The sequence below is a fragment of the Pinus tabuliformis genome, chromosome 3_1 (genome assembly GCF_031772625.1).
Source record: "Pinus tabuliformis cultivar Carrire ecotype Pingquan chromosome 3_1, CPIR1, whole genome shotgun sequence".
NCBI classification, from domain to species: domain Eukaryota; kingdom Viridiplantae; phylum Streptophyta; class Pinopsida; order Pinales; family Pinaceae; genus Pinus; species Pinus tabuliformis.
In genome coordinates this window covers 513,807,704-513,941,232 of record NC_142301.1, presented here as the reverse complement: position 1 = coordinate 513,941,232, position 133,529 = coordinate 513,807,704, and the positions used below count along the sequence as shown (strand labels likewise).

At 39.5% G+C, this 133,529-nt stretch overlaps 1 protein-coding gene and 1 pseudogene across 1 annotated transcript; both read left to right on the top strand.

The window, feature by feature from the left end:
- The window catches only part of LOC149188070 (gibberellic acid methyltransferase 2-like), a 1,596-nt pseudogene extending 1,475 nt beyond the window's left edge, over positions 1-121 (top strand).
- Positions 122-11,949: 11,828 nt separating this feature from the next.
- On the top strand, positions 11,950-121,778 carry LOC149188069 (uncharacterized). Its single transcript, XM_089409860.1, has 7 exons — positions 11,950-12,056; positions 12,164-12,284; positions 12,590-12,711; positions 12,806-12,927; positions 51,779-51,938; positions 102,625-102,739; positions 121,300-121,778. The coding sequence occupies exons 1-7, from the start codon at positions 11,950-11,952 to the stop codon at positions 121,342-121,344; spliced, it is 792 nt and encodes a 263-aa protein (XP_089265986.1). The 3' UTR covers positions 121,345-121,778.
- The last annotated feature ends 11,751 nt before the right edge of the window (positions 121,779-133,529 follow it).

The window sequence follows — 133,529 nt, the reverse complement described above, 5'->3', positions numbered from 1 at the left end:
GTCAGTAGCACTGAGCTCTGCAGAATCAGAGTATATGGCAGCCAACATAGCTACATTGTGAAGCTATATGGCTTCGGAAGCTACTAGTAAGCCTGTCCAGGCAGAGGATAGAGGCGACTGATGTGTATTGTGATAATCAGAGTTGCATAAAGCTATCTAAGAATCTAGGGTTTCATGACAGGTCGAAGCACATCGATATTCGATGTCACTTTATCAGAGATTGTGTACAACGTGGAGCAGTCTAGTTACAATATGTTCCTACAGAAGAGCAAGTTGCAGATATACTCACGAAAGCTCTAGGGAGAGCTAAGTTCATCTATTTTAGAGAACAAATGGGTATGGTGGAGAACCCGTTTCAGTAGTAGGGACAGGCTATTTTGGATGCTTCTCAGTTGCAGTTGTTGCAGTTGCAACAACAACAAATGAGAGGAGTGTTGCAATGTTGGCAGCAGTCCAACAGTGTCAACAGTAGCACAGATGCAACTTATATTAGAGTTGTGCAGTGGTTGATGGGTAGCAGCAGCCAGACATCAGCCCAGTGTGATAGGAGATGATACAAAGATAGGGTGCAGTGGAGCACTAGAACGCATTCCTCGCTAAGAGGGAGTGTTAGTTTTTTGTAGCATTAGATGTGTTTCTAGCCTTGAAATTTTGTGGAGAGGCTAGAATACATGAGATCTCCAAAACCCATAAATCGTTTATGGAAATTCCACCTAGAAGTGTCTCAATTAGATTATTAGCCGATTTTTAAATATTTCCTAAGTCTAAACTTAGGGAATATGGTTAATTAATCAGTATTAATTGAGATAAGGTGAGAATCATCTAGAAACTCACACGGATCGATCCAGAAATGATCCTAGCCATTGATTAAGTTTTAATCTTGGCCGTTGGTGCTCCAACAATGGATTATAAAAGGAAGTCGATGTGGTGATGGAGAAATTATCCAGTGCAGATACTCAGTTGCCCAAGCAGTTCGATTTTCTCAGTGGCAACAACTTAGTAGAGAAGATAGAGCCAGAGGGTGAGTAGCAAGTGGAAGAGGAGAGTAGTAGCATTCTGGGAGGAAGATTTCCCGTTCCCGGAAGTTTCAGAGGAAGGAAGGCCGAAATCTCCAGAGGGCCAGTGTAGGCTCTGCACAGAGGGTGACATAGGGAGCTCAGCGCGGAGGCTGGGGAAGCTATTTTAGAGGCAAAAAATAACTATGGGGTGATAGAAAATTCTCACAATATTTTTGTCAGTATTCTCCTCTTATTAGATTGCTAGCTTGGCATCTAAATTATTGTACTTAGAATTGTTGCTTAATATTAATAATAAAACCCTCATCTGCTGCACCGGTTTTCCCAAGTTGGGTTTTTCTGGGGACAATTGTCCAAATTAACTGTGTCGAAATGATTGTGTTTGTGCTAGAATTTCTCAGTTTCCAGTATTTTATTTTTTGCAGTATTTTTATGGTGAAAATTGCAGCTGTGATTTTATTCGTTATTTGCTGTAGCAAATAAACTGCATAATTAATTTTTGAGTTAGAAGAATAATTTCCAGTAGCTGCAATAGATAAAATTTCACAGCCAAGGCCACATGCAAACTCTGTAGGCATATAACCATGCAGTAAGACATAGGTGTGCCTTCACGCGAGTTGGATTGGCCCATACACTGGTGATCAACTCTACAGAAAGCAAGCTCCCTTAGAACCATGTGTCCTCATGTAAGCCCATTCAAAGTCCTCCAATCCTATCTAGAACAAAAGGAACTAGAGATGAACATAAAGAGATCGACCATGGTGTAACCAAACACAAGGTATAGGACACCTAATACAGGGTCTCGCATGGTTTCTATAAGGCTTTTGACTTGTGACCTTGGGCTTACAATGGTGGTGAAATATGTTGCAGAAAAAGGGATGTACCCTTGCTGACATGAGGTGTAACATGCCTCTTTAACTCTATGTAGGTCTACTAGAGGTATTAAGGTGGCTCCTCACTTAAGTGGGGGACATTTTTCTTGATATCTTTCAAGGAATAGAACTTGATGGTAGAGAGTTGGCATACCTTGGATGGTTCAGTTTATTTGATATTATATAACACTGTGTAGGGCCTAGGATACATTATATTATGCATTGGATACAAGTATGACCCTAATACGGGGTTGATATATATCCAGATATAGATAGAGTCAAGGCATGCATTCAAAGCCATATTCCCCCCCAAAACACAATATGCTATTTATACAATTCATCTGCGTATTGCATCAGATTATCCTGTTCATATTTAATAATCATTAATATCCTATATGGATTTCATGGCTTTGTCCTATTTAGTTTGGATGCTTGGTTAATGAACTATTGGATTCATAACCAAGAATATGCAAAGTTTCAACATTGAGGCGTTTGTGATTTGAATTTTGTTGAGCTTCTTCTTCTGGATCCATCACATTGGTAATATGCAAAGTTACATGCTTAGTGAGGTAACAATATCTGTCATGCAGACTGCGTGATACTGATGTTGGCTAGTTACATCCTTGATTTCACTTATGTAAATAATGGAGAGCTAAGTTGTTCTATTTTACTACTTCATCTTATTTGATTGGTGAAGAAGTTTCAAAATAAGATATAGAGCTTCTATAGGATTTATATCCATTGAATGATTTGGCATTGGCTTTCAAATTGCTTATATTGTCATGACATGTAGCTCCCTCCTCTAATGCCTGTTATTGCAAAATCTAGCACCTTAATGCAAAGCCTTACTAAGCAATCTAGATTAGGAGCAACAATGGGATTAGTTACCACTATCATCTTACCAACTATTCCTCTGTGATTTTGTGGTTGGATACAATCCCCACAAGGGAGGCTTTCCCAGTAGATCTTAGGTATTAAGTAACTTTAGTAATTTAGGCTAAATACCCTCAAAGTGTTCTACTACAAAATTCACCCTAGGATAAATATTCAAAGTTTAGGTTTTGAGAGAGTTAAGGTATAATTCCAAGATAGTGAGTTCAAAGGACCCTATGACTAAATCTAGAGGGCTTAGTAAGTCCTAAAGAGGCTCAAATAGGTTCCCAAACACATGCAATCTAGAATTATACTTTGCTGTTATAAACTAGGGTTTTAATCCACAAATTTACAGCATGAAAATATTTATAACAACAATAAGAAAATAACTATAGAATCTATGAAAGTTAGTGCTATTCAATGAGTAAACAAGGAAGTAACTAACAACAATTTTCAAGGGCTGAAAACGCATAAAACAACAAGATAAACCCTATACATCAGCATTAATTAATGGCTGAAAATGCATGCAAAATAATATTTTTTCATTTCCAATTTATTGCATTCAAAGTATAACCCTAGGACAATAAGGTCTAAACTAAATAATGTTGAGAAATGCAGATTTTGTTGTAAATTAACCCTAATTTACCATAGAAAATATAAAAAAGAAATTTAGGGATTTATTTTTGTTATTTTATGGGATTGCCACAAGAGATTGGATTAGTGCCTTTCTCAAACAAGGGCTAATGGAGTCTTAAGGCTAAAAATCTATGAAAGAGGACCGATGGAAGTGGTATCAAGGAGAGAGAGAAAGTTATTTGAGATTACTAAATGTTCCAATGTATGAACATGGGATGCTTATCCCTTTTTTCGTTATTAGGTATTTTGCTCTTCAATTTCTAAAAGTGATTTCTTTCACCTTTATCAATTTAAATGTAAACTTTGAACTCATCAAGTATTTAAAGGATCCATCATCCTAGCCCTATCTACTTTGGAGATTGAATAGGGAGGAAGCTACACTTGGGTTCCTCAAGAGAAACTTGATGAGAATTGTTGTCAAGGAGATTTTAGAGCCACAAAACATTCAATGACTATTTGGGGAAGTTTCATTAATACCCTAATTTTTCAACAAGTACCAGATGGAAGAAGATACAATTAATTTGCACAAATAATCATAGAATCACAAATAATCAACCAAGACAAAGAAAACCTTAACCATCCAATCAAAATATCCTCCCCAAGACAAATTTGCTCATTTAATGCTTCATAGTGACCAAGTGAGAAGAAGCTAGCTAGTGTGCATAGATCTCCAAGTGTGTGTGACAATGATCTAAGGATAATTTGACCTCCCTCTATTTATATGAGGGTGACCAAGTCAAATTTATCCTTAATTTAGTCTAAAATCTCTAAAAACAATATTAAATGTGATTACAAGTTGGATAGGTCACAAGTCAACCCCAAAGATAGCTAACTCAACGAATGAGAATAAAAGCAAGCCTCTTTTAACCCACATGTGTGAGCTAAAATCCCTCCAAGGGTGATGTCATCCTCCAAAAGATGTGTCTCTCATCAAAAGGTGCCATGGATGACTCAAGGGGGTGCATCTCATCCCAAAAGTCACATCTCCTCATCAAATGGTGTCTAATCATCAAGCAAGGCTCCATCATCCAAAACGTCATCCTCAACCAAGCCTACGCCATCTATCCATGCCTCATTAAGAGGACATCATGGAGCTCGAGCATGGCATTGTCATTCACAGTAGTGTATCATTCCCTGTAGAGGGGTCCCAAGTCATGGTCATCATCAAATCTCTTCATAAATAGGGAAACACCCATCAAGTAGGTGCAATGCCAGCCTGGGGTTGTCTTGTTAATTCTAGGGTACGTCAACTCTCTAAGCAATGTCCTCGCTCTGGGTGCATTTTAGGTCTTGGTGGGAGGGAAGAGTGTCATCAACTATGCTAAAGACATCCCAAGGTCAAAGCTCCTCTAAAATTGGCTGATGTCCTAGGGCAAAGTTCGTAGTGGAATCATCAAATGGGGCTTGTCATCTTCTCTGAAGTGTTGGAGAAGCATCATACAATCTATCAAGGGATGGCAACTGTACCTGGGAGCAAAGATCCAACACATACTCACAAAATGAAGTGAGATCAACATCATAGGTGCACAAACCATAAGAGTATCAGAGTGGGCCATATTTAATGAAAAAGGCATCAAAGTACTTCACACAAGTATCATCTTCAAATGTCTTCCTAGCTTATGATTTGTAAGCAAGTTACCATGCTTAGATATGATTGGTTGTCACAAGGCTCTATTAGGTGCTTCCAACCCTAAGGGGAGGTACAATTCCTTGTTGAATTTTAATGTACCTTGGACAAGTGGTTTCCCATGGGTTAGTCTCTACCTAGGGAAAAATGTCCAAAATAATTCTTTTCCTAAGTGTGACTTTATAAAGTGAAAGTGACTTTATAAGTGGTAAAGTCAATGTTAAATTATAAAGTGAAAAGTGACTTTAGACATAAAGTACAATGTGGGTGTTATTTAATGGATGAGTTAAAAAATAGAAAGTGAGAATTAAATGCACATTTATTCTCATCCCTTGATCTAAATGAATCTGAGCCATTAGATCTTAGAGTTGCTGTTGACACCTAATCCTCATGATTGGGTGAATTTATGTAAATAATTAAATTAGAAATGTGAACAGTCATCGGGAGATGAACTGAACAGTCACTCCCTATTGTATATAACAAAGACCTACCTGATGGAATAATACACGAATCAGTTTTTCAATTAATGGAGTTACTGCCTGGCCTGACATGGTATCAGAGCCAGCTCCTTTTTAGCTCTTGTCCCTTGCAACTCCCTTGCCTGCTCTCATATACCTGCGCTGCTCCTCCATACAATTAGCTGCGCCCTTTGTCTGCCATATTCCATTTATAAGACCTGCGCCTGACATTCACCTGACATGGGAACGTTTGCGCCTGACATTCACCTGACAGAGGAACGTTTGCTTTGTTCATCCGAATACGTTGATTGCTCTTTGGCTGTCCTGACATAGAATCCATAAACGTTTCATAATTTTTTAGCGCTGCCTTTATAGTTGCAGGAACCATTGGTATCCAATATGCCCAAATCCGCATAAATTTCAATGCACTTGGGTTGTTCCAGTTCCGTAATTTTTTTCCGTGCTCGGCTGCGTTGACAGAGCTCGAGTTACCTGTGCATAGTTATAACTCGATGGATCTAAGGCAGAGAGCATGAAGAAATCAGAGTGCCCTTGCTTTTGATAGACATGTAACGGAGCAATTGTTCTCTTATCTGCGTGGATAATAGAGCTATAGGATGTGATTTGAAGTGGTTGTGTGCATAGAGCAATGCAATATACCTATAGCAGAGTGTCAATTGGTATACACATTGTGCATGAATGGTTTAGTGCATACCTGTAGCAGAGAAATGACAGAGCGTATGGAGAGAGATAATTGACCTGCGTATGGATCAAAGGAGGACAGAGACATAACTGTATTTATGCGCTAACAAGTGTCCTGCAGGGGGTGCTATTGATTGTATTGTCTCAGTAGCGTATCAATATCATATGCTTGTAGCTTATATGATTGTAGTTTTGTTGTATGGACAGAGTCTTGCAGAGAGCCATTGATGGCATATGCCATGTAATATTGAGGTGTTGGGTTGTTTGAATTTCCACTTAACCTACTTTCTGTCTGTTTCTGATAGCAAGAATAGAAGCATCTGCGTTGAAGCGCGCAGAAGTGGAGAGAGCGCACGACACACACAATGTTATATGCGGTGAAGTTTTTATGACAGTGGTAGCATAGTTATGGTCAATGGTATATGAATGGCGTAGCTGAATTCTATTCCTGCTCCGGTTTTGGATGGTTTTAATACACTGTTGCTTTCATACATACGCTGGTATATAATGTTTGATGTGGCTACTATTTTCATATAGACTATATCCCATATATACCACGCTGTTGGGCTACCATAATATTGTTTTCATAAAGCCGTTTTCAAAGTGACTAACATAGTTAATGCTCCTGCGTTTGACTGCGTTTAATATATTGTTTGGGGCTAGAATACATTTTGATATCAGAATCAATTTTCTTTTAGCAGCAGAAGTTTTTTTTTCTCCACAAAAGCACATTTTTTGCCAGCAAAAGTATTTTTACAGCTCTCGGATTTTACAATGCATTCAATCATATCTATGGTGGGAATAGTTCTCACTGGCAAGGAGAACTATCCTGAATGGTCCCGGATGATAAAACACACCCTCATTTTCAATGAGTTGTGGAAAGGAGTGTGTGTCGGAGAAGGAGACAATGACCCAGTACAGCCTACCTCAGACAAAGAGCTCGTCATTTGGGAAAACAAGAACAACAAAGCTTATGCATTAATCGCAACATCTGTAAATGAAGAGGTGAGTCGCCATATTTCGTCATATTCAACTGCCTTTGAAGCCTTACAAAAGCTGAAAGAACTCTATGACTCACATTCTGCACTTGAAGTTGTCCAACTCATGATTAAACTCTTCACTCTTGAACTGCAAAATAATGATCCTCTTGCTCTTGCATCTGAAGTAAAGTCTATAATGCATGATATCAAATCCACTAAGGTTGAATTGGATATTCCTCTTATTGCTTTTCTCAAGGCACTTTACCCTACTTACTCCAATTATCTTGAGTCATTGCAAGCAAATGGAAATCTCAAAGATATAACCTTTGACTCTCTTGTGAAAAAGTTTGTTGAAAGAGAGAAAGCTTTTGGAAAGAAGACAACCTCTGAATCTTCTGAAGACGCTGTGTGCCTTGCTCATAAAGAAAAGCATCCTGCTCAAGATTCTACAAGAGGAAGAGGTGGACGAAGAGGAAGAGGAAGATATTTCAGAGGCAGGGGGGGCAGACATTCTCAAGGAGAAAAGGCAGATTTGCACTGCATACGCTACAAAAGAAATGGATCACATGATGCCTCTACATGCAAGCTACCATGGGACAAAATTGAACAGAAAAGAAACCAACAGAAAGGTAAAACTGATGATACAGACAAAGTTAAAGCACCTGAATCCGCTCACTATGTTGTGGCACAATGTAACATTGGAGTAAATGAAGAGAATGCTTCACTTGATTCTTGGAAAAATGATTGGTTGCTTGATTCAGGAGCAACCTGCCACATGACTCATAGAAAAGATTTTTTTGAAGATTTCACTGACAATGTTGATGGAGCAGTATACTTTGCAGATCAATAAAAAATCAAGCCATCAGGGCTTGGCACAATCAGGCTTAAACTGCTTGGTCTTCGAGACTTTCTTCTGCATCATGTTCTATATCTCCCACAACTCAAGAGAAACTTGCTGTCCTTGGTCCACATCCGCCAACAAGGTCACTCCATTCATATGTTTGATGGCAAGCTTGAGGTAAGAAAAGCATCTGACCACTCACTTGTCATGAGGGGAATAGAAGAAGAAAGGCTTATCAAGCTGCAAGGAACCTCTGCTCATGCACAACATTACTCATACAATTCTCATCATGAAGAAGGTACACTTCCATCAAGTTTATTATGGCATGCTAGATTTGGACATTTGAACTATGACAGTCTCCGCTTGTTGAAGAAAAATGGTGTTGCTGGTTTGCCTACAATTCCTAGGAAACTTAAGCAATGTGATGCTTGGGCATTGGATAATCCAGCGCTCCCCGTGTGTTTCGTGACATGGACTAACCGCCTCTCGAGGATTCGTTAACTCTGGCAATGCGTCCGTTTACTAACACCTGCGGGTTTTGGTGTAACGACAATCGTGATCCCAACAAGTGGTATCAGAGCCAAAGGTCTCGAGTTCGAATCACACCCGGCTCGCTGGGGGGGAGATTGTTGGGCATTGGATAATCCAGCGCTCCCCGTGTGTTTCATGACATGGACTATTCGCCTCTCGAGGATCCGTTAACTCTGGCGATGTGTCCGTTACTAACACCTGCGGGTTTTGGTGTAACAGCAATCGTGATCCCAACAGTGGCCCAAAAGTCATTTAGGGAAACAAAAGGGGGAAAAGAAAAGAGAAACTGCATTCATTCTTTATGAGCAGATTGGAGAAAGGAGGCTGAGAGTTGGAGAAAAGTTTTGAAGGAGAAATTTGTTGCAGCAAGTTGAAGGAGTGATTTCTGGGCAAACCTAGGCATGAAAATCAAGGCATAGAAGACCACAAAAGGTACAATATGAACAACATTTAATGCTGTGACCTGCATGCCGTTCGAGAGAAGTTTTTGAGATTTTTTTTGAAAAACCCGTACAGTCCATACAGTGGTACAGAAATCCATATAGTCTGTATTCGTATAGTACATATTTTCAACTTCAAGTGGGCATGGCAATCGAGGCAAAGTGGGCACGGTTTTCAAGGAGTTTTGGGCTGAAGAGATAAATTGTATTTTGCTGTTTTGTTTTGTCTCCAAATGTATTTTTCCTAAACTTGAAAGATAAATAAATTTGAAGAGCTCTCTAACAGGTTTTCCCCGGAGAAGATTGAAGGGGTTTTGCTTGGGTGTAAGTTGATAAAAAATTTGTTTATTTTTATGTGTGTTGCTGGTTTGTTTATGTCCATATTTATTTTCAGCGTGTGTTGATAGTCCCATGTGTTTTAATCTGAAAATTTTATTTCCAGAATTCTATATGTTGAATGTATGTTTATGGGAAAGGGCATTTAACTGAATAGGAGTGATAAGGTGAAATTAAAACTGGGTTGGGATTGCAGGAAACTTTTTAGTCATCAAATTTCAACATTCCTAGGTCAACCCATCAATCAATAGGTGCAAGTGATCAATGACATGACATGGGGTTTACTTCACAGAGGATGCTACTGTCTTGTACTAGCAATGAAATTCCAACATCCTTGAGCATTACGATGTGAAGAGGGAGCAGTCGTGGCATCTGAGTTACCCCTTTCCTTGGCCTATTTTTATAACCCCTTTTTTGCGCATTTTTCATCATTAATTTTTTTTCTTTTACATATATAGTTTGGATTACAAGCTTTCATTGATTCATAATTAACCCCATTCAGGTGAAGTGTTTCATTGCTCATTGGGGTTGGGATATTCAAAGTTCCTTCCATTTAGATAGCTCATGCATTAGCTAGGAAATAGGTGAGGGCTAATGAGGATGGTATAGCTAACTAGGTGAGAGCTAATGAGTAGTGTTGCACTAATTGCCAAATAATCTTGATAATATCGTTTTATCGCGATTTTTTCAAAACAAAGATAAAATCGGGCGATAAAATCGTGGGTTTTTTTTTATAGCCGATTTTTATGAAAAAATCGCAATTTTTTGGGAAAAAATCGTGTGAAAAAAAAATAGATAAATTGTTTTTTGTTTTTTGTTTTTTGTTTATGAGGAGGAGGAGGTGACCCAAGCTACCCCTGTCACCAGTAGAGGACGTGGTCTACCTCCTGTAGCTCCTAGTTCTTCAGCTTCTAGAGCACAGCAGAGTTTACTGCCAACTCCACTGACATCTACATCTAGAGGGGTAAAGGAAATCAGTAGTATTAGACTTTAGTTATTTGGTTCATTTCATTGTATATGACATTATGACTCATGATATGAGATACATTATTATATTTTTTGTTGATATTTTGAGGCTAAGTTGGGAGTCATGAGTCAGGACTTACTATTCAGGACATGATTCATTGTTATGTGTGATGTGGCACTAGAAATGATATTAAACATCTTATATATTAGTGCTTTTATCATATTTATGTGTCAATGTATTTATTTTATGTTGTAGATGCTTTAGATGAAAATTGCAAAAAAATGAATATTTTTGTATGTTACGATTTTTTCCCAATTTTTACTAATTTTTTCTCGATTTGTATGATTTTTTCCGATTTTTTTTCCGTGCCGATAATATCCTGATAACGATTAGTGCAACATTGCTAATGAGGATAGTAGAGCTCAGGATAGGCTTTTGTCCACGCACTTTCATTTATCCCTACCAATATTTGCATTTTAATATTGTGGGTCACGCTTTTTCTTTTCTTTTTGCTATGTCAACCTCGTAGGGCAAAATTTCCAAGCCCCTACTCAAGGATGAGGAAAACAGGGAACCAATACTGGTGACAGTTAGCAATCAACCCAAAGATGGGATGTGGATATAAGGGGAGGGTGGAAGGTGTTAAGTATGGATTATCATGGACTAACAACATCAATTAGAGACTCCTATTTGTGCCTCTCCTAGATAGTGAAAGAAAGGCCTCAAGGAAGGTCACACTTGACTAGGGGCAAATGATAACCACCAAGGTGAAGCATGAGGACAAAAGTTCAATCAAAAGCGGTCTGTCATCCAACTGGACCTGTGATCCATATGAGAATGCCCTTAAGCATTAAATGAAAGCATTGAATACAAAAATGGTTAATGTACCTCATATTTGAGGACTTGCCTGAAGGATAAGAAGGCTAGATGTAAAGAAAGCACTGACCAGGGCATGGACGAGAGGCGTCTGAGGCTAGCTACCTATGGATCATGATAGGGCTGCTGGCTGGAAAGATGAACAATAGGAAAAAATATTTCTCCTAGGGGTTACCCACATGGGTGGGTAACAGTGCCTTTGTGGGATATTTAATCCAGCTTTCATTGAACCCGTTTCAGAAATTTTAATCTTCAAAACTGGTGCATGTCTTTGCTCTTGGCTACCTTTTTGAATTATGACTTTGGATATGTTATGCTTCTTTCTTTCAATTTATTTTCACAGATATATTTACCTTCCTTAGGGCAATACCTCGGAACATGATAAGAGACAGACAATGATATCTAAACGGGAATCAGTTATCAGTTCACATCTCTTATATCTATGATCAACTTTGACATATGCCATTGCATGTCTTTAGGTTTTGTCACTCATGCCTGATTCTGAAGTCAAGATTGAGCATTAGATGTATCAGGGCTTTATGAATGTTAGCTGTGGATTATTAATTTTGCTATTTGCATGTCTTTGGATTTTGTCACTCATGCCTGATTCAGAAGTCAAGATTGAGCATTAGATGTATGAGGGCATTATGAATGTTAGCTGTGGATTATTAGTTTTGCTATTTGAAATATATATATATATATACCGATTAATTTTACGTTTATCATTGCTTGATTTCAACTGGTAAATACTTGGTTCTGTTAAATTCAACTGACAACTTCTTGTTTCTTTTGGTATGTTAGGAGTTCCCAATACCTTAAATGTGATTTCAATCTTTCCCTTTCTAATTATCGGCGTTATTGGAATTGTTTTGTGTCTTCATGGAAATTGCTTTGGTTTAAGGTATGACTATATTATCTCTTCTGAGTTTATAGAACTCTATACATCTTTTTCTATCCATTTGTATATGTTTTTATGTCTATTGGATTTTTGGCTGATCGTGCATTCAGTTTAAGAGGAGAAGTTTGGGGCTGGCTAGTCTTTTATGCTGGTGTTGAAGCCACTGCTTTTGGTTCAGCTTATTACCATCTCAAACCAGATGATGCTAGGCTTGTATGGGACCGTTTACCAGTAAGAATTCTTTTTCCATATATATATATATGCCGGTCTTGATGCTTTTATTACTTGTCAATCGATGTCATTATGATTTCCAGCAACTTCCATCTCTATTTTCTTCTAGTGCCTTTTCTCCTGTGTCAGAAATTCATCATTAGAGAAAGGGCACAAAGTTAATAGTGGTCATGCAGCATCTCTCTTCTTTTCACATGACTATCCAGTTTGACAGTGGTCTCCCTCTATTAAACTGATGAATTGCCAAATTACTGTCAAGTTCTGCCACCCGTTGTTTTATGTTTCTGTTGAACATTGCATTTCAGGTGACTATCGCATTGATTTCAATTATGGTGATCTTCTTCATCGAAAGAATTGATGAGCGCACTGGAACTGCTTCTCTATTTCCTCTGCTAATGTTGGGTATTGTCAGCATTGCTTACTGGAGGCAAGTATGAGTGTTGATATTTTCCTTGATATATTGAATGCTTGTTATGAGAGGCCTGTTTGATATATTTCCCTCTTCCATTTTCTTCTTGCAGGCTTTTTGATGATCTTCGCCCATATGTACTGATACAGTTTATCCCTTTTGTTGCAATTCCGACAATTGCTGTTCTATTGCCTCCAAAGTACACTCATTCTGTATACTGGTTGTGGTCAGCAGGTGCGCAATGCTTGCATTATTTTAATAAGCTTTACTGATTAAATGAGTTACCTTAAGCTCATGCTACCTTTATAATTATGTGTAATCTGTAATCAGTCATTAAAATTGTATTCTTAAGCTTCCAAACACCAATGCAATAAAACGAGAATATCAGCATGTGACACAGCCTTCTCCTTTATTGGTTATGATTTCATTATAACAAAAATAAATCCTACCAATAAACAGTCTAACAAAAGGGTTCTTGGTAAAGACCCTCTTTGAGAGGTCTATGGCATATGCCAGCCTGGAAACAATGCATAGTCTCCAGGACCTAAAGTGCGACCCTTGTGACTGAAAATGGAATAACTCGTTCTGAGGGCAATCCAAGAAGTTATATCCTCTATGCAGGGTGGTGTAGAGGCCATTAGGTTTAGTGGGAACACACTGATTGATAGCATTCACGATGACAAAGCCAGTGAACTCATGCAGTCCAGCTTACTCACATACAGTGCATGGCTGCTACAGCCCAACCCAACATGGATCAGTTGGGAGTGTGCTACCTGATGAACATTTCTCTAGGGTATTCAAAACAGTTCTGTGATAAAAAACTTAGCAGCAGATTTGACACATCCCTGTACTCCCATGCCTTCATCAAGACCAGCTACTGGTGCAAACTAATTGCTCTACAAAAATTGTCAATGTGGGGTAAATCACACCCAGGGGTCGATTTTCCACCCAACAATTGCAGTCCTTGAAAACCAGGTGATGCCCCCAAGCAGGGCTTAAGCTCAATTAGAATATAGGGCAACTCTTCCTAAGTGCTTTACATAAATCAACTCACTCTGCCCAACAAATCACAACAATGGATCAGACATCCCGCTAAAATAACTATTGTGTGATGAAGAGGGCTCTGCCAACAGTGGTAGGCTTAAACAATGGGCTTTGTTACCCACCACCTGTGGGTAGTGTATATGGGAGAATTTTTTCTCCCAAATTGTCCTCAGCTGGCAGCCAACAGCCCCTTGTAGCCCCCAGATAGCTTGATGTGCCACTTTCTCCACCACCTGAGCCAGCCATGTGGTCCCTCAACCGTTTGTCATGAATGTATGTTTGAAGGTGGGCCTCCCAACCCCAAAGGTATGGATTTTCATTAATATAGTTGAGTAGTTTCCCTTCTTGTATGTGCACTTTTGGGCATGAATTGGTGGGGGGATTCGGCGTAAAGAGTGGGTTAGGTTTCGCATTCTTGTCTCCATTGCCTGATTTCATGGTTATCCTTGTATCCTAGTCTTGTGGGATCTCCTTTATTGGACATTAGCTTTAGGGCTGACACTACATTGGAAATCTTGATTTTGGTTACATGGTCCCGCTTCCCGTCACCACTTGCATTACCCCTTTCCACTTATTTGAGCCCCATTCATCTCTTTTCCCGTCCGGTTCCACTTGTGTCCATTGGGTCCACATAGGGTTAGCCTCCCCCTCCCCTTGTCCACACATTGGGTCGGGCCTGGAATGATGCCCCGGAGGTTGATGTAGCTAAAAAGAAAAGAAAAAGCATAATTTGGTCACTCTTAATAGGAAATGTACCACAAAATGCAAAAGATGGTCGAGACATACAAATTTAGCGCATGGGCAAAATCCAAACATGAGCTCTACTCCTTATCCACAACCATCACCCTGGTTCGTATGGGCCCTAGATGAGCCCCCTCTATCATTAAGGAACCCATGATTGTCCCAACCCCTGGTGGCGATGAACCGCCCCACCTTAAAGGGGTATCCACTGCTACATATTACACATCATGCTCTCATCCCCTGGAGCCTCGAGTAGTTCTGAAGAAAAATCAATAAAAGACAAAAGACATATGAAGAAGGGTGGAAAAACAAAGGTCGGCGTAACTCATGTACCACGATTTGCTCCCTCCTACACTCACATACCCAGGTGTGGGCTTCCCTTATTATAGCTACCCATGAACCCTGACATGTGGTGTGGATGATTCTCATGATCCCCACTCCATTCGATTATTATATCATTTTCAACCTACCACTTAAGGGATGTACCATGGACATGTCACCCCCTTTAGAGGTTGAAACCACCTAATAGCGTCCTTGGTTAACCCCCTATTGAGCTTGGAGACACTTGTATGTACCAAATCCCACTATGGAAGGGCATGCCACCATGAAGGGCCCCATTGATTCCATGACTTGTAAGCTCTTTTACTTGATTATTCTAATGTTTTGTTGTATTGGAGGGCGAGGGGACGCATTGGATCTTATGCAGGAATCGGGATTGCAGGTGGATCTCCATTTGGGGCTTGGTCTCCCTATATGGGGTCCTAGCCCTCTAGAGGGCCACATTGGCACTTGTAGAGTGGGCGTTGAGAGCCATGGGCCTCCACCATAGCAGAGATTACTTCATGGATCCCCAACAACGCTCATTGATTGCTCATGTTCCACAATTTTGGATGAGGATGATGCACTTGGTCCACCAAAGCCCATCCAACTCCACAGCTGCACCAAACACTTGGAAGATAATCTAGAGTCCAGAGGATGTCTCCCGTTGCAGAGGGAGGGCTTATGTCTGTTGTGTTAGCCCTTACAGATGGTCTACAGGCATATTCGATCCATTTGAAGACCCATGAGATTGCCCTTGTGCCCCCACACCCACTTGGGAGCACCACAGGTTCTTGCTTGGAAAACAAGGTGTCAACTGCTTGTCCATTATGTTGGGAGTCCACTTCTCCATCATGGCACCCCTTGAACTTCATTAGGCCTCCTCAAAGGCCCAACGACTCACTTTAGTGATCATTTGACCCTCTTGAGAGGCTTCTCTTTACATTATTGAGCTATTTGGTGGGCTTGTCACCAAAGGCATTGTTATTATGCACATTATTTTGTTTTAGGGGCTCAATTAGGCCAATTTAGCTAAATCAAATTCATTAGAGTGTATAAATAGAAGTGAGATGATTCATTTTGATCATCATCACTTGGACTGGGTTATTTGCTCTTGTGAAATTTTTGCTCTCCCTTTGAAGAACAAGTTTGGATGTTATGGATGAATTTTGATGTTTGGATCTCTCTCTCTTGTCTTAGAGCTTCATTATTGGCAAAATTTGATGATTGGATATACTCTTTTATACATGTAAGTACTCTTTTAATGCTTATTCTTGTCATTTACTTTTGTCACATGAATGTTGCTGGGATTTTCGCTATACAAGTCTGAAATTTACTGTTGCTCTATATGAAATTGTGGGATTTTTTGTTCTTTATAGTATTGCATCATGTCATGGGCCATGTATGAATGGGTGAATGTTCCTAGAGATAATTTATGTTAAATACATCTCGATAAGTCATAATTTATTGCAAATTGAAGTATAAAATCCTTGCAGCAACTGTTCTCATACTCTAAATGCCATGTGAAGTTGTTGAAGGCCTCCTTGATTGGGTGAATTCTTCCCAAACTATAAATTCTCTTTGACTCCATCTCTCCCAAAGGACAAGGCACTAATCCTCCATTGGTGATCATTTTCAATGATTATTCTTTTCACCTCCCTCTTTTTCTATGCCTATCCTACATAGGTCACCTAGGGCATCAATTATCTCATAATCTAGCCATCCAAACACTTCGATTTTTGGTCCACAATTGTGCTGAGGTTTTCTCTAGAGGCCCTCCAAATTTGAAGCAAATCCGATGATGGGATCTCGAGATATAACAAGCCCTAGCTCAAGGACCATTTCTTGCCCTAGTTTTCCCTTGGCTAGTGTCTTCATTAGGATCATTGAATTCAAATATCAAAGAAAATTTGTCCTTTGATCCTCTTCTTCTCCCTAAATAGGTCAAGCCCCTCATTGGATGATCAACTCCATACCCTTGACCTTATTTTGGGTCCGCTTGGTCTCCTGTGGTCCCACAACCTATTGACTCAAATTCCACAAAGATCACACAAAGACCAATTCTCCATAAGGATTTCTAGGACTAGGAAGCATCTTTGAAATATATATTCCCAAACCCTAGCCTCGAGAATCGTCCTAGCCCTTCTTAAAGAGCCTTTCACCTTGCTTACCAAGCAAGCAAGCCACATACTTGAGCCTCTCTTGTGAATAGGCTTTCAGGATCACCTTTCATCCTATCATTGATATATTCATTATAGTGATCCTTATTATATCGGGTCTCCTCCCATCGGTGAAAGTCCGTAAAGAGCAGGGAGCCTTAGCCAAGGTGGCAGTGGGCTATCGCTCCATTATTCCCCCTTGACCTAGTAGTTTCTCTATAGGATCCCCTCCTAGAACCCCTACTAGTTTGAGCGGTAACAGGGTTTAGTACCCTCAAAAGATCAAGTAGAATCCCTACCTCCTCTACCCATTTGGACAAAGCTAGAGTGATTTTCAGACTTCTTCAACAAATCACATATCAGTCACGGTTCCCCTTTCTCAAGGAAGTCATCAACAAGTGTCCAACTCCTCACTATTTCCTCTTTTCTATTCTCACAAAAGGTAATAGCTCATTCCCAAGAAAGTCTTTTTGCGTTCACATACCCACCTTTCCAAGGTTAATTACCATACTTGAATACAATGTTGCATGAAGCGGGGATGAAGCGGGTGCGGTTTTTTGGAAACGAAGCATCGAAAGCGTCATTTTCCAAAAATACTCAGAAGTGTCTATATATTATGTGTTTATATTAAAAACAACATCTAGAATGCCAAATTAGTTGCAGAATATATGAAAGCATGCATAAATTAAGATAGAAATGGCATCCATAGTACATTAATGATTAATTATTCAAGCATCAACCATCTAGAATCTAGATTCTATCAATTACAAACAAACATACAAATTTTTAAGTTATATAATAGAAAGTAGACCATTAACTTATGGAAAGAAATAGGTTTTTTAGCAATTGTCAACAATAACATGACCAAAGGGGGGAGGCAGGCGCGGGAGTGGTCCTCTTAAGCCCCAATGGAAAAATAATGTCTCAATTTCCATGGGGTTTAGGATTTGCAACGAACAATATGGCATAATTCCTCACATTATGTAAAGGACTGGAGGTTGCCATAGAAAAAGAAAATTCCAAGGCTCACTATTTTTGGAGACTCAATGATCGTCATCTGACAAATGACGAAGGTCAGGGAACAGATAAGCTGTTCATCTCTTCTTATGACGCTAAGAGTGCTCCGTTTTGCTTCCCAATTTGGAAAATTAGAATTCTACCATATTCTCAAACATCTAAATACTAGAGCTAACGAGCTTGCCAAAAAAGGTTCTACCATGGAGCAAGGTAGACTTGAAATTGACAACGTTGTATGCTTATTTCCAATCCCATAGTTCTAATGACTGTCACAAGTTTTGGAAGGGTAGTTAGGGGCTCCTTCACTCCTATTATTTATATGCTTGGATTTTGGATATATTTCCTTCAAAGGAACAGAGACACGATGAAGTTCACTCCCATTGCAGTGTTGGGTACGTGGCATGTTCTCTGGCCTCTTCTTTGCAAGGTGGCCGAAATTCCAGGACCTGATTATTGACGATATCCATATCTTTGGCCTATTAATTCCTTGCCTTTGCTTATTAAATGGGACCTCAAGTGGTTGGCCTCCCTGATTGCATCGAGAAAGTGGCGTCTTTTCCATTTATGCTCTCACAGGTGGGATTTGGATTGGTTCTCCTCGGTTGCGATGTTAAGAGCCTCGATTGGAAAAATGAATTTATGGCAGCTGGTCGACGCTTTCTCATTCTTGTCATGCCTCTGTGCGGCTAATCTCTAGGTAAATGAGACAAATCTTTGGATGATGCTTGGCTCGTGATTTAGCAGGGACCTTGCCTATATAATGAGCCTCTGGCTTCCTCACAGTGCAAATGCGTCCCTGGTTCATGTTGGTTTTGTTGCAGACCCCTCCCTCAATTGTGTGTTCAATATAGTTGGGTGCTCAACTTTGGTTTCGTAATGGCCAATTCCCTCGTCCCTCCTGATAACAATGAGGCCAATCTGGTGTTAGATAAACTGTTGGATGCTTTGCTTGTCTCCATCTCGAAGCTTGAGGATATGGTTGAGAGGCAGCATATGTCATTCCAGCTATTTTTGGAAGCCAAGCTTCTTCATCAACAAGCTGATATGGAGCAGATGGTCGAAGATCTCTGGGAGTTAATCTGTGTTGTTGGTGAAAGATTGGTGACCTTAGAAATTATTGGGACTAGTAATCCGCTGAAGACTGTGGACGAGGAAGGCACCAACGTTGTTGCTAGAGGGAAAAGAGCTCGCCGACTCATAGGCGATGGTACTAATGTGAATAATCAGTGTTAAATTTGATGCTCTGATTCTCTGTGTTAAGTCCCACGTCTATATTTTTCTACGATCCTATGTAAATTTTGTTATATTCTGGGAAGCTTTTGTGGAATATACAATGCCAATGTCTTTAGAATAGTATGGAATAGCAATCCCAGAATTTGCAATCTTTTTGAACACTTTGGTTTGCAGAAATTTTGTTTTGGAAAATCCATGTAAGGGTTTTGGTCCCTAATCTAGATTTCTTAATAAAAAACCCTTACTCGTTACAATAACATGACCAAATACTTATGTTTACAAAATAGGCCACCTATGCACTAAAATATGAAGATCAATAGGTTTAGAACAATAAATTGAGCTAGTTGTTAAATACCTCTCTACAAAAGAAATGTTCACCAATTGTGAAAGCACCAATGTTGTAGCTGTGGGGTAGCACCACCATGCATGTTCTCCCACTCCTTAACAAACAATACTCCATCATCAATTATATCAAGATCCTCATCACTAGTATCACCCTTCATTCTTCTCCGCATGTCTAGCCTATATCTCTACCATGATTCTCTAGGAACATCAATCAACACCACCAAACTTTGATCAAATTGCCTAATCCAAGCCTTAAAATATGATGGAAAAAGCTTAACATGCTTGATCAATGATTTTGGTTTGAGGGAAGGGTACATTTTTGCTAAGGCCATGATAAAGGAATTCAACAATCAACACCACCAACACTGGGGTACATATATGGCTTGGTGCTCTTGATTAAATTCTAATCACATACCCCCATACGTGATAGAATCTAATGAAATGTCAGAATGCCATTGATCTTGAAATCCTGAAAATTATTAAGTTTGTTGGATTTTGAGTGGGATCTAAAATTCTACTTTCTCCATATGAAATCCAATGAGGTTGGAACCACTCTCAAACATCCTGAGTCAATTAATGATAATGTAAAAAATTTAAGTAAAAGGGTGAAAATGAAAAATAAAGGAGAATGTCACTTTTAGTTAAACATTACCATTAGGGAGCATTTGGGAAGGACCTAGGGAGTGTCTAGGGAGCACGATTCGGCAAGTGGCAGTGCCAAAATTCCAAGAATCGTGCAAATTTAGTTTGAAGCATGGTTCCAGGGGCACTTTGGCCATGGTTTCGTACTGTGCGTGGTTCTAGGGTTTGATGCATGGGGGGGATGGTTCCTACAACACTGCTTGAATATACTTGTGGTGAAATTGGCCTTAAACACTAAGGTCACAACATAGGTATTTGGTGAAATAAACTCATCTTCGTTAGTCTTTAAACCCGAAATTAACTTTGGAATCAGATTTGAAGTGTTCTATATCAATAGTTCCCTTTTCCAATCTCACAAGGCACTACTTCTATGCCGGCTATCCTCATTGGACAAAAGCCCTTTTCCTTGGGTATGTTTTCCATGACATAATTAACATTCTTCTGGGTTGCTCTCAACATCTGCCCCAAGTCAATGTGGGTTTGGAAAAACATAAATCTGCAACAAGGTTAGTTCCTCAAATGAACATCATAGTACTTTATTGAACCATTGATTCATGGAAAAACATGAATCACCAATATATTCTCTCTTTCAATCCAGTAAAAAAACATTTTAATATTCCATTGTTACCTCTCGTTTTGCATGAGGTCTATACTGGTGAATTTTTTCACTACCCTTGTGATTTTCGTCACAAAGAGCTTCAAATGGTTAGGGTGTTCACTTGGTTCCATGGATTGTTGATGACATGGATGATGATGTGCTAGAGGTTTTGATGATGTATTGCTTGGTATACTTATTTATCATAGAGAGATAGCATTACACTTGATTGTGTGATGTTCTCGTCTCCATTCTTTTCTAGATGACTGGACATGAGGATGTATGGTCCCTTGGTAGAACACCCTACATTTTTTGGGTCCCCATGTCTCCAAATTTGTGAAAATATGCCAAATAAGTGGAGTGATCTATTCCAACAAGTAATCAACCACTCAATTTATGCCACATCAATACCCCACTACCAATATTTTCATGGGTGTTCTTGCTATTACTACTCAAACTCTCACCCAACATGTAAAACATCCAACCACTAGGTGAAAACCCAAGAGAAACTTGGAGAGGTTATCTAACTTCACCACAATAACCTTTCCCCACTCTTTTTAGGTTGGCTTCTCTCCAACTCAAGGGGCCCTTCCCTAACTTAGGATTACCAAAGCTTAGGCAATAAGAGCTCAAGGTGAAACAAACAGGGGCTTTAGCAAGCTGCCAAACAAGTGTTGTAAGATAGGAAAATCAAAAGAAGATGGAAAGATCAAGCTAAGTGGTTATCCGATAGGCATGGAGTCAAATAATCAAATTATGAGTGATGCTCTTACATATGATTAAGGCATGAAAAAGCTGAAATGGACCAATCTACAATCTTTTTTAATTTACCAATATGAAATATACTTGGAGTACTTGTTGCGGCTCAAAATCTTACCTAAGGGAAAATGTCCTAATCCCAACAGGAGAACCAAGAGCAACTCTCAGGCAAGCCACCCATTATCACCTCAGTGGCCTTTGCCTCTCACTTTAAGGCTAAGGAGGAAAGGTTCCTAACCTAAGGAGGGTGTTCCTAATTGTCAAACTAAGCCAAAGTCGTCAAATAATGAAGGCATTAGAGGAAATTTCAGCCTAAAAGTGCCCATGAATTTTTCATGTAATTTCCACGTCACAATATGTAAACCAATCAAAATCCTTTAAATTTAAAAAGAGGCACATGTAAATATTTTGGAGGGAAAAGAAGAAAAACTATTTTTTGATTTTTGATTTTTGATTTTTTAATTCTATTTTTGCCTTATCTCGTTATAGGTTTACTCAAATTTCAAGTGTAGATGCTCGTTGGATGCAGAATTAAATTACACATCCAACGAGTACCCATTGTGCATACTTTTGAGAAGACCCACATTGATAAAAATTGAAGATACATTAAAAAACGTGTTGAACTCGTTGGATGTGGAATTTAATTCCGCATCCAACGAGTATCTACACTTGAAATTTGAGTAAACCTATAAGGAGATAAGCCAAAAATACAATTAAAAAAAATAGTTTTCTTCTTTTCCCTCCAAAATTCATAACTCTTATTTTATTATTTTTCTTAGGAGGCCACTTTTATGCTGAAATTTCCTCTAATGGGAGTTCTATGACTTGGTTTGACTAAGACAACTTGATCTTACCCTCTTAAGGTAAAGCGAAAGTAGTAGATCAAATTGCCAATGATGAACAAGCTTCAATGCATTTAACTTTGGACAAACAATACTTGTTCAAGGTGATGCTTGGAAATTGAATGAGTCCTGCTTAATTAATAAATCATAGTTAAGGTAAATCACAAGTATTTGAATTGTACCATTGAACTCGAGGCATGCATATCAATGGCAATGTATCCAAAGACCATATTATTCACAAGTTATGCTTGTAAGAGAATCAAAGACCATTCATTCATCGCCATTCAACAAAGATCATAAAGGATTATATAGCAAGATGCAATTCTGTATAGTGGCAGGAAAGTATACCAACGAACCGTGATTCACATGAGGCATTTATAACATGTTGAATTGCTATTTGAAGGACGTCATTCCATAATCCATATCTCAAAAGATGACAATGAACAATTTCAATACCTCAAGGCGTCTTTATCAATGCCATTTGGAGTAGAGTTTATCCAAAGAGCAAAGATGTAGAAAGAACCATTTTTATCGGAATTGGATTGGAGCCAGTGGAACCGTTTGGTTTGACTGTTTTGGTGCCTAAACTAGTTCGACTAGTGGCACATAACCAAAAAAGGCCGGTTTGGTATAGAACCAACCAATTATAGAACCAACTGATTCTTGTACGGAACCACCCAACTAGTTTTGTACAATGCAACCAAAGACCCATCAAATGCAAATCTTTTTAATGAAAGCAATAATTTTTGAGTGGGGCAACCTAATATTTGTTAGTTTTTGTAGCATCGGATGGTGTTCTAGTCTCGAGACTTTGCGGAGAGGCTAAAACACATGAATTCTCCAAAACCCAAAAATCATTTTTAGAAATTCCACCCAGAGATGGCTCAGTTAAATTAATTAATAAATAATAAAAGATGTCTAAGTCTATCTTATGGAAATCGATTAATTAATAGCAATTAATTGAGAAAGGTGAAAATTCTATAGAAATTCACACGGATCGACTTGGAGATGATCTCAACCATCAATTAAGTTTTAATCTTGGCTGTTGGAGCCCCAACTGGAGATTATAAGAAGAGGTCGATGGGTAGATGGAGAAACATATAACAAAGAGCCAACAATGTGAGTTCCGTGGGCAGTTCGAGTTAGCCAGCAACAGAGTTTGAGCCAGAGAGAGGACGTAGGGCTAGAGAGGGGTAGAGACAATGATTTGGAGGAAGATTTTCTAGTTATGGAGAAGCAAGGGAGGAGGTTGAATTATTTCTCCTGGAAGCAGTGCAAGGCCTATGCAATTGCTTTAGTGAGCAGTTCGATTTTGTTGGAGAGGAGGTCGTTTTAGTTTCCAGAGGCCGGGAGGATTCTCCAGGAGGCATGAGAGACACTTTCCCAGTTGGCAGCAGGCATGACGACTTGATTAGCATCAGTTTCGGGCTAAGTGTGAGACAGGCTGTATAGAGGTGACGCAGAGCTTGCGTAGAGGGTTTGGATGACTTGCTTTTCATAGATTAGTCAAAGCTCAGATTGCTTGGAGACGAGGGTAAATTCGCTCAGGTGATTTTGCCAATATTTCTCTCAGATTTTATAGCCAGTTGGGCATCCAAATTTTCTGTACTTAGATTTTACTACTACATAATAATAAAACCCTTGGTTGCTGCACTAGTTTTCCCACATTGGGTTTTTCTGGGGACATTTGTCCAAAATTAATTGTCATTTTTATGTGTGTGCGCTGTCATTTCTCAGTGCCTATTTTTGCTTCCGTAGTATTTTATTTGGTGAAGAAATTGCAGTGTGATTAATTCAATATTAATTAGAAAAATTAATAAATTGTTAATCAGTGAAGAGAATTAATTCCAGTTGCTGCATTTCAAGGAATTTTCACATTGTATATAAGCATATTTGACGGACAGGAGGCTCATAGGCAGAGAGAGAAAATTTCGTTGTTCAGAGGGAGCAGTACACCGAAATTTTCAAAGGCTTCGCAGTGTGAATTGCTGGATAGAGGGTTTGATTTTCAATTGCAAGGTGGCAAAAAATTCGACTTGTCCAAAATAACGATTCTAGCATGTAGAGGGAGCAACAAATTAGTGTTTTTGCAGAGAATATCTCTTCTTTGGGTGCAAAAGGGTTTTGCAGTAGTTTGCTAGAGCAGAATCAATGCTGGGAGGAAGAGAAAGTGCACACATTGAGGGAGATTTCTCTTAGAGGGTTTCTAGCTTCAGAAATCCAAATTTCCAGTTGCAGAAGGTAGATTTTCTCACTCCAGAAAGGAGTGCGAATAACAATGCTAGAATCTGAGCAAGAGAAAGAGGGAGCTTTCCATCCCAGTTCAAATTTTTGCAGAAATGGCCACATTTGGGCTTAGAGATTAGGACAGATTGGATGTTGCCTACAACTATATCATTTGGAAGGCCAGAATGTCCTTTCTCCTAGATGAGCAGGGTTTTAAATATTATGTGGACAACATTGTGGTAGAGCCTACAGATCAACAACAGTTAGTGACTTTCAGGAAAGACATGGCCAAAGCGAAGTGGATGATCCTGGATGGAGTTTGGGACCATATAGTCTCACACATATCTGGCAAGAATACAACGAAGGAGATGTGGATGCTCTTGCTAGGTTATATCATAATCCTTCCGAGCAGTTGAAGATGTTTCTGAAAGAGAAGTTGCAGAATACTAGGATGTAGAAGGGTGAAGGCATAGATCTCTTCCTCACCAGAATTCAGGATATTTGGGATCAACTTGCAGCCGTAGGAGAAGTGCCTCAAACTATAGAGCTTGTGCATTTGGCCCTGAAGAGTGTCTCTGAGGAATGGGAAATCTTCATCCAAGGCATTTTGGGACATGATCCATTACCAGGGTGGGAGCAGATGTGGTTAGGCTTGCAACACGAGGAGATGAGGCGATCTATAGTAAAGAGCACCATCAATGACAGTAGTAGCAAGGGATCGAAAAGTGTGAAGGAGGAAGACAATGTTGCCCTTGCATTGAAAGGGAAAGAAAAATTCCTAGTTAGGGACAAGAATCATAGGGAGAAGAAGAAGAAAAAGGATCTATCTAAGATCAAGTGCTTCAGGTGTGGCGAGTTTAGCCACTACAGTACTCAGTGTTTTCAAAGGAAGAAGGATAAGAAGGAGAAGCAGGATCGGACGACAACATCAGCATAGATAGACAAGGTATTATCCCAATTAGAGGAACAATTCACCATGTATGCAACTATACCTCCAAGAGAGAGGTGGGGCGATATCGAGCTTTAGTCCCAGAGTTGCGCAAAGATTTGGGCAAGGTCCATTGAGGTGAGCATTGGATGGTGTTTCCTCATGGATCATTACCTTGCTACAAGGGCCCACAGTGTTCAGTAGTAGGAGGATCAATATCAGTTGATGCAGTCAAATTCTAGAGTGACAATTGCAGACTAGTGGCAGTCAGATATTGAGGAGCGCAGAGCAGAGTTGACAACAGAGCAAGAGGCTCAACAATAGAGTTAGCAGCAATGCAAATTTCTTAGTGGAGAACGCAGAGGCTAGTAGCAGTCAGAGACTTAGGAGACAGTTGCAGCACAAAGACACAGTTGATTCAACGTTTTGGATGCTTCTCAGTTGTAGTAGCAACAACAACAGTTGGGAGGGAGTATTAGTTGGGTTGCAGTGTAGATGCAAAGTTGGCAGCAGTATAGGATGTATAGTGCAGTGTCACCAGCAACATAGATGCAGCATGGTTCAGGTACAGTTAGTGGCAGATGAATCAAAGTTAGTGTAGTAGTTGATGGACTGTGGCAGACAACTACAGTTGTCAGACATCAGCAATGTGTATGGAAGGATGATGCAGAGACATAGTGTTGTGGCAGATAGTGCAACACCACCTTCCTCGCTAGGTGGGAGTGTTAGTTTTTGTAGCATCAAATGGTGTTTTAGTCTCAAGACTTTGTGGAGAGGCTAAAACATGGGAGTTCTCCAAAACCCATAAATCGTTTCTAGAAATTTGACCTAGAGATGGCTCAATTAAATTAATTGATTGATAATTAAAAATGCCTAAGTCTAACTTATGGAAATCGATTAATTAATAGCAATTAATTGAGAAAGGTGACAATTCTCTAGAAGCTCTCACAGATCTACTTGGAGATGATCTTAGCCATTAATTAAGTTTTTATCTTGGTCGTTGGAGTCCCAACTGAAGATTATAAGAAGAGGTCGATGGGTAGATGGAGAAACATTCAACATAGAGCCAATAGTGTGAGTTCCTTGGGCTGTTCGAGCTAGCCAGCAACAAAGTTCGAGCTAGAGAGAGGACGCAGGGCTAGAGAGGGGTGGAGACATTGATCTAGAGGAAGATTTTCTAGTTCCAGAGAGGTGAGAGGAGGCCAAATTATTTCTCCTGGAAGTAGCGCAAGGCCTGCGTAGTTACTTCAGTGAGTAGTTCAATTTTACTGGAGAGGAGGTCGTTTCAGTTTCCAAAGGCCGAGAGGATTTTCCAAGAGGCAGGAGAGACACTTTCCTAGTTAGTAGCAGGCAGGACGACTTGATTAACATCAGTTCTAGGCTGAGCGTGAGACAGGTTGTAGAGGTGACACAAAGCTTGCACAAAGGGTTTGGATGAATTGCTTTTCAGAGGTCAGTGAGAGTCGGGATTGCTTGGAGACGAGGGTAAATTCCCTCAGGTGATTTTGCCAGTATTTCTCTCAGATTGGATAGCCAGTTAGACATCCAAATTTATTGTACTCAAAATTCACAGCTGCATAATAATAAAATCGTCAGCTGCTGCACCAGTTTTCCCACATTGGGTTTTTCCGGGGACATTTGTCCAAAAATAATAGTCATTTTTACGTGTGTGTGCTAGCATTTCTTAGTTCCTATTTTTGCTTCTGCAATATTTTATTTGGTGAAGAAATTGTAGTGTGATTAATTCAATATTAACCAAGAAAATTAATAAATTGTTAAACAGTGAGGAGAATTAATTCTAGTTGTTGTATTTGAAGGAATTTTCACAATATTCAACCCTATGGCTGTACTAATGCTACACAATTAATGGTAATGTTATTTTTTTAATAATAGGAATGAATACTTTCCACTTAGTGGAATCGGTAACTTCGTACATATGATTGCCACTGTTTCACGAAGTAGAGCAACTATTTTATAAATGCCATAAGGGCCAACTTACAACATGTCCCCGGTGATTTGAACCCACACAGCTTGGGACACAAACCATGTGCCATACGACTTGAGCTAACTTCCTTCAACAATAATGCTAATTTTGTTATAGTAAAAGAATTTAACATTACCATTAATTGGATTAGGATGTTTGAGAGTGGTTTTGACCTCGTTGGATTTCATATGGAGAAAGTAGAATTTTAGATCCCACTTAAAACCCAACTAACTTAACTTTTTTTAAGATTTCATGTTTGGGGGGATTGCAACATTCCCATTGGATTTTGCCATGTACAAGGGCATGGAACTAGCATTTAATCAAGAGCACCAAGCCCTCTATGTACCTTGATGTTAGTGAAATTCACTATTGAACTCCTCTATCATGACCCTGGTAAAAATGTACCCATCACTCAAACAAAATCTTGATTTGACATGTGAAGCTTTTTCTTCTTTCTTTTTAATGCTTAGAGGGTGATATTGATGATGAGGATCCCAATATAGGGAATGATTTTGATGATATGTAGGTAGTTATTGTAGCATGATTTTTTCTTTTTGACACTAGAGGCCATCTAGAGCCTCTTTGTTGATGTATATTTGGTTCAAAGATGTATTGCAGCAAGTGCTATTTTGGTTATATGCACTCTTGCTATATAAATGAGAACTTTTACATATTTATGTATAAATGGTTTGGATCCATATGGAATTTGGATGCACATGAATATATACGTTTTGTTTTGTTTTTTTTTATATATATATATATATATATATATTTAAAATTTGAATATTTTATGTATTTTTTGGTCGACCAGTTTTTTTACCAGTTCTGGTCCAGTTCTGACTAGTTACCGGTTTGGGGGGTCTACCGGTTCGGTCAACACAGTGAGCAACTTCCCTGGAAATGGACAATGATACAACAGTTTTAATGTTGGTATAGATTCATGTTAGGCACTAAACTATAGAGGAGTTATCACAAATGTCAACAGTGCTTGAACATACGAGACAACGACCCTTAGAATAGCATTTGAGGAGCAATGTACGATGATAACATGCCAACAGTAGGCGATTTACAACAGTCATAGCCATCACACTTTAAAGTTTAAAATTCAATACCATCAGTATGAACAGAAATATATTATGTGCCAGAGGTCATTTAAAACAGTGAAACGATAAATTTGTGAGGTGCTTTCATTATCATGTTCTGGAGCAGATTCACACCATATCTTGTTTAAAAATATTCCAAGTAATGAAGTAGGAGTTAAGAGCAGTGAAAATGACAGTGCTAAGAGAGCAGTGACAAAAGACATCACTTCTTACCACAGGCTTACTGTATAGCATCTCAAATAATGACAAAAGAAACAATGCTTAGATCATGCATTAAGAGAGTTTCCCTTAACTTTAACTGTGTATTTAAATCAATTTTGAAACCCTTGAACAGTCCTCACTTCAGTTTGAAGTTAGCATTAGAAAAACAAGTTGCTCACTAACATATTACATGGATTTATATTAAGAGGTGTTTAGGATTGCATAGGTGACAAAACACTGAAGGAACTGATGTAACAAGGTGGGCCATACTGCAGAATCACTAAACCCTTGTCATTAGCACCAGAAAAATGACATGACAGGAACAGATCCCATGCATTTAAGTGTTAGGATAAATAATAAGTGAGTTATTTTGCCCTTGGACATGCAATATTCAGCATAAACAAACTCAAATATGAAAACATAAGGTTCTAAACCTGGATGTTAGATTCAAAGGTTGAAATTATATGCTCAAATTACAAGGAGTTCCACTATAGTGTTAAGTTGTTCAACTTCTTTAAGCATAGATTAAATTAGTCTAACTTTTTACACCATGAAACTATCTCAATTCTTGCACAAATATGCATGTGAAGGAATAAGAGCAAGATCTTCATTATAAAGTAAACCAAGGGAGTGTTGGAATTTGGTTGTCATTGATGTCAACCCAAGCAACATCCATAAGAAGCCCTGACTTTGATGATAGGGAAGATTTTGTCATGCCGATTCCAACAATAGGTGGTACACCTCATAACTCCTCATGGTTGAGGAGATATGGTTGATCAAAGTTGAATCCCTGAATGTGTGCTTATGGTGCCCAAAAGAGATTCTAAAGGTAGCGTTATGATTGGTTGTTTCTTTGGCGTTTATATCTCAAGAAAATCTTGTTTAATTATGATTGACCAAATATGGCCTTAAAAAGAGGAAAATATTCTTTGAAATTTCGGCTTCAAAGGATGGTTTAAGGTTTGCTCCATTCAAAAGAATGAATTTGTCTTCTTAAAGGTCATGTTGGCCCCCATAAAATTAAATTTAAGGCCGGCTTCATCTTTTTAAGGGCTAGGCGGCCCCTCTAGAGGCCCCCTCCTTCTACTATATATATGAACTTGGCTGAGCATCGGATGTGCTCTAGCCTTGAAAATTGTTGGAGAGGCTAAGGCACATGAGTTCTAAAGAACCCAGAAATCGTTTGGTGAAATTCCACCTGGATTGTATTTTATTAAAATAATTAATTTTTTTAATGGGGTTCCTAAGTCTAAATTTAGGAAAATTAAAGTATTAATGGGTATTAATCAAAACACGGGTGAGAATGTTGTAGAAAGCGGATCAAGTCAAGTTTTAATCTTAGCCGTTGATTAGAGACTTTGTTAAGTTTAGGTATGTTCTATGCTTAGAGCAATTTAATTCAATTTTCACATTTAGCTCAATATCTTTTCCAGATTAGCAATCACATCAGCATTAAAGTAAACTGCAGATAGAACATAAACATAAATCGCAAAAGACAATCCAAGACAAGAGGACACAAGATGTGGCGCTAGCCAGGGACAAACCCCAATGTGGGGAAACCCTTGATCAATTCTTCTTATATGTTCTTCAATAGTTCAGCAGAGAGAGAGATAGTACATTTATAACAGAAGTCAACACTTCGACTTTCTAGATAAGAGAAATGATCATATCTTCATGAGATCAGTTGAAGACATGTTGCTTCAACTGATTCTCCAAGGTGACTCCTTCACCTATCATTGTGCTGCATCTCATCCATATGCTGCACCTCACCATGCTGCACCATGTTGCACTCATCATCACAGTGCTAGGCCTAATGACCATGCTATGCACTTCATGTTGCTGCTCCAATCACTGAGCTGCTCTCATCATGGATCTGCACCCAATGCTACACTCATCACTGATCTGCACTCAATGCTACACTCATCATCACTGCATCCAATATGCTGCATTTCACTGCTACACTCATCATCACTGCATCCAATATGCTGCATTTCACTGCTGTCTTTAATACCATGCTGCATCCAACTGTTGCATCTAACCATGCTGTCTAACATGTTGACCACACAAGTAGTCACATCAACCTTCAGTCCTTATCCTTGTGCAACCCTTAACACAATATGCTGCTGGCTATGGCCTGCGGCCTAGCCTAGCAGCAAGCAAGGTTGTCATACAGTACCCAACTATTACCCTTGAAGAACAATGTCTACCAATCTGCCTTATTGCTGCACAATCATGCTCAGAACAGATCTCAAATGTGTCACGCTGTCATCTACAACAATGTGACTTAGATCTGACTTTCCTTACAGCGTCTAAGGGTTCCTTCCTTACAGAGTTATGGACCTCTTAAACTTCATCCTTTGGCTGATAGGGTCCTCTCCAATTGCGGCCAAGATGACCTCCTTGAGGGCTGAGACTAGGGCATTATTGGCCCTACTTGGACAACGGTTTGTAGCACAAATGACAGCTGCTAGAGACCCTTTATTTCGATGGTTGTAACCTTCACCTTTCACTGCGGCTAGGGCAGATAGATGCCTCTTTGAAATTGCGGATTAGACTGAGTGTTTGGACAGTGGATGAGAAACCTTTTAGGCAGCGTATGGTGGCTCTCTTTGACTGCTAGAGATCTCCTAGAACTGCGGCCAAGTCTTTCCATTATCAGCGGCTAGGTTAAGGCTATAGTCCTCCCAATAGGACTGCGGCTAGGGCTTGCATTTACAGCAGTCAGGGCACATAAGAACCCTCTTTAAACTGCGTCCTAGAACAGTTTGTTAGGGCATCATTTAGGCTTATTCTTGCTGTGTAGGAAGGTCACATTTAGGGCAGCGTAGAACCTTTCTTAGAGGGCTGTCCTCCATTACAGCATTAGGCTTCTACCATACCAGCATTAAGGCTTCTCCTTGGACTGCGTTATGAGACCTTCCTCCCTGACTGCGTGAGCCTTCTTCTTGCTGCGTATGAGACTTCTCCATCAGGGCAGCGTAGAGCCTTGTCCATGACAACTTCTAGGGCATCTTCTATTAGGGCAGCGTATCACCTAGGGCACTCCTTCTAGATCTCATCTTCATCAAACCCAAAACAAAATGAAGAGAGATCACAAGAGTGAGTGTGTGAAATGACTTGAAGGCCACCTCTATTTATACTAAAACGTTGAGCACAAGTGGGTTTATTTGGTTGCTGGCCGACCTTGACGAATTGTCCCATAACACTAATAAATTCATATCTCCATGAATACTTGTCGGAATCAGATGATCTTTAGATCAATCCTACACCTCTCGATGAGAGGGATCCAAGAAAAATATCAGCTGTCATTAATAAGATGACCCACATGGAGTTTGGCCCTAGTTGCCAATTTTAACACACTTAATATTAGCCATTGAAGTTTCAATGAGAAAAGTATAAGAAGGAGGCTTGGGGTTCATTTAGAAAGACACACAGAGAGAATGAATTGATTTGGAGTTCGATTTTTGGGGCTAGGAAATTGAGAATTCGAACTAAGTGATCATTCTGCAGTAGAGGGGCAGGGATAGTTCGGGAATACTGGACGGAGAGGTGGAGAGACACTAATGGAGGCAATGCAACATCTAGAGGGACTGACTCTGGGCCAGTCTTGGCCCACGCAGGTCTGACGCAGAGCCAAAAGGGTCAACGTAGAGCAGAAGCTGCCCTCCACGCAGAAAGTCGGAACTACCGAGAAGGTTGACGAAGAAGGCAGAAGAGATAGCTCAGAGGCTGATGCAGGGCCTACGTAGGGCTAGCGCAGAGATAGTTAGGGTTAGCCAGTTTTGCAGCCGGATTAGCCAGAATCTGCCGGGTGAAGTGAGGTAAAACTCGCTCAGTTTTCCACCATTATATTTTCTGTCACTGGATTGCCGGGAGGGCATCCACCATTGTATTCATAATTACTGCTTAATAATAGAAAACCCTCGGAGCTGCTGCACCGGTTTTCCCGCATTGGGTTTTTCCGGGGACTCTTTTGTCCAAAAATAACTGTCCTATGTATCTTGTTCTTTGCTCAGTTTCTTGTTTCATGTAATCAAATTTAAAGTAGTGTAGGCTGTAGAAATAATTTACTTTAGTATTCACTGTTCAGAAAATAACTTGATAATGTATATTAAAATCAAGTAGGAGAAGTAAATTCAGTTTTGTTGTAGTAGGGATTCCTTGGAGTAGGAATTTTCACATGGTATCAGAGCATAGATTTTGAAATAGGAAGAGCAAATCCAACACTTGGTAGAGAGGCCAATAGTTGCATTGGTGGAATTGGTTTAAGAACTCACACCTCTTGGAGGCTTTGGAAGACTAGAGTGTCCACCTTTGATGATGACATGGAGGCTAGATGTTTCACATGAAGCCTAGCTTGTCCACATTGAAGGGCCTTTGGAGGCTGGATACTGCATGCCAAAGCCCCCTATTCCCCTTGTTGATGGAGATGGGTCACTTTTGATTGCTAGTACTGTTAGGATTCCATGCACCCCAGGTTTGGTCTATGATTTAGCTAGAAAACATAAACACACTAAAATGCCTAATTTCAAAACAACTTACACAACATAGTATACCGGCAATTAGATCAATGTACATTACACAAGAATTAATGTCCAACTTGTTTTCTTTTTTGTCCATTAACAAGAAAATCCACAGGGCTCTTGTACCAATGTTGCACGAAGCGGGAACGAAGCGGAAGCGTTTTTTGGAAGCGGGGACGCCGAAGCGTCATTTTCCAAAAATCTAGGAAGCGAAGCGTCCGCGGAAGCGTCTGCTATATATATATATATATATTTATATTTTTTTGCATTTATACTTAAAAGAAACATCCCAAATACCAAATTAATTGTAGAAGACACGAAAACATGCATATTTTTGCATAAATCAAGATAGATATGGCATCCATGATTCCATTGTGGTTACTAGTATGTACAACAATCATCTATATTCTAGCTATTACAAACATACATCAAATTTTTAAGCATATTATAAAACATAAAACATTTAAGCATATTATAAAACATAAAACATAGAGCATATTATGATTTATCTAGCAAGTGAGCAACTGCCAACATTTGTCATGTCCAAAATTCAAATAATAATGTTTACAAAATATGTCACTTGGTCACCGCCAAGCCAAAAAGGTTCAAAATTCAAATTCACAAGTCTACAAGTCTAATGAGTAATCTATGACAAAAAGTAGTAGATTGTGAATATATCTACTAATCTCTCCTCCTTCCACCACGAATAGAACGTGGTGGCGGGCCTCCACGTGGTGGCAATGAAGAAGATGATGCCTGTGGAAGTCGTGGCACTGAAACTGATGAAGAAGAACCCTCTGCTGTTGGTGTTGAACCATGGAACCTAGGAACCAAGGGACCAGATGGGGGTGGGGGTGGCATATCAACACGGTCATCATCATCCTAGAATCGCTCAAAAAATTCATGCAAAAAAAAAACACTAGTTAACAAAAAAATTAAAAACATGAATTAGAGAAATGCTTTATAAGGGAAAATTGGAAAATTCATACCACAATGGACATACCTGGATAAGAGCATCCTCTAATTGCTCTAATCGCAACACTCCATCCTCCAAATGGGGCTCCTCTGGATTCTTGTCCCAAATCAACAAGTCTTTATTAGACTTTGCATCTTCACAGTAATGGGACAACAATCGCAAGTTGTAATGAACATAAACCAAGCTCTCTGCCCGGTCTAAATTCAACCTGTTCCTTTTAACACTGTGGATGAAAGAATAAGAGCTCCAACACCTCTCTGCAGAAGAAGTGTTTACCACCTGTGATAGCACCCGCAATGCCAAACTCTGTAGAAGTGGAGTACCCCCTCCATGCATGTTCCACCACTCAAGAGCAGAAAAAGTCTCTCGATCTTTAATTGCATGCATGCTCCCAAATGGACCAGTGTTGAGCGTATAGTTGCTCACCTGTCTCCGTACCAATGCAGCCTCCTCCTCATCAGGGATTAATTTACTCAATGCAGCCATATATTTTTTGTGAACCTCTTGATCTTGGTGTGGTTTTCTCCTGCTTCCCCCCCCAGGTGCTGGTGTTGAAAGCCATGATGGATGATAATATTTAGGTGTCAAAACATATGCTAATGCATGCAATGGAACATTTAGCATTTCCCATCGGTTTTCCACCTCTACACGAATATAATTGTACAAGGTGGTATCTCTAGGCTCAACAATGTCTTTAATCTGCCCCAACATGCTATCCATTTGCTCATACACCTCCCCAATTACTGGTCGATCTGAATATGCAAACTTGATCATGTAATAAATTGGTTTGGTGAATTGCAAAACATATTTAACCTGTCCCCAAAAGTAACTGTCAAGAACAGTGTCCTTGACTGCATTAGCACCATCTATGTCAGTGTTAATTTCATCCCATGTTTCAACACACACCAGATTAGTTAAAGCTTGTCTCACCTTCACTAGCCGCCTAAAGGTGAGGTAATAACTAGCAAATCTTGTCTTTGCAATTTTAAGCAATTGCAACTTGGAGTAAGTGCCATAGAAGTAGTTTACCCTTGTATGCCCTGTGATGAATTTAATGAGCTGCTTCCCTCTCCTGTAAACCTCAGAAATCCACCCACATTCTTTGTGTTTCACAATATCATGCATCAAAAGGTTCAATGTGTGAACCAAGCACCCAGACCAAAAGATGTGTGGATGAGTACGCTCAATAATTTTTCCTGCTGCCTTACAATTTGCTGCATTATCTGTGATCACTTGAACCACATTATTCGGACCAACATCTTTGATTGATTTCAATAGAGATCTGCAATGTTTTGTGCAGATGCAGTGATGGAGGAGGAGTCATGACATGCAATAAATACTGCACCACTAGAAGAAACACCAAGAACATTTATCAAATGTTGGTTTCTAATATTTGTCCACCCATCTGATACAATGGATACCCCATAATCTACCCACTCATTTGTAAAACGTGTCAAAGCTCTTTGAACCTTAGCTTTTTCTCTTTCTAATAACACTGTTCTAGCTTTCTCATAGTTGGGGGCCTTGTATCCTTTTGGGGCTTCATTGATGGCCTTTACCATTTCATGCCAATAGGGAGAGCGAAGCACATTGAATGGTACATCGCAAGCACAAAGAAAACGGACTATCTTTCCATCCACATCATCCCTCCCAGCAACATTAAGGAAATCCCCTATTGTTCTTCTACCTCCAGAGCTTGCAGAAGTACCATGAGGAGATGAGCAACTACCAAATTTAGAGGTTGCACTTGATTCAGAATGAGTTTTTTGTTTCTTGTTTTTTTGTTGTGCAGCCATCTCTATTTGGATGTATTTTCTTCTTTCTTCAGTTGAAATGTTTGGGCAAATTTGTACCCCCACAGGACCCTTTTTTTCATCACTGTCCAACACCCCACAAAGATGCCTCCTCAGACGGGTATATGAACCACAATATGGTTTTCCTCCATGACAACCATGAGGGCACACAAATTTGTAAGATCCACCACCTTCCCCCATCAAGTTTGGTCACATAGTTCCACAAGGGTGTTGATGTAGCTTTCCCATCTTGTGTTTCAGTGTCCCCCTCAGGTTCATCCCCTTCCTCTTCCAACCCTTCCTCCTCATCATACATTAGGTCACTCATATTGGGACCATCACCACTGTCCTCTTCTGTTTCTTCCCTTCTATTTCTATTCACCTTTTCCATCATTAAAACCAAGAGTGGAATGATACATAGAAGCCAAAAGAACACCATCTTGGAATATGGATATAGGTGGTGGACAACCTGTAAATAAAGGAGCAAGTAGAAACAATGGGAAAGAGTAGGAGAGGGAGGAGAAAAATACAAAAAATTGTCAAAAAAATAAGGGAGTTTGGGGTTTGAACTTACCTCTTTAGCTCTTGTAGATGAAGTCCTCCAAGCTCTTGCTCCAAGCTCCTCCTTCTCCTAGCTCCTCCTTCTTCACTTCTCCAAGCTCTCCTCTCTTCTCCTCTCCTTTCCTCTCTTCTCTTCTCCTCTCCTCTCTTCTCTTCTCCAACTCTCATAAACTTAAAGTGAGAAAATGAGGAATGAATGGGGGCTTTATTCTTTTCATTCCTCACCTTAACCTCACTCTAACCTCACCCTAACCCACCCCCTTAATGCTAAGTTAACATAACTTAAAAAAAAAATTAAAAAAAGAGTGTCTTTTTCCCTTGCGCGCGGCCTGTTTGCCCGAAGCGTACGGAAGCGTGTGTGAAGCGTGCGCTTCCTCCTCCGAAGCGCCGCGCTTCTGAGGCCCGAAGCGCCGCACTTCTGACGAAGCGCCGCGCTTCTGAGGCCCGAAGCGCCGTACGAAGCGCGCTTCGGAGGCATGGAAGCGGCGCTTCGAAAATTCCAGGAAGCGGCTAAAAAAGCTGAAGCGCCGCTTCCGACAAAGCTTCCTAGGCGCTTCCGTACGGGACGCGCTTCGGGGCTTGGAACCGGGGGGGGGGGGGGGGCGCTTCGTGCAACACTGTCTTGTACTAGGGAAAGTGGCCCTTTACAATCCTTGTACAATGCCAAATATTAGGTCCATCCATTTGACCAAATCACCTAGATCTGAGGCTTTGTCCTCTAAGCCCTCTCTGCCCAAATATATACACCTACAACACCCTAACTACATTGCTGTAGCAAACTAGGGCTTTACCAACTCTTCTTAAGTCACCCAAACAACAATTTGCTTACCTAGCAGTTCTCTTGCAGCCCATGGTCAGCCTGCTATCCCTTGTTTTCTTCCACAGCTAGCCCTTTGTCATCCTTCAACATGCACAACAACACCTTGACCTCCTTTTCTAGCCTGCGACCCCCTGGCACAACAATCTATAGGGCTACAACCTTCTCCTTTTGACTGCGGTTTACCCTAACTGGCCTCCTTTAGCCCTCAACCTCCTTCAACAACCCTCCTGTCCTGTGTAGACTACTGTGTAGGCCCTATGCTTCATGTTTTGGCCTCGACCAACTACATGTAGATGTTTCAGGCCCTCGACTTATTCCTTTAGCTAATCCTTAGTCCTCTTGTAGTAGAAATAGGGCTTGGCCCAACCCTTCCTCAATTGTGGTCTGTTTAAAACACCAAAAAAATGCTCCTAAGGCCTGTGGCTTTCCTTTCCTAACCTACGGATCCTTTCCTTGGGCTAGTGGATGCCCTAATAGAACTCGGTCTTCTCCTTTAGGCCAAAAACTCTTAATCTTTCTTTTGCAGCTAGGCCTCTTCTAGCCTCTTGCTCCTCACAAGAAGAATACTCCTTCATCTCCTTGTCCTCAAGCCTCTCCACTGGCTTCTTATTTATACTTTCCCATTGGTCCCTATGGAAGACCCCTTGTCCATCAAGAAACGTCCAACTTCAACCTCAACATTAAATTAGAATAATAAATGTTTTCATTGGGTTCAAAGGCCACTCACTTTGAGTCCAAAACCCACAACTTGGGCGCAAAGCCCACACACTCCTGTTGATTTGGGGTAGCATCAGATGTGCTCTAGCCATGAAAATTGGTGGAAAGGCTAAAGCACATGGGATCTCTAATACCCAGAAATGGTTTGGGCAGAATTTAACCAATTTGGTAGATATTAAAATAATTAATATTTTTAATGGAGTCCCTAAGTCTGAACTTAGGGAAAATAGAATATTAATGTGAATTAATATAAAACTGAGTTAGAATGGTCTAAAAGTCATGGATCAAGCCAGATCTAATCTTAGCCGTTGATTAGGGACTTAATCTCGACCGTTGAATTGTCAACGAGAAAAGTATAAGAGGAGGCTTGAGTGTCACTTGGAGAACACATCGAGTTGATCAAGAATTCGATTTTCTGGGGTAGGCCTTGCTGAGGAAATCGAAGGAGTGATTAGAATTGCAGCTGAGGCGCAACGAATGCAGTAGCAGAGAGATAGAGATAGTACAGGGAGCATCAGTGCAGAAGCCGGAGAGGGTTGACGCAGAGCCAGCTAGAGGCCACGCAGAAGTAGCGAGTGGCCACGCAGAAGCAGCCAGAGGCCACGCAGAGGCAGCCAGGAGCTGCGCAGAGCCTGAGGAGGGTCAACATGGAGACGCAGAGGCTCCAGAGGCTGACGTGGAGCCCAGAGAGGCTGACGCTGGGCCAGAGAGGCTGACGTTGGGCCAAATAGGCTGACGCTAGGCCAGAGAGGCTGACGTTGGGCCAAATAGGTTGATGCTGGGAGATTTCGTGGGGCAGATTGGGGCTGATATCTGTTTCCGACTGAGAGGTACTACTGCCAAGGGCATTCTTTGTTGGGTGAGCCATTTCTGGCACCCAGATTGTATTCTGAAACAGCTTAATAATAAAACCCTCAAATAGCTGCACTGGTTTTCCCGTATTGGGTTTTTCCGGGGACATTAGTCCAAAAATAACGGTGTCACTTGTGCGCTTGTTTTTCCTTCAGTTGATGATCTGTATGTGTTGAGACTGTACTTGTATTTATTTTCAGTATTTACATGGTAAATAACCTGTTTATTAACAGAACAAGTAGGAAGAAATAAATCAGAAAGTATAGGAAGGATTTCTAACAGTTAGACTTAGAAATTCCAACAACTCCTACTTTGTGGGTGTTTCTCTCTCACAAGCCTACCACCAAGGACATGTGAGAGACCTCCCGATGCTACCCAATTTCAACAAGTACCCCTTGATTTTGTACAAAAAGAAGCCCAAATTTTGTGTAATTTAGATTGTGAAATTAGTGAAGAGGGTCTTTTGCTTCTCCATAGGCTAGATTATGGGCTATAGTCTAGGGAATTAATATTTTAATGTAAGAGAAGATGAGCATCTCCTCTATAAATAGAGATGCACTTCCTCTCATTTCTCATGGTTGGATTGGGGGAGAAATCCCTTAGCAAGTCTGAAATTTTTGCAATTTTTATCTTCTTATAAATTGGCTATGGATGGATGAGTTGAGTGATCTCTTGGAGATGCCTTGTTGATGTGGATAGTTCTCTCTTCCTGATGAATATTGGTAGAAATTGAATGGATGCATGGTGATTTGAGTAAGTGGTCTTTCTTCATCTTGGTTATGTTTATGGATAATGGTTATTAAATATTCATTGAAGTCCTTTCGGTATTTTTATCTCATTGCCCCTCAGAAAAACCCTCCATCAATCTCTTTTGAGATAACCTGACTGGAGCTTGCTCCCTTATCCCATCTTGAAGATTCTAGAATGCCTAGTTCAAACTTATAAGGGACACAAGTGGTTCTCCCTTAGTCTTTGAACCTAGATCCATTCCAATTTCTCTTCAAGTATGTTTCTCCTTGACCCCATATACGCCAAAAGTATATCATGCATGCTAAGGCACTAATCTTCTATCCTCCATCACTTTTTTTTTTTCCTTTTAAAAATCTTTTAAACTATTTTGTTGGGTTTTACTGTTAGAAATCACCTTGCGATTTCTTGAATGTGTGTTTGGGGACCTTCCCTTTGAACTCAAATCTTGAAATGATCTTCAAAGTCCTAAAAACCCTAGCAATCTTACCTTAGGGAGGACCCCATTTGAGTTGGACATGAACTAGACAAAAGTGAGAAGGTGGTTGGTGAGGTGGTAATGCCCCCTCATAATTACATGGGGTCTCACGCTTGAGCTTTTGGACTTTATCTTGACAAGTGTCAGATTTTGTTGTAACACCACATGCACTAAAATGATGCAATGTCAGCGTCAATGCGTCAATAATCACTAGGGTGATCATGTGTCAAATCATACCATCATCATCCAATTCTTATGGGGCTAGAAACATCATACATCAACAAAGGTGTAGCTTTTGCTAGACAAGGTGAATGGTATATGAAAAACAACACCATGATGCCAAAGTAAGTCACATGAAGAAGTGACCATCACCACTAACATTCTAATCCATCCATTAATGATATGCTACTGTGAAGAGAGAACTAATAGAGGAATTCTGACAACCCACTACAAAGGATAAATGAGTCTACTCCAACCAAGGAAATCAAACAACCAAATCATAGCACCATTTCCAAGTCAAACCAAGTCTTCATGGAGGTGTCATTGTGCAAAGATTTGAAATGTGTGATAAATTCACACAGTGTCAATTCTCATATGCAATATGATGGGTAACACACCCCAATGGGAAAAAAGGGCTCAAGGTCCACAAATCAAAATAATGAATCAATAATCCAAGTGAAACCTTAGAAAGCCATGCAAAACATATTGAGAATCCAATCTACCGTCACATCAAGGAGCAATAATTTGTTGAAAAATGTGTAACTAGGTTCGGTCTTCATAAATATGAAATGTACTTTTGATTCTTGTATCTTGTAAAATGAAAGAAAAATTATAATTGTTATTTTTGGAACATGGGTTTCATGCTCATGGTCTTTTATTTTAGAGGTCAAGCACCCATTGAGTGCTTCTAGGGTTTCTCCTAGGTTATGAAGTCAAAAGAGTCATTGTCATAAGTTGAAGATGTTAGTTTTTGATAGCATCGGAAGTGCTCTAGCCAATGTTGCACGAAGCGGGAGCGCGGAAGCGTCATTTTCCAAAAATCTAGGAAGCGAAGCGTTCGCGGAAGCGTATGCTATATATATATATATTTATATTTTTTTGCATTTATACTCAAAACAAACATCCCAAATACCAAATTAATTGTAGAAGACATGAAAACATGCATATTTTTGCATAAATCAAGATAGATATGGCATCCATGATTCCATTGTAGTTACTAGTATGTACAACAATCATCTATATTCTAGCTATTACAAACATACATCAAATTTTTATAAATCAATTTCAAAAAATCAATAAAAATCAATATAAATAACAAAATTCTAGTTTACCACAAAATTCTAATATCAAAAATTTCAAAAATGTTTAAATGTTTTTGTTATTGATAACCACGACTTAACCTAAATTCAATGTAAACTGACATGAAATTAATTAATTAAAAAAACAAAAACCAAGCTAATGAAATTTAATGGAGATTAAATCAAAGCAAATGCATATGGGAAAAAGGGCGAATCGCTGGCGTGAGTGAGCTATGTGTAGGCTGAGTCTAGAATTGTGAATGAGGGGACTCGTGATGAGGTGGGTGGGGGAGCCCGTGAAGTGGACCGGATCCCCTCCCTCCTTCCCTCCTCTTCCGCGTGCTCTCCCACCCCACCATAGTCGGTAGCAAGCCAACTGTTGCACGCGTCAATTGTGAACTCTACGTGGCCGTCTCTTATCACAATCAACTCCACTTCAGTATCTGTATACCGTAGAATTCAGGGAGTTTGTTCGCGGGATTTCGAGCTTTTCCGGCCCTGCTGTCCCCACGCCTTCGAGAGCCCTCGCTGTTTTGACGCCCCCCTCCCAGAATTCTCTTGACCGTCGGCCGTCCACTGTCGTCGGACAATCATAATGTCGTTCCCGTTTGTATTACTGGCGCCGTAACGGAAATTGATTGACTTCCCCTATCATTTGATGATCATATTCATCGTTACGTTAGCTGACGGAATTTTTGTATTGCATTCACACACGGTGCCGTCGACGGTTTTTTTTTTTGTGTTTCTACGGCACAGGTAATTCGATCGACAGTCTCGGTCGTTGATTGACGTTGAAGCGTGGCGCTTCGGGGCCCACGCTTCCTAAAATCCAGGAAGCGCTTTAAAAAATGCGAATCGCGCTTCAGAGTTTTTGGAATCGCGCTTCCTGGGGCGCTTCCGGAACACTTCCGTACGGGGCGCGATTCCGGCCTAGGATGGGGGGGGGGCGCTTCCTGCAACGTTGGCTCTAGCCTTGCAGAGGAAGGAGAAGTGACGCAGAGCCTCAGTGCAGTGCTTGAAGGGTGCAGTTTCTGCCAGGGCAGAAATCCGTCGGAAAAGAGTGAAGACACATAGAAGGGGGATTTTCTCCTCAGAGAACTTTTTGCCAGAAAGTTCAAATTTCTCACTTGTTGAGCAGCTGAGCAGTGACTAGAGGAGTCAGTTCGACAGTTGGGTGAGATGGCATCGCATGGGCTCAGAGATCAAGATAGGTTGGAAGGTGCTTCCAACTATGTCATATGGAAGACCAGAATCTTAGCTGTTCTGGAAGAATATGATCTCGAAGCCTACGTCAAAAGTGTTGTAGCTGTTCTTGTTGACAATGATCAAAAGAATAAGTACAAGGCCGAGCAGGGGAAGGCAAAGAGGCTCATTCTCGATGGAGTTCAAGATCATGTGGTCTCACACTTGCAGGGCAAGGATACAAGCCGAGAGATGTGGGAAGCCTTGTCTTCTCCGTATGAAGGTTCTTCCAAACAACGAAATATGTACCTAGAACAAAAGTTGCAACGGACATTGATGCAAAAGGGAGAAGGAGTTAACTCGTATCTTCAACGTCTTCAGGACACCAGAGACCAACTTGCTACAGTGGGGTCCACTCCTCAGTCTACCGCGATGGTAAGGATAACCCTGAATGGAGTCTCGGATGAATGGCAAGTCTTCGTCCAAAGTATATTGGGCAGGGAAAGACTACCTTCATGGGAGGAGATGTGGGCAGCCCTTCAATAGGAGGAATTAAGGGGGGACCTTGTAAAGGTCAACCTCAATGGCAATAGTGGGAGTGGCACGAAGACCAAGGAGGAGGAGAATGCAACTCTAGCATCAAAGGGATAGTAGAAGCAGAAGCATAAGAAGGACATTTCGAAGGTGAAATGTTTCAGTTGTGGCGAGATGGGCCACTTTGCATCCCAATGTCCTTTGAAGAAAAATGATAAGGATGAGAAACATGATCCTAAGGCTGCTCCAACAAATATTGTCGAAGATGAGTTAGCCATGAGTGCCCACGCATCTCCAAGAGGGAAATGGAGCGATATTGAGTTGTAGTCCGGAGGACTACATGCGGGCAAGATCCTTGAGGAGTCCACCTCTTGGATCAATTCCTTGCTACAGGAGCCTGAGATTTAGCAGTAGCGAGATGGACTTAGTGTCAGATGATGCAGTGGATTTTTTGGAGGACAGATGCAGTAGCCGGAGACCAGAAACTGATCAGCGCAGAGCAAGGTTGGCAGTAGTGAAGATGGCACAGTGCAGAAGTCAGCAGCAACACAAAAGATTCATAGGGTCAGAGATTAGTAGCAGTCAGATTCCAACATTCATGGTATTATGCTGAACATAGTTAAGTTCAATTAATTTTGGATGTTTTTTTGTTGCTTCTCTCAACAACTGCGTTGCAGTACGAATGCAGTGTTAGCAGTGGCAGTGCTAGCAGCATAGTAGATGCAGCGTTTGAGAGGGAGTTGTAGTACAGATGCATTAGTGGTAGTGGTAGTGTCATGGGCAGCAGTACATTAGTAGCAGCAACACAATGTTGGTGGCAGGCACAGTGTTGGTGGCAACAACAATGCAAAAAGGAGGTGCTTCAAAGACAGAGTAACATGCAAGTGGACATTGTTGCTAGAGCACTTTCCTCACTAAGAGGGAGTATTGGTTTTTGGTAGTATCGGAAGTGCTCTAGCCTTGAAAATTGGTGGAGAGGCTAAGGCACATGAGTTCTAAAGAACCCAAAAATCGTTTGGTGAAATTCCACCCGGATTGTATTTTATTAAAATAATTAATATTTTTAATGGGGTTCCTAAGTCTAAACTTAGCGAAATTAAAATATTAATGGGTATTAATCAAAATATGGGTGAGAATGATCTACAAGGTGGATCAAGTCATGTTTTAATCTTCGCCGTTGATTAGAGACTTAATCTTGGCTGTTGAAGTCTCAAGAGGAAAAGTATAAGAAGGAGGCTTGGGGTTCATTTAGAAACACACAGAGAGATTGAGGAAATCAATTTTATGAGGTGAGAAGTTCTCAGGAGGAAAATCAATTGGGGAGATCTTGCAGCTGCGGGGCAGTGAGATTCCAGGAGAAGAACTTTCCGGAGAATACAAGGTAGAGAAAGAACAGAAGACGTCCAAAGGAGGACTGAATTTGGCTACACAGTGCTGACGCAGAGGCAGCGCAATCAGTGAGGGGAAGTTGTGTTTTTGTAGAGGAAATTCGAAGTTCAGGTGCCGGAAGCCAAGGTGTGAGACTGGAGGCAAGAAAGTCAAATTCTCAGCCAATAGAAGATCTAGAGTAGAGAGGCAGCGTAATACCCAGGAGGGGTGATGCAGAAGCTGCCCAGGGTGACGCAGAGGCCATCAGAAGGTGACGCAGAGCCTCCCAGAGCTGAGGATCAGTCACTGATTCTCTAGTGATAGGGTGAGATTATTTCACCATTATTTTGTCCAGTATTTTCTTTGTAAAGGATTGCTAGTTGAGCTTCCTAGATTTGTATTCAAAATTTTCTCTTGCATAATAATAAACCCTCAGAGCTGCTGCACTGGTTTTCACGCATTGGGTTTTTCCGGGGACTATTTTGTTCAAAAATAACCGTGTCCTATGTATCTTGTTATTTGCTTAGTTTCCTTGTTTCATGCAAATCAAATTTAAGTAGTGTAGGCTGCAGAAGTAATTTGCTTCAGTATTCAGAAGAATAACTTGATGAAAGTAATTAAAATCAAGTAGGTGAAGTAGATTTAGATTTGCTGCAATGGGGTTCCTTGAGGATTAGGAACAGAAGACCCCATCGGGCACATTGTAACATGCAAAGAAAATTATTTTTGTATTTAAAAGTCTCAAAATACCCTTCAAGACCAAGTTGGCTTGGTAGCTAAGAAGTCAACCTATTTTGAGGAGCCACTTCTACCTTGAGAAGCCTATTTAAAGGAGGGAACTCGACCTCATTTGGACACATTCACTTCTCATTTCATCAAAGCGAAGGAGAAGAAAAAGAAGGCTAGCGAAGAAGGAGGACGAAGAAAGAGGTTTCGGGGCTAATTCTCTCTCACATGTGTGAAGAAGGAAGGCTAGGGTTTGATGCTTCAAGGTTAAATTCTCTATCTGCTAGAAGAGGATCAACGTTGCTGGAAGAAGGGCCTAATAGGTCACCTTCTAGCCCTAGACAAGGAAGCAAGTGAAGCAAAGTCGCTGGGAGGCCTTGGAAGGCTAAATTTCGCTCCCATGTGTGGATGTAGTTGCAATTGTAGGGGGTCGAAAATTTCAGACCTGCAGTAGAGGCTGAAATTCTGAAGCTGGGGATCGAAGTTGTGCTGTTGGAAAAGATTTGACTGGGTTTGACTTGGACAAAGGAAGCACATCATCAGGAGAGGTCGGACTTGGTTGTGGAAGGGTATTGGTCTTGGTCTAGAGGTCTCAAAATTTGCAATTAAAGAATCTATAAGAAGAGGAGATTTACGGTCTCAAGTGGAGGTGTTTTGGCCCTGACTTCCATCATGCATCTTATGTTCTTGTGTACTATTGTTCTTCTTGTTTTGGTAGTTGTTTGATGATAAGAACGAACATAATAATAAGAGAAGAAGCTAATAAGTAAGAAAAAGTAAAAAGATATCACAAGCAATTATCATAGAAAGAGAAATCATCCTAACTATAGCCCTATAGATTTCTTAATATGGTATCAAAGCTAAGGTTGGTGAAGGGCATAATGAAGATCTCTACTACATTGCAGAAGTTCCTAAAGAAGTGTACGCAGGTAGCAAGTCATCTCAAGAAGGGCATCAAAGAAGTATGGGATCTCTTATTTTCTCTTAAGAAGGAAGTGACCAAGACATCTAAAGAGGATGAAGGACTATTCTCAACACTCACTGGGGCATGTCAAGATGAGAATATTTAGGTAATTGACATTGGAGCATCAAGACATATGATGGGGCAACATAAGCATCTAAAAACATTGTCAAGAGGAAAGTCATCTTACTCTGTTGAGCTTGGTGACAACAAGAGCTACCCTCTAAGAGGAATTGGATCTACCTCACTAGAGCTGGAGAATGGAGGAAATATTCATCTCAACAATAACCTGTTTGTTCTAGGTTTGCATAAGAATCTTCTTTCCATTTCATGTCTAGAAGATATGGGAGATAGAATTGCTTTCATAGATGGAAAGGTTGTTGTATGGGGTAAAAACTCCAGCATAGAAGAGGCAAGGATGATTGGGATCCGTAAGGGAAGACTTTGCAGACTATTAACTCCCCTCGCTCAAGCTTTGGTTCACATTGAAGTTAGCCCATGTAAACTTTGGCATGTTCACATTGAAGTTAGCCCATGTAAACATTGGCATAGAAGATTTGGTCATCTTCACTACAAAATCTCACCACCCCTAAATCCAATAGTGAATGGGATCCATGAACTAAAAGAAGATCATGAAGGAGTGTGCAAGGGATGTGCTTTAGGTAAATACACCAAGGATTTATTTAATGAAAGAAAGGAGAATCAAGATTTTAAGGTTTGATAATGGAGGAGAATACACATCTAAGGAAATTATATCCTTCTGTAAGGAGTCTAGGATTAAGAGGGAGCTGATAGTCCCATATAATCCCAAGCAAAATGGAGTTGCAGAATGAAAGAATCAATCCATTGAAGAAAGTGTAAAAGCCATGTTACATGATCAAGATTTGCTGAAATTTCTATGGGGTGAAGCTACTAAGACAGTTGTATACATACAAAATCGAAGTCCCCACAGGTCACTAGATAATATGACTCCCGAAGAAGCATTCATTGGAAAGAAACAAAGCGTGGATTATCTCTGAATTTTTGGTTGTCTTGTCTATAGTCACATATCGAAGGACAAGAGAAAGAAGTTGGATCCTTCAGGCATGAAGGGAACATTTGTTGGCTACAATAATTCTTCTAAGGCCTATAGGATCTACATAAAAGAAGGACACTGAATAGAAGTTAGTCGAGATGTGATATTTGATGAAAGTATTGCATTCAAGAAATCAAAGGATCTCCCTATGGACTTTGATGATGAAGAACTTCTTGTATTTGAAGAGGAAGGTACTAGGGAGGAAGAAGAATCAAATCATGAAGATGAAGGTTACAGTGAACCCATACAACTTGTGGTTATCCCCGAAACTAGAAAGAGACCTAATTGGTTGAAATCTACTCTATTAGATGCAGAGGGAGATGGAGCAACTAAAGGCACCTTTAGTGAAAGCAAGAAGCCCAAAATATATTCTAGGTATGCAACATATATGACAAAACTAATAGAAGCAGAGCCATCCACCTTGAAGAAGTTGTTAATCATGAAGAATGGAAAGATGCCATGAATGAAGAATATCAATCCATAATGAAGAATGGGGTTTAGGAGATCAGACCTAGGCCTAAAGGCAAATCTATGGTGACTTCCAAATGGCTTTGCAAGATTTAACATGCGGCAGATGGAAGTATTGATAAGGCAAGATTTGTGGCTAGGGGCTTCTCTCAACAAGAAGGCATCGATTATGCAGTGACATTTGCTCCAACAACAAGGTATACAACTATACACTCACTGGTCTTTTTGGCAGCATCGATGGGATAGAACATTCATCAAATGGATGTCAAGACTGCATTCCTGAATGACACAATTGGTGAAGAAGTCTATATAGAGCAACCCTTGGGATTCGAAGTAAAAAATAGAGAGGCTTATGTTTGTAGGTTGAATAAGGCACTATATGGCCTTAAGCAAGCACCAAGGGCATGGTATGCAAGGATGGATGCATATCTACAAAGATTAGGCTTCACAAAAAGTTATGCTAATCAGAGTCTCTATATCAAGGTTGTGAAGAATGGGTTCGTAATCATTCTTCTATATGTGGATGATCTTCTCTTGTTAGGTGTAGAAGGTTGAATGCAAGAAGCAACTGGCAACAAAATTCGATATGGAAGACCTTGCGCTGATGCACTACTATTTGGGATTGGAAGTCTGGTAGGGACCTGCTGAGATTTATCTAGGTCAAGGGAAGTATGTCATCGAGATGCTGAAGTGTTTTGACATGATGGATTGCAAACCTATGACAACCCCCATGATCACAAACTTGAAGAGGCTAAGGAGTTCTGAATCGAGCCCAGTGGCTTTGACCAGGTATAAACAATTGATCGGCTCACTAATGTACTTGGTGAATACTCGACTAGACATGTTTTACAGTGAATTTTCTCAGTCAGTTCCAAGTTGAGCCAAAGCATGATAATTGGATAACAGCCAAGCACATTTGAGATATCTGGAAGGAACAATTCACTACTGCCTAAAATATGATAGGAGGAATGATGTCCACTTGATTGGATATACAAATTTTGACTGGGGAGGCAGTGAGCAGGATGGAAGAAGCACTATAGGAGGATGTTTCAGTTTGGGATCCTCCATGGTCTCATGGATGAGCCGAAAGCAAGAATCAGTTGCTTTGGGTAATGCTGAGGCTGAATACATTGCAGCCTATGAAGTAAGCAAAGAAGCTGTCTAGTCGAGGAAGCTGCTATTCGACTTGTTTGAAGGACCAATGGAACCTACAGTGATACATTGTGATAACACCAACTGTATAAGGTTGTCTGAAGACCCAGTGTTTCATGGAAAGACAAAGCATATAAACAACAAATATCACTACATTCAGAAGCTAGTACAAGATGGTGTATTGCAACTACAACCTACAGTATATCTCCATTGATGAACAGGTAGTTGATATATTGGCAAAATCTCTTCTTGATAAGAATCTTGTGTATTTGAGATGGTTTGGTTGATATATCCTCCCTACTTGAGAGGGAGAGATAGGCACATCATTCTTGTCTTCACTTGGGAAGAAAGAATGGATGATTGGATAAACATCTGGCATCTGATACTCTTTAAGGATGAGGTAGGGAATCCAAGATAAGAGTAGTCGAGGACCGATATTCTTTGAGGACTAGCTATCCAAGATAAGAATAGTCCAAGAAGGACATACTCTGTGAACACCCGGGGTAGGGTATGTGCCTTGAGAGACAATGATGATGTTGTCTATAAATCATTGGTCTCGCCAACATTGTGGTATGATCTTGTCGAGAGATAAAGTTGTTAGTCAAGGCCTTGCTATGTGACAATGTTGGTGGTTCTAATGCTAAACAAATGGGTTACCAAGCTGAATCTTCTTATGAGATCCCTTCAGATTGAGAATGTCCATGTGCCATTTATGAATACCTCCCTAGTTAAGAGGGAGTATTGAAAAATGTGTAACTAGCTTTGGTCTTCATAAATATGAAATGTACTTTTGATTCTTGTGTTTTGTAAATGAAAGAAAAAATATTATAGTTATTTTTGGAGCATGGGTTTCATGCTCAAGGTCTTTTATTTTAGAGGTCAAGCACCCATTGAGTGCTTCTAGGGTTTGTCCTAGGTCAAGAAGTCAAAAGAGTCATTGTCATAAGTTGATGACCCTATCGGGCACATTGTAACTTGTAAAGAAAATTATTTTTATATTTAAAAGTGTCAAAATACTCTTCAAGACCAAGTCAGTCTGACAGCTAAGAAGTCGACCTATTTTGAGGAGCCACGTACACCTTGAGAAGCCTATATAAAGGAAGGAACTTGACCTCATTTGGACACATTCACTTCTCATCTCATCCAAGCAAAGGAGAAGAAAAAGAAGGCTAGCGAAGAAGAAGGAGGACGAAGAAAGAGGTCTCTAGGATAATTCTCTCTCACACATGCGAAAAAGGAAGGCTAGGGTTTGCTGCTTCAAGGTCAAAATTCTCTATCTGCTGGAAGAGGATCAACGTTGTTGGAATAGGGCCTAATAGGTCACCTTCTAGCCCTAGACAAAGAAGCAAGTCAAGCGAAGTTGCTGGGAGGCCTTGGATGGCTAAATTTTAGTCACACGTGTGGATCTAGTGGAAGTTGTAGGGGGGCCGAAAATTTTAGACCTGCAATAAAGGCCGAAATTCTGAAGCTGGGGATCAAAGTTGTGCTATTGGAAGAGATTTCACTGGGTTTGAATTGGACATCATCAGGAGAGGTCGGACTTGGTTTTGGAAGGGTATTGGTCTTGGTTTTGAGGTCTTGGAATTCGTCTTTTGAAGAATCTATAAGAAGAGAAGAGATTTACGAGTTTTCCTCTCAAGTGGAGAGGTTTTGGCCCTGGCTTGCAGCCTACATTCTGTGTTCTTGTGTATTATTGTTCTTCTTGTTTTGGTAGTTGTTTGATGATAAGAACGAACATAATTATAAGAGAAGAAGCTAATAAGTAAGAAAAAGTAAAATGATATCACAAGCACTTATCATAGAAAGAGAAATCATCCTAACTACTGCCCTATAGATATTTCAACATAATTAACCAGTGATACTTAGGGAAACATGTAATTGATGGGTATCCTTCTCCTTAAATGTGCTAGATGCAAGTATCCAAACAAAGAGATGATGATGCCAACTAGGAAGACAATGCACATTATCTAACCATGGTATACCAGTAATAAACTATTAGAAACAATCCCACCATGGTGGTGTGCTCTGCAACAACAATAAGCAAGCAAGTGTGCATAAGAACAACTCTCCTAAAGACACCTCAGTGCCCACCAATGGTGGTGGTTGACAATGTCACAGGGAAGTGTTGAGGAAAGTGTATGCACCAATAACAACTTCCAGTGTCCATTGAAGTTCCCATCAATAGCATACTGCAAGATTCTGACATGTGATGAAAATCACATGTAGAATTGGATTGTGATGAAATCATTAGTGTAAGGTGTCATACAATATGAGGGGTAATACTCTACATTATGGAGCCCTTGGTAACATGAACATGATACAAATCTATTGGGAGGCAGGTATTAATGGAGTGTCAATTGCCAGTGTAGAGCTTTGCCAAGTTTCCATGCTGTTACCAAATTGAATATATGTCTTTGGTTTAATTCATATTGGTAAGTTTTCTTCTCCTATTGGAATCCAACTCTTAAAGGCAATACCGAGCTTTGACATTAGTACACGGCAGCAGTTGTTACTAAAAGCCAATCCGTGGGTTGTCAACATTGATGAAATTTAGTTTTATGATAATATTTCTGTTCTTTATAATCATAATGCAATCTTTTCTTCTATAGTGATTTTGGTTGTACGGAGCACTATTTCATGATACGGAATTTGTACTATCCTCCCTGATATCATAATTTATCTGGCTTTTGAAACAATCTTCATTGACAAATCTGCAGGTTTTTTTCTCTTTGCGGAAATTGCAGAAGCAGCAGATAAGAAACTTTACAAATTGACTCATTACATCATTAGTGGTCACACATTGAGACACCTCAGTGCAGCAGTGGTTCCAATCTTGCTAACAGTTATGCTTTCTCGCAGAAGCATCAAAATTGAAAGGTAATAACATTTTGTTGTAATATTACTTTTGAAGGGCTTGTTTGATTTATTAAAACATACATGGAAGAATGGATGTGACTTGCATTCTCTTTTCTTTGGCATTGTAACTTAGTAAATTCTACAGAATCATGGAGTAAATAGTAGTGAATCATGGAAGTTTTTGCTGGCCTCACACACATAGTTCTAAAGAAACATGAAAGTTGACACATGATGTGTCTTTAATGCCAAGACTCTCTCTATATATAGATTGAAATTACAACATCCTTCAGATCGTCCTTGCATCTGATCAGAGGTAGTCTTGAACACCACTCTTGGGTTCTTTTTCTGCTTGGATCAGTGTTACTAAATTTATCAAATCCTGAAGTATGGTAATATAAACAAAAACTGGATAATGGTGTAGTGAGTAGAAAAGAATAATGGAATATATGGAAAAGCAATTGAAATATAACCAAAAGGAAACTATTTCTAAAATGCAGACTGTATACATTTAGTGACATAATGTAGACAAAGTACTGACAGAATGAAGTCTTTCTTTTGCTCTTCTCTCTCTTTAAGACAGATATTTCCACCATTTAATTCAAACTTCAATGCCCCTTTTACTGTGAGGCAAAAGTGAGGTAGTTTCTGGTGGCTTGATTAATCCCTATAGTGCTGAATCAATGTCAGTTGCTGCTTTGTCCCTTTGCATTGTGATGCAGAATGGAAGTAACATGATGAGCCTACCAATGATTTTATGTGACTAAGAATGGATAATATCTTTTTGCTGGTAAATTATGTTTCTATGAACAGGGGGAAATTTACTTATAAATCCATAGTAGTGGGATTCCCACACTATTAAAATTGGGAACTTGGAAGTGTTGAGAAATTGTAGCTGCGATCGGTATTTTCATTGTCAAAATCAAAGGAGAAATAATTTGTCATCTAGCTGTCCAAGTTGGCCCCACCACTTGAAGGGGTTTGACCCAAGGTAAAAAACCCACTTGATTGGTGTTGATTTTTGGGTAGCATCTGATGTGCTCTGTTGATTTTTGAGTAGCATCGGATGTGCTCTAGCTCCGAAATTTTGTGGAAGGGCTAGAACACATGAGATCTCCAAGACCGAAAATCATTTGGAGAAATTCTACCCGGAGTGCATGTTATTCAAATAATTAATTGTTTTTAATGGTGCCTAAGTTAAAACTTAGGAAATTAAAATAATTAAAGTGAATTAATGTAAATATGGATGAGAAGCTTCTAAGTGGTGAGAATCAAGGTCTAATTTAATCTTAGCCGTTGATTAGAGATTAGATTATGACTATTGATATTTCAACAGGAAAAGTATAAATGAAGACTTGAGGGTCATTTGGAGATACGCCGGACAAATACTCAGTAACTTGAGGGAAGTTGATTCTCCAGAAGTAAGAGTTCGATTTCAAAGGGAGAGTTGCAGGGTGAAGGAAGAGGAGGGTATCAACATCATTCAGAGACTGAGGAGGAGGGGATGCAGTGCATCAGAGGGACAACACAGAGAGAACTCAGAGAGGCAACGCATCAGAGGACGCAGTCCTCACGCAGAAGACAACGCAGCAGAGGCTGGAGGGTCTCTTGAGTGTCAAAATTTCTCTAGTGATTGGAGGAAAATTATCTCAGGTGTTTCCACAATGGTTTCTCTATGTTCTACGAATCATTCCTTGTAAAGAGATTGTTGCTGAAGAATAATAAATAAACCCTCATCTGCGGCACCGGTTTTCTCGCATTGGGTTTTTCCGAGGACTATTGTCCAAAAACAACTGTGTTGATGTGATTGATTCTTGTGCTTGTATTTCACTATTCTTTTCTCTATGCTATTAGGTGACAACTGCAGTAGAATTTACTTGATGTTTAATGAAGGGTTTTGTAAATAACTTATTGTGGAAAATAAGTATGAGAAATAAATCAGTTGCTGTAGTAGAATTTCATGTTAGAAATTTTCACATGGTATCGGAGTTGAGATTGGGCAACAGGATTAGAGAATTTGCAATGAGTCATGGACATGATGCTGCTAGAGCAACAACTCAAAGGGGTTCACGCAGTCCTCCCGGGAAAGAGGAAAGCACAAAGAATATAATGGATCACGATAATTCTGTGTTGGATATTGATTTTTGGGTAGCATCAGATGTGCTCTAGCTCCAAATTTTTTTGGAGGGGCTAGAACACATGAAATCTCCAAGACCCAGAAATCGTTTGGTGAAATTCCACCCAAATTGTATTTTATTAAAATAATTAATATTTTTAATGGGGTTCCTAAGTCTAAACTTAGGAAAATAAAAATATTAATGGGTATTAATAAAAACATGGGTGAGAAGCTTTTAAGAGACGAGGATCAAGTCTAATTTAATTTTAGCAGTTGATTAGAGACTTAATCTCGGTTGTTAATTTCTCAACAGGAAAAGTATAAAGGAAGGCTTGGGGTCAGTTGGAGAACACACAGAGAGATTGAGGAAATCGATTTTCTGAGGGGAGAAGTTCTCAGGAGGGAAATCAATTGGGAGATCTTGTAGCTGAGGGTCAATGATAGTTCATGAATATAGGCAGAGAGGCAGAGAGAAGCTTGTGGAGGCAGCGCAGTAGCCGGGAGAGCTGACACTGGGCCAGTCTAGGCCTATGCAGTGTTGGTGAAGAGCTAGGAGGGCCAACGCAGAGGAAGAGTCGCCTACCACGCAGAAAGTCGGGGAGCTGCCAGAACAGCTGGGAAAGCTGACGCAATGGGCAGAAGTGCTGACGCAGTGGGCAGAAGTGCTGACGCATAGCCTTAGAGAGCTCCACGCAGTAACTGCAAAGGGGCAACGCAGTTGTAGCCGGGGCTAGCCAATTTTGCTGCCAGATCAGTTGGATTCTGCTGGGTGAAGTGAGGTAAAACTCATTCATGTTCTCCACCATTGTATTTCTTTGTCACTGGTTTGCCGGGAGGGCAACCAACATTTGTATTCAGAACTTTTGCTTAATAATGGAAAACCCTCAGAGCTGCTACACCGGTTTTCCCGCATTGGGTTTTTCCAGGGATGTTTAGTCCAAAACTAAGTGTGTCCTTTGTGTGTTTGTCTCATTTATTTTTCAGTACTTGATCTGATATTTGTGTAGCATCATATTTACATTAATATTTTCCGAATATTTCTGAAAATAACTTGTTAAATGAAGAACACAAGGAGGTAATGCAAATCCGTTTACTGCAGTAGGATTTTTGACTTGTTCGATTCAGAAATTTTCACATTGGCTTCTAGACTGGAAGAAGAAGTGGCTTGCTTGTTAAGTTCTGCTTCCACTGAGGTTTGTTATATTGATAGCAGGGCTTCAACGCACATGACGGGAATACGAGAATGTTTCTCGAGCTATCAAGAAGAACAGATGAACTTCCAAATCACCATGGGAAATAAGGGAAAATGTACCCACGTAGGAAGAGGTACTGTAGTTTTTTAAACAGAAGCAGGGGAACGACTTCGAGCTACCAATGTGCTGCATGTGCCTGGATTGGGAATGAACTTACTCTTTGTATCTCAGTTATAGAACAAGGGCTATGATGTATACTTCATTGGGAAGAAAGTATATGTCAAACATCTGAGTTGGAAGAAGAAGGCCCAAATTGGAGTCAGAAGCAACAGACTGTATAAGTTACAGCTAGATTCTCCAATGACACTGATAGGCAGCAGTGGTGAAAAGATTTGAATGAACTATGGCATAGAAAGATGGGGTACTTACACCATGGGGTTCTAAGAATTCTTAGAGAAATTGTCACAGGAGTTCCAGAATTAAGTATCAAACGAGATGATGTATGAAGAGGTTGTGTACTGGGCAAGTACGCCAAAGCGATTTATTTCAGAAGTAACAATAGGGCAAAGAGTGTTCTGGGATTAATACACTCAGATATCTGCGGACCAATGTCCACAAAAGCTCTTAGTGGTGCCGAATACTTCGTCACCTTCATTGATGACCATTCTAGGAAGACTAGGATCTACTTTTTAAAAACCAAGGATGAGGTCTTTGATCGATTCAAAGAGTTTAAAGCTCTGGTTGAGAATTTAACAGGAAAGAGAATAAAAATGTTGCGCTCAGGTAATGGTGGAGAATATCTTGACAAAGACTTCACTGAGTTCTGTGCAAGGGAAGGCATCAAAAGAGAATGGACAACTCCATATAATTCGAAGCAGAATGGAGTGGCAGAGAGGAAGAGCAAAAATATTGTTGAAGCAGTGAGGGCAATGTTGTATGATCAGGATACGCCCAAATTTCTATGGGCAGAAGCATGCAACATAGCAGTATATGTTCAGAACAGGACTCCTCACAGGGCATTAGGTAAGATTACTCCGGAGAGTGTCTTCATTGGCAAGAAGCCTGAAGTGAGTCATTTCAGGATATTTGGGAGTTTGGCATACTGCCATATACTCGAAGAAAAGAGGAAGAAGTTGGATCAAATTGCAAAAAAAGGATATCTTCTGGGATATAGCGAGAATGCTAAGGCATATAGAATCTACCTTCCGGGCAATAGAAAGATCGTAGTATGACGGGACGTAAAGTTCATGCAGGACAGAGCTTTTAGGAAATCCTGAGATATGCCTTCCGAAGAGTAGTCAAAGGATGATCCATTGGTCCAACCACTTCGACTTGCAGAAACCATCACCAGTATTTCTCCAAGGCATAAGAAGCCAAAAGCATCACAACAGTTGGAATATTAGGAGGAGGAGCAAATAGATCCACCCACTACCAGTGGAAGAACGAGTCAGGAACTTCGAAAGATACTACGGGACGCAGAGGATTTCATTGGAGCTCCTAGGAATGAGAAAAGGGAGTGTAGACAACCGGATAAATACCAAGCTTTGGTGGCTCAAGTTGGAGAACCCTCTAGTTTTTAGGAGGTTGTTCAACATCAAGTTTGGGTAGATGTTATGGTGGAGGAATACAGTTCTATAATGACCAATGATGTCTGAGAAGTGGTACCTAGACCTTAGGACAGATCAATTGTTTGTTTGAGATGGATCTACAAGGTCAAGTATGTTGCAGATGGCAGTGTGGAAAAATATAAAGCCAAGTTCTTGGCTAAGGGGTATGCTCAGAAGGAAGGGATAGACCACGAAGAAACCTTCACCCCAGTAGCCAGATATACTTCTATTAGATCCGTGATATCCCTTGCAGCATAGATGGGATGGGAGATTCACCAGATGGATATCAAGACTGCGTTCTTGAATGGGGTGATAGAAAAAGGAGTATACATTGAACAACTAGATGGCTTTGGGACACATGAGAAGAAAACTCGTATGTAGGTTGATGAAAGCCTTGTATGGGCTTAAAGAAGCACCTAGAGCATGGTATGGTCGAATTGATGGTTACTTGTAGAAGATGGGATTCGTCAAGAGTGACACAGATTCCAACCTCTACTATTTGACTATAGAGAATGAGCCTCTAATTTTGGTGTTATATGTAGATGACCTTTTTCTGACGGGTTCATCTAGGCTCATCAAAGATTGTAAGGAAAACCTAGCTACAGAATTTGACATGAAGGATTTGGGAGAGATGCATTATTTCCTGGGGTTGGAAGTTTGGTAGCAGAAGGGTGAGATTTTCCTTGGACAAGGGAGATATGCTACAGAAATTTTAAAAAGGTTCATAATGCAGGACTGTAGACCCATGGCTACTCCAATGATTACCAATTGGAAGAAGATTGATGCGTCTGAAGATAAAGAAGTAGATCCCACCTTGTACAGGCAACTCATAGGGTCCCTGATGTATCTGGTCAACACCAGGCCAGACATTTGTTACGCTGTCAACACCCTCAGTCAGTTCATGGTGGAACCGAAGAGGGCACACTGGGCAGCAACCAAGCATGTTCTCAGATATATACGAGGAACAATCGAGCATGGATTAATGTACACCCAAGGCAATGATATTAGACTGAGTGGGTTCACTAACGCAGATTGGGCTGGAAGTTCAGTAGATCGGAAAAGTACCACTGGGTACTGTTTCAACATTGGATCAGGAATGACCTCCTGGTGCAGTAGGAAACAGAAGTTTGTTGCTCTAAGCTTAGCTGAAGTTGAATATATGGCAGCTAGCACAACATCGTGTGAAGCCATATGGCTTAGAAAGTTACTTGTGAATCTATTCAGGAGAAGGATGGAAGCGACCAACATTTTGTGTGATAAGCAGACTTGCATCAAGCTCTCTAAGAATCTAGTTTTCCATGATCGGTCGAAGCACATTGACATCTGGTGTCACTTATCAGAGACTGTGTCTAGCGGGGTGCAGTATAGTTAAAGTACACTCCGACAGGGGAACAAGTGGCAGACATTCTCACCAAGGCTCTAGGAAGAACAAAGTTTGTTTATTTCAGGGAGAAGATGGGGATGATTGAGAATCCGTTTCAGTAGCAGAAACAGATAGTGCAGTATTTAAGAGGGAGCTGCAACACAGATGCAGCAGTGAAAACAATAATGTCATGAGTAGCAGTACGGTGGCAGCAACAAAGCAGTGGATGAAGGGGCAATAGGTTGAGCATCAGCAGTGCAAAGGACCGATGCTGTGGATCAATGCGATACTTCTGCTGGGAAGTATTGCTAGAGCACATTCCTTGCTAAGAGGGAGTGTTTAATTTTGAGTAGCATTAGATGTGCCCTAGCTCCGAACTTTTGCGGAGGGGCTTGAACACATGAGATCTCCAAGACCCAGAAATCGTTTGGAGAAATTCCACTCGGAGTGCATGCTATTCAAATAATTAATTAATTTTAATGGTCCCTAAGTTAAAACTTAGGAAATTAAAGTAATTAAAGTGAATTGATGTAAATATGGGTGAGAAGCTTCTAATCGACGAGGATCAAGTCTAATTTAATCTTAGTCATTGATTAGAGATTAGATCACGGCCGTTGATATCTCAATAGGAAAAGTATAAATGAAGACTTGAGGGTCATTTGGAGATACATCAGGCAAATACTTAGTAACCCAAGGGAAGTCGATTCTCGAGAAGTAAGAGTTTGATTTCAGAGGGAGAGTTGCAGGGTGAAGGAAGAGGAGGGTATCATCATCAATTGGAGACTGAGGAGGAGGGGGTGCAGTGAATTAGAGGGACAATGCAAAGGGACAACTCAGAGAGGCAACACAGCAAAGGATGTAGTCCTCACGCAGAAGACGACACAAAGGTGACACAGTGGAGGCTGGAGGGTCTCTTGAGTGTTAGAATTTCTCCAGTGGTTGGAGGAAAATTATCTCAGGTGTTTTCACAAAGGTTTCTCTATGTTCTGCAAATCATTCCTTGTAAAGAGATTGTTGCTGAAGAATAATAAATAAACCCTCATCTGCTGCACCGATTTTCTCGCATTGGGTTTTTCCAGGGACTATTGTCCAAAAACAACTGTGTTGATGTGATTGATTCTTGTGTTTGTATTTCACTGTTCTTTTTTCTATGCTATTATGTGACCACTGCAGTAGAATTTACTTGATGTTTACTGAAGGGTTTTGTAAATAACTTATTGTGGAAAATAAGTGGGAGAAATAAATCAGTTGCTGCAGTAGATTTCATGTTAGAAATTTTCACAATTGGTCTACTATATATTGGCATTCATTGGACTTCATTTGGTATCACTTTAACTCATCAATTCGACCTATTCCTAGGAGTTCTGTTCACATGTTCGAAGGAGGAAGAAGAAGTTTTCCAGTGAAGTTTGACCTCTCTTATCTCTGATTTGACGAGCATTGACTTGGATCTACTTGCTGCTGTTTGACAGAATTTTTGACTGGACTTGGAGGCTGAATATTTGACTATTCATCGACCAAATTTCTGCTTCTGTTCTGGGCGTTGACTGAGGTTTGACCGAACCTTTCTGTAGAATTGCAGGACCGAATTTTGGCTCTTTGACCAGCAGCCTCAGGCCGAAATTTGGTCCCTTGTACAAACTTTGACCAATGAGTAGATTGTTGACTTTTCTCTCTTTTGACTTGGCATTTAATGTGGTCAATGGTTGAACTTTGACTGGAATATTTTGATGTACAATTTGGATGAATTGCTCTCTTTCTCTTGTAAGGAAAGATTACCGGATTTTCCCTCTTGTGGGGTTTTTTCCCAAGAAATTTTGTTGTCTCTTGTTTCATTGTTTTTACTGTGATCTCTATTGCTCTATTGAAGTTAATGGTTGAAATTTTGTAAGTGTAACTACTTGATGATTGGAATGCTCTAAAGAAGTCAAAATTGTATCATTGGAAGTAGTTATCAGATAGAAAATTGTTCTAGTTTTGTTTGCAACTAGAGAATCAACATGGTTTCGGAGCTATGATGGATGAAATGAGCATTGAGGTCACATTTGGATTGATCATCTCAAAAAGAAGTCGTTCTTGTGATCAAAGCTTAGGGCTTAATCTGTCAGCAAGCTTTATATTAAGAATCAGATTCCTTAGGAGACACACATATCTTTGATCTCAAGCAAAAAGAGACAAGAAAAGTGGAGCAAAATTTTGTGTTGAAGAGGAGAAAAAGGCTATGGGATATCTCTGTGCTAGAGGAGCGAGTTCCTGTGTCTATATCTCTGTGCTAGATGAGCGAAAGATTGTGATTATATCTCTGTGCTAGAGGAGCAAAGGTTTGTGGTATATCTTCTGTGAAAGCCAGCGAAAATTCTGTGACATATCTTCTGTGGAAGCTAGCGAAATGTCTTTGTGGAAGCTAGTGAAATATCTTTGTGGAAGCTAGTGAAGGTCTGTGGTATATCTTCTGTGAAGGAGGGCCAAATACACTGTAAAAAAGACTGAAATCTGTGGTATATACCTCTGTGGAGAAGCCGTTGTTCAAAATTGAAGTTTCATCCCTTCTTACAAATCAAAATCCCTTGCAGACCTGGTCACGATTTGATCATAATCTAGTAATGAAAAACATATTGTTTGTCAAGTCTCTGTGTCCAAGGCCGAAACTCATTTGGAGAAGGTATTAAGACAAAAAGACCTCAATATACTCTAAATCCCAAAGCTACAGAAGGCCAAGGAAGGCCTTAGGGCCTGTTGAAGAAGGCTCAAAACGGCTTGGATGAATAGCCTATTGTGTGTGTTTCCTTTATGAGACTTATGAAGATTGTTGAAAGACTAAAGAAACCAAAGTTACTCAATTCCTTGAACCGCCAAGCTTATGAAAGAAGCAGCCTCCCACCTCTGTCTGAAATGAGCCACCAATTGTGTAGAGCAAGAATGAAAGGGTTTAAGGCTTGAAGGCAATGTACTCAAGAGAAGGTGTTGTTTCAAGGACCAGAACAAATGGCCGAAGTTGCATCAGTTTTGAAAAAGAATAAAAAAGGATTCAAGTTGATCATGTCAGAGAAGTCTAGAAGAAAGGAATGAATGTCATCTCAACCTGTTACAAGATTCAGTCATTGCAGAAGGCTGAAAATGACCAAGATAGCTGGGGATTGAAGACAAGCAAAGCCAAGAATTTAAGGTATGTACCTGCTAACAAAAATCCTTTTGTTTGAGAGAGTTTGTGGAACAAGCATATGTTTTTTGAAGTTCGCTTGCACATGTAAGATTGGTGAAGATACTAAATATTTGATCTCAAGAGGGAGTCTCTCTCAAAACCTTAAGTGGCATTGACATTACACAGTTGACAATATTGAAATATTTTTTCAATGACATATTGCTTGATTGAAAAAGGTTTCCATGCATAGCATTTTACAATGCGAGAACTAAGATTGATGACTCCTAGAATCTTTGAAGAGAAAGCTATGCATCTTGTTTAAGTATTTGATGATCTCTTATCATCATTAGAGGAGCTTTGAAGACTTACGTCATAATATATCAATATGTGTTAATGGCTTGCCTGACAAAATATATGGTAGATTGAATGTCTTCTTCGAGTGATTTCAAAAGTTTCACTGTTTGTTTCAAGAATTTGTGAATGATCATCTAAGCCTCTATAGTTAAAGCCGAGACCGAGGATGACTGAGTGGCACATTGGGGTCTTGGTATTATTGGTGGTGATAGTGGTGATAGTAGTCAGAGGGGGTGTTTGCCTAGGCACTGCTTGAGGACAAGCAATTTTTGGCGGGGAGGATTGTAATATCCCCAATTTTGATTTTTTGCATTAGTGATGATTTTTGGAAGAGGAGTCAATTCTGACATTGGGACTTTTAGGAGAAAAAGGGAAAACTGCAGCTCTAGTGGAATGGGGGGCCCACAAGAAAGAGAAATTTGACCCAAGGAGGGAACTCGCATTCTTGGAGGAGAGAGAAAAGAGAAGGAAGTGCGAATTAGGAGAGAGAGAAAGAGAGTGGGGGCCACAAGGGGAGAGGAGGCCAACAAATTCAATAGAGCTTGAGGGCCTCACTTTGGCATCTTTTGTTCATTTCACAATTCAAACCTTAGTTCTCTTGAACTGTTTAGCTAAGACAACCGTGTTGTTTAGCACGAGGAATTTCTGCTTGGAAATTCCAACTTCCTTCGGTGAACTTCAAGTGTCACCCTGAGGGAGTAGAGAGAAATCTATCTTAGGAATTCTAAGGGAGCTACATTGCAGATCATTTCCAGTGGTGCACATTTTCCTTGGGTGCAAAAGAATTTCGTGGGGTTTGAGAGAAGCTAGCAATCAGTGGAGTATTGGCCAAAGAATTTATAGGAATTTATCCTTAGGGAGAACAAGTTTCCCTTGGTGATTTGCAGGGGTGAGAGTGTTGCAATTTAGAGGGCTGATTTTGTGTATTCCAAGGCCTGTGCAGGGGTTTACCAGTAGCTTTAGTGCACTTACAAATACTTAGAGTTTGGGGAGCATTTGAGCTGGGATCCGCTTGGTGATTGAGGAGAGTAATTCTCAGGGGTTAGGGAGGATTTCTTGGAAGGAGATTTGGGCCTAATTCAGTAGTATATGAACTGTGGGGCGTTTTCTGGCCCAATTGAGCAACTCGCACTTGTTGGGGGTCACCGGGGGTCAGTGGATTCAGCCCAAACCCTTTTTGGGTTTTTGTGGGTTTGGTGAGAGGAGTCTAGGATTAATTTTACAGAATTTTCTGAGTACTTCTGAGGGTAGAATTCCTAGTTCCATTTGTCAGCCAACAACAAAACTTGTTGGAGGAGGACAGTTTATTTTGGGACCATTTCCACCACTTGGGTTTGTGAGATATTTCTGGGTTTTGTTGAGTTGGTGGAGTAGTGACCGTTGCTAATTTCTCAAAATTTTTAGAGCGGTTTGGAGGGTTAAATCAACAGTCCCTTTCCAGTGTCAGCAACAATTTTTCTAGGTGGACGCAAATTTAGTAGTAGAGCCATTTCTAGCACTTGGGTGCCATCATATTCACTCGAGATCTTTCCCTGCTTGCAGTAGCAAGCTCATGTTCCTCTGATCTCATTTATTGTACTCATATTCATCAGAATTAATACACTGACTCAGAGTTTTTGCTCATATTTCCATGTTCAAATGTGTATGGTTGTGCATATTTGAATTTTGTAGCTGTAGCTAGTTCATTGCTTGTAAGGATTGTTATTAAAATGTAACAAGATGAACAAATTTCTTATAAAATTCTATCAGATTAATTCTATCAAATTAAATGTAATTGCGTACCTGATTCTCCCATCTGATGTCGGTCCACGTTGCTCCGAGTTTTCTGTTTCCATTACCAAATCAACTGATTCCTCCCTGCCTATCTGGGATCAACCTCTGTGGTTCCCAGATCCAGAGGACAGAAGTCCTCTGGTCGCTGTGCCCAAAACTCCAAGAACAACTGAAGGTTTTCCAATTTTCAGTTCCAAAATCGAGCCCCTGGAAGTCCTCTGGCCGCTGTGCCCAAAACTCCAAGAACAACTGAAGGTTTTCCAATTTTCAGTTCCAAAATCGAGCCCCTGGCTCATCCCTCAAACAGATTTATTTTCTTTCCCGTTCTTTGTATCTTTTGTCCCCCCTTCTCATGCTTCTCTTTTGTCTTTATGTATCATTTCTTGGCGGTCACCGCTCCCTACATGGTGACACCTTACCTTGTAATGTCTAACTCTATCTGACCAAAACTACGGGAATATTGACGAGTATTAGTTTACCTTTAGGATTTTTTTATTAGTTTTCTTTAAATATCCTTAGTTTATAATATTTATTTTATTTTGATTTAAATTTCACATTTTAATAATTTATTAATTTAATATTATGGGATATATAAATATATAACCATATTTATAATTAACTTAAATTTTACATTTATTTCTTTATAACCAAATTTATTTTATACTTTTAAATTTATGTTATTAAAATTATTTAGGGTATTTTAGCCTTAATTATAACGCATTAAGCAATATATATGGTGATGGGTGAGGGTGTAACTTCTATCTGAAGCAATGTCGTGATATTCAATTTTTATAGTTAATTTAGAATATATATAATAGTGTAGTACATGCAATACATGCATATGTAGCTATCATATGCATGCATTGTATACATGCTAATATTCTTGTGCTCTTTATATTAAAGATGGGACATTACATTGCTTCTATTATCTACGGTAATTTCTGTTTGGAATATTACATCGATGAACCACACTTGTTGGTTCAAAATGCATCGACCAAAAATTTCTTTATGTGATTTCTACCGAAAGACTTTTCTTAATTCATTATGGATCACAAAAGCCTGAAGATAAATTACATCCAAATTCTTCAAGTTTTTATTAATCTTTCCCTTCTCACAACAATGAGATAGTAATCACAAGTTGTAATGCACATAAACCATGCTCTTTCATCGATTCACATTCAACCTATTTCTTTTGACATTATGGATGAAATAGGGACAAAATAGAGTTCAAGCTTGGTTGGACTACTTAACATGCCTAATCAATGATTTTTGTTGGAGTGAAGGGAACATTTTTGCTAAGGTGATGATCAAGAGTTCAACAATCAACATTACCAACATTGTGGTGCATAAGGGGCTTGGTGTTCTTGATTAAATACCAATCACATACCCTCATATGTGATAGAATCCAATGAAGATACTGCAATACCATCAATCCTGAAATCCTAAAAATTGTTAAGTTTGCTGAATTTCGAATGGGATATGAAATTATTCTCTCCATATGAAGTCTGATGAGGTTGAAACCACTCTCAAACATCTTGAAACAATTTATAGTAAATTTTAAAAATTAAGGAAATATTACCTACTCAAAAACCATAATTGTTGTTCAATGTGTCCAAGGAGTGCTAGGAATTGTCTAGGGAGTGCTTAGGGAGCACGCTTCGTACTCTAGGACTATTCTAGGGAGCACCATGCTCCCCACAGTGGTAGGGCTCATGAACCACTCTTGGACCTCTCAAAACAATTTATGGTAATGTTAAAAAATTAAGTAAAAGTTTCCTACTAAAAAGCCATAATCATTGTTCAATGTGTCTAGGGAACATTGCAAATTGTCTAGGGGGTGCCCGGGGAGCACACTTCTTATTTTGGGATTGTTCCAGGGAGCATAACGATCTCGACAGTGGCAGGGAGCATCCCAATTTGCTTGAAGTAAGCTCCTTAGACACTTTTGCATGAAGTGTGATTCCAAGGGGGAGTAGCCGTTTGGGGGGGGGGTGCAGAGGGGGGATTTCGATAACATTTTCCATGAGGGATTAAATTGTATAATAATCCTCCTAGGAGATTGCTCCATAACAACCTCCTCCAAAAATAATAAGAGGTCCACTAGATGCATGCATCCAATCCTTGTGTGAATTCCAAGGTAACCAACCCTTTGGATGAGCTTGCAAGATGCGAAGCATATGGAGATTTCCACAAGAAATGAAGTAGTCAAAACTCCAAAATCGTAAGTGGACCATCTCCACAAGACAAATCCAAGGAGATAAGGGTAGATTAAGTTTTGAGTATATCAAAAACTCCATAAGTCAAAAAAAAAATATATCCAATACAATAATTTATATGCCAAGTCAAAGAGATGAGGGTGTTTTCCATTGAAAATCAAATGTGTTTAGAATTATAGGTCTGATAGGAACTTCCCCACAAGTTCAATCTGCACATGCGAAAAGTGTTGGAAATTCAAAATGGCACATTATTAAATCAATTTTGGTTAAGCTTAATATTTGCTTGTGAACTTTGCTAGTCTTCTTGAGTTCTTTATTTAGATCTTTTCATCAAACAAATATCAAGAACAAAAACAATAGTAATAGAGGACACATAAATTAGGCTCTTAGCCAAGGGGGAAACCCCTCTAAGGGGAAAACCAAAAAAACTCCTCTCTTCTTATAAAATCTTCTTTCAGTGACCAAGAAAGACCCAAACCCTAGACCAAGTCCTCCTCCTAGTACCAAGTCAGCGCTTCCAACAAGTCCTTACTGGATCTAGCACCAACCAACTTCAAACTGCAACTTCGACTTGCTAGCTTCAATACTGCTACTTCGACCTGCAACTTCAGCCTGCAACTTCGGCCCTGTAGCTGTTGCAGAAACCCTAGCTCAATTCTTCAAGATGTTTTTCTTGATCAAGGAAGCTCCTTCCAAGGTCAACGAAGTCAAAACAAACTATCTTGCTCTTCTAGCTACTTGATATTGCAACTTGTCCTACTGCACCTCAAACCTGAAATTTTGGACGTATTGGAGCCTGTAGAAACCCTAATCCTTTGCATGTGTGTGAGAGATAGAGCCCAAAAACAAGATTTTCGTCCTTCCTTTCTTCTTTTAGACCTTCACTATCTTTTTCTCTTGCTTCCCACCTATAGATCCAACTTCCTTCTTGAAATCGAACTTGTGAGTGAGTGAGTCACAAATGAGGTCGAGCTGCTCCTTTGTATAGCCTTTCCAAGGGGTCAAATTGCCTCCTTTAGGCCGACTTGAAGCTTCTAGGGTCGTCTTGTAGTTTTGGAGTTTCTAGGACTTTCTAGACTAAAAAATAATTCTTTTCAATTACATTTTGCCCGGAAGGGTCTTATAAACATGATGTTGACTCCTTTGGCCCATGACAATAAATCCTAAGACCTAGCAAACCCTAGAAGCATGAAGAACATGCTTTTACGTAGAAGACCATCAATAAGAAGCATGGAACCCATGCTTTAATAATAGTAACTTCTTCTTTTCTTCTTTTGTTTGTTACATAGGATACATATTAAAATGAGTACGACAACAATTATGAAGATTGAAATTAGTTACATTTTCAACACTCCCTCTTAGCTAGGGAGGTATTCATAATTGTACAAGAAGTACAACATCATTCTCAAATTGAAGAGTTCTCATAAGGAGAGTCAGATTGATAAGCCAACTGTAAGCATCAATAATATAACCAACAATGTCACTAAGGCCTAACTTGACAAACTCAACTTCATTTAAGAGCATTATACTGGGAGGGTTTATGTGTGATACTGCACTACCTCTACAAGGCACATACCCCATCCAGATTTTCACAAGGTATGTCCTTTTAGGACTATTCTTATTTTGGATCTCCAATCCTGAGTCCTCGAAGAATATCGGTCCTCTTTGACCACTCTTTCTCTTGGATGCCTGTCCTATCCTCAAAAGTGTGTCGGTAACTTTCCTTTCTTGGATAATATATCCTCAAGGAAACCACAAATGCTTATCCAATCCTCGAACATTCTCTCTTGATTACCTAAAGAAGAGAGTGCACATGTGATGTTTGTTGATTTGTGGTAGCATCGGATGTCCTCTAGCCATGAAAACTGGTGGAGAGGCTAAAGCACATAAGATCTCCAAGACCCAGAAATGGTTTGGGGAAATTCCACTCGGTTGGAGAGATATTAAAATAATTAATATTTTTAATGGGGTTCCTAAGTCTAAACTTAGGAAAATTAAAATATTAATGGGTATTAATATAAAACGGGGTGAGAATGTTCTAAATGACATGGATCAAACCAAATCTAATCTTAGCCATTGATTAGAAACTTAATCTCAACTGTTGAAGACTTAACAAGAAAAGTGTAAGAGGAGGCTTGAGGGTCAGTTGGAGATACACCAAGATTGATCAGTTAGTTCGACTTTTTGAAGCGAGGCTTGCTGAGAAAATTCGAACAAGTGATCTGTTGCAGTGAGGGGCAGTGAGTACATAGCAGAGAGGCAGAGATAGTGCTTGAGGGTCAGTGCAGTGATTGAAGAGGCTGACGCAGAGGCAGCAGGAGCCACGCAGAGGCAGCTAGAGATTGCGTAGAGGCTGAGGGGCCTACGTGGGTGATGTAGAAGACCAGAGAGCTGGCACAGAGAGGCAGAGGGCTGACATAGGGGGTTCAGGAGCTACTCTGAGGCTAGCAGGGCTGGCGCAGAGCCTAGGAGAAGCGCCAGAAGGATTTTCGTGGGGTAGACTAGAGCTGAGTGGCTGAATATCTGTCTCTGAGAAGAGGTATTACTGTCGTGTAACAATCTCTGTTGGGTGAGCCAGGTCGGCACCCTAGTTGTACTCAAGAAATCTACATAATAATAAAACTCTCGGAACTGCGACACCGGTTTTCCTGCATTGGTGTTTTTCAGGGACGATTGTCCAAAAATAACGGTGACCCTTTTGTGTTTGTCTAGTATTTCAGTTGTTGATCTATATATGAGTTAAGACTACATTTGTGTTTATTTTTAGTATTTATATGTATAAACAACTTGTTAATGGAATAAACAAGTAGGTGAAATAAACTAGATAATGCAGTAGGAATTTCTAGCGTGTTAGACTTAGAAATTTCAACATGGTACCAGAGCATTGCAGATCACACGAGGACTGAAGGCACCAACAGATATCGAAAATTTGCAACAGTAGCAGTTGTCCTGAGAGACAGAGCTACTCCTAAGCAGAAGGCAGCAGAGAAGGAGTGACGCAAAGGGCCTGCATCATCATTTGGAGCCAGAGTGAGGGTCAACACAGAGGCAGAGAGAGGCTCACGAAGAGCCACGTCATCCCACTTAGCCAAGTAGGCTTGACGCAGTTGGCCAAAGGAGCGATTCAGCCTTTGCCGAGATTGCGCAGAGCTGGAAGGCTCAGTTTCTTCAGTTGTCGGTGCCTAGGGAGCTGTGGGCAGATTGTGGATTGGGAAGCTGGTGGGGTGCTATTTCTGTCGAAGCAAAATAATACCTAACAGGACAGAACCAAGGTAGAGGGAGTCGCTGCCTTGACGGATTTTTGGCCAAGAAATCCAGATCCGAGTTGTAGTTGCAAAGAGGATTGGAGAGAAGCGGTTCAACAGTTGGTGGGAAGATTTCCAGTAGGGAAATTAGGACTTAGGGAGATTTCCAGGAGGGAAGTCGAATCTCAAAGAGAGTCCAAAAAAGGAGTGGAGATGGCAGTGAACGGATTGAGGGATCAGGACAGGTTGGACAGGGCTTCCAACTTTGTCATCTAGAAGGCCAGGATCCTGGAAGTCTTGGATAGACATCGCATCAAGGGCTTCGCCTTGAGAACCGTGGCTATCCCAGTCGACCCAGTTGATAATGAAAAGTATGAGGATGCGATGGCGAGGGCAAAGTGCATAATCCTTGATGGGGTCAAGGATCATGTCGTACTGCATATTGCTGAAAGAACACAGCAAAGGAGATGTGGGATATGTTGACGACATTGTATCAGGGCACTTCCGTGTAGCGGAAGATGCTATTGGAGAATCAATTGCAATCGTATCAGATGCAAAAGGGGGAGTAGATAGATCTATACCTCCTCAGATTACAGGAGATTCAGGACCAGCTTACTTCCATAGGGGCCATGCTGGATCAGGAGTTCATGGTGAGGACCGCCCTAAATGCAGTCTCCGAGGAGTGGGGGACATTTGTCCAAAGCGTTTTGGGCAGAGCTAATCTTCCAGGATGGGAAGAGATGTGGACAACTCTTTGCCAAGAAGAGACCAGACAGTTGACCAAGGCAGGGAGTAGTAGCAAAGGAGGTCGAATAAAGAAAGAGGAGGAGGATGCGCCTCTAACATCTGTGGGACAACAGGGGAAGAGGAAGAAGAAGGATATCTCCAAGGTGAAGTGCTTCCATTGTGGGGAGCTGGGTCATTATGCATCCCAGTGTCCCAGGAAGAAGAACAAGGGAGAGGCTTTTGAATCTAAGGGAGCTCCTGCTAAGGCGGAGAAAGAAGTTGAGACTGATGACGACTGTGCCATGAATGCTCATGCATCTCTAGAGAAGAGGTGGGGAGACATCGAGTTGTAGTCATGAGGACTACATACTAGGCGCAGGATCCTTGAGGTGCCCAAACTCTTGGATCATATCTCACTATAGGAGCCCTTAACGACAGTAGCAGGATGACGAATGTCGGGTAGAAGCAAGATGCAATGGAGCGACAAGACAGTGCTAGAGTGCAGAGGTCTATAGCAGCACAGTGGGAGTTGCAGCAGTGCGAGAGGCACAAAGGTGGTTGCAGCAGTGCGAGAGGCACAAAGGTGGTTGCAGCAATGCAGAGGCATCATAGGGAGCACAGGATAGCAGCAAAGGTAGCTTCAGCATTAGGAGGCATTTGGACTGACAAGGATGTCAGAATTTGGGTAGATCAGTTACTTACTTCTCCGTAACTAAGTTGCAGTGCCACAATTAGCAGTGGCAGTGCTATGGGCAGCATGATGCAACATGTTGAGAGGGAGCTGCAGTACAGATGTAGCAGTGGCAGTGGCAGGATCATGGGTAGCAGTATAGGAAGTAGTAGTGCAGTGGATGTTGGGCAGCAGGCCAAGCATCAGCACAGTTACCCGTGTGGAATGATCAGTGTGATGTTCAGTGGTGGAGCATTACTAGAGCACATTCCTCGCTAAGAGGGAGTGTTGATTTGTGGTAGCATCAGATGTGCTCTAGCCATGAAAATTGGTAGAGAGGCTAAAGCAAATGAGATCTCCAAGACCCAGAAATGGTTTGGGGAAATTCCACCCGGTTGGAGAGATATTAAAATAATTAATATTTTTAATGGGGTTCCTAAGTCTAAACTTAAGAAAATTAAAATATTAATGGGTATTAATATAAAATTGGGTGAGAATGTTCTAAATGACATGGATCAAGCCAAATCTAATTTTAGCCATTGATTAGAGACTTAATCTTGGCCGTTGAAGACTCAACAGGAAAAGTATAAGAGGAGGCTTGAGGGTTAGTTGGAGATACACCAAGATTGATCAGTCAATTCGATTTTTTGGAGCGGGGCTTGCTGAGAAAATTCGAACAAGTGATCTGTTGCAGCGAGGGGCAGTGAGTACATAGCAAAGAGGCAGAGATAGTGCTTGAGGGTCAGCGCAGTGACTGAAGAGGCTGACGCAGAGGCAGCAGCAGCCACGCAGAAGTAGCTAGAGACTGTGCAGAGGTTGAGGGGCTTGCGTGGGTGACGCAGAAGGCCAGAGAGCTGACGCAAAGAGGCAGAAGGCTGACGCAGGGGGTTTAGGAGCTACGTTGAGGCTAGCAAGGCTGATGCAGAGCCTAGGAAAAGCGCTAGAAGGATTTTCGTGGGGTAGAGTAGAGCTGAGTGGCTGAATATCTGTCTCCGAGAAGAGGTATTACTGCCGTGTAACAATCGCTGTTGGGTGAGCCAGTTCAACACCCTAGTTGTACTCAAGAAATCTGCATAATAAAAAAACTCTCAAAACTGCTGCATCGATTTTCCCGCATTGGGCTTTTCCGGGGACGATTGTCCAAAAATAACGGTGTCCCTTGTGTGTTTGTCTAGTATTTCAGTTGCTGATCTGTATATGAGTTAAGGCTGCATTTGTGGTTATTTTCAATATTTTTATGTATAAATAACTTGTTAATGGAACAAACAAGTAGGTGAAATAAACCAGATAATGCAGTAGGGATTTCTAACGTGTCAGATTTAGAAATTTCAACAATGTCCAACATCAATCCCTCTCAACCAGAGAGGATATCCCTATTCTCTCTAGAGAATAGATCCTTGTTCTTATCTAAGGAGACTCCTCAAGTCCCTCTCAAATCTAGAGGAGATTCTTGACTTTATTTCTAATTGGGAAGTCATATCCACAAGCTTTCTAGGTTGTTTTTATAAGAGTATCAACTGCCAGTTCTTCATAGCTGCTTGGCTCCCTCGTTTCTTCGCATCTCATCATATTGAGTCTGCTTCCTTTTGAGGTATCATGGAGCCATCTTCACTCTTCAATTTTGTGACAGGAACCAGGTCACCTTTCTTGCACATCACTTTCATCTTGTCATCATCGATGAAGGCATTATATTGAGCCTTTCCAAACTTCAAGCTGATCATAGCTTCCTCATGAAAGTGATCTCCTTTTGACCTTCAGGTTATCTTCTTGCATTGCTACCTTTCAATCCCAAGATGGGCACATATTGACTTCATAGTTGCCAGGTACCAGATATTGAGCTTCCCTCAATATTCTTCATACATTCTATCCACACAGTTGAACTTGCCTCAACTGTCATCATGTATTCCTGCAACATTTCTTCCAGGTAGCAAAATAATATGTTAACCAGATAACCAACAATAATTAATAATAGAATTACCTCCTCATGATGTCCTTATTGTGCAGACATCAACATCCTTATGGTCCATCTCCACTTGAATCTTCCTTCATGCATCAGAGTGCCCAAGGATCGAACTTGATTACCAAGTTAAAACTTTTTCTTCCGGAGATTATACTAGATGTTAATCATACATAATCTAATGAAAGTCTTAATTCTTTACTTATTCTCTAAGTCAGTCGAATTCTTCCTTTTAAGCATCATATAATCATACAAAGCATGCTACAGGATTATCTACATGTGAATCTTATACAAGGGCTACTTTCAATATGCATTCCTATGCTTCTTATTCCATCATCTAGCTGTATATCTCATAATAAGCCTGCAACTTGACCCATTGCATTCCTTCATCTCTTTAACAGTATTGTTTCCACATTACATGGAATTTATACTAACCTTGTCATAATGCTTCTCCCAAGAACCTTCCAAAATGATGGTTCTTAAAAGATCATGATGATCCACCTTAGCAAGATTACTGTGTCTAACATAATGTTTGAGAATGCCTAGATGAACAATATGCAAATTGGTCTTTCTATTTAAAGACTAGATGATTTCTACCAAGCAACTTAACCAAGTAGACTATAAGTATGCTACTATCACATGCTTCTATCTATGATGCTACAAAAACAAGATTCTTTTAAAGTAAACAAAGCTGCATATTATCCTAAAGGAAAGATTAATCCTCATAAAGAACCTGATAGACAGTGTGCCTTCTTCAATAGTAAAGATCTTTTACATCTTCTTTCTTCGGCTTATTCTCAGGTTCTCCTGTTTCCTCAGCTATGTGAGCCTTGCTTCTTTCCATTCTCTTGTTGTGTTGGCTTGGACAATCCCTCTCAAAGTGTCCATATTCTTTGCACTTAAAGCATTGAACCTTGGACATATCTTTCTTCTTGGACTTCTTGAACTTTCCCTTCTTCATCTTCTTTACTCGAGCTAGAAAGCCTTGAGACCGTTCATCTGATCCAATGTCATCTTTTACCTTGATCTTAGATTCGTCCAAAATGCATTGAGCCCACAACTCATCAAAAGGAGTTAAATCTTCCTTAGAGTACATGCTTATTGCAAAGCTGCTCCATTCTAGTGGTTATGCATCTAATAGATAGATGGTCATTTCTGAATCATAAATTGTCTCTCCAAGTCCCTGCAAGTGATCTCTTAATCGAGAGATCTTCATTAGAAACGATGCCATGTCCTCATCCTTTGATTTCTTCATCCTGTATAGTTTATTCCGCAAAGACATCTTTTGACTTGATGTACTTACAGAGTATAAGTTCACTAGCCTGTCATACATAGCCTTGGAAGTTTTCAAATTTGCAATAAATGGAACAAGAGGATCTTTAATGGACTCAAATATGATCCGTTGTGCCCTTACTTCCCCTTTCTTGTACTTTTCTAGTTCTTGACTCTTGTCTTTGCTAGGGTCAGTAATTTCCCTAGTTACATATTCCATTACCTCATGTTCTATAAGTGCTAGGTCAATTCTTTTCTTCCATGCTAGGAAATTTGATGCTCCAATGAGCTTATTGCTCTCCTTGCAGAAAGAACCTGTTGTCGCATAAAGTGTCTAGGCACCACAACAACGCTTAGAGTAAGGGCTGTCACTCTAATCCTTACTCACTCTGTTTAGACTCTCTCTTAGACAAGTCAAGGGGGTAGTCCCTGGGGTGAATGAATGAGGATAGCGTGTTAAACATAGGCTCTAGGAGACTTAAAGATGGACAACTTGACGAATGTAAATGAGTCCTGGTTAACTGAGATGAATAGATCAAACACTAATATGACCAAGACACAACCACAAGATAGAAATGATTATAGACCAGTGCCTTTATATTCAATTAACCATAGACTAAATAAAAACAAGTTATCCAAAGCAATTTATAAATGTGACGAATAGTGACGATCATGAATGATTAAATGTGAATGCTCAAAACTTTATCATGCAAGAGTTTCTAGCAATTAAATCCTGTGAAGAATTATGAAATTTAAATACTAATCAATGATTCCAGATTGAAAATGATTTTAATTAATATCTGAGATCTATAATAATTTATCATTCTCCAATAGTCAATGATTTTAAAACATTAATTGCACCTGACAATAGAGAAATCACTACCACGAAAAGACACCAAGGAACTTTAGATTAACAATTTAATTATTCCTTAGGCAATCAATTTAATGTGGTAAATGAATTTTTTAATGTGACTAAAAAATCAAATCAAAAGACCTTAATCAAATTTACGGCCACATAAAAAAAATTAAAATTTTTTAAATATGAAAGCTTAAGTTCTGCTTTTGATTTATTTCATTAGCAATCAAAGTCACCAAAATTTAAAATCTTAAGATTTTTTAATGTTTTTTTAAATTTTGTAGATTTTTAATTAAGAAAAAAAGAAAAAAAATCAAAACATAAAAAACCAAAGTCATAATTTTTTTATTATTAAAACAAAAATAAAAAGGAAAAGGAGAAATGAGAAACAAAACGAATTTAAAATAAATCTAAGTCTAACCAAAGTTAAAAAAATCAAATAAAAAAAAATCACAAGGAAAAAAATTTAAAACCCTAACCGCATAAACATAACACAAATGAATTAAAAAAAAAAAAACTTACGTTTTGTGTTTTTGTTGTGCAGATCTGGGCCGACGACAGAGAATGGATAGCATAGGGAGAGATGGAGATGCAGAGGTTGAGGAGTAGCGCATGGAGAAAGGTAGCCGCAGAGAAATCAGGCAGGGACAGAAATGATGGGAGAAGCGAGGAATGGAGAAACGCAGGTTAAGATAGGGAGGAGCAAGGGCGAGGGATATCGACTTGCAGGCACACAGGTGATGTAAAGGAAGAGAAAACGCAGGTAGAATGAGCCAGGGCTGCGAGTTCAGAGGAGCCATAGGGAATGAGGAGGGGGAGATCAACAAATGAGGGTTTCAAAGGAGCTTGGGCAGCAAAACTGCAGAGAAATGCAGGTAAGTGGAGATAAGGCAACATTTAGTTGTGTGTAAGCTGGCAGAGACAGCGAAAATGGCAGCAAGGAAAAACACAGCAAGAGAAGAAAAATCGAAAATTTGAGTAGCAACAAAAAAATGATTTCGAAATTTTTTTAGAGGGAAAAATGCAGCAAACAGAAAGGAAAATGGTAGCCCAATAAACACTTAAAAAAATTCTAGAAATTTATTTGTTAAGCCAATATATTCCAGGTTTTAAAATCTGCTTTAAGAAAGATTCATGAAACTCCCAGATGTAAATTTGAAAACCCTCAAACTAGAAAATTTTTGGGATAATGACTCTGCAAATGATTTTGAGGCCAAATCTTACCCTCCAGGGCCTAGATCTGGCTTCAAATAAGAAACTCTCCTTCAGATCTGCAACCTGCACCTACAAAAACGAAAACAAAAACACCCAGAACCCAAAGATACAAAAATAAACAAAAACTCCAAAAACCCAAGTCAAAAAACCAAAAAAGAAATACAGATCTATGCACAAAAATGGTAGATTTATCAGATCTAAGGAGTATGAGTCCAATTCCGCTCTTAGATCTGATAATCTAAGGTTCTCAACAGCCAGATCTATCAATTTTCCACACAAAAATTAAATTCATAAATTTTAAAGGAGGTGCTAACTCAAACCCTTTGTGTATCACCAATAAAATTTTATAATAAGCCCGAAGTTAATTTAGCTGGGCTCTTCAGAAAACATGGATCGGGAGTTGGTTGGTCCAACTGAAAACTTTCCCTAACACCCGAGGATCTAAAAAATCAAGATTTCCCTGCAAAACTCGATCCAACCATCAAAATAGAGCGAGAAAATAATAATAAAACTCAGACAAATAGAGATACTTGCTATTATGTTCAAAATTTAGATTATTACTTAAACCCCAGCAACTGAGCAAGATACCTATACTCAAATCACTCTTCAGAAGCTATCATCAATGGCTTTAGAAAAAATTATGCATGGAAGAAACACATCTTACAATATTCTCATGAAGAGTAACACCAACAGAACTTAACCCCAAAGTCTTTCTTTATTGTTTAGAAAAAGATTACACAAGAGCTTCTTGCTGAGCACACGACTCAAGGTTGGATGTATCGACTGATAAATGACCTTCTATTTAAAGAGAAATCCTCCAACGGCTAGTTCGAGTGATCCTCGTTAAAGCAATCTCGACCGTTGATGAAGATTAAAATTTCTTTTAATCTCATCCGTCAAATATTTTATTCTTGAGGAAATTCGAATTTTCAATTAAAGGCATTTTAATTAACTCAAAAATAATGTTTTTGAGTTAATTTCTGCAAAAAATTGACTTTGACTTAACCCCCAGGGATCAAAGATTTAAAATTTAGCGAAGTAATTAATTTACTTTAGTTTCGGGACCTTTTAAAATTTAACTTTTAAGGACCAATGAATTTTGCCTTTGGAGAATTTAAATTTACCTAGGACCTAGAATTAATTAAATTTCCGGCTTAAGATTTTAATTAATTTTTGGCCATAAAATTTAATTAATTAACCTATGAGGAGATAAATTATTTTTCCAACCCTCAAGACACTTTACATCATGATTTTCATATTTTTTATATCATAAGGGGGAAAACCCATTTGTAATAGACCCTTACAGACTACCTATTTCTGCGACAAAAAATATAATCTAACAGACCAAGAAATTTGTAATAAAATAACCCAACCAAATAGTTAGGATTATTCCCAAATTACTTTTACATAGACTCGATCTAGAACACTAGGACTCGCCTAAGATCCTGGCGACAAAATCCATTCCAGCTTTGGGGTAAAACTGGAGGAAAACTTTGCTGACTATTCGAGAATGGATCGGTGAGACAAAAAACCTCCCAGAATGGAGATCCTCACTAGAAAAGTAGGTTTACCTAGGTCGCTACATACATGACACGAATCTGCTGAGATTATTTACATTAAACACATGCAAAAAGGGTTAACATAACATCTTGGAAGTCAAGTTGATGATGATAGCTAGACGATACGGACACATCGATCAAGTGCTATCCTTTTTGCGAAAAAAATGGGGTGTACTACTATGGGTCGTTGACACGTAGTGGTCAAGAGAACCCATATGACATGTAGATTCAAACATAGAGTAATAATATGATACTTACTTGATAACCAAGATTCTCCTCTTCCTTGATGATGTCTCCAACCTTTCTTGATGCCCTCAAGACCTTTGAAGAAACTTCAATAATGTCCTTGAAAGATGTTTCCTAGGATTCCTTCAACAACAACTTTCAAGAGTGATGAATGATACCAAGATCCTTTTGATGCTTCCTTCAAAGATGCCTTTCAATGAGCCTTTAAATAGATCTCCTTCTCTCAAGAGACAACCTTTCTTGTAGTCTTCCTCTCAAACCTTCCTTTGATGAGATTTGGATGTACTCTTGATCTTCTTCAATGTTGAAATCCTCTTTCTAGATCAATAGTTCTACTTGTTTTCTTCCACAAATGATTCCCCTTGACAAGCAAACCCTTCTTTGTGTCCACAAGATGATCCTTCCAGCTACCTTCTTGTTCACCTTAGCTCCGATGCCATGTTGGAAAACTCAAAGTGGAAGCTTATTAAATCAATTTTCCTTACTGTTAATATTTGCTTGTGAACTTTGTTAGCCTTATTGAGTTCTTTATTTAGATATTTTCATTGAACAATATCAAGAACAAAAGTAGTAGCAACAAAGGACACAAAAATTAGGCTCTCAACCAGGGAAAAACCCCTCTGAGGGGAAAACCCAAAAATTCTTTTCTTATAGAATTTGCTTTCATTGAGTCAATAAAGACCCAAACCCTAGACCAAGCCCTCTTCCAAGTACCAAGTCAGCCCTTCCAACAAGTCCTTCCTGGATCTCGCAGCAACCAACTTCAAACTGCAACTTCAACCTGCAAGCTTCAATACTGCTACTTCGATGTGTAACTTTAGCTTTGTAGTTGTTGCAAAAACCCTAGCTCATCTCTTCAAGAGGTTTTCCTTGATCAAGACAACTCCTTCCAAGGTCAACGAAGTCAAAGAAAAATATCTTGCTCTTCTAGCTACTTGATATCACAACTCAGACCTGAAATTTCGGCCTTCTTGGAAGATGCAAAAACCCTAATCCTTCGCACGTGTGAGAAAGATCGAGCCCCAAAACAAGATTTTCATCCTTCCTTTTTTCTTGTAGACCTTCGCTATCTTCTTCTTCTGCTTCTCAGCTATAAATTGAACTTCCTTCTTGAGATTGAACTTGTGAGTGAGTGAGTCACAAATGAGGTCGAGCTACTCCTTTTTATAGCCTTTCCAAGGGGTCAAATTCCCTCCCTTAGGCCGACTTGAAGCTTTCAGGGCCACCTTGTACGTTTGGAGTTTCCAAAACTTTCTAGACTCAAAAATAATTCTTTTTCAAATTACATTTTGTCTGGAAGGGTCTTATAAACATGATGTTGACTCCTTTGACTCATAACAATAAATCCTAAGACCTAACAAACCCTAGAAGCATGAAGAACATGCTTTTACCTAGAAGACCATGAATTAGAAGCATGAAACCCATGCTTTAATAATAATTTTTTCTTTTCTTCTTTTGTTTGTTACATAGGATACATATTGAAATGAGTACAACGACAATTATGAAGATTGAAACTAGTTACTTTTCAACAAGAAGTAGTTCGAGATATTTTCAAAATGAAATTCTATTTTCGGAAAAAAAATGTATTCTATTTTCTAATTTACTATAGTAAAACAAGTGAAAGTCTTATATTTAACAATTGAATCTAAATTGTATCTCCTAAATGACTTAGACTAGGAGAAATTCTAATAATAGTTTCTCTTCTAAAAGTATAAAGGTAGGGCAAGGTTGAGGCTTTTAACGCACACTTGAGCAAGTTGAGCGACATAGGAGAGAGAGTGGGAAGAAAGGAAAGTGTTGTTTCTAGTGGCACATAGTCCTATACAACAATTTCGTAGAGGCATACAAACATCTGTGTAGTACCATATGGATTTGTAGACCTTTACATAATTCACATAGTGACATCATATAAAGCTATATAGCTTGTACAATAGTGTTGTATAGCAAAGAACTGTTGTTTTTTCAACAACAATACCCCTGAAACAACTTGTAAAAGCTCAAATTCAAGGTGCTTTTAGTAACCCTGCAGTGTTGTTTTTTTTGGGAAACGTGTGGAGGTTTACTTGTAAGTTTTGCAAAGGAATGAAAGGCTTATTTGAAAGAGCAATGGCCAATTTGTGTGATGGATGCTATGGTCTGAAATTTGATTTCAACATTATTTAAATTGAAAAATCTACTTGTTTGATCGGGATCATAAGATATTAGTCACCCAGGGGTTGAGATTCTCAAATGGTATCAGAGCTTGATCTTTGCTTGAAATTCTTAGGGATTTGCAACACTAAATCTATTGTAGGGAAGAAAGACCAACAATAGAAAATTTCAAAGTTATATTTTCTGATTTGGGAGTTTTCTGCAATAAATCTAAGAAATGACAACAATGACCCTTTGGTTTGAGGATACATTGGGTGGTTCCTCAAATGCATGGAAAATGAGGGTTACACTTTCACTAAAAGAGAATGATCTCCAGGATATTGTCAAGGACATTGTGACTTTGCCTACAGATTTGTAGGATTTGATAGTTCACAATAAAAAGGAAGTGAAGGCCAAGCGAATGATCTTGGATGCTCCGAAATTTGTTTGCAAGATTGTTTGGCCATGAGTTGGCACTGATGGTGATACACTGTGATAATCAAAGTTGTGTGAAGATTTCAGAGAAACTTGTGTTCTATGATAGGATGAAGCGTATTGAAATCAAATACCACCACATCCGTGACATGGTGTAGAGAAAAGCAATAAGGCTCGAGTACATCTCCATCGATGAGCAAACAACTAATGTTATGACAAAGCCATTGATGAGGGACAAGTTCGTGTACTTTAGAGACAAGTTGGGGCTCATGGAGATTACCCCTCTTGTTGAGAGAGAGCGCTGATAAGTCTGCAACATGGATGGATATTCTCCCGAAAGGGACAATGGGTCCAAGAGACCCAGAGGGCTCAATAGGCAGTGTTGAGTGAGTGTCTCTTGGAGGAAGACCCTGATCACACACCGAGCATGGTGGAGTGAGGTACTTCGACATTAGGACTCTGATCACACACTAGATAGGGTGGAGTGAGGTCTTTTTCAACATCTAGACCCGATCACCAACCAGAAAGGGGTTGAGTGGTCTTGGCTCAGAGTGCTCACCAGGAAGGGTGAATGAATGCTTGCTAGTTGAGGGTCTTTGTTGAAGAATGTAACTAGTATCGGTCTTCATAATTATACTTGTCAAAATAATTTTTATTATTAAAGAAAGTGACTTATTAAAGCATGGGTTTCATGCTTGGGTCAATGTTTTCTAGGTCAAAGCCTCCATTGAATGTTAGTTTTTGTAGCATTGGATGTGTTCTATCCACAAAATTTGGTGGAGAGATTAGAATATATGAGATCTCCAAAACCCGGGAATCGTTTCTGGAAATTCCGCCTAGAAATGACTTAATTAGATTATTAACTAGTTTTTAAATATTTCCTAAGTTTAAACTTAGGCAATATGGTTCATTAATCAGTATTAATTAAGTCAAGGAAAGAATCATCTATAAACTCACACGGATCGATCCAAAGATGATCCTAGCCATTGATTAAGTTTTAATCTTGGCCGTTGGCATTCCAACAGATGATTATAAGAGGAGATCGATGTGGTGATGGAGAGAACACTAGAGACACTTGAGCAATTCGATTTCTTGGCATATCGATTTCCAAAGTAGCGACAGTAAGTTGTTGGAGAGAGCTAGAGATCAAAGCAGTGAGTGAGGGGCAACGACATTGAGGCTGGAGGAAGTATTCCAAATCCAGTGAGTGCATTTGCAGAGAGGCAGAAGAGCCACAGAGAATCTAATGTAGGGGTAGCGTAGCAACTTCTAGAGGGAAGTTCGATTTGCTGAGAGGGAGAGACATCTTCAGTTCCAGAGGCCGAGAAGGAGTCCCAGAGTGTCAGAGAAGCATCTTTCTAGCCAGAGGAGGGTAGAACGACTTCATCAGAGACTGGTCAGAGGTTTGACGTCAAGTAGGATGCGTAGAGGTTGGCGCAGAGGGTCATAGGGTTGAGTTTTTGAAGGCAAGTTGTGCCGGGGATTGCCTGTGGCATGAGGAAATTCCTCACTAGTATTTTTCTCTGTAGGATTGCCAGATTTCGGCATCTAGTTGTACTCAGAATTTCTCACTGCTGCACCGGTTTTCCCAAGTTGGGTTTTTCCGGCGACTTTTGTCCAAATATAATTGTGTTAATTTTATGTGTGTGTGCTAGCATTTCTCAGCTTCCAATGTTTTATTTTTCCGCAAAATTTTATTTGTGAAGGTTAAGTGTATTTATTTCAATATTTGCCGTAGCAGATAAATTGTTAATTAATTAACAATTAGGAGAAATAATATCAGTTTCTGCAATAGGGTTTCAGTTTGGAATTTTCACATGGTATCATAGCGCAGTTGATCAACTAGAGAGCTCAAAGAAGGAATTTTGCTGCTCAGTGTGGGCAGTAGGCCGAAATTCCCAAGGGCGCGCATACTTTTTCTAAGAGGCTGATTTGCTTGAGGAAGATTGATTTTTCTGAGAGAGGCATAAAAATTTGATCCTTCTAGATCAAGTGATTCTAGAGGTAGAGGGAGAAACTCAATCATTTCGTTGGGTAGATCTCTAGTTGGACGCAGAGGTTTTTACAACAGTTTGCCAAGAGCAGAGCCAGCATCGGGGTGGAAGAGAGAGAAGCACACACAGAGGGAAAAGATTCCTCAAGGAACTTCTAGTCTCAAGAAGTTCGATTTTCCTAGCAGATCGATAGAAGTTGTGAGCAGATCTTCTCACTCCAGAAGAGAGTGCGAATAGTAGAGCAGCAATTGAGTAGAAGGAAAGAGGAAGTTTCCGATAGTTCGTTGAGATGGCCACAACTAGGCTTTGTGATCAAGATGGGTTGGATGGAGCTTCCAACTATGTCATCTGGAAGGCAAGGATGTCCTTCCTTATAGATGAATATGGCCTAAAAGCCTATATTGATGCAATAGTGGCGGTTCCTCGGGATGAAAATCAACAGAAAGAATACAAGAAAGAGATTGGCACAAGCGAAGCTATTGATCTTGGATGGAGTCCGAGATCATGTTGTCTCACATATAGTTGGCAAAGATACTGCCAAGCAAATGTGGGATGCTCTCTCCGCATTGTATCAGGGTACTTTCGAGCAGCGGAAGATGTACCTAGAGGAGAAGTTGAAACTCATTTGGATGCAGAAAGGGGAAGGCATAGACCCCTTCCTTACCAGACTTCAGGAGGTTCGAGACCAACTGTCAGCTGTTGGGGCAGCGCCTCAACCCACGGAGCTAGTGCGATTGGCACTCAACAGCGTCTCAGAGGATTGGTAGGTCTTTGTCCAAAGCATATTGGGCAGAGATAGTGTTGGGTCCCTATAATACTAGTGATTACCCCATTACTATTGTAGTTATACCCCTTATTTATATTGTTGTGCCCCTATTACCCCCATGTTGTTATTTCTGTGCCCCATAGAATCCCTCTATTGTTATTATTGTGGCTTTATATTATTATTGTTAGGTCGGCTGGATTATATTGTGACTCCTTAGACTCCTATATATAGAAAGGAGGTTTTGTCATTTGTATCATCCAAGAATTGTTCATTTATGTAATGTAAAGGAGGTTACCCCCTCGAAGAGGCTGAATTCTAAGGCGTGGATCTCTCTTTTCTATCTTTTTGTGAGCTGGTTTCATAACATTTGGTATCGGAGCTTTGGATTCTAGGGTTTCGCTGCTCCAAACAGGTCATCGTGGCATTTTCGCTATAACTTTTTTTCTGTGACGTTTCAGAAGTCGCAAAAAAAACCCATTTGAGAAGAAATCGCGTTGAACCTTGGGTCCGAATTTTATAGCTTTTTGCGCGATATTTGCGGAGATATGATCTGAGGAAGTTGGTCCTTTTGCAGACTCCTGAATTACATTCAAAACAGGTGACTTGGGGAAAATCGTCATAACTTTCTCTCTGGGGATCGGATTGAAATTTCGTAAGAAGGTACAGAAAGAGGACAGACTGTAGTTTCTTGTAGGCGTGTTTCAGATTCAAAGGTTGAAACAGTGACTCATGGCATGTCCTACAAGTTCGCTCTACTGAACTAGTCTAAAAGCAAGTCACTGTGGGAGATTTCACATAACTCTTCCTTGGAGAATCCAATTTGGGTAAGACTTGTGGCATTGGAAAGAGGATACAGAAGGCTACTACAGGTCGCAATTTCAGAACTGGATGATCCGAAATTACAGAGATACATCAGATTCAATATCAGGCTTCTATAAAGTGAAAAAAAGGTGTGTAGTTTTTTTTTAAATTTTTGTGTAAGCTTGGTTTAACGGAATTCAAAGGGCATAGTAAAGCATTATTATCGTAACTGATGCCCCGAGGAAAGAAAATGCAAACACCTAGTAAGGAACCTGAAAGCTCTAGCATGACTCATGAAGAAGAGGAAGAAATGCTACATGATATATCAAAATTACAAGAACAAGTGCAACAAATGTCACGCTCACAAAAGCTAACTGAAGCCAAGATAAGTGGCGTGGAATCTAAGATAAATGGCGTGGAAGCTAAGATGGATGATTTGAAGATAGATTTGAAGACAGATTTGAAGAAAGACATGGCAAATTTGAAGACAGATTTGAAGACAGACATGGCAGATTTGAAGACAGATTTGACAAATTTTCTACAAGAGATTCTTACTAATGGTGAAAAGGTTGTAAAGGAAACTCATGATGTGAACAAAAGTAATGTTAATCATGATTCCATAGATTCTAATGTTGGATCGAAGACCCACCATATTCCAAAAATCGATATGAGGAAGTTTGATGGCAAGGATCCCGCCACATGGATATTACAGATGGAGCAGTTCTTCGATCTCAATAATGTGCAAAACACACAAAAGGTACGTATGGCAACTGTATATTTGGAACCAAATCATTTTGTATGGTATCAATGGCTTTGCTCTCGTAAAAAAATTATCACTTGGGCAATTTTTACGGAAGAATTGATAGCACATTATGAAGATACAAAAAGCAACACTTTTTTTAGCCAATTGATAAGTCTCAAACAAAAGGGTTCAGTAATGGAGCACATTGAGGAGTTCCAAAAATTGAACATAAGGGTAAAAGATATTCCAGAGGAGCATAGGATTGATGTGTTCATAGGGTCTTTAAAGGATAATATCCAACATGATGTTCGCCTTTGGGAACCTGATTCATTAGAGAAGGCATTCAGGTTAGCAAGAAAAATGGAAAGCAAAATTATGGCAACCAGGAAGCATACCACTCACAACTATAAAGATGGAAGTGTTGTTGCCCCTAGTCTTCCACAACCTATAAGGTTGACACCACAACAATTGGAAGAAAAAAGAGCAAAAGGGCTTTGTTACAGTTGTGATAGCAAATACACTAAAGGTCATAAGTGTGCTGAGAAGAAATTATTCTACATAGATTGTGAAGAGGAAGAAGAAAAGGAGCAAGAAAGGTCAAAAGAAGAAGATATACTCCAGGAACAAAGCCTAGATGAAGAACAAATAAATCCGACCATATCTTGTAATGCATTGGCGGGAATTACCACTCCTCAAACCATCAAGATAGAAGGACAAATCAAGAAGAAAAAGGTAATAGTGTTGATTGATTCAGGAAGCACCCACAATTTTATTCATTGTAGGGTAGCAAAAGAATTGAATTGCTTCCTATATCCAGCACCAGAGTGTCAAGTGATGATTGCAAATGGAGGAACAATAAATTGCTCTGGAAAGTGCCATAATATCAAGCTATCCATGGGAGAATATGTATTGACTAGCCCAATGCTTTCCATTCCAATGGGAGGTGCTGATGTTGTACTAGGAGTCCAATGGCTACAATCCTTGGGTACAATAGCTTTTAATTTTCAAGAACTTTTCATCAAATTTTCTACGGAAGGAAAGGAAGTTGAATTAAGGGGTATTGCAGGGAAACCAGGAAAGATAATCAGCTCTAATGGTATGACAAAGCTTCTAAAAAAGGAGCAAAGAGGTGTAATTGCACAATTATGTTCGCTAGATGTTTCCACATCGGAATCATCTATTTCTCCAGATCTCCAAAAAGTCCTGGACAATCATTCCAAGGTATTTGAGACTCCCAAAGGTCTCCCACCTATGCGTGATCATGATCATGCTATTCATCTGATTCCAGGAAGTGTTCCTCCAAACATCAGGCCGTACAGATATCCCTATGTCCAAAAAAGTGAAATTGAACGTATGGTTGCAGAAATGCTAGAGGCTGGTATAATTCAACCAAGTCAAAGTTCTTTCTCTGCTCCAGTAGTATTGGTGCACAAGAAGGATGGATCATGGCGCATGTGTTCGGATTATAGGGAGCTCAACAAGCTCACTATTAAAGATAAGTTCCCCATTCCTGTCATTGATGAATTACTGGATGAATTGCATGGATCAATTTACTTCACCAAGTTGGATCTTCGTTCGGGATATCATCAAATCAGAATGAAGATTGAAGACATTCCGAAAACGGCATTTAGAACTCATGAGGGTCATTATGAATTTTTGGTCATGCCTTTTGGCCTTACCAATGCACCTTCAACATTTCAAGGTTTGATGAATTCAATTTTCAAACCATTCCTTAGAAAATTTGTGTTAGTATTTTTTGATGATATACTAATCTACAGCAAGTCTTGGAAGGATCATGTTGAACATGTTGACAGGGTGCTACAACTATTGGAGGAGAAACAATTATATGCAAAAAGATCCAAATGTTTCTTTGGAGTCCAGGAGGTGGAATATTTGGGTCATATTGTATCTCATGAAGGAGTTAAGGTAGACCCTAGCAAAATTAAAGCCATTAAGGAATGGAAAATTCCCACATCCATAAAGCATCTGCGAGGATTTCTTGGGTTGACAGGGTATTATCGCAAGTTTGTTAAGAATTATGGGAGAATAGCAGCACCTCTAACAACATTATTGAAGAAAGATGCATTTTCATGGACTCCGGAAGCAACAAAGGCCTTTGAACATCTTAAAGAGGCAATGTGCCAAGCACCGGTCTTAGCTACACCGGACTTCACAAAAACCTTTATTGTGGAATGTGATGCTTCAGGAAATGGAATTGGTGCTGTTCTAATGCAAGATGAAAGACCCATTGCTTTTGAAAGTCGTCCAATCAAGGGAAAGTTTTTAAGCAAAGCTATTTATGAGAAGGAAATGTTGGCAATACTCCATGCACTTAAGAAATGGCGACCCTACCTAATGGGAAGACACTTCAAGGTAAAAACGGATCATGATAGCCTTAAATACTTTTTAGAACAAAGATTATCCTCTGAAGAGCAACAAAAGTGGGTCACAAAGATGTTGGGTTATGACTTTGAAATCATCTACAAAAAAGGGAAGCAAAATGTGGTGGCAGATGCACTCTCAAGAAAGGATGAGGATGTGGAAGCATTGTTGTGCGCCATTTCTATTATCCAACCAGATTGGATAAACGAAGCAAGGGAGGAATGGAAGAATGATGAAAAAGTGTGGGCACTTATTCGAAAGCTACAACAAGATTCCAGTACGTCTGATACATTTAGCTGGCAAAATGATTCATTATGGTACAAAGATCGCTTATACCTCTGTAAGAATTCCCAGCTAAAACAAAAGATTCTTATGGAATTGCACACTTCTCCCTTAGGAGGGCACTCATGATTTTTAAAAACTTACCACAGGGTTAAGAAGGAATTTTTTTGGGATGGCCTTAAATCAGATATTCAAAAGTTTGTGGCGGAATTTTGGTTTGCCAACAAAATAAAGTTGAAACAATTAAGACACCGGGTCTATTACAACCTTTATCCATTCCAAGCCAACGTTGGGAGGAGGTTTCAATGGATTTTATCACAGGTTTACCCAAGTCTGAGGGAAAGAGTGTCATCATGGTGGTAGTTGACAGACTTACCAAGTATGCACACTTTTGTGCATTATCACATCCATTTAAAGCCAGTACAGTTTCTACTGCATTTATGGAAACAATTCAAAAGCTACATGGAAACCCAAAGATTATTGTAAGTGACAGAGATCCCATTTTCACTGGAAATTTTTGGACAGAATTATTTTCTTGTCTTGGTACTAGTTAGCTCATAGCTCATCTTATCATCCTCAATCTGATGGGCAAACTGAGATAGTAAACAAATGTTTGGAAGGATATCTTCGTTGCTTTGTATCTGATAAACAGACACAATGGGTCAAATGGTTGCCTCTGGCTGAATGGTGGTATAACACTTCCTTCCATACAGCAACAAAAATGACCCCATTTATGGCACTTTATGGGTATCAACCACCATCCATCACATCATATTTAAGAGAAAATTCTAAGGTTCAGGCAGTGGAACATCACATCGAACATCAACAACAAGTCCTCCAACTCTTAAAGGATAACCTCGTGTTGGCACAAAATAGAATGAAACAACAGGCAGATCAACATCGCAGTGAAAGAAGTTTTGATGTAGGTGATTGGGTATTCCTACGGCTACAACCATATAAGCAAATGTCCCTAAAGCAAGCTAAGAAGGATAATAAATTATCACCAAAGTATTATGGTCCGTACAAGGTGTTGCAAAAGATTGGTACTATGGCATACAAATTGGAGCTTCCTGCAACTTCTCGATTGCACCCAGTTTTCCATGTTTCATGTTTAAAGAAAGTTATAGGTGACAAGCTCCCAGTTCAAACAATATTGCCAGAACTTGACGAGGAAGGAAAAATTATATTGGAACCGGAAGCAGTCACAGAAACAAGAACTCGACAGCTACGAAATCGATCAATTTCAGAGTATCTTATCAAGTGGAAGAACTTATCCGCTGAAGATTCCACATGGGAGGATGAGAATTTTATGTAGAAGTATCCAGAACTACTCAAGCGTTGAGGACAACACTTTTTTGAAGGAGAGGGGCATGTTGGGTCCCTATAATACTAGTGATTACCCCATTACTATTGTAGTTATACCCCTTATTTATATTGTTGTGCCCCTATTACCCCCATGTTGTTATTTCTGTGCCCCATAGAATCCCTCTATTGTTATTTTTGTGGCTTTATATTATTATTGTTAGGTCGGCTGGATTATATTGACTCCTTAGACTCCTATATATAGAAAGGAGGTTTTGTCATTTGTATCATCCAAGAATTGTTCATTTATGTAATGTAAAGGAAGTTACCCCCTCGAAGAGGCTGAATTCTAAGGCTTGGATCTCTCTTTTCTATCTTTTTGTGAGCTGGTTTCATAACAGATAGGCTACTAGACTGGGATAGAATGTGGGCCGATTTGCAGTAGGAGTTGAGACGAGCTCTGTTAAAGAGCTCCATCAGTGGCAGTAGTAGCAGATCGAAGACGGTGGAGGAGGAGAATGTGGCCCTTGCATCAAAGGGTCCCAGTCAGGGGCAAGGGGAGCAGAAGAAGAAGAAGAAGGACCTTTCAAAGGTCAAGTGCTTTAGGTGTGGTGAACTCGGTCACTACAATACCCAGTGTCCTCTCAGGAAGAAGGACAAGGAGGAGAAGCAGGACCAACAGGTAGCTTCAATAGAGATCGATAGGCTTTCCTCTAGGCTGGAGGAAGACTTCGCTATGTTCGCTGATATACCTCCAGGAGTGAGGTGGGGTGACTTGGTATTGTAGCCCCAGAGCACTACAATGGGCAGGATCCTTGAGGAGTCCACCTCCTGGATCAATACCTTGCTATGGGGGCCCACAATATTTAGTAGCAGGACGGATCAGTGACAGTTGATGCAGTCAGATGCTACAGTGGCAGTTGCAGAGACTAGTAGCAATCAGATGCTGGGGAGTGTAGTGCAGAGTCAGCAGCAACGCCAATCCTTCAGTGACAGAGCAGATGCTAGTAGTAATCAGAGATTCAGGAGACAGATGCATCATACTAATCACAGTTGATTCAGTATGCTTTTCAGTGGCAACAACAACAGATGAGAGGGAGTTGCAGTGCAGATGCATTGTTGGCAGCAATACAGTAGGGTCAGCAGCAATATAGATGCAACGTATATCAGAGTTGCATAGTGGTTGGTGGGCAGTATGGCCAGACATCAGCAATGTAATAGGAGATGATGCAGAGACTATATTGTGGTAGGGTGTGCAACACTAGAACACATTCCTCGCTAAGAGGTAGTGTTAGTTTTTGTAGCATCAGATTTGTTCTAGCCACGAAATTTGGTGGAGAGGCTAGAACACATGAGATCTCCAAAAACCATAAATCGTTTATGGAAATTCCGCCTAGAAATGACTTAATTAGATTATTAACCAGTTCTTAAATATTTCCTGTCTAAGCTTAGGGAGTATGGTTAATTAATCAATATTAATTAAGTCAAGGCGAAAATCATTTAGAAACTCACACAGATCGATCCAGAGATGATCGTAACCATTGATCAAGTCTTAATCTGGGCCGTTGGTGCTCCAACAGAGGATTATAAGAGGAGATCGATGTCGTGATGGAGAGAAAACTAGAGACATTTAAGCAATTTGATTTCTTGGTAGATCAATTTCCAGAGTAACAACAGTAAGTTGCCGGAGAGAGTTAGAGATCAAAGCAATGAATGAGGGGCAGAGACAGTGAGGCTGGAGGAAGTATTCCATATCTAGTGAGTGCATTTGTAGAGAAGCAAAAGAGCCACAGAGAAGCTGACGCAAGGGCAACACAACATTTTCGAGAGGCAAGTTTGATTTGTTGAGAGGGAGAGATGTCTTCAGTTCCAGAAGCTGGGAAGGAGTCCCAGAGTGCTGGAGAAGCATATTTCCAGCCAACAGAGGGTAAAACAACTTCATTAGAGACCAGTCAAAGGTTTGAGGTAAAGCAGGCTGTGCAGAGGGTCAGAGGGCCGAGTTTCTGAAGGCAAGTTGTGCCGAGGATTGCCTGTGGGGTGAGGAAATTCCTCACTAGATTTTTGCCAGTATTTTTCTCTATAGGATTGCCAGATTTCAACATCCAATTGTACTCATAATTTCTCACTACTGCTTAATAATAAAACCCTCAGCTGCTGCACCGGTTTTTCCAAGTTGGGTTTTTTCGGGGACTTTTGTCCAAAAATAATTGTGTTAATTTTATGTGTGTGTGTTAACATTTCTCAGCTTCCAATGTTTTATTTTTCCGCAGAATTTTATTTGTGAAGGTTAAGTGTATCTATTTCGATATTTGTCGTAGTAGATAAATTGTTAATTAATTAACAATTAGGAGAAATAATATCAGTCGTTGCAATAGGGTTCCAGTTTGGAATTTTCACATTGAAGGCTTCTAGGTTTTGTTTTGAGACATTCGAGTCATTGCCATTTTTATTAGACCCTTCTTGGGATTTTGTATCATGTAAAAAGAATTATTTTTGAGTCAAAAAGGTTATTCGTCACCTCCACATCAAGTTAACCTTGTCCCCATGAATTTGACCAACATTAGGGAAATTGGACCCAACAGAAAGGCTATATAAAGAGAGGCAATTCAACCTATTTGGAGCATTCACTCAACAAGTTTGATCTTCAAGGAAGAGAGGCAAAAAAGAGAGCGAAGTAGCTGGAGAAGGACGAAATTTGTTGGGAAGACCTAATTTGAGTTTCTGGGCTATCTATCTCTCACATGTGTGAAGTTTATGGGCAGTTGTTGGGGCCAAATGTCTGTCTACTATAGTTTTGAAATTATGTTGCTAGAGGTCAAAGTTTTGTTGTTGGGGGGTCGATGGACTGAAGTTGTTGCTAGGGAGATGTCACTTGGAGATTTTGTCAGGGATCATCTATTGAAGGGAAGCACTGACTTGGTGGTTGGAGGAGGTCTTTATCTAGGTCTAAGAAGTCTAGAAGTGTCTCATCTTGATTTGAATCTACTGAAGGAAGAGTTTTTGACTGGGTTTTCCCCTTGTAGGGGTTCTCCCCTAGCTGAGCGCCTACATCTTGTGTGTCTTGTTCTTGTGGTCTTCATATACATATAATTTGGTAATTGCTTAATGAAAGATAAACTAATTAGGAGGTAAAAGAAGCCAACATAATTCACAAGTAATTATCAAGATAGAGGAATCAAACCCTAAGTCCTATAAGCATTGATTTATTAACATGGTATCAGAGCTAAGGTCGAAGAAGGTTGAAGATCACTTTGTTGGCTTGGAAAAAAAGGTTACTCCCTCTATGGCAAGTTACTTGAAGAAGTGATTCAATATCATGAGAATTGCAGGAAGCTAGATTGGAAGGATCATCTACAACTTATCTAGGAAAGTCAAGAGTGAAGGATTCTTGGCTACACTTACAGGTACTCTTGATGATGAGAATGCATGGATCATTGATAGTGGAGCATCAAGACATATGACGGGAGAAAGTGGACAACTTCATACTCTATTAAAGGAACCATCATCTCATGTAGTGGAGCTAAGAGACAACAACAATTATGCAATCAAGGGCCTTGGATCTACATCACTGAAGCTAGAAAGTGGAGCAAAGCTACATCTCAACAATATACTCTATGTCCCAGATTTGGAAAAGAATTTACTTTCAATTTCTTGTTTAGAAGATAAAGGAGATAGGGTTACCTTTGTAGATGGTTAAGTTTTGTTTTGGGGAAAGAATTCAAGTATTGAAAAGGAAAAAGTTATTGGAGTTCATGGAGGAAGGCTATATAGAGTTATAACACCATCTGCTCAAGCCCTAGTTCACTTGGAGAACAATCCTATCGAACTATGGCATAGAAGATATGGGAATATTCATTACAAGATAATACCCTCACTTAGTCAAATGGTAAAGAGCATCCCTAACATCAAGGAAGATCATGAAGGAGTATGTAAGGGATGTGCTTTAGGAAAGAATACAAGGAAACCTTTTACAAGTAGTGATACAAGGTCTAAGAAGATCTTAAGACCTCATTCATTCCGATGTGTGTGGGCCAATGTCTAACAAATCTCTTGGAGGCCATATTTATTATGTGACCTTCATTGATGATCATTCTAGAAAGACATGGCTCTATCTTCTCAAGACAAAGGACGAAGTATTTGAAAAGTTCAAGGAATTTAGATCCAAAGTGGAGACCTTAACCGAAAGAAAGATAAATACTTTGAGATCCGACAATGGTGGGGAATACACTTCAAAAGAATTAATTGCATATTGTAAAGAAGCAGGTATTAAGAGGGAGCTCATTGTTCCCTACAACCTCGAGTAGAATGGAGTTGCAGAAAGGAAAAATAGAACAATTGAAGAATGTATACGAACTATGATATTTGATCAAGATCTACCAAATTTTCTATGGGGAGAAGCAACAATGACAACAATATATATACAAAATAGAAGTCCTCATAGAATCCTTGATAATATGACACCGAAAGAAGCATTCACAGGGAAGAAGCCATGTGTAGACCATCTTTGAATCTTTGGGTGTCCCACATACATCCATGTTCCAAAAGACAAGCGAAAGAAATTGGATTCTACAAGTATAAAAGGGATCTTCATTGGTTACAGTCTTTCTTCAAAGGCTTATAGAATCTACATCAAGGAAGGAAGACAAATTGAAGTTAGCAGGGATGTTATATTTGACGAAAATCATGCCTACAAAAGATCCAAGGATATACCAATCGAATCCAATGATGAAGATGTACCACTATTTGAAGAAGAAGAGCATCATGAAAAAACAACTACAAACCAAGAAGAAGAAGAAGAAGGACCAAGTGAGCCTATTCAACTTGTAATCATTCCCGAAACAAAGAAGAGGCCAAATTGGTTAAAAGCTACACTTGAAGATGCCGAAGGACATGGAGCTACTAAAGGAACTTTTAGAGAAAGAAAAAGACCAAAGAGATATTCAGGTTATGCAGCATACATGACAAAATTGATAGAAGTTGAACCAACTACATTTGAAGAAGCTGCTCATCAAGAGGAATGGAAGAAGGCGATGCAAGAAGAATATCAATCCATCATGAAGAATGGAGTTTGGGAAATCGTTCCTAGACCAAGTGACAAATCGGTTGTCACCTCAAAATGGATCTACAAAATCAAACATGTTGTTGATGGAAGCATAGACAAATACAAAGCTAGATTCATTGCAAGGGGTTTCTCACAAAAGGAAGGTATAGATTATGAAGAAACCTTTGCTCCTACTGCTAGGTATACTACTATAAGATCTTTGGTTTCGCTAGTTGCTACTATGGGATGGAATATCCATCAAATGGATGTCAAAACAACATTTCTAAATGGAACCATTGATGAAGAAGTATACATTGAACAACTGGAAGGCTTCAAAATAAATAACAGAGATACACATGTTTGCAGACTCAAGAAAGCCCTATATGGCTTGAAGCAAGCTCCTAGGGCATGGTATGCAAGGATGGATGCATATCTCTTAAGAATTGGGTTCGTCAAAAGTTCTGCCGATGCAAATCTCTACATCAAGGTGGTGAAGAATGAACCAGTCATTATACTACTATATGTGGATGATTTGTTTATTACAAGTGTGGAGCACAAAATACTAGAATGCAAGAAAATGTTGGCAGTTGAATTCGAGATGAAAGATCTGGGACTCATGCACTATTACTTGGGCTTGGAAGTCTGGCAGAAACCTGGTGAGATATATCTGGGTCAAGGTAAATACATAATCAAGATGTTACAAAAATTCGGTATGATGGATTCCAAGCCTATGACTACTCCCATGATCACTAATCTCAAGAAGTTGAGAAGCTCTGACTCTAGTCTCGTCGATCCTACTAGCTATCATAAGTTGGTGGGTTCTCTGATGTACTTGGTAAATACAAGACCTAATATATGTTTCGCTGTAAATGTTCTTAGTCAATTTCAGTTGGAGCCTCGTCATGACCATTGGATAACTGCCAAGCATATTTTGAGATATCTACGTGGCACAATACATCATTGTCTAAAGTATGATGGAAAGGAAGTCAAGTTAACAAGTTTTACCAATTCCGATTGGGGTGGCAGTGAGACTGATGGAAGAAGCACTACTGGTGGATGTTTTAGTTTGGGATCTGCAATGATTTCATGGATGAGTAGAAAAAAGATCCTGTTGCGTTAAGTAGTGTTGAAGCAAAATATGTTGTTGCATGTGAAGTAGGAAAGGAAGTTGTTTGGTTAAGAAAACTCTTGTCAGATTTGTTTGGAAAGCCTCTAGATCCTACAGTGATAAATTGTGATAATCAAAGAAGCATCAAGATATCTAAAGACCTCGTATTCCATACAAGGACGAAGCATTTCAACAAGAAGTACCACTACATTAGGAGTTTGGTACAAGATGGGGTTGTGAAGCTACAATATACTCCAACAAATGAACAGGTAGTTGATGTGCTGACGAAATCTCTTTTGGATAAGAAGTTTGAATAGTTTAGAAGCATGCTTGGGTTGGTTAATGTTAAAGATTTAGTTGATAGGGAGAGATGAAGCGTCTTATGGCAAGATGCTTGGGAGGACATTTGGTCGACCTATGTGTTGATGTCTAGATCCCAAAGTAGGGAGGGTGGCATTGGTCATGGAGCTCTGACCTTGGATACACACCTAGATCCCTGGGTTGATGGTAGAGCTTATAAGCCTGATGGTACTTAGAGTGGCTAAAGCTTGAATCCATCTTAGTCCCACCTGATTAGAGTAGCTTGGTCAGGTATCTAATCTGTGGCACTAAGTGTGCTAGAACTCTTCGTAGTTCATTTCATTTTGAAATATTCCATGTACTCTTATATGTATGTAATTATGAATACTTCCCTAGTTAAGAGGGAGTGTTGAAGAATGTAATTAGTATCGGTCTTCATAATTATACTTGTCAAAAGAAATTTTATTATTAAAGAAAATGACTTATTAATGCATGGGTTTTATGCTTGGGTCAATGTTTTCTAGGTCAAAGCCTCCATTGAAGGCTTTTAGGTTTTGTCTTGAGTCATTAGAGTCATTGTCATTTTTATTAGACCCTTCTTGGGCTTTTGTATCATGTAAAAAGAATTATTTTTGAGTCAAAAAGGTTATTTGTCACCTCCACACCAAGTCGGCCCTGTCCCCATGAAGTCGACCTACATTAGGGCAATTCGACCCAGCAGAAAGGCTATATAAAGAGAGGCAATTCGACCTATTTGGAGCATTCACTCAACAAGTTTGATCTTCAAGGAAGAGAGGCAGAAAAGAGAGTGAAGTAGCTGGAGAAGGATGAAATTTGTTGGGAAGATCTAATTCAATTTTCTGAGCTATCTATCTCTCGCACATGCGAAGTTTCTAGGTAGTTACTGGGGCCGAAATTTTGTGTCTACTGCAGGTTTGAAATTCTGTTGCTGGGGGTTGAAGTTCTACTGTTGGGGGGCCGAAATTCTGGACTAAAGTTGTTGTCGGGGAGCTATCACTTGGAGATTTTGTCAGGGATCATCTATTGAAGGGAAGGGATGACTTGGTGGTTGGAGGAGGTCTTTGTCTAGGTCTAAGAAGTCTAAAGTGTCTCATCTTGATTTGAATATACTGAAGGAAGAGTTTTTTACTGGGTTTTCCCCTTGTAGGAGTTCTGCGCTGGCTGAGCGCCTTCATCTTGTGTCTCTTGTTTTTGTGGTCTTCATATACATATAATTTGGTAATTTCTTGATGAAAGATAAACTAATTAAGAAGTAAAAGAAGCCAACATAATTCACAATTAATTATCAAAATAGAGGAATCAAACCCTAATTCCTATAAGCATTGATTTCTCAATAGTCTCAACATTTTTTGGCCTAGGTAGAGGCCATGGGATTATAGGACCGATCACTCTAAAGGAGTGAGTCCTGATAAGTTGATGAGATTTCCATGGGTTTGGTACTGCCTCAGATATGGCCACTAGCAGAGATGCTGATGATAGATAATGATGCTGGTAATAATGGATAACCTTTTTCTTTAGAGAAATTGTTCAATTTGAGAAAACCTATGACAATGATTATGAATACCTCCCTAATTTAGAGGGAGTGTTGAATCTGTAACGATGGTCGGTCTTCATAATGTACATTTGGTCACTTTATGTAATTGTATTGTGTGAAAAATTGGTGACCTGATTCCTACTACAACAAATTGATGATATTTCTCCTATTTGTTAAATTACTTTGAACAAATTACTTGCAGTTTTCTATGGCAAATATCGAAATACATACATTGCGGCCTACACAAAATAAAATATTGCGGAAACTAAATACTGCATTGGAGAGAAATAAACACACACAATTACACCGTTGTTTTGGACAAACGTCCCCGGAAAGACCCAATGTGGGAAAACTGGTTGAGGGTTTTATTATTATGTAGTGTTAATCTGAGTACAAGTCATTAGATGCCCAAACTGGCAATTTGATACAGAGAATAAATTGGCAAAGAGGTAGTGAGAAAAATCTCACATTGTCATTGGCGATCTAAATCTGATCCGGGCTCTGGACGACTAGCCCCACGCAGCCTCTGCGTCAGCCTATGCAGATCTGCATCACAACCTCTAGGCTTTGTGTTACCTTCTTGCTGATTGATTTGCCTTTGGAACTTTGACTCTCTGGCCTTCTGGTCTCACACCCCGACTTCTGGCACTAGATCTCGACTCCAGCAAATTTACGGACTCCCTCTGAAGCTCTGCGCTGCCTCTGTGTGGCATTGCGTCGCCTCTTTGAACCTCTCTATGCCTTCTCTGCCCTGCATTCCCTGGATTTGGAAAAACTCTCCTCCAGTCTACTATCCCTGCCCTTCTCTCCCTGCTTCAACTTTACTGAATCACTTTCGGCAACTCACAACTGCTACTCAGGGAAATCGACTTCCCAGCAAAATCGAACTGCACAAATGTGTTCTCCAAGTGCCCATCGAACTCCTTATAATCTCTTTTTGGAGCACCAACGACCAAGATTAAAACATAATCAACGACTAAGATTAACTGGGAGTTGATCCTCGTCTTCTTCTAGAAGATTCGCACCAGATTTAATTAATGCCCTTTAATTAACCAAATTTAAAAAAAAAGTTGATTATTTTAATTAAATCATCTCTAAGTGGAATTTTCCCAAACAATTTCTAGGTATTGGAGAATGCATGTTTCTTAGCCTCTCTGTAAAATCTCGAGGCTAGAGCACATCCGATGTTACAAAAATCAACACTCTCTTAGCGAGGAATGTGCTCTAGTGCTACAACCCACTGAAGCATCACTCTATCTCTACACCATCTCCTGCTACGCTGCTGATGTCTTGCTCTGCTGCCCATCAACTACTGTTGCTGATGTATTTATATGCAACTTTGAGGATGAATAGACGTGACTGTTGGGATTCTGAGCCTACATAAGTTTGCTAGCCGACCTTGACAATTTGACCATAATCAAAATAAATTCATAACTTCATTTGTACATGTTAGAATCAGATGATCTTTAGATCAATCCTACACTTCTCGGAGAGAGGAATCCAAGAAAAATATCAGTTGTCATAAATAAGATGACCCATGTGGAGTTTGGCCCTAGTTAACAATTTTAACACTCCCTCTCAACTAGGGAGAACTCCATCTGCTAATCCATTTGCCAATCTGTACTATCTCTGCCAACAATGCACTGCTATGTAATGCTTTGCTGTGCTGAACTATGAAGAAGAAGAAGTGATCGAGAATGAATCATACCATTCTCTACTGACCCGAAGTCAGCCCCAATCAAAGGAGAGTGTGTCATACCACTCTTATTGACCCAAAGTTAGTTTCAATCAAAAGAGAGTGTCTCATACCACTCTTACTGACCCAAAGTCAGTTCCAGTTGATCCCAGATCAATATCGGTCATCCTAGCATAGGGAGTACAGTAGTACACAATGCGTCCATCGGTAGTACTATGATCCCTATCCTCATTTCCCTACTCATTGGCCAGATGAGAGGTACTTCCCATGAGTCCCAGACTGCCTAGGTAGGATGTCTCAGCAGGAGAAGGATGAACCACTCATCTTGCCTACATGTCGCCAAGGGGTATTGTAGGGGAAGGCTGAACCACTCACCTTGTACACAACAAACCACTGGGGAAAGGCTGAACCACTCACTCTATGGTTGCTCATTGCTCCAAGAAGTACCTCAAGCCCCTCGGAGCTTCCAGAGCTTAATGTCCATCTCATACAGGATCCTCAGAAGAGGGTCTCTGCACGACTCCAAGTCGTTCTCGGAAGGCCAAGAACTTGACCTTCCCCAGGGGCTTTGTTAGAATATCAACGACCTGCTCATCAATCCCAATGTGATGGAGCCTTATTGCTCCTCGTTGTACCATATCCCGGATAAAGTGGTACCTAATATCTATATGCTTGGAGCGATCATGAAACACGAGATTCTCTGATAATCGGATCCCACTCTGGTTATCACAGAGGATCACGGTGGTATCCAGCACATGTCCAAACAACTCACTGAAGAGCTTCCTCAACCAGACAGCTTCACAGGAGGCCATACTAGTAGCTATGGATTCGGCCTCGGCGATGCGCAAGACAACCGATTTCTGCTTCCTGCTCATCCAGGATATCGAAGCAGAACCCAAAGAAAAACATCCATAAGTGCTCTTGCGATCCACCACACTGCCAACCCAATCAGCATCACAGAATAACCATGCAGCGTCAGATCTCCGACAGTGTATCTCAGTCCATGAGTGATTGTGCCCCGAAGATATCTTAGAAGATTCTTGGCTCCAATCCAATTTATCTGATGAGGCTCAACCATATATTGGCTTAATGTGTTAACTGCAAAACATACGTCCAGACGAGAGTTCACCGAGAACATCAATGCTCTTATGAGTTGACGTTACTCGGAAGCATTTGCCAATTCAGGTCTAGCAACACTACCACATAACATCTTAAAGTTAAGTTCCATCAGAGTAGCCACAGGCTTCCATCAGAGTAGCCACAGGCTTGTAGTCCACCATCCCAAATCTTTCCAATATCTTCACAACATATTTTCCTTGAGAGAGGAAAATTTCACCTGGCTTTTACTAGAATACCAAGTCATTCCATATGCCGTGATCACATTCAAGGGCTCTGATACCATGTTGAATTTTCTACAAGATGAACAATAGAAACCAATTTTCTAATCTGATAATTACTTCCTAATGATCTTTAACAATTTTATCTTTATGCAACTGATATCATTGAACAATTATACACAAAATTTCTCAACAGTAATGTAGTGAAAATAATAAGATCTCAAAGAGACAACCATGCACAATAGAGACAACAAATTTACCCTGGGAAACTCAAACTTGGGAGAAAACCCAACAACTTTTGTTCTAGGAGAAATTATTCTTGAACAAGGTTTACAATTACAAAATTGTCTAGAAATATGTGCCCAAAGTCTAAGTCCAAATACCAGTCAAACCTAGTCAAAATTCTAGCTAGTCAACGCTTGTCAAACCACCCAAAAACAGAGAAGACAATACGGGTCAACAATCAAAAGTTTGGTTAGTAGAGAGGCTTGGACTTGGGGTGAACTTGGCTTGCAGTCAGAGATCTGCGATCAAATCCGTATTGGGGTCAGCCTCAGTGAATGGTTAAACTCAATTAAACTTGAATTTGGTCAAACTGCAAATAACTCGGTCTTCTTCTGTTTACTTGAGCGGTTGTCTTTTGGAGAAGATCTGATGATGATTTGTTGGTCAAAATGAAGAGATTCCTCTTGAATTTATACATGTCAAGTGCGTGAATTTTGACCAAGGGTCACACTCTTTCATGGTGGGGCCGACTTGTCAATTTGTAGCCTACATGAAGCCCAAAAAATAAAAATTTAATTTTCATAATTCTTTTAGGCCGACTTGGAAGACCTCTTGGCATGTGGGAAAACCTCCCAATGCTACACAAAAATCAACACTCCCTCTTAGCAAGGGAGATATTTTCCTTTGCTGCAATAGATTTCCCCTTAGCTGAATTTATTTTTTTATAAGAAAAGTTCATGAGCTTGCCATGTTGATTTGTGTCTATAGATAACTCCATCCTAGAGTGGACAATGTGAGTGTACAAGTCTTTTTACATTTGGCCAAAGTCCTTTATGACTACTTAGGTAAATGTATCAATCTCCTCTGATCAAAGCCCTTTATGATCCAGTCAAGTCCTTCTGGCTTCTTTGGGGAGAATCTGCCCTTGGTTGAGGGTTTTGTCACTAGTTGTATTGCAGATGCAAGCATCACAGGGTTCATCATGATGCTGTTATGGTCAAGGGTTTCATCTAGGTGGTGGTCACGAGCTTCTTCTCCACAATCCAAGCTTCCTCTCTACTTTGTTTCGGCCCTTCTCTTGTGTTTTGAGCTGAGCTAGGTTTAATTCGGCCCTTGTTATTTCTAATTTATCATTGGGCTAAACTCAATTTGACTCTTGTCATTTCAATTTGCTGTCAGGGTATAACATTTGTGCATTTTGCTGCCTCCATGGTGTTGCACTCAATCAAGTCAAGTTTCCATTGGTGATCAGAAGTTGAATCGTTCCAAGCATTTAATTCATAAGATAGATGCCAGATTCGAGCTGAAGTACTGACTGACATTAAATCTCCACTTTTTTGTTTCATAAATTTAAATTAAAAAAAATGATATAATGTTTCTTTAAAAAAATTAAAATGATTTTGTTGTTTCCTTTAAAAACATTATTTTTATTCTAAATATCAATATTTGCATTTGCTATTTGATGATGGCTGAAATCCCCGATATTTCAGATGGACTTATTTCATGTTTGGTTTCATAATTTCAGTTTGAATTTCATAACTAGATGTAATTTCTATCAATGTTTACCTTAATGTTTATCCCAATGTTTAATATCAGTGTTGCTAACATCCTGATTTTATCGCAAAAGAAATTGAGAAATCACAATTTTTTGGCCTAGTCAGTGTTTTCCAATTTTTATCGATATTTTGGTGGTATCTTAATTTTGTCGATGTTTGCCGATTTTTACGATTTTTTGGCTTTCCGGAGCCTTGCCAACTTTATCCTGATGCCAATGTTTGCAACATTGTTTAATACTTATCATATATATTTTTGCATATGGTGAATTGTAAATTTTATCTCTGTCTCTATATATTATTTCCAATCCCCAACCTGTCGTCCCCTAGAAATTTTGGGGTGCACTCTAGCTGTCCCGGGAACTTGTCCCCCATCCCCACCATCTCCCCATCCCCAAACCCAGTGCAACGTAGCTCTCGGTGGATATAATTAAGGGTTCCTTCCTTCTCATATGTATCTCTATCATTTTATGAATACAATCAAATAGTTTCTATTGTTTATTGGAGACATCTTCCTCCATCACTCAGATTTGCAGGTATACCAACCCTCAGTTTGTAGGTGACCCATTCTTTCTTGCTTATTTGCTGTTACTATTATTCATTTTTCATTTTTCATTTTTTTTGTAGTAACAAGTTCATTTGGTTATAGGATAATTGCATATCTAGTGAACCTTCGTATATGAACCTTCGTCCTTGTATTTATAATTTTATTCTTAAATCCACTTGTAACCAATGGTCTTCTTCCTAGGGAAATCTATTAACTTCAAAATTTTGTTCATCATTAGTGCATTATATTTGACATTCTTGGCATTCTCCCACTCATCCTTTCCCTTTGCCTCATCATAGTTTCAGAGTTCACATGAAGTTGGGACTGCATACATTAAAACAAAATTGACATGCTCAACTGCCTTACCTCTTTTTGTTGGCTTCCTGCTTTATCTTTCCTCTTTAGGTTGAATAATCTCATTCAACCTCACATCATTGAAATTGGTGTTTTGCCATTTTGGTCTATGCTTGTTTATTCAAATGATCAAATCAACCATATCTACTATAGATCTTCTGGAGAAAAATCAACCTCTTCATTACGTGCTCCTCGTATGCCAACTCTCAATGTCCACGTCTTAACCTACAATTGTTCCTCCTGCAATTTTGTTAATGTCAACACCCAACAAGCTATAAGCTGCTCACTGACCACTATAACCAACAAATATCAACTTCTTGCATTGTGGATTTGCTCTACTCTAAACATCTAGAATTGCAACATGTATGCCACAAGCCGAAAGCCGAAAGCTCTCGAGTGACTTACCTGTGGTTTCTTGCCAGAGTAGGCCTCTTCACATGTAGAGTGGTGACACTCAGTAACGTGTTGTTAGGAGCGATTGATACTTATGTTACGGTTATGTTAGGTGAACTAGGAACGCTATAAATATTTCATGTATGATGATATATGGTGTGTGAGAGATACATCGCCACAGTATCACTAATGAAATACAAGTTTTATTCTCTCTCTGTCATCGTTTCTATGAGTATGTGCACCCTAATGTCTAACAGTGGTATCAGAGCAATATGGACTCTCAGACCTGTGATCAAAGAATTGTGTAAACCAAATTCGAAAGATTCAAGAGTTCAAGGAGAAAGAAGAAGATTCAACGATGGAAAAGAAGAGGCAAGTCATTTATTTTTATAGAAGGGGCAAATTATTATTTTTTAATTTCCAAGATTGAAACTTTAGAAAGATTACGATATTGTTAAAAGCAAAAGAATACAATAGAAATATATAACTTTCAACAGTAGACGAAATGACACAAACAATTATTTCGGTAGCTATTTTATTCAATCATTCAGCATGTGACAAATATTTATTTTAGATACAATCCTAACCCAGATTTAGTATTGCAACAAGATCTCAATATTTCTGAATATGAATTAATGAATTATCAAATTCTACAGTGAGACGAGGTAACGATAGATATTTTTAGTACATTAATAAAATATTTCTGTGGGGCTGCAGACGGCAAATGAAAGAAGAAACAATTGACATTCACATGGCAACGAATAATATTTAACCTTCCGGTAGTATTTCTGGTGGTTGAGAAACGATTATTAAAGTTTGCACATGATATGAATGGATGCCGTTGCAGACACGAAACCTGCAATCTAGCATACCATATTCCCTAAAAGAGATGCCCATAAATCAATGGTCAGGACACACAATGTGGCTGTGAATACAAGGAAATGAAAACTCCCACGTAGATTGACCGAGATCTCAGAGAGATTTCACTCCAATGCTAAGCAAATGTGAGACAAACATGCTATCGTAATCTGAACATCTTGAAGATAACACTATATTGCAGACCAATGCCTGTGCCCAGAAATCTGAAGGGCTGTGCATGCTGCATCAAGAGGATAATTGTGCACAAAATCAGTCAATGCTGCACGGGGTTTATCTTTTAAGAAAATACCATTTGCAGACAACCCACAATATCTGTTTGCAAGAAAATTGTTTGAATACATCTGGAGAAGAAAAATAACTTACAATAGGGCATAAATGTGTTTGCAGATGTCCTATACGGTAATGCTGTTGCAGAGTTCCATATATAAAGATTCAGAGATGCCTAAAGAGCCTGTAAAAATGCAGGATAAATTGAGGTCTTGAATAAATCCATTTCAGAAGCAGATGGGCAACATAGATCATTTTATTTTTGGAAAAATAAATCTTGTATATACAGAGTATTTGTATATCAGCAAATCAAAAAGTGAAAGGGCATATACAATGGAACTTATATCCTCTTCCTCATTGCTACTAGAGTGAAATAAAATCAATATATGCTACTGCATCTAGAGACTTGGCATCCTTAATAAGAAAAACCTTGGCATCCTTAATAAGAAAAACCCCTTTGAACAACAATTGCACATGTTCCTCATCCCTGCACATGCTACAGAATGCAGAGAGGGAATTAACTTCATTATAAAAAACACAGCTACAACAGATCTACCAGATGGTAAACAGAATAGAGATCCTCAGACAGTGCCAAATACCAATGAAAGGAGAGCAAACCAAGTAGTTGCAATCACTAAGCAGGCTGCCTGCCAATGCACCCTTCCCCGAAGAAGAACTGATACTGTTCTGAGCATAATTCCAGCTACATTTTGTAAACTGACAGTCCCAAAACATGTGCTTCATATTTTTGGAGTGCTGGAAAACAGGGAAGAGATAATTACATAGCCTACTCTATTCCAACCTAGCCTTGGTGGGTTGAGCCTGATTAATAACTAGCCACACAAAAGCCATTGGCTTGTAAGACACTGGAACAGACCACACAATATGCAACTGATGAACTCACATGTGTGTGCATGTTCCTCATACCTGCACATAGCACAGAATCCAGACAAAGAACTAACTTCATTATTAAAAATACGGCAACAACAGATCTTCCAGATGGTAAACAGAATAGAGATCCTCAGACAGTGGAAATACAAATGAGAGGAGAGCAAACCAAATAATTGCAATCAGTAAGCATGCTGCCCACCAATGCACCCTTCCCCAGAGAAGAACTGGATACTGTTTTGAGCACACTTCCAGCTACTCTTTGTAAACTGACAATCCGAGAACATGTGCTTCAAAATTTTGGAGTGATGGAAAAAGGGAAGGGACCATTAGATAGCCTACTGTTTGCCAACCTAGCCGTGGAGGGGTGAGCCTGATAAATAACTAGCCACACAAAAGCTATCAGCTTGTAAGACAGTGGAACAGATCACAAACTATGCAGCTGATGAACTCACATGTGTTCTGGATTTAAGGACACCTAGTGTGCATCGAGGATAGGGGCTAGCTCACAATGTTGATGCAAAAAGGAATATAACCTTTGAGAGTCGTATTGCTGAAGGGGGACACCAAATCTTCTCCCCCAATCTGGCCAAAATGGACTTGGCAGCAATATTTATTTTGGACACATTCCTTGAGGGATGAGCCCAACATGCTCAGTGATAGTGGGCTGGTTTGGGGGTAGCAAAGCATGCTGTCAAGCCAAATTGTGCCAATCCCTCCAGGAATGTTCAATTGAATCCCACATATCATGTCAAAAGAAAATGCCATTCCTATTCAAGTGATGGGCATAGAGACATAGGAGCTCCCCAATATAAGTGCCTGCCACCTTTAGCTCCAAATAGGTCATTTAGCCAAATCCGAACCTGCTCTACTGTTAGCTAGATTACATCTTACCAAACTTGATACTACCTTCTAGGCTGTCCAGATACCCTGAGGATAAATGGTCCCATAACTTGAAATAGGTGAGGGGAAGAGATAATGTCGCACAAGCCAAAACTCCTCAGACCTTGCTGACATGCTATCTGGTAATCCATTGATGTCACAACAAAATATGCCAATCGCTAGCTCCCTCTTAGTAAAGCGCCACAAATTTGGAAACAAGAATTCTCCCTTGGGTAGTCGCATCAATCAATCAAAGCCGTCTCTCATCCTTGTGCATGGTATACACAACCCATGGGACCATCAGAAGGCTCCTCGCTCAACCATATCTCGACCAAAAAATCTGCTCCAACAATTGAAACCGTGTTTGAATTGACAACCAACAAGCGACATAGTAGATGTGAGAGGCTTGGAGAATCCTCCCAACAAACAAAATGTCTTTATATTGCTAGAAGTGAAGCTTTCTCTGTGGCCTCTTGTTAAAATTGGCAATTAGGTCCAAATTCTACATTGGATAGCTCATTTCATGGGGATGATGATTGCATTGAATTCCTCTTTTCGAGAGGACCAAAATCAACCTAAAGATCATCAAATTTGGACAAGGGAAAATATGTTTTTGAGGTCAAGCCCACACATGTGCAAATTGTCAAGGTCAGCCACATCATCATGTAGGCTCATGAAGCCCAATGAGCATGTCTCTTCACCCTCAATGACTTGTATAAATATAAGTTACCTCCAACCTCATTTGGCACCTCCATCACTCACACATTCTTCTCTCTCCTTCTCTCATTGATTCGTACAACTATTGGGCATATCTTTTCTATCACATGTGTGGCAAGGAGGACGAATTTTCTGGGCAGATTATGGGGCCAAAATTTCAAAGCTGTTGTGGGGTTTGACCAACATTGACCAGACACTTTGACTCATCCTTTGATTGTGATTTTTGTAGGAAAATTTCGTTTTTGGCAAGCCATACAATTTGGCACAGAAAATGAGAATTTTTGGGCACTTTGACCTGCGTTGACCGCAAAAGTCGACTTCAGTTGACCGAGTTGTTAATTTTTGTAGCATCAGATGTGTTCTAGCCACAAAATTTTGTGGAGAGGCTAGAATACATGAGATCTCTAAAGCCCAGAAATTGTTTTTAGAAATTCCGCCTAGAAATGACTTAATTAGATTATTAACCAATTTTTAAATATTTCCCAAATCTAAACTTAGGGAATATGACTAATTAATAAGAATTAATTAAATTATGGTGTGAATATTCTAGAAACTCACACAAATAGACTTCAAGTTAATCCTAGCCATAGATTAAGATCTAATCTTAGCCATTGAAGTCTCAACAGAGGATTATAAAAAAAAGTTGATGGGCACTTGGAGAAAACATTTGAGAAGTTTGATTTTTGAGCAGATCGATTTCTAGAGTAGCAGCAGTCAGTTGCCGGAGAGAGCTAGAGATGGAAGCAGTGAGTGAGGGGCAGGGACAATTATTCGGAGGAAAGATTTTCCAGATCCGGAGAGGCAGCAGCAAGTGAGCCGAATTATCCTAGAGAGGCAGCACTAAGGGGTAGCACAGACACTTCAGTCAGGCAGTTCGATTTGGAGAGAAGAAAAATTGTTCTCAATTCCAGAGGTCAGAAAAGAGTCCCAAAGGGCCGGAGAGAGGATTTTCTTAGCATCCAGAGGCAGAAAGACTTCCTCAGAGCCCAGTTCGAAGCAAGCTGTCCAACTAGCGACACAGAGCAGCGCAAAGGCTGACACAGTGCTCCACGAGGCCAAGTTTTGATATGGAAAGTCGAGCTAGAGATTGCTTATGGAAGAAGGGTAATTCCCTTTAGCATTTTGCTCAGATTTTCTTGTTGTTTGGATAGCCAGTTGGGCATCCATAGATGTACTCAAATTTCACTGCTACATAATAAATAAAACCCTCACTGCTGCACCGTTTTCCCAAGTTGGGTTTTTCCTGGACATTTGTCCAAAAATAACCGTGTTATTTTATGTGTGTGTGCTAGCATTTCTTCCAGCGTTTATTCTTCCGCAGTTTTATTTGTGTAGGTTGTAGTGTGAGTTATTCAATATTTGTTGTAGCAAATAGTAAATAAATTGTTAACTTAAAATAACAATTAGGAGAATAATTTCCCGTTGCTGTAATAGGATTCGGGTTTCCGAATTTTCACATGGTATCAAAGCTTCATTGATCAGTTGGAGAGCTCAAAAGAGAAAAGAAGGAATTTCGCTGCTTAGTGTGGGCAACAAGTCGAAATTCTCAAGGAGCAGCAGAGTCCTCTTGTCAAAAGGCCAAATTACTTGAGGAAGATCGATTTTTTCTGAGAGGGAAGCAGAAAAATACGATTTTTCTTGAATAAGTGATTCCAGAGGCAGAGGGAGCAACTTAGATTTTCTTGAGCAAATTTCTAGCTAGACGCAGTAGTTTTGCAGCAGTTTGCTAGAGTAGAGCTAGCTTCAGGTGGAAAGAAGAAGAGCACACACTGAGGGAAAATTTTCCTTAAGGAACTTCTAGTCTCAAGAAGTTTGATTTTCCTTGCAGATCAATAGTCATTGTGAGCAGATTTTCTCACTCTAGAAGGGAGTGCGAATAACTGAGCAAAAGGAAAGAGGAGATTTTCGACATTTGTTGAGATGGCCACTGTCGGGCTTCGAGATTAGGACAGGTTGGATGGAGCTTCCAACTATGTCATCTGGAACGCAAGGATTTCCTTCCTTCTAGATGAATATGCCCTGAAGACATATATTGATGCAGTGGTAGTAGTTCCTCAGGATGTAGATCAGCTGAAGGAGTACAAAAAGGAGATGGCGTGGGTGAAGAGGTTGATCCTAGACAGAGTCCGAGATCACATTGTTTCACACATAACTAGCAAAGGTACTGCCAGAGAGATGTGGGAGACTCTCTCTAGCTATACCAGGGCACTTCCTAGCAGCGGAAGATGTATCGAGAGGAGAAGCTGAGATGCATCAGGATGCAGAAAGGGAAAGCATAGACCCCTTCCTCACCAAGATTCAAGAGGTCCGAGACCAGTTGTCAGCTATTGGGGCAGTGCCTCAACCCATAGAGCTTGTGAGATTGACACTCAACAATGTCTCTAAGGACTAGCAGGTCTTTGTCCAAAGCATATTGGGCAGAGACAAGTTACCACAGTGGGACAAGATGTGGGTTGACTTGTAGCAGGAGGAATTGAGGCGAGCTATCCTAAAGAGCTTCCAACTATGTCATCTGGAAGGCAAGGATTTCCTTCCTTCTAGATGAATATGGCCTGAAGACATATATTGATGCAGTGGCAGCAGTTCCTCAGGATGCAGATCAGCCGAAGGAGTACAAAAATGAGATGGCGCGGGCGAAGAGGTTGATCCTAGACAAAGTTCGAGATCACATTGTTTCACACATAACTGGCAAAGGTACTGATAGAGAGATTTGGGAGACTCTCTCCAACTATACCAGGGCACTTCCTAGCAGCGGAAGATGTACTGAGAGGAGAAGCTGAGATGAATTAGGATGCAGAAAGGGAAAGCATAGACCCCTTCCTCACCAGGATTCAGGAGGTCTGAGACCAGTTGTCAGCTGTTGGGGTAGTGCCTCAACCCATAGAGCTTGTGAGATTGACACTCAACAGTGTCTCTGAGGAATAGTAGGACTTTGTCCAAAGCATATTGGGCAGAGACAAGTTACCAGAGTGGGACAGGATGTGGGCTGACTTGCAGCAGGAGGAATTGAGGCGAACTATCCTAAAGAGCGCCATCAGTGGCAACAACAGCGGACAAAAGTAGGAGGAGGAGGAGAATGTGACCCTTGCATCAAAGGGTCCTGTTGACCACTAGAGTGGCACTTGATGATTATATGAAGACTCCACACCCAAGGATGATCTAGAGGACACTTGTACCATCAGATATCATCACTCAACAGAGTTTTTTAACTCTACTTCTATCTTCTCTTCATCTTTCTTGTACCCAGATTCCACATCCTACGGGGAATTGTAATAAGTGATACTAGTAATGATGAATTTTTGAGTCTGTAACAGGCCTAGGATGTTGGGACTCGATCAACAAACTAGTACACCTTGGAGTGTTTTTTTTAATCTGGTTAATTATTCCTTCTTTTTCAGAGGCAGATAATTTTCTGGGTTTTCTCATTCATGTTTTACCCCAAAGACGGGGTGATGGTTTGAAGGTTGAGCCCCTAACACATCTTAGTGTCTAGAGTCGATGTATATTACCATACTAGATCACACAAAAAATTTCGTGGAATTTGGTTAGGTCTAGGTAGTCATTTTTTAAATTTTTAGATTTTCCGCACTGCGGAAATTGCTAATAAAATTGTATTTGTAAAGTACTAAGTGATGTCTAGAGAAGTTTTATGGGGTATGAGTAATGAAATTTGCACCTCTCACCCTCAAATTTCTACTATGACACACTTTGATGGGTTAAAAATGTATTTTGAACCCTCAAAACCCACTTTTCCTAGGTTTAGTGGGAAATTTGGCAATTAATTAAGCCAGAAATTAAATAAATGAAGAAAATAAATATCCACACATGCTAAATGTTGTGGAAATGAGGTGGAAAATAATGGGGGAGTTAAAGTGAAGTCCCAAGGTGATGTGGACTCCTAAAATCAAGGAAATGATATGTGCTAATATAAAATTGAATTTTTGGCATTAAAGGAGAAAGCTACTTGGAAATTCGAATCTGTGAAGTTAATGCACATTTGAGAGGATTTGGGAGAATATTTGGTGGAGATTTTTGTGGGAACTTGTCCCCATATGGGTTACCACCCATATACACTTGTCATTCTATCATAAAATTCGAATTTAGCACACAAAGGAAGAAGAAAATGATGTCCACTTGCCAGAATTCGATTTTTACACTTGGCATTGGGGCTCCATTCAACAAATTCAAATTTTTCTTTGGGATTGTCACTTCATGCCACTTGTTTAATTACTTCTACATTGGATTGGCTCCAATGCTATTGGGCTTGTATGATTTCTTAATATAATCAAGACTTTGGGGCTATCTCGCTGGTGTTTTCTTGGCGTTATGAGGTGATGTCCTTTCATACTACTGCTATTGTGTTTAATTTCTTTTGGATGTTGAATTAATATTAGTTTATGCTTGCCATCTTGCTTGGATTGATGTGTGTAAACTATCTTGCACATATCATTGATTTAGAATAGTATTCTAGGGATAAGCTTGCCAATTCATTTTAGGAGGAATGTTTGGTTTATCTTATTCATTATATTGCTCTAATCTTGTGCAAACTAATACGTGTTCAAGTGTGTAGGAAAGATCTTTTGTATTGTGTGTAGGAATCCATCTGGAAGTGGGAGAAATCTCAATTAGATCAACTCACTCCTAGAGTCACAACGATCCAAGACTCAACCATTTTTTCGCTCCAAGTTTTCCATCCAACGAAGAGCAAAAGGGAGTTTTCTTAGTCTATAGCTACTTGATCATCCATTTAAAATTCAAAATACTTCTTTGGTTCTAGTTCTTTCAAAGTTATATCTCCTATTCAAGAGTCATTTCTAAAGTTAGAAAAATATGGGGGTTCACTCCCATTACTTGAGCTAGTACTTTGTAAATTAAATTCTAAGTTTAGTTTTGGTTTTTTTTTCCTAATTTCACACTGAAAATTGGTATTTTTGTTTTTGTTTTGTAGCCTATAGGCTTGAGCATTGGACAACAAGGAGCTTGAGGAGAAGCTTTGGAAAACTACTCACTCGTGTGTATGCAGGACCCCCTCACACTGTTCAAAGACTGATTTCTAGGGAGGCCATAAGCACTTGGGAGAGAGTTGCAAACTCATCTAGGCCGTGGGCCTTTTGAGCCTTGTGAATCTCTTTTGGAGAGTTTTTTCCATCTTCAAGTTTGTTGTTGTTATATTTTTGGGGAGAGAGTCTAGCTTTGTTAGAGTCCCATCTTTGTAAAGATTTCTCTCGTATTGTGGGCTGCCCTCTTAGAGGCATTTTTACCTGCTTTAAGCACTAATAAAAGATAAAAAAGTTGTTGGAGGAGCTTGGGATTTTTAATCAGAGAACGCAGACACAGAACTCAAAACTGAACACAAACACACGAAAATTATCTTCGATTACCAAAGAGGGCTTTTTATACACAATGGAGAAGCTTCTTGATCGCCTAGATCGTCGGTGGCGATGGCTTCTTCAAGAAGCTAAAGAAATCTCCAAAAGCTCCGAGGCGGATGGGCATTTAATATGTTAGGTGTTGGAATTATTGTTTATCCAACACTCCCCCTTAATTCCAACCACACAAAATACACTATAGCACAATACATATGACATAGATGTATTCTTAATTGACATGCCTGCTGGTTTAAGTCTTAGCTAGGCTTACAACATAATCTGGATTTTCTACAACACATAACTTCTACAAAACTCAAATTTTGCCTTTCCAGGAGGCTTAGTGAATATGTCAGCTACATTCTCATTTGTATTACAATATGTTATGGAAATTTCTTGTGATTGGACCTTTTCTCTTACAAAATGATGTTGTGTGTCTATATGCTTTGACCTTGCATGACATACAGGATTGTTCCCCAGTTTGATGGTGCTTTGATTATCACATATGTTCACTATAGGTTCTTGATGACCTTCACCAACATCTTCAAGTATTCTTCTGAGCCATATAGCTTCATAGGTGGCCCTACATAATTCTTTATACTCTGATTTAGTTGATGACAAGGAAATTGTTGCCTGTTTCTCACTGCTCCATGTTGGGGCACAGTGTGTTGGCTGGAATGGCCAGTTATAGGTGGGGTGCCGTGGAGGTTTGGGCTTGCATGCATGTAGCTTCCCTCACCAAATCGTGATCCACATTCCCCATTACTATCCTTCTTCCCCTGATTTTGGATTTGAGCGGTAGCCAACTGTGCCAATATGTCCATCATAAGCTTCTGCTCCCTTGCCAAGTCAACCAACATTGGCTCCTTTCTCCCTTGTTTAGGTTCCTCCACATTCTCCATGGTTTCTCCGTCCTAGTTATCACGCTCCCTTGCGTGATCTACTTCAGTGTCAGAAAATGGGTCTGGGCTCCAACCTCTTCCTCGTCCTCCTCTTCTGCCTCGACCCCTACCTCTGCGAAATACCACACTACCAAAACAAGGTGGCATCACTTGTTCTTGGCCAAGAAATTTCTCTGATACCACTGTAATATTCCTAATGGAAAATCAATAGTAGATACCAAAAACAATGAACTTGGAACAACAAATAAAATAATAGTAGCCACAAATTCAGCACACAAAGATAACTAACAAAATAATATGAGTTGTTATATTAATAATGGATTTGAGTACATAAAATGAGATGGGACAATAGAACCTAGGCTTGCCAAGTAAGCTAAGCAAAACCCAAAAATATGTTGCTGACCCGAGGGGTAGAAACTCAAAATGGTGGTGTGACTGGCCTAATGAATAAATTGTTGTTGGTTGACTACTAGAATGATGATTTTATGCCTAAATACGGCCTGGATCAGCGTGAAACTCCACCCACGGACTCTCCAAAATCCCATAAAAACACAAAAAGGGTTTGGTCTGGACCCAAACAATGAATAAGCCATCCAATTGGTGTTAATGGCCCAATTGGCCAATCAACCCAACTCCTATGCCTGCGCAGACTTCCTCCAGTGAGGCCCACACATTGCTAGAAAACTCTGAATTTGACCCACAGAAATGGCTCCCAAATACCTCTACAAATGACCACCAAAATCCCGCTCCTTCGACAAGAGACAACCCCTAAAAAATTTATTTCCCAATCTCCTTCTGCGCCTAGAAAATGCGCACTATTGATCCAAACTAGGGAGACACTCGAAGTTCCCGCAATGGACTCCTTTGAATTCCAACTAGGGAGACACTCGAAGTTCTTTGAAACTTACTGAGATTTTTCTTGTAACCCTTGTGCTCAACAACACTCCAACCCTTGTGTTGAACAACTCCAAGAGAGGTTAATTTATGAAGTGTAATAGTCAAAAGATGTTGTGTAGTGCCCCCTCCTTGCCTTTAAATAAGTTTGGCTCTATGCGCTCACCTTGGTGGCCTCCACTTTGCCTCCAAAATCGCACTCTCTCTAGTGGTGCGCATTACCTCCTTGTGGTCCCCACTCGAGCATAGGAACCACTTCATCCACATCTCCTAAGTCCAAAAATGCCAAAATTGATCCCCAATCCTTTTTGCCTCTTTGCCCAAGGGACAAAATGGGCTAAAGGTTATCCTTATAGCAACCTCATGTGGTAGGAGATATTACAGTAATGGATGGATCCAAGGAGTGCATCTCCATAAAAATGTCATATTTCGTTATCAAATGGTATCCAATCATCATGCAAGGCTCCCTTATCAAGGCATCATCCATAAACCTATTGATGTCATAAATCCAAGCCTCATGAATGTTAATATTTCACAGTGTTCAATGCTAAAATAATCACTTAAAACAATTTTCTTCAATTTAATCACCCCAGTAATAGATCAACAATTATAGATAGAACAATAAACAATAAATGCACAATAGAAGATAGCCAAGCACAAGGAGACACAAAGATTTGGACAAGGACCAGGGAAAAACCCCACAATAGGAAAAACCCTTAATAAATTCTTCTTTTATTAGTCAATCAATGTTCAACATGAGATACATAGTCCAATTGTACATCCAAGAATCAGTCAAAGTCAAATTTTGACTTTCCCTAATCAACCAATCCAAACCTAATCCAAACCTAATCCAAACAGAGAGAGTCAAATCTGGTCAAAGATACCAGTCTGCAAATTTTCGGCTTGTGGAGGTACAGTCAACAACAGTCAACAATATGCGATTTCTAGACCCTCATAGTAGGTCTTTCCACTACTCCCAACTTCTCTCTAAAGGAAGATAAACTTGACCTTACCAAGAGGCTTTGAGAGGATGTCGGAAAACTGCACATCCATCCTGAAATGATGGAACTTGATTACTCCCCGTTGTACCATATCTAGATAAAGTGGTACCTGGTGCTAGTATGCTTGGAACGGCCGTGGAACACGAGGTTCTCTGAAAGGTGAATCCTGATATATAACGGTGGTTTCCAACATGTGCATAAATGGCTCACTGAAGAGCTTCTTCAACTGAAAGGCTTCATAATAAACCATGCTTGCTGCTTTATACAATTGGCCTCAATGGTGCTCCCAAAGCAACAAACTTCAGTCTTTGATTCATCCACGAAATAAAGGTGGACCCCAGAAGATACAACACCTTGATGCGCTGTTTCCATTTTTCACATTGCCAGCTTAGTCAACTATATGCAACTATCTAATATGCGTAGTTTAACCATAAATTTTAGCAAGGTACATATTTGATCGGGTGTTTAACGAGAACACCAGGATCCCTAGAAGTTGTCTATATCTAAATTAGCAGATCCTCCATTTTATTATGCCTGTCTTTCATTTTGACTTTGAAAGTCAACTTAATGGTTGCATCTTTGACCATGGGTCCCTCTAAATATCAGGAAAGAGACCTTGCCCATCGTGCTGTCTCCAACCTGCTACCTTTCTAGTCATTATTCCTTTGGTCCATGTGCCAAAGTCATTGATTCAATTAATTGAATCATAATCATATAGTTTCCGTGCAGCCTTGGAGATATAACTAATCATCAAGATATTCTACCAAGGATTCTATAGCTCCCTCTGAAGTCTTACTTTAGTTGGACATCAAGCCTTCATCAATCTGCCCCACATCTTTAATATGAAGATTTATCATACTACAATTGCATCAGTAAACTTCTTTAATCCAAATCAAACAGAAAGTTATCATCATGGTCCTTCAACCAAGGTGAAGAAATCCTCCCATGCGATCATCCAATCAACTAGTTGTTTCATGACAGCTACCAATCCATCATACAGAGGTCCTTCTCATCCAGGCATCTATATCATTAGGATGATGGATCATTCGGCTCTAGGATTATCATTATGATGGAACGCCACATAAACAATGCTCTATCCCTAGCAAAACACTCAGAGTTTTGAACATAGGTTTTAGGTCACAGTTTTGAGTTTCTTTTTGATGAATCTCGGTAGCATAGGTAACACTTCTAGTTCAAAGTTTTGTGTCTCTTTCCCGAGGAATCTCGACCTTGGTTAGGGCACCAGAACAATCTCATGACAACTCCAAATTATAGCCTCAAAACTGCCTCATTTCCTGTGCTGCTATCTTTTTGGGAATACACGACCTCACTCCAGCTACATGCTTGGGGTTTTGACCCTCCAAAACAAGTATTGCAACCCTTCAAACAAGGCACCATAGTGGCTCTACACTATTTCCAAAGTCGTAGAAGATTTCAACCTTCAAAACAAAATATTCTTCCACAAACAAATGCACAAAAGTGTCTCCAAACTCAGCCAGAAATAAAGAGAATGAGTCCTCCAAAATGAGCACAAATCTGTTGTTACAAACTCCTTGATTAGGTTTTCGACCTTGTCATAGTGACTATGGCTTGAGATCATGCCCAAAATTTGATGAGACTTGTCAATAAGCTTTTTAGTGATTGCATTCTCTCTTGCTTGGGCTTGTCCTCACCTGAGATCTGATACCATGTTAATTTTAGTTAACATGTCCTTGCTTAGGTCAATTACTTCAATGATTCACATGAGCCCAACTTTAATTCCATTTCTTTCATTAACAATCACATAAACTATTATCTCATTGACAATAATTGAAGAAAGAACATAAATAACATATGCAAAAGACAAACCAAGACAAGAGAACACAGGAGTTGGCTCAAGCCAGGGAAAAAAAACCCCAAGATGGGGAAAACCCTTGATCAAATCTTCTTATTATTAATATCAAATGTTCATCAGAGAAAGAGATAGAGAGAGTACAATTGGCTTGCCAATTGATAACACTGTCCAATGCCAAAGAAATAGCCCAGTCAAGTAAGCAATTGTCTTCAAATAGTAGCAGACAAAATCTGCCTTAACCAGTGGTCAGTGATAGTCAAAGGAGCTACAAAATAGTCTTCAAAAGGAGCTTGATCTTGGATCCATTAATGGGCCTTCTTTGTTGATGATAAGGAACCCAAAAGAGTTCAAATCTAAGCAGTCAAGCCTGTTCAATGAGAAGAGGAACTCAGTAGTCACAAGTTTGCAATTAGGGCTTGTAGTCATAGAGTCCATATTGCCCAGATCTTGTGCTAAAAGCTACGACCTTCCTTCCTAGGCAAGCTGCTCCAATTTACAGTTGTCTAGCCATCTTCTAGACCTCTAATATTGCCCCAAAACCTTCTCTGTAAGCACCTCATATCTACGGCTCCCTGCTGCATGTTCTTGGCCATACAAGCAATATGAAAGCAAGTGCCATCACCAACTCTGGCGTCTGGAGTTTTGGTGTTTGGAATTGATTTGCAGTAGTCCCACATGTAGCCTAGCTGATTTAGCCTCTAAGTGTTGCGGCCCACCTAAGGAAAGAAGATCCCACACAAAATAGTCCCAATACATACTCTAAATTGCCTTGAAGCCCGCGACTACCTATCTGAAGGTTCTCGACCCTGCAAGAGACAAGTAGAATCACCCAAAACAGACCCAAGCTCCACATCTTGCCTCCTCTACTCGGTTGCCTCAGAGATGAATTTTCTATGGAATAATGCACATTGGATGTGTCTAATGAGGTTGGAGGTGACCTCTATTTATATAAGATTGAGAGGGGTTCAACTTGACTAATTAACCTCAAGCCGACCTTGATAAATTACATGTGTGGGCTTACTTTCAAAAATATATTTTTCCTTATTCAAATTTGGCATTCTTTAGGTTGATTTTGGTCCTCTTGAAAAGAGAAATTCAATGCTACAATTATCTTCTTCAAAAGAGTTGCCCAAAGTGGAATTTGTCCCTAGTTGCCAATTTTAACAGGTATCCCTCAAGATTGGATTAAGAGGGAGCCTCCACCATTTTACCGAAAGATAAGTATCTTATTCTTTGTTTCATCTTTTCATGTTTGGTTTCCTCCTCACATCTAGACTTGTTTGTATTGTATGCTAATAACCTTTTTCTTTATATTTTCCTTGGTTAGGAAATCTTGCTGAATGTTCAAAGGTTATGGAGGAAACTTCAAAGGATAGACTTAAAATAAGTTCTCTTGCAAAGGAAGCCCTTCAAGAATTGATGTCCTACAAGGTTTGTTAAGAAACAACTCAAGGTATATCTTAGATTGTAAGCTTTGTTACGAAGTTCTCTTCATACAAAAGGTTCAATCATTCTTCTTTTAAAATTTGCTTTACATTACTGACATTGTTATGTATAGGGTTTTGAATCAGAAAGAATCTTGTTAGGGTGATTAATCATTAGATTGAATCTACCCTCATGATATTATTTGATCATTCTTGTGTAAAGATAACCTTTAGGGCTCACTATAAAACCCTAGCCTCTTGTTGCTAAGGGTATGCCAATATTGATTATGAAACCCTAGTATACTTAGGGTTGTTGATGAAATCTAGAATTCCTATTCTTTTGATGTTTAGGTTTTGGTATTATAGAAGCCCTAGTCCTTTAGGGTTTGTTGTTAATGTCTAAGTTGTGTATTGAAACCCTAGATCTTTAGGGTCTGATGAATTAGGGTTTATGAGAAAAACCACTATAGTAAGATCCTAGGAATGAAACTCTAGGTGTATGTTCGTATGTTTGATCAAAACCCTAGCCTAAAAGAAAAATTGTTGTATTTCTAACTTTGATGTATTGATGTTTGTGTCTTGGGTTTACCTAATAGATATTGATGTGAAATGCATCCAAGATATGTATATGCGAGTATGTTGACCTAATTATCGATGCTCATAATATGTGAATTCTAGGCCCTGGTAGAAGTTTGATATTCTAGGATATGATGATATTGTTTTTGATATAATTTAGTTTTGATAATAAAATCTAGATGAATTCTAGGCCCTGGTAGAAGTTTGATATTCTAGGATATGATGATATTGTTTTTGATATAATTTAGTTTTGATAATAAAATCTAGGGTTTGCAACAAACCCTAGTAGAAGTCTGTCATGTAAAAGCATATTGTTGAAACCTTAGATGCATAGTACTATGATTGGATTGTTATTTGATTGAATTGTTGATATCTAAGGCTTTGTGTCTAGAAGATGGAGTTTATGGTTTATGACAAAACCCTAGCAAGAAGTTGAAGACTAGTATGTAAAAAGATGTGTCTCTCGCTGATTGTGAACCTAACTAGGTTTAGGTGTTTGATGTCTAAAGTCTAAATGCTTCCATTATAGTAATATGATTTTGATATAACTTCATGCTTCTGTATATTTGTTTTTGGTTGTACTTGCTATTAAAGTATTGTAGGTACATAATATTCAAGATGATGAAGATGTTTGTATAAGCATGATGAAGGAAGTTATATATCAAGATGACCTTAACGCCATAAGAAGGGATGGAGCCATGAAAGGTTCTTCGATGTCATAGAAGAAGGAAGTGCTTGATCTCCCTAAATTGAGAGGGACGGTGAATAGAAGAAAGGGTATATCTTCTCAGTTGAGAGGGAGGGCATATTATGATAGTGAATACTTTGAAGTAAGCAAAAGTACTATCGATGAATGTTTGTGAAGTTGCAAACAAAAGACTTGAGAAGATTTGAAGATGTGTTTGGTGTTGCTAAAGAAATAAAAGAAGAAGAAAGCTTCCAAAAAATTGTATATGGATACCTTGATGATGATATAAGCAACATTTGAATATATGAGGACCCCAAAGGTTTGTGTTTACTTATATATATTTGAAATTTAATTTTTAATTGGGGTTGTGTTTGTACAGGTAAATCTCTCCATAAGAAGGTTGAACACTTGGGAAGCATGCTTGGACAAATGGATATATCTAGTTTATTAGGGAGAAATAAAACATCTAAAGGCATGATACTTGGGAGGACATCTGGTCGGCCTATGTGTTGATATCTAGATCCCAAAGAGGGAGGGTAGCATTGGTCATGGAGCTCCGACCTTGGATACACACCTAGATTCCAGGGTTGGTGGTAGAGCTTAAAAGCTTGATGGTACCTAGAGTTGTTAAAGCTTGAGCTCCCGTAGTCCCACCCGGATAGAATACCCTGGTCAACTATCTAGTCCACAACATTGAGTGTGCTAGAATTCTTTGTAGTTCATTTTGAGATCTTTCATGTACCTCTATATATATGTAATTATGAATACCTCCCTAGTTAAGAGGGAGTGTGGAAGAATGTAACTAGTGTCGGTCTTCAGAATTGTATTTGAGTCATTATGTAATGTATTTGTCAAAAGAAAGAAAAATAAATTTTATTATTAAAGAAATTGACTTATTAAATCATGGGTTTCATGCTTGGGTCAATTGTTTTTAGGTCAAAGCCTCCATTGAAGGCTTCTAGGGTTTATGTCAAGTATTCATGTCCATGTTATATTGTAAAAGACCCTTCTTGGGCTCTATTTGTCAAAGAAGAAATATATTTTATTATAAAATAGGTCAATTGGGCCTCCTCCACCAAGTCAGCGTCAAACTGGACAAGTCAACCTAAACTGAGGGGCATAAACACTTATATAAAGGCAACAACTCAACTTCATTTGTCACACACACTCATCAAGTTCGATCTGTAACTTCTGGGGCTAGATAAAGTGTGAATTTCAAGGAAAGAAGAGGAAAGGGCTAGCAAAGGAGGAGGAGGAATTTATTTGCTTAAGGAAGTCAAATTCTCTCTCTCCTATCCCACACATGCGAAGTTTTGGAGTATTGCATGGGGCCGAAATTTTGCAGTAGCTGGGGAGCCGAAATTCTGGAGAAGCTGGGCCAAAATTCTTGAGAAGCTAGGCCAAAATTCTTGAGAAGCTAGGGCCAAAATTTCTGAGTTGTTGTTGGGCTGAAGTTGCTGGACAAGAAGTTTACTAATTCATATTGGAAGGCTGATTTGGTGGAGGAAGAGGGTCTTTGGGTATAAGGTCCTGGTCTATCTCATTTTGAATCTACTAAAGGAAGAGTTTTTCACTGGGTTTTCCCCTATATAGGGGTTTTAGACTTCGCTGAGTGCCTACACCTGGTGTCCATGATCTTCATGTTTTTGTTTTGATAATTGCTTGATGAGAAGAGGATAAGGGAAGAACACAAAGAAGTAAAGAAGAACATAATAATATCACAAGTAATTATCAACATAAGTACCTTTCCGATTTTCTAACACCTCTCTCTCTCCTTTAACTTCAACTGATTTTCTTCTTCTCTTGGCACAAAAATTGATGAAAAATGATGGTCTCCAAATAGCTGAGTTGACTTGTATTTATACACATCCAGGAGGTCGAAAAGGTGCCTCTCTATGCTGACTTGACTTGTGGATGACAAAATTGACTTTTTGACTCAATACAAAATTCTTTTTCTTTTTCTTACAAGAAGTCCAAATGAGACTTTGACTCAATTACATTTCTTTGACTCGTAATAAATTTTCTTTTGACTCAAATGACCCTACAAGAATGAAGAACATGCTTTGACTAAAAATAAAAATAATCATAATAATAATAATGATAATTATGAAGACTGAACCTAGTTACATTTCCAACATTTATCACGTCTGACTAAAAATAAAAATAATCATAATAATAATATATTTTTCTTCTTTTGATACAAGTACAATGATAATTATGAAGATCAAACCTAGTTACATTTCCAAAATTTATCATATGTTATGTCAGACATGAATGAAATTATGAAATCCATTTTTAATTTTTGTTTTGACACTCATTTAGAGTCATTTTACTTGTCAATAAAATGTTACGTATTCTGTTCACATTCCATCGATTATTTTCCATGGTAGTGAGAGCTCCTTTCCTAAGAAATCTCCTTCAAAGTGTTGTGCACCATTATTATTAATTTACTTACTCAAGGAACCTATTATTACAAATTAGTTTTGGCAACATGTTGCGTTTTAACTTTGGAATTTTTGTCACACCCTAATTACGGGAATTCAGGTATGGTTGGAGAAACTTATCATCTATAGAAATTACATAGAAACTTCAAATTTTTTATTGATGACTGCAGGGATTCTTAATGGAGTGGAATATTGACATGCAAGTTGCTACATAAGCAGTGCACTTGACCTAGGTTCTTCTTGATGGTTATGATACCTGTGTTGCTCAATCTTCTGCATCATCATTTCTATCAAGAAAAGCCTTCCAGAGAAGCAGGGGTACTGAATGCCTTTACTATTCTCAAATTCCCAGGAAAGCCTCGGTTTTGGTTGTTTGAAAAGGATCAGTCAACATATTGCTTCACATATTTGCTTTTAAAGAAGTGCTAATGGCACCTAATTGTGTTCTATAATTCTATTTGTTGATACTGACATCAAATGTCACAGTTATTAAATAATTCTGTGTTTTTTATCTGCCTAAAGTTTGAACCCTAGCCTAAGAGAGAGTGTACAATGAATGTCATTCGCATTTGACTTTTCCAGGATATCTTTGTACCAGGATATAGTTCTTTCATTAAAGCTGTTATCTGAGGAAAAAGGTTTGGTTCTATAGATCTTGTAATGGTCAAGAGGTTTTTCTGGTAGTATCATATAATACTGATGGCTTAAGAGGGAATGCAATTTCAGGAGAGCAATAATTGTTGTTCCTATAAAAAAACAAAAGGGAAATTTGAGTTCCTATAAAAAGCAACATCATTAAGAGAAATTTTTGCTGGTCAAGATATTGTGATTGTGGTCACTACTTACAATTGTTGGGTATATATGCTCATGGCGTAAGAATGCTAACAATTTTATGCATAAACATCTTTTTATTTGCACATATTGATTGAATAAGAATTGTTATTGGATCAACAGACAAATAAGCACTAACATAAGGGCTACCGTTATTTCTAGTGCATGCATTTTGCTCTATCTTTGAGCTTTATACTCTAACAGCATTCAGATTAATGTCTAACATGCTATAAAGAAGAGAGTCACTGTCCCATAAGATCATAAATCCCAAGCTAGAAAAAGGCATTGTCATATTGGTGTTAAAATTTAAAAATGAGCACCTCTATAAGAAAGTGATGCAAAATTTTAGAATTTTAAATCTGCACATTGAAGCATGCTCATACACCTAAGATTCGGTGGATTTCAACGTGTAAGTTCGTAACTCGCCAAATTTCATCTGAATCCAAACTTATTTGTTTGAGTTCGTTGAACCTCAAAGCGAACTCAAGTGCATGCTTGAACAATAAAAAATCGCTTGAATTTGTTGAAGTTCGACCAGCGTTTGATGATGTTGGCTCATGCTTGAACAATAAAAAATCGCTTGAATTTGTTGAAGTTCGACCAGCGTTTGATGATGTTGGCTCATGAATTTAAAAGAAAAAAATGAAAAAAACGCAAACCCCTAAAACTACAACCCTAAACTCTAATTCACCGCCGCCAAACATCATTCTATGCTGCCGAGTCCTGATTGGTTATCGCAGGCCACCTCCACGCTCCCGAAATTGTGCCTTCGACCAAGGCTAGCAAGCTGCCAAGGAGAGCCTACAGTTTTAAGCACGGTGCGCCTTCGCCCGTGTCGGTTACTGCCAACTGGTCAACCGTCGAACTGGATAGCAAGGGGCCGAGTTGGGGTTTAAAACTCTGATTCGGGTTGTATTTGCTTCGCGGCTGGTGTCATCACGACGCGCACTGTTGTCGATCGTCGATTAATTGGATATTGAAGGTCGAGTTGGGGTTTCCAAACTTTGATTCGAATTGTGATGTGCTCCGCGGCTTAGGTTTGAAATCCACTGTAGATTCGGCATTTTACGCTGTACAGTTCCAGTTCCGAGGCTCTGGTTTGAGATTAAGTAATTTGTGCAACTTAATGCAGAATTTTATTCTCAAATGGGTGTTGTCAAAGGAGGCGACAATTTCACCTAGAAAAAATGGATTTGACTCCCAAACCTGAGTTGTAACCTAGATTTCCAAAAAAATATGGTCAAATTTTATCAAAATCTTGACTTGCAAAATGTCTTACTCTTCTTGAACTCGAATACGGACATGAAATTTTTTTATCAAAATCTTGACTGCAAAATGTCGAACTCTTCTTGAACTCGAATACGTACATGAAACAAGTAATGTAGCACCCAAGCAACCAGCCTTGCAGAAAATAACGAAAACTGACATAATCTCATAATTAACAGAACTTTACTGTGATAAACTGGTAATCGATTGAAACTTGGGCCCATTGAAATATTAATCTTATATGGAAAATGCAAACATACAATTAAACATATTCATTCTATACACAGAAACACAAATATATCCACTTTTCTCACAAAAAGGTGGAGATGATGTTTTGAAATCTGATGCCAGAATTTTAAAAAGCTAATTAGATTAAAGGATCTACCACCTGAAGGTGCATCTCCAATAAGCTAATAACATATAAGAATTGACTGTACAATGTTATTATTACAATATAACAAAGGTGTAACAAGGTTGTTGCATGTTGTTTATTAATTTTGGAGAAAAAATCATTTATGATACGGCGTATGAAGGATAATGAATTTGTTTAATTAATTCCGAAGGGAAAGAAAAAATGTTGATCTCTTTCTTTACCGTTAAGCTTTTACCTTTTTCACAATGAAATTTATGAGAGAAATTCTCTTTTTAAAGTCTTTAGCTTTTATGAATATTATTTATAATAGTTCTAGTTGGAACCTAAGGTTATGTTGGTTCATCACATCTCTAGAGTTTTTCAACACAATGAGTTGAAGGGTCAACTAACACTAAAGAGTTAGTCGAATGATCACCTCACAGAATAGTCGATTGAGGGGTTGTCAAGTTGGTCAAGTATCCAACTAGAAGACTGGTTTATTGGTGAGATTGTTGATTGAAAGGTCGAAAGAATCTACTAGCTCATCAGATTGACTTGAATAGTCAACTAATCGACCTAAAGATAGTTGACAAGATAACATGGATTTACTGGAAACAATGGAATCATCCGAGCCTTGTCACTAGACCAAATACTTTGTAATTTAAGGAAATTGGTTAGATTTGGTATTATTGAAATATGTAACTAGGTTCAGTCCTCATAGTATCTTATGTACTCTTGATTTTATATATTTGATGTAAAAAGAATTTTTTTAGTATTATTATTTTATGGCATGGATTTCATGCTCAAGGTCATTTTATTTTTAGGTCAAACACCCATTGTGTGCTTCTAAGGCTTTGTCATATAGTCAAAGAAGTCAAAGAGTCATTGTCATATAGTCAAAGAAGTCAAAGAGTCATTGTCATATGTAAAAGACCCTATTGGGCATTTTGTATCATGTAAGAAGAATTCATTATGAGTCAAAAGTATCCCTCAAAGACCAAGTCGGATTGCAAGAAGACAAGTTGGCCTATGAGGATGAAGTCGGCCTCATGATGACAGTTCAAGCTCCAAGGAAAGTGTATATATAAGTGCCATTGACCTCATTTCAAGAGATCATCCAAGAAGTTCGATCTCAAGAAGAAAAACAAGAAAAAGAGGCAAAGAAGAAGGGGAAACAAAGAGACAAGAGAAGTTGAAATCTGATTTTTTTTTCAAATTCTCTCACATGTGTGAAGGGATTAGGGCATCAATCTGTTGCAGTGCAGTCATCACAAAAGGTTGAAGTTTGGGTTAAAAAAGAATTAATTTGGAATCTGAGTTATCAAGGAGAAAGAACCACCATAAGCGAAGGAGAGAGAAGGTCAATTTCAACCTCTAAACTGCTCACATGTGCGAAATTGCAGAGATTGTAGGAGGGACGAAAAGTGCAGACTTAGAGTGGTAGCTGAAATTTTGAAGTAAGGCCAAAATCTGCAGTGTTGAAGTAGTTTGACTTGGGTTGACTTTGTGAAGGACAAGCTCATCAAAGGAGAGGTTGACTTGGTCTTGGAGAGGTCTTAGTCTTGGGTCTTAGGTCTTGGAATTCGTTATTTGAAGATTCTCTAAGAAGAGAAGAGTTCTTGTGGGTTTTCCTCTCTAGGAGAGGTTCTGGCCCTGACTAGCAGCCTATATCTTGTGTCCTTCTTCATGGTTTGGTAGCTGTTTGTATTGAAATATGTAACTAGGTTCGGTCTTCATAATGACATATGTAATCATGATCTTATGTATTTGATGTAATGAGAAAAATAAATTGATTATTGTTATTCTTGAGGCATGGGATTCATGCTTAAGGAAAAATTATTTTGAGGTCAAACACCCATTGAGTGTTGTTGGGGCTTTGTCATTTAGTCTACAAGTCATAAGAGTCATTTTCATGTATGAAATATCCTTTTGGGGCTATTACATATTGTAAAGAAAATTTATTTGAGTCAAAAGACCCTCTAAGACCTCATCATGATGGAAAGATCAAGTTGGCCTACTGAAATGGACAAGTCAGCCTAAAAGCAGCAATTCGACCTATTGGAAGACCTATATATAAAGGAGATTTGGACCTCACTTGGATCACTCACTCGCTTCACTCAAGCTCGACTAGGAAAGAGAAAAGAGTGCGAAGAAGAGGAAGGCAAGAAGGAGGAAAAAAAAGTCGAGTTTTTGGGCTATCTTTCTCACACGTGCGAAGTGGATTAGGGCATATTCTGCAGCAACAAGTATCGAATTGCAATCATCATCAAGTGATGCAGGAGCATTCACCCCAAGTAAATCATTGTATATTAGTAGACATAGGGGGGTCTTGTGTTTTAGGGAAGTTGGTTTCCCAAGTATTGAGTTAATGTAAATATTTAGGCGTTTGAGTGATTTTCAATGAGAATAGGAATTAATTAGACATATTTGTAAATGTTCTCGAATGTAGGAGAACATGAGAGGATTAGGATTAGTTAGCAATTAGTTTGAAGAACAGTTCCTCAACTGTAAAGGAACTGCTGATAACATATTGAAAAGGGAAAAAGAGGGAAGTTGAATGAGTTAGTTAGCCAATTAGCTAGCCAGAGCGAGAGTGTGTCTGTAAGCCTTCGGGCAAGATAGGGAGAGAGGCCACTGTAATCAGAAGATCAGGATAGAGAGACAGAGTCTCGTTGTGTAATATATTGTTATATGTTTATATACAGAAGAACTCAATTATGAGTTTGAATGTGTGTTCGAGTGTTGAACAATGAGTGATGGCTGAATTGTAATTCAGTATATATGTGTGTGTGTGTGTGTGTGCAGGCAGGTCGAGGCGAATGCACAGAGAGGAAGAGAGCGAGACAGAGGCTTGTAACGGGCCGTTAATCCATTCGAAGGATCGAAGCAATGCTCTAGAATGACAGTGATTTGAAAATCCATAGAGTGAAGCCCAAGTGGAAGGGAATTGGGCAGCGGAAGAGCGCAAGGGCGAAACCTTTGAAAAACTCGGAAACCACAGAAACCTGGAGAAAAGGTGCAAAATCTAAGTAAACAGGCGGACGGAGAAATGGAGTGTTAACGCTTAACAACCGTTAGATCTGGAAGATCAATGGTCAAGATTAAATCGCATCGGTGAAGAACCTTTTAAAGTTATCAAAATCGAGCCGTGGAGGATTGCGATGAACGAGCGCCGATTGATCGTGGACCATTGGATCGGGACCAGATCAACGGTCCAGATCTAATTGCAAGTCGGCAGTCGGAGGTGCCAAGGGATAGCGACGCGACGTTGCAATATCGTTGATAGTGATAAATCGGCGATCAGAGTTCGGGCTTATCGACGTGCAGAGGAGTGCGACATGCGATCAGGCGGACCCGACAACGAGTTAAATGTTGGTTATATAATATTTGAAATCCAATTGCGTTATCACATATCGGGTGTGGAGGAGCCCTGTGTTAATGCGACTCGCGAAGGATTGGGTTTGTGATTGCGATAAAGGAAAACTTCAAGAATCGTGCCAAGACCGTACCAAGGTAGTAAAGTTATGTTTTGCGGTTAATTCCTTTATAAAGGGGTTATGAAAAGTTAAGCACGCATATGTGAGGTCTTATATATATAAGTCCAATGTTATAATGGATGGAAGGTTTTATACATTAAAACCATGCATAACCAATGTTGAGAGGGAAGGTTAGTATATATGTGCAGCCATAAGGTTTTGTAAAGGTTTAGAAGGGTTTTGAAGTCTCGATATTAAAGGAATGGAAGGTTTATAGGGGATAACTAGTCCCGATAGGAAGGGTTAGAGTAAAAGACTTTAATAAAGTCTTATGCGAAGTTTTAAAGGGTGATTAGAGTCCCGATAGAGGGTTTAAGCGGGGTGATTGGGTTCCGATAACAAGGAACTGTTATATAGGGCCTTAACCGTTTATGGTTGAAGGTTTTGACTCTTGGTTAGTTAAAATACTTGGGACGAATGAGTTTATGCATCCATATGCATACTGTGGGTGTAATCAGGGTTGACCTTGCATTAATTGGTATCAGAGCAAGTTAAAGCTCTTGGAAGAAAACTTAGAACAAGTTATGTTTAAGTTGGTTATGTAGGCAAGAGGAGATCAATTTTTAAAGTGATAAATAACAAGTACACAGGGATGAAATTGCAGCAGAACTTGCAGATGCAAGAAGACCGAGGACAATCAGGAGAATGGTGGAACAAGATCATGTAGAGATCTTGAAGGTGAGATGACATGTTTAGTTTCAAATTGAAATTGAAGATTGTGGTTGTAGATGAAGTATCTCAGCAAAGGACAACAAGAGAAGCTGTGAGAGGAGAACCCGATGTGTTCTTGAAGGCAGAGAAAGGAAAATACTCTGAAGGAGAAGTGGCAGTGAACCTGAAGAATCCAATTGAAGGTTGGACAAAGAGGATAAGAGTATTCTCAAAAGGGAACTAAGAAGCAAGCTTTTGAAACCTTGGGAATGGTTTTGTTTTAAATATCATTGATATGCAGGTAACAAAAATTAGTGAAGCATCTCAGCGAGAAGATCACAACCTTAAGAGCAGTGATGAAGGAAGCCAGTGAGGGTTTGTAAGAGAGCGTGGTCAGAACATACTAGTGTGATTGAAATACAAGAGGACAACTGAAGTGTTCTCAAGAGAGAGTGAGAGATTGCAGAAGCCTAGAAGGAGCAAAGGTGTTACTCAAGAAGAGGTCCCAGACAGAGGACCCGTGCTTACCAAAAGACCGAGTGAGGAGAGCTTGGTGAGGTAAGGTTGCAACAAGGACGACTTCTTGTTGCGGAGGCTTTAATGCAGCTCATAGTGAGTAAGTGAGGAGCTCATGAAGATAGAGAAGAAGAAGATGGCTACTGATAGTCATAGCAGAGGTTCAGAGAGAAGCCACAACATAAGGAAAGATGCCAAAGCAAATGACAAGAGGATAAGTCAAAAAGAGTTTGATAGAGAGAAAGCTGAGATAGGTTTCCAGATTGAAGTATTGATGGAGATGCTGTAGAGAAATGATGAAGGCCAGAAGCATGGTTGGACCATGAGAAGAAGAGTGAAGTGGCAGAAGCTACAAGAGAAAAGAGATCAACAGGTGAATTTAGAGCTGGCAGAAGAGTTGAGAAAGATTGAGCAGATGATTGTTCAATTGGAATTAGAAAAACTCAGAGAAGCTGAGTTGGAAATGGAAGTGTCCATTTGTGAACCAGAAGAGGGTGAAATTCTGGGAGAAGGTGAAGTCTGCACTGAAGAGACAGATGAAGAGTGGAGATCAAGCGAAGATCTCATGGACTATTGTGATAGTTCAAGATAGCCTGAGGAGATGCTGACAGGAGATGAAGTTGAACCTGAGAAACTGAATCATGTAGAAGATTCAGAGCAACAAAGAAGTTTGATAACTGTAGGAGCAAGTGAGACCACCAGGTCTTGTGATTTTGAAATTAATGATTTGTGGATGATTGCAGGTACATCATAGGAGGATGAACAAACTTTAGAGTTTGTCAGAGAGAAGGAGCAGAATCAGAAATCTGTTCAGATCAAGACTGAGATGGCAAGATCTCAGAGTTTGAAGGAGACAGAAGAGTCACTTGGGAGTAGGCAGCAAAATGTTAAAGCTGTCATAGAGGAGGAAGAACATCTACTGAAGGATGTTAGAAGAGGTGAAGTTTACACCAAGGATGCACTTGGAAAACATCATGAAGGAGATGAGTTTGCTGTGTTCAATAAATCTGATCATGATGATCTAGCAGAAGAAGAAGGTCCATTTGATGATGGATCAACAAAGGATGAAGATGAGGAGGATTTGATGATTGAATCATCAAATGAGATCATGAAATCTCATGGGTTTAAAATTGACAAATTGTGTGTGAATGCAGGTATTGTAGAAGACAAACCATCCTGTGGAATTGTCTTGAATGAAACTGAAAGTTGTCAAGCCAAGTATGATGATGACTATCTTTCGAATGAAGAAATAGTGTCACCAGTAAGTTATGCTTGTGACAGAGAAGAAGATAGTGAGGATTGTGTAAAAATTTTGGGAGAAATTCCAAGCGAGATGGCAAATTTGTGGCATGAGTTAAGTCTTTTGGAAGAAAGGCTAGAAGACCAAAAGTTAAGAGTTCAGATTGTAAAATCAGAATTGAATGAGGATGGAGAAGTTTGCCATAATGGGCAAAGACAAAGATTGTTTGAAGATGAGATGGAGGTTCTTAAAGAACAAGAGGGTAAGGATGAAAGGGAGGCAGTAAGAACCAAACAATCTCAAAGAAGAGTTAGCCAACAACAGGCTAGGGAAGAAGAAGTTCACTACTGTGAAAAAAAGAAGGAAGACATCATTGGAGAAGATGATGTGAGAAAGAGACTAGCTGACAATCTCGTGAATTCTGTTGAGAATTCAAAACAACATACTAATGTGCTGATAAAGGAGGAGAGAACAGAGAAACAATCTGAATTGTTGCCAGGGAGAGAAGAGGCACCAAGGCCTTATGTTTTGTACTTTAATAATTGGTTTGTGAATGCAGATTTTGTTGCAGATGTTGAGGAAGATTTGATGCAAGAAGAAGAAGCCATGGAAGAGAAAAGCAAGAAGATGCAGAAGTTGGAAGAAAGCAACAATAATCTGAAGACTAGAGAAAGAGAAGACGTGTACCAGACCAAAGATGTGATGGACTTGGAGATAGAAGAATTGTGGCAGTGAATGATGACGCAACTCAGATGGAGGAAGCTGATGACAAAAGGAGTCATCAATCAGAAGGTGAAGTTGATTGAGAAGGGAAGAAAAGAAAGCAGAATGAGACAGAAGATAACAGACATGCGACAACAGCAAAGGAGCAAAGCATTTGGACTTCTACAGACTAGAGTTTGGGACCCTGGAGGTTTCCTATTACCATATGAGAACACATGATCAGGAGATCATGAATGTTTTCAAGCTTGGGAGTCTGATGCAGGAGCATTCACCCCAAGTAAATCATTGTATATTAGTAGACATAGGGGGTCTTGTGTTTTAGGGAAGTTGGTTTCCCAAGTATTGAGTTAATGTAAATATTTAGGCCTTTGAGTGATTTTCAATGAGAATAGGAATTAATTAGACATATTTGTAAATGTTCTCGAATGTAGGAGAACATGAGAGGATTAGGATTAGTTAGCAATTAGTTTGAAGAACAGTTCCTCAACTGTAAAGGAATTGTTGATAATGTATTGAAAAGGGAAAAAGAGGGAAGTTGAATGAGTTAGTTAGCCAGTTAGCTAGCCAGCTAGCCAGAGCGAGAGTGTGTCTGTAAGCCTTCAGGCAAGATAGGGAGAGAGGCCACTGTAATCAGAAGATCAGGCCAGAGAGACAGAGTCTCGTTGTGTAATCAATTGTTATATGTTTATATACAGAAGAACTCAATTCTGAGTTCGAATGTGTGTTCGAGTGTTGAACAATGAGTGATGGCTGAATTGTAATTCATTATATATGTGTGTGTGTGTGTGTGTGTGCATGCAGGTCAAGGCGAATGCACAGAGAGGAAGAGAGTGAGACAGGGGCTCGTAACGATCCGTTAATCCATCGAAGGATTGAAGCAATTCTCTAGAATGACAGTGATTTGAAAATCCATAGAGTGAAGCCCAAGTGGAAGGGAATTGGGCAGTGGAAAAGCGCAAGGGAGAAACCTTTGAAAAACCCAGAAACCATAGAAACCAGGAGAAAAGGCGCAAAATCTAAGTAAACAGGCGGACAGAGAAATGGAGTGGTAACGCTCAACAACCGTTAGATCTAGAAGATCAACGGTCGAGATTAAATCGCATCGGTGAAGAACCTTTTAAAGTTATCGGAATCAAGCCGTGGAGGATTGCGATGAACGAGCGCCCATTGATCGTGGACTGTGGGATGGGGACTAGATCAACGGTCCAGATCTAATCGCAAGTCGGTAGTTGGAGGTGCCAAGGGACATCGATGCGACGTTGCAATATCGCCAATAGCGTTAAATCAGTGATCAGAGTTTGGGCTTATCGGTGTGCAGGGGAGTGCGACATGCAATCAGGTGGAACTGACAACGAGTTAAATGTTGGTTATATAATATTTGAATTCCAATTATGTTATCGCATATTGGGTGTGGAGGAGCCCTGTGTTAATGCGACCCGTGAAGGATTGGGTTTGCGATTGCGATAAAGGCAAACTTCGAGAATCATGCCAAGACCGTACCAAGGTAGTAAAGTTATGTTTTGCGGTTAATTCCTTTATAAAGGGGTTATGAAAAGTTAAGCACGCATATGTGAGGTCTATATATATATATATATATATATATATATATATATATAAGTCCAATGTTCTAATGGATGGAAGGTTTTATACGATAAAACCATGCATAACCAATGTTGAGAGGGAAGGTTTAGTATATATGTGTGGCCATAAGGTTTTGTAAAGGTTTAGAAGGGTTTTGAAGTCCCGATATTAAAGGAATGGAAGGCTTATAGGGGATAACCAGTCCTGATAGGAAGGGTTAGAGTAAAAGACTTTAATAAAGTCTTATGCGAAGTTTTAAAGGGTGATTAGAGTCCCGATAGAGGGTTTAAGCGGGGTGATTGGGTTCCGATAACAAGGAACTGTTATATAGGGCCTTAACCGTTTATGGTTGAAGGTTTTGACTCTTGGTTAGTTAAAATACCTGGGACGAATGAGTTTATTCATCCATATGCATACTGTGGGTGTAATCAGGGTTAACCCTGCACTATCAAGGGTTGAGTTTTGGTCAAGAAAGGTCTCCTTTGCAAGCCAAAGTATCAAGGAAGAGAAGTCGAGTTCAATGAAGGAGGGAGGAATCAAATTCATCCATCCTCTAGCCACATGTGTGAACTAGGGCTTTTGTAGAAGAATTTGTTGGGAGGACGAAGTTGCAGAAGAATCTGCTGGGAGGTCGAAGTTGCAAAGGAATTTGTTGGATGATGAAATTGCAGAAGTTGTTGAGGAATTGTTGAAGGAAAGCTCGTCAAGAAGGAAATATTTGACTTGGTCTTGGAGGGTTTTGGTCAAGGGTCATAAGTCTTGGAGTTTGTCAATTGAAGTTCTATAAGAGAAGAATTTTGGTGTGCTTTCCTCCCAATTGGAGAGGTTTTGGCCTTGGTTGATCGCCTATGTCTTATGTCTTCTTATCTTGTTGTTATTTATTGTTTGGTAGATGTTTGATGACAAGAACACAATAATAATCAAGTTGAAGAAGAATATAATCAAGATAAGTAAAAAGACATCACAAGCAGTTATGAAAGCAAGAGAAATCAGCTGATCTCGCTGCCCTATAGATTTCTCAACATGGTATCAAATTTAAGGTAACAAGGCAAGGAAAGGCAACTTAAAGAAGGATACTCAAGGGCCGAAGGACAAGAATGCCATCTAGGAAATATCAAGAGCATCAATCATTAAGAAGGACTAACCCTCTCATCATATTGAAGAAAGTTATTAAGGAGCATCAATCATTAAGAAGGACTAACCCTCTCATCATATTGAAGAAAGTTATTAAGGAGCATCAAAGAAGACCTCAAAACCCTAGCTCATTCAAAGAAAAGGTTTTTCAATTGAAGCATTCAAAATGATGAAGATGAAATTTATGACACCAAAAGGAGAAAGGCTCCATAATGATGAAGATGAAATTCATGACATCAAAAGGAGGAGCTCTACAAGTAGTTGAAAGTATCAAGATCTCCACCAAAGAGTAGAAAGTTGTTGGAAACAAGTCCCTAGTTAAGAGGGAGCTTGGGTAAAATTCCTTTTAGGAATGAACATATCTTCTCTAGTTGAGAGGGAGAGATAGACACATCATTCTTGTCTTCACTTCGTGAAGAAAGAATGGAGGATTGAAAGCATTTGGCATATAATACTCTTTGAGGATGAGGTAGGGCATCCAAGATAAGAGTAGTCGAAGATTAAATTCCTTGAGGATATGTTATTCTAGGATAGAAATTGTTCTAGAAGGACATACCTCGTGAACACTTG

Bases quoted from the DNA above. Each gene is read 5' to 3' on its own strand.
- LOC149188069 (XM_089409860.1), top strand. From the start codon at position 11,950: ATGTTAGGAGTTCCCAATACCTTAAATGTGATTTCAATCTTTCCCTTT. The intron at 12,057-12,163 runs GTATGACTATAT...TCGTGCATTCAG, and splicing joins GGAAATTGCTTTGGTTTAAG to TTTAAGAGGAGAAGTTTGGG. The intron at 12,285-12,589 runs GTAAGAATTCTT...ATTGCATTTCAG, and splicing joins TTGTATGGGACCGTTTACCA to GTGACTATCGCATTGATTTC.